The sequence below is a fragment of the Plutella xylostella genome, chromosome 3, assembly GCF_932276165.1.
Source record: "Plutella xylostella chromosome 3, ilPluXylo3.1, whole genome shotgun sequence".
Classification (NCBI taxonomy): Eukaryota; Metazoa; Arthropoda; class Insecta; order Lepidoptera; family Plutellidae; genus Plutella; species Plutella xylostella.
In genome coordinates this window covers 9,388,196-9,529,335 of record NC_063983.1, presented here as the reverse complement: position 1 = coordinate 9,529,335, position 141,140 = coordinate 9,388,196, and the positions used below count along the sequence as shown (strand labels likewise).

At 39.6% G+C, this 141,140-nt stretch overlaps 7 protein-coding genes and 1 non-coding gene across 18 annotated transcripts; 2 read left to right on the top strand and 6 right to left on the bottom strand.

Moving 5' to 3' along the window:
* Positions 1 to 13,593: 13,593 nt before the first annotated feature.
* LOC119693943 lies at positions 13,594 to 19,296 on the bottom strand. Its single transcript, XM_048625797.1, has 3 exons — positions 18,380 to 19,296; positions 17,101 to 17,803; positions 13,594 to 16,806 (listed from the first exon to the last, which is right to left on the bottom strand). The coding sequence occupies exons 1-3, from the start codon at positions 19,294 to 19,296 to the stop codon at positions 13,594 to 13,596; spliced, it is 4,833 nt and encodes a 1,610-aa protein (XP_048481754.1).
* Positions 19,297 to 36,168: 16,872 nt separating this feature from the next.
* On the bottom strand, positions 36,169 to 47,143 carry LOC105381135 (activating signal cointegrator 1 complex subunit 2). Its single transcript, XM_048623117.1, has 12 exons — positions 46,963 to 47,143; positions 46,808 to 46,885; positions 46,365 to 46,513; positions 45,718 to 45,898; positions 45,272 to 45,469; positions 41,963 to 42,213; positions 41,414 to 41,593; positions 40,873 to 41,013; positions 39,896 to 40,447; positions 39,256 to 39,400; positions 38,694 to 38,857; positions 36,169 to 37,465 (listed from the first exon to the last, which is right to left on the bottom strand). The coding sequence occupies exons 1-12, from the start codon at positions 46,987 to 46,989 to the stop codon at positions 37,309 to 37,311; spliced, it is 2,223 nt and encodes a 740-aa protein (XP_048479074.1). The 5' UTR covers positions 46,990 to 47,143; the 3' UTR covers positions 36,169 to 37,308.
* Positions 47,144 to 47,314: 171 nt separating this feature from the next.
* LOC119693442 lies at positions 47,315 to 48,248 on the bottom strand. The gene is made up of 2 exons (XM_038116885.2): positions 47,882 to 48,248; positions 47,315 to 47,656 (listed from the first exon to the last, which is right to left on the bottom strand). Exons 1-2 carry the CDS (start codon positions 48,167 to 48,169, stop codon positions 47,378 to 47,380), a joined length of 567 nt encoding a protein of 188 aa, XP_037972813.1. The 5' UTR covers positions 48,170 to 48,248; the 3' UTR covers positions 47,315 to 47,377.
* Positions 48,249 to 49,098: 850 nt separating this feature from the next.
* Positions 49,099 to 73,600, top strand: LOC105381136 (S-adenosylmethionine decarboxylase proenzyme). 5 transcript variants are annotated; one of them, XR_007266634.1, is made up of 12 exons: positions 49,099 to 49,341; positions 49,886 to 49,972; positions 67,398 to 67,581; positions 67,708 to 67,725; positions 69,161 to 69,257; positions 69,643 to 69,809; positions 70,138 to 70,230; positions 70,662 to 70,682; positions 70,998 to 71,838; positions 72,248 to 72,331; positions 72,734 to 72,812; positions 73,109 to 73,600. XR_007266634.1 is itself a non-coding variant. In XM_048623105.1 (10 exons), the coding sequence occupies exons 1-9, from the start codon at positions 49,220 to 49,222 to the stop codon at positions 72,782 to 72,784; spliced, it is 1,059 nt and encodes a 352-aa protein (XP_048479062.1). In that variant the 5' UTR covers positions 49,099 to 49,219; the 3' UTR covers positions 72,785 to 72,812; positions 73,109 to 73,600. The 5 variants fall into 5 exon arrangements, 1 of the variants encoding a protein (XP_048479062.1); XR_007266633.1 differs by having other exon boundaries at positions 67,398 to 67,584; positions 67,711 to 67,725; XR_007266632.1 differs by lacking the exon at positions 67,708 to 67,725 and having other exon boundaries at positions 67,398 to 67,599.
* Positions 73,601 to 74,520: 920 nt separating this feature from the next.
* Positions 74,521 to 86,635, bottom strand: LOC105381090 (fatty-acid amide hydrolase 2). 5 transcript variants are annotated; one of them, XM_048622616.1, is made up of 13 exons: positions 86,495 to 86,635; positions 85,517 to 85,777; positions 85,150 to 85,276; positions 83,689 to 83,860; positions 82,352 to 82,476; positions 80,699 to 80,788; positions 79,320 to 79,465; positions 78,168 to 78,250; positions 77,768 to 77,867; positions 77,282 to 77,356; positions 76,519 to 76,641; positions 75,728 to 75,865; positions 74,521 to 75,148 (listed from the first exon to the last, which is right to left on the bottom strand). In XM_048622616.1, exons 2-13 carry the CDS (start codon positions 85,742 to 85,744, stop codon positions 75,008 to 75,010), a joined length of 1,548 nt encoding a protein of 515 aa, XP_048478573.1. In that variant the 5' UTR covers positions 85,745 to 85,777; positions 86,495 to 86,635; the 3' UTR covers positions 74,521 to 75,007. The 5 variants fall into 5 exon arrangements, with proteins under 5 accessions (XP_048478573.1, XP_048478566.1, XP_048478575.1 ...); XM_048622609.1 differs by lacking the exon at positions 76,519 to 76,641 and adding an exon at positions 76,692 to 76,814 and having other exon boundaries at positions 86,411 to 86,614; XM_048622618.1 differs by having other exon boundaries at positions 86,482 to 86,614.
* Positions 80,824 to 80,894, bottom strand: Trnag-gcc. The gene has a single exon. It is a non-coding gene; the product is annotated as a tRNA-Gly (tRNA).
* A 286-nt stretch (positions 86,636 to 86,921) lies between the features above and the next one.
* Positions 86,922 to 112,476, top strand: LOC105381138 (phosphoglucomutase). 3 transcript variants are annotated; one of them, XM_048622606.1, is made up of 11 exons: positions 86,922 to 87,348; positions 87,905 to 87,986; positions 88,996 to 89,195; positions 89,634 to 89,787; positions 90,292 to 90,480; positions 91,250 to 91,450; positions 91,875 to 92,082; positions 93,190 to 93,229; positions 95,870 to 96,013; positions 97,806 to 97,885; positions 111,484 to 112,476. In XM_048622606.1, exons 1-11 carry the CDS (start codon positions 87,109 to 87,111, stop codon positions 111,620 to 111,622), a joined length of 1,677 nt encoding a protein of 558 aa, XP_048478563.1. In that variant the 5' UTR covers positions 86,922 to 87,108; the 3' UTR covers positions 111,623 to 112,476. The 3 variants fall into 3 exon arrangements, with proteins under 3 accessions (XP_048478563.1, XP_048478562.1, XP_048478559.1); XM_048622605.1 differs by having other exon boundaries at positions 93,190 to 93,267; positions 95,908 to 96,013; XM_048622602.1 differs by lacking the exon at positions 95,870 to 96,013 and having other exon boundaries at positions 86,923 to 87,348; positions 93,190 to 93,373.
* Positions 112,477 to 114,016: 1,540 nt separating this feature from the next.
* LOC105381082 (sodium-coupled neutral amino acid transporter 9 homolog) lies at positions 114,017 to 140,848 on the bottom strand. Its single transcript, XM_048625789.1, has 12 exons — positions 140,316 to 140,848; positions 132,406 to 132,480; positions 131,941 to 132,127; positions 129,920 to 130,029; positions 129,235 to 129,392; positions 123,421 to 123,582; positions 122,870 to 123,064; positions 122,321 to 122,517; positions 121,755 to 121,859; positions 121,437 to 121,505; positions 120,708 to 120,868; positions 114,017 to 114,253 (listed from the first exon to the last, which is right to left on the bottom strand). Exons 1-12 carry the CDS (start codon positions 140,399 to 140,401, stop codon positions 114,082 to 114,084), a joined length of 1,677 nt encoding a protein of 558 aa, XP_048481746.1. The 5' UTR covers positions 140,402 to 140,848; the 3' UTR covers positions 114,017 to 114,081.
* Positions 140,849 to 141,140: the final 292 nt, after the last annotated feature.

The following is a 141,140-nucleotide window of genomic DNA, read 5'->3' as shown; positions in this document are numbered from 1 at the left end:
GTAATAATTCAGTTCATAAAAAAATACAAGTGCCAAATAGCTTGAAGAATAAAATTAAAACTTATTTAATGTAGGCTACGCGTTGAACTCTTTTCTTCGCGAGTCGGCGCGGGCGGCCAACAAAAGACTTCAACGCGGGCGCGAACTTACAAATACAAAGTATCTGATTGAATAACGTAATATTTCTGTGTTAAATTAATGTACGGTATTTATAATTTTATTAATTTTCGTGTAATATTATAAATATTTTAAATATTATTTATATTTATAAATTTAATAATTACAGAGTATTGAATATTGTGTAATAATAAGTACCTATCAGGAAAAAATAATACCTACACGGCGTGCTAACCTATTTTATTTTTTAACAATGATTTACATCTTAGTATTATTATAATTTTTAGGTCATTGTAATTTTATTTTGGACATAGGCCCTTCCATATTATAATTATTGTCATATATTTCGTGTTTATCTTTTTCATGCGACATCTGGAGCTCTAGAGAAATTGAAAATATCTCTGTAATTCCTTCAAACTAGCAATTACTGTTTTGCCAAGTCAAAACTTTCTCATCAAAAATAGCACATCTTCGAATTAAAGTTGTCTTCTTCAGTTTTTGTTCAGTGAAATGCTGAGGCGGCAATTATGTAGGAGAGTGGAGAAGCGACGTTGTCCCCTTAATGGGTCTAATTGTGCGGCGGCTGGCTCCAGCAATCAACTGAATTCGCCACTCGGGAACAAAAACACAGATAAATAAGGGTGACCACAAATATCATGACTGGTTCAACTATGGGAGTCTATTGTTCCTGCAGGGTATGAAGATTTTTTTGGCGTCTTGATGTCCATTGAAAACGGAATTTCTTATAAAATAGCTACAAAATAGTTTTTAAAGCTATTAATTGCTTTTAATCCATATTCTAAAGACGGCATTACAATGCTCAGCCCACTCAAGTGACATCTTAACAAAATGAAACGGAGAAAAGATTACGTTCCCGCGAATAGCCCGAAGTCCGACAACAGGGCTCAGTGGGGTCACCCGAGCGCGGATAATTTGAGTGGAATGTCCGTCCGCGGCGACGCAAAGCGAACGCGCAAAAAATATCATGCGCACTGCGCACCGCCGGCCGCTGGCAGGAGCCGGCGACCGGGCGCTGTGCGCGCTGGGTTTGGACTTAGGGCTTGGACCTACGGAATAAGGAGGCCAGTTTTTATAGGATAAACTGGACTTTCAGTCTATGTTGCTTTACGTGTGCTAAAATTTCATAGATATATTCTATGAGATAGGTTTACTTCACCTGTATTTAAAAGTTTATTCATAAATAAATAAAAACTTGTTTAGATTCGCCATATTTAAGGTGCCGTCACAAAAAAAATGTTCTGTGTAATAGCACCGTATTACCTAATACAATTTCATAGCAGCATTTCAGGTATGACATAACTTAGGAAATACAAATAAAAACTGAAACAATTACCTATACAGCCTATACTTTATCTAATTTTTTTATTGTTAAGGTTCCGAAATCGTAGGTCGCAAGAGTCCCAACCCAAAGCTACAGTTCGTCAGATAATCTGTTCGAGAAGACGATCGTTTTTGTCCTGCTTTGTCATTTGATAACATTCGGCCGTTTTCGGACATCTTCGGCTTATCTCGTTGTTTTTTGATCCCACGCCCATTATATTTTTTTTTATTGAATTTTGCTTTTAATTCTCCGTTTACGTTAATTATACTGATAATTAGCTCATCCTAATTACTATTCAATGTTAAGTGGTTAAATATTATGTATCTTCCTTTATGTTTAATGTTTAAATCTTATGTTTCGTTCGTTGATTTTTGTATAAATAATTTATATTACTTAAGTACTTCTTATAATTATGCATTGCATCTAATCTAACACCTATGTAACATTCTCAGTTCATTGAAAAACTTCACACCACTCATGTATCGTTAAACCGCAACATGTGTGTTTCAAAAATAATATCGAAGCTACAAACGTAATCAAAAATATAACACTCATCAAAAAGTCATCAACTATCTTTTCAGTTGCATGATGACTACCCTATTCCTCAGATCAATGCATTCCACGGAACACCCAAACTCTATAGAGGATACGTCTATCTTGTCTACGGGCTAGTCTATGGTCGCGGCTATAATGGCGGCCGCAGGTAAAGACGCCCTAATGGATGAATTAAAGCCATACTATTAGTTAGTGTATAACAGATTTGGTCGACTGGTCATGATCGTTTTGATAGCCTTATTCATAAATATTTAATGTTAATTGGAACAAAAACTTACTACACACGTGAAGATTGAGAAATCGGTTTACACCTGAAAATATGGGGTTAAGTTTATGTTAGCTTAGCTTACGTATAGCTTAAGTATATGTATGTTTATGAATATAATAAGAAATAACCTTTGCTCTCTTACAAGCACAAATCATATATAGGTACTGTTTCATTGTAATTGGCCTCCTTATAACTTTACCTTTAATTCAATCATACAAGTATCAAGACTACACCTTCATCCAATAGACTATAATATATATATATTATAGCTACATCGCGGCGCGGGCTACAATTTTATCATTACCCACGACACCGCTCCGCTCCGCCCCGCTCCGCTCGCCCGCCGCTTCCACCGTAGCATATCGGGAACTTGGGAAGATTGCCTATCGACTTTTAATAATAGCACCGTATTATTATTAAAATGTTCGCTTGATTATTCACGCTAATTTCATCATGTTTGTCGGTGGTTAAAGCGGATTTTGGATTAATTTCCGGACATTTTGAAGTGTTTGTCTAATTTAGACCTATGGGAAAGGTTTCTTCCAAATTTTATGTTTATTAAAGAAATGTAAAAAGTTCCCAGAGGCCTTCGGGCGGCTTGAAAACATCTGACAGTCGGGTTGCCCACTTACCCGACAACTCTCTCAGCACAAGCTTGCTTGTGTTGGGGTCCACCAACCCGCACTTGGCCAGCGTGGTGGACTAGGCCTAAACCCTTCCTTCATTGGAAGGAGACCCGTGCCCCAGCAGTGGGGACGTAATGGGTCGTGATGATGTGATGATGAAGTAAAAAGTTTGACAAAATTATTTGCTTTAAATAACACCTTATTTTATATAAACTGTAGATAGATAGGTTTTTTCTCGTCATATTATCTTTTCAGGTAGGAGCCGAGTAATGACGCGGCAGAAACAGAAACCAGTAAGTAAGTACATGGTCATGAATAATGTAGCACATCCGACACATTGTCCGCTACTCAACACATTCCCAAAACGTATGACTTCTTGCCTTTCGGAGCTTGGAACAGGGAGTGAGTAGAGATGAGAAGATTTTGAATATGTCGTTGTATATTTGTACATAAAATTTATACGTACCTACAGTTAAGACCTGGGGGATATGCACAAATATTCCATTCAAGAGAGCCAGGTGCAGGTACTTAAACCCCCTACAGATAATAGTATAGGATAAAATAGAATGTACAGTACAGTATAGAAGAGTTGGCATATTTGACTTAAGTGTCAAAGGTAGGTGGTACTAGCTAAAGTCAATGGAAGCAACACGCTTCGCAAACGCAACATAATAATATGCCTTGGGAAAAACATCAACACATAATAGGCAAGTTTATATGACCTATATTCTAAGGCCCTATATCGCAATCGTAGCACTCATTCTAGGCGCTAATTTATCATGTTACTAGCTGTCCCCGCGCGCTTCGCTTCGCCTTAAAAAGTTTTCCCGTGGGAATTCCGGGATAAAAAGTAGCCTATGTTCTTTCCCAGGGTCTAGACCATATGTATACCAAATTTCATTCAAATCCGTTCAGTAGTTTTGGCGTGAAAGAGTAACAGACAGACAGACAGACAGACAGACAGACACAGTTACTTTCGCATTTATAATATTATAAGTTAGGAAGTTAGGATTTACACTCTACTCAACAGATTCCCCAGTCCCGCGGTAAGCCACGGCACAGCGGGCCGCAGCACCCCGCACAGTGGGCGCCGTGTTGACACCTCGGGCATACGCGGTAGAATTAACACACGGGGCCGAAATTAGACTAACAATATACGGGCAAGATGGTGCGTCACATATAAAAATAAAGATAAAACTGTTAGCATTTATTTTACTGTCCAACCGTTCTAAGTTCAAACTAATGACAATCATTGTATCAATGAACAAAGTCACAACACACCTTCTAACCAAACTAATTAAAAATGAGGCTACGTGGTTGTTGTATTTGTCGAGATGTTTTTTATAGCAACTTTATTTTTACACTGACTTTTAATCTTGTTCGTATATTCTTAATCTCAGGGGCACAATGAAAACACGGGGCAGGATTGTGGCGCCCCATTGTTAATAGACGCACCGTGCGTCGTTGAATAATTGTTGTGAGGCTGCTGCTATTTCATGTCTGTTACAATGTGTTGCTGATGTTTATGGAAAGGGGGTTATTTTATGGTCATAAAATAATGTTTGGTCATCTCAATAAAAGAAAAGTTTTTTTTCAGGAAGACAGGTTTTACACAAAAAGCTCCACTAGATACCAATGTATAACTTTTTTGTAATCCTATAAGTACACAAGGAAAAATTATCTGTTGAATATTAAGAAAATAAGTAAGTATATAAAAAACAAACAAAAAAACACACACTCACGCCTTGTACTAATGTACTCCCTTGCGGGGTAGGCGGAGGTGCATTGCTGCACCCACTTTTCGCCAGTGTTATGTTTAGTCCCAATGTAATAGGGGGCGAGCCTATTGCCATTTTACGGGCACATCCAAGACCCGAGAACAAATATCTGTGTTTAAACAAATATCTGCCCCAGCCGGGAATCGAACCCGGGACCTTCGGCTCAGTAGTCAGGGTCACTAACCACTACGCCATTCGGCCGTCCAAGTATATAATTATTTCATCAACCGTAATATTTACACTTGCACTTGAATTCTGTGAGACTTTATTTTATTTTATTTTATTTTATTTTATTTTAATTTATTGCATGGAAAACCAACAGCTTTATACTAATAACAAGTTAACCTTATTTAAACACTAGCTGTTCCCGCGCGCTTCGCTTCGCCTTAAAAAGTTTTCCCGCGGGAATTCCGGGATAAAAAGTAGCCTCTGTTCTTTCCCAGGGTCTATACCGTATGTATACCAAATTTCATTCTAATCCGTTCAGTAGTTTTGGCGTGAAAGAGTAACAGACAGACAGACACAGTTACTTTCGCATTTATAATATTAGTTAGGACTAGCTGTTCCCGCGCGCTTCGCTGCGCCTTAAAAAGTTTTTTCCGTGGGATTTCCGGGATAAAAAGTAGCCTATGTTCTTTCCCAGGGTCTAAACCGTATGTATACCAAATTTCATTCAAATCCGTTCATTAGTTTTGGCGTGAAAGAGTAACAGACAGACAGACAGACAGACAGACACAGTTACTTTCGCATTTATAATATTAGTTAGGATAAATAGACAAAAAGCTAATTATAGGTTTTCGCATGATATTTAATGATATTTTTATTTATGGTAAATCTTTAATAGTAAATCATTGAATATACTTAACTTATTTAAGTTTCTATTTTTAATTCAGTGACACCAACGAACCAAACGTTACAATGCTAAACATTCACGTTAATTATTAATATGTTAAAAACGTTAATATGTTAAAAAAACACCAGAATGCAAGACTTAATAACTCAGTGACATGGAAAACAATTTAGCATTCATGAGACATTAATAAATTGAATTTGCAGAGAAAAGCCGCAGGCGGTAGCCTAAGACTCCACAGTGGGCCAAAACCACACTCATTGCCAAGCAAACATCGACTTTATTATATTGAGACTAAGGTCGAGACTGGTTTTAACTCAAGGGACATATGGCAGTGGACACTGAATACCATAAATTACGTATTGACAATACACACCTTCTCTAATTGCTGTAACTTGAAAGACCTTTACAGTTTTTGCACAATATTCCCCGTGTCACGTGTCATTATTTATAGTTGAATTAATAGCAATTAAGCTTCCTTCTGTGGAGCGAGGAAAAAGTACGGGAATGTGTGGTTTTACTGCTAGTGGTGGTGGCTTTTGAGGCATACAGTTATATTACGAACATTTTTTACAACTTACCAGCAGACATCGTGTTTATTTGTAGAGGTTTGAGATTTGCATAGAATTAGTTCATTAATAATTTCAGTAAATATATGTTGAGTTAAAACAACTGAACATAAGTGCTTCACGGTACCTCTGCCTACCCTAGTGGTAGTGAATGCAGCTGTGAAAGTCTCTAATTCCCATGTCATCATCATCCCCCGGTTTACGATCTGACTATGGACGGTGACCGTTGATTGTCATGGTAAGTAGACAACAGTCCCGAGAAAAACCATAAAAGGCCCATTGTGTTGAATTTAACGGAAACCTCTCAAATATGACAGTGTGAAATTACTCAATATGTAGGTAAGGTAAATTTTTATATAGTTTTTTTTTGTTATACCTATATCTTTACAGTTATCGAAGTAGAAAACAAAATTCTCTACTTCGATGTTTACAATATTAGGTATATTAGGCTCGAATCTATAATAATACTTATTATGTACTTACTCGTAAATATTTTAATCATTTCCTTTTGCTTTAAGAAATGTGACGCTTCTACGTAGTTTTATTTTTTATCTTATAATTTAAGTAACCATTTTACCTTAACACCCAAATAATATATATTTTATGTATACTGTATGTATCATTGAAAGACCTATAATAAATCTCAAACAATAGAAGGGGTTTAAGCTAAGCCCTTTCAAAGCGATATTTTGTCTTCACTCCTCACACATGCTTCGGACATAAATTTCCGACGCTATAAACAACAATCAACACTTCCCATACAATTCCCATACAAGCTCCATACTCGCGTCATAAAAATACTTTATGAAAATATCAGTGTGAGAGACAATGGCGGGCGGCGCGCACAAAGCGGCGGCGCCTTTGATCCCGACCCTTTGTCGGTTATACGTTAATGTTACACCAGCCCCGGCCCACCGCCGGGATACCAGGAGATAGATACTCTATACTGACGAAAAACGAACCAACGAGAGCTTTCGTGCTTTCGGCTCGTTTAATACGCAACACTCTGAAACGTAATGTAGAGTGACCTCCCAGGGTTTGGACTGTTCCAGATAAACTTCAATGCAGGATCTCTTGATCAAACAGCATATTGACAACGAAGATTTAAATTGTTTTTTGGAATTAAGACCTAACTAATTGTAACTACATGATAGATTAAGAAATAAATTATGATAGAATAGAATACATGTTACTTTTTGAATTTACCTATAGTAATCCTAATCCTAACTATCCTAATCCTAATCCTAACTAATATTATAAATGCGAAAGTAACTGTGTCTGTCTGTCTGTCTGTTACTCTTTCACGCCAAAACTACTGATCGGATTTGAATGAAATTTGATATGTTATACATACGGTCTAGACCCTGGGAAAGAACATAGGGTACTTTTTATTCCGGAATTCCCACGGGAAAACTTTCTAAGGCGAAGCGAAGCGCGCGGAGACAGCTAGTAAAGTGACGAGTGCACAATTCTGCAAAAAAACATAAAGTTTTTCAATAATAATTATAGCTCACGTGACTGTGTTCATCGAATCCAGTGGTTTTTATTTTAGCAACTAACTGTCGCAGCATCCTTTCAGTTTTTTACGAAAAATTTGTCAGTTTAACTCATTTTAACACTAAATTAAAACATCTGGTCTAAAATCGGGAGCTTTAAACTAAACCAAAATCACATTGAAATAAAGCCGAAAATTCATTGCGTCTATAAAATAACGGATGCGGCCCACAGGCAGCGTTTACAGGTACTACCTGAAATAGTGTTAAAGTTTACAAAAAAGAAAAAGGCATTGTTTCTGTAGCAACAATGAAAAAGGGTAAGTAATATGGTGTGTAATATTAATGACGTTACAATACTTAGTTTTTGTGCTGAGCTAACTTGTTGAATAACACCATAAAAATGTTATGGAGGGTAAAATTTCCAGATTGTGCAACAAAGGGTTAACAGATTTTACAGTTTGCTTTCATAGGAACTTACTTTTTTCACAGAGGATAGTATAATTTGAAATCATAAAGCAAAGAATGAACTTTTTGAGCAATGAGGCTGTGAATAGTTACCCTAAACCAGGGTAGGTACGATGCTAGTCGTCACATTTAACAACAATATTTAGTAAAAAGCTCTCCTGAGTCGCTCTCTTTCGGCTTACTATTCCACTGTTGCAACATTCTGTATATTATATACTAAGTACATATGTATATATGACATTAAACCGCCGTGTAAAGCCGGCATAAAGAAGTTACAAAAAAGTGAAACCAGATTTCCAGCTGGCATCTATTCAATGTAACATTATTATTTATTATATTTTAAATTGAAAATAAACCTTACATAAACACATTTACAATACACAAAGCCTCCCTCCAGCTTTCGTGACAAATTGTGAAAAACTTCACTTAATGATCGCTTAATTGTACTTAATTGTAAACTCCTTACTAACTACCATTTTTACTAGACCCCCGTTGACGAGATATTCTCAATACATAAGAGGTCTTGTTACATGTTCTGTCTACGTAGGGGAATGCAGTTGTTACCGCTTTGGCTGTTCTTGTGGTGAACAAGTAAGTTTTTCTTTGAATTTTAATTTTGTTTAAAAGCAGTTTAATGAATGGTTTTCGTTTTTTCAGTGTGACGTGAGAAATTGCGGTTTGTAAGATGTTATTAGGTGGCTAAATGGTTTATTTTAAGTTTAGCTATAAAGAGAGCGATACGTTGTACATTTTGAATAAGGTATACTTAGGAATAGGATAGGAACCATTGATTTTTTTTACGAGTATCTAAATAGATTTACGAACAGACCAGCGTAACGCTGGATCTGGAACGAAAACTTCAACTTCTATACAAAAAGGAGACCGTTCCTTAAAAGAATACGTAAGTAATTCTGGACACGAAGGTAATCTGTGTCGGTATGATGGTCGTCTGGTAGCGCCTCGCGCCGCCCGACACGCGGTGTGGCATCAGCCGGGCGCCGCCGGCGGCTAGGGGCGTCCCACGCTACGGTACTGTCGGTAGTTTGTGTATTGAGGCACTGAGAATTTGACTTGAATTAAAATCTACCTTCTAGCATCTTCTAGCCAGTCCTAAACAAAGTTTCTCATAATGAATCTTAAATTTGAGGGTGACTCTTCTCGACTCTCCCTCTGATACGTATATGTAGTAAAATATAATATATCTATAAGTGGTGTGGTTAGGTTTAAGGTAATTAGGGTGCATAGAAGGAGCCAGCCCGAGTGACGTAGCGATGTTATTGACATACGTCGGGCTGACGTAGCAACTGTTATTGAAATACGTCCATCGCTCCCTGGGCAGTCCGCGACCGTCGCTATTCTGACGGGCTATAATACCTTCACCGCTGTGACATACCCTAGGTTTGACCGGCTCTAGCCTTTGTCAGCGAGTCATCGGCATCAGTCATCGACATGCTAAGTAGAAAATAAAACTTTGTAAACTTATAACATGCAAACTGATCGACCTTTACCCCATCCCTAACGCCTGCGCGGGCGCACCCAAAGCCTATCATTAGGGAACAATCGAGGCTTACATTAGCGCCTCGCCCCGCCCCCGCGGCGCCTGCAGTGCGCGAGCGAAGCCTCCACAAACACAGCAAAACCATCCTTACCTCTCTCACAATAAAAGCAACCTGTATTGTAGACTTCCTGCTGTAAACGTGCGTTCGAAAATGAAATCTAAAACGAAACAAAAGAAGTCTTATTTCAAAAGGTCTCTGGGAGCTTTCCGTGAAGGCAATTTTGATTTACAAATGCAAGTTATGGGAATGTAAGGTTTTTGTGAACACATTAAAGTTAGGATTAAAGGTGTCGGCGGAAATTGTGATGGAGGTCTTAATTTAATTTTCAGATGGCGCGTTTGATTTGTGGGAAGTGATCGATATTTTGAATCTTTTCAAACTTTTATTTAAATGTAAGTAGGTATTTAATTGAAAACTGAAAGTACCAAAACCAGAGAGAATTCTTGTTACTCAATCTTAAACTCTTCCATCTAACTACTACACTATATGTTAAGTGGATTAGGTGTTCTTTCAACGTATTGAACTAATCATTTCTTTAATAATTTAATTGATGTACAGTATATGGACCTATCGCTACTTCCTTAACTTTAATATTAAAGCAATCGAGAAACTTTCGAATAAACATGTTCACTTTGTAATAAAAATAAATTGATTCGCAAACTTATTTAATTTCATGACGCTTTCACTATTTTGTATGAATACTTGTTAGAAGCAAATTGTGATCCTATTGTAAATTTTAGAATAAATGCTATAATGTGTTAGTAGACTGACAATAACATACTACTCAATCAATACATTTAACGATACAAAAACATATGTTTACCTACTTACTGTGGAAATAACAATACTTATCGCTAAGAAATGTTTTGGAAATTTATATTAGGTAAATCTACGTAGGCCGGTATAATATGTTATACATATAACTCATAATCATAAAACTACCATCACCACTTCATCACAACTTATACAACTTTATTATGACCATTAGAGATCAAAACTTACATTACACGTTGATTTAAATACAGTAAAATGTTACGATTAAATCTACCCACCGGTCTAATTGTAATTGCATAAACAACATGTACAGTCAGCGAAAAAAATATGTAACCTCCCAACACGAGAAATATTTTATCAATAAAGCTTTGTTTGAGTTTCACGATATCGATAAAATATTCTTTGATGGAAAATGCGATCGTCTGTTTGTGGTAGGGGTGAATTTCCTTTTTTTTTGTCTGTACACACTACATAGGTACTTACATAGTATACATACCTCTATAACTTTCAAATATTTACGATTTTTTTTTAATTTCACGTGTACAAGTAAGTCATAATAAACGTTTGATAGATTTTTATGAATAGTAGCAAAACCTGAATAATTTAAATTACCTGAATTCTTAATGCAGCTAACTCTCAATAAACCAGTGCAATTTAGAATTAGTTACGTCTATACAACGGTAGGCACGCCAAGCTGTTGTAGCGAACAATAACTATAGTATCTACATACATATGTATACATGTAGGTACATTGTAAACCGCGGAGTAATAGCCGGGATTCGAACCGCCTCACCACGACGGCTAAGCAATCGATTCGCCACACCTCACCTCGGGCCGAAAGCAAATTACCTTCCGATTCGACGAACGAAAAAAAATAACGCCGACCGAAAATGAAGCAATACTTCGAATTTGTTTTTTGTTTGTAATAACTTTTTCGAAACACGTGGGCAGATTTATTGTTTGATAATAAATTCAAAAAGGCTTTCGTTTAATTATTTTATTGCGTTTCCCTCTGAATATTCATGCGCTGTTGATGCTAATAGCTTAATGTTTAGTCGTAAAATTAATTGAGTTCATGTTATTAAGCTATACACATGTTGTATGTATCTACCTAGGTATGTGGCCGTCGCTATAAAAATCTAATATTGAGCCATTTCCTATCATAATCATCACACAAATTAAGAAGAAGAAAATATTATTAAGAAGAGAGTTTGTGAGTGTGTGTGCAAAGTTATTTAGTCAACCCCCATTCGGTTAGTTTTGTATATACTGCTTTTGCACCATCTTATATATTAAGTGAAGTGTAGGTTATAAATTTAATGCTGCTTTAAAATAGCTACATACTCGTATAATGTAGAGGTACGTATTTTTTTCGAAAAAAAAACTTAGCCCATTACCCTCTCCAGTTTAATTACTACTATCGCGGGCACATTAAGAATATACTTAAATTCTTTCGATGCAAAAACGGGGAGGTCCGCATTCGCAACCCGCGGCTGTATAAATGCTATTTTATTATACAGCCTTCGATTACCACTCGATTAGATATGGACTGTCGAAGACACTTTCTCTCTGTCTCCGGCCTCGTTCGAATTTTAACCTTAAAATGGTAAGAAATAGGGTTGTTTAAGCACAAAGAGGTGTAAGTTTGTCGGACGGCCAGGATCGCAATTACTTTTTTTTGTGTTCCTATCAATGTGTGCACTGTAAGTTTCATTGGAGATGACTACTTGAAGCAATTTTTTATTTAATGCTGTTTTTCGTGAATTTTGTAGTTTGTGTTGATAGGTACTTGGGGACATGTCCCGATTAACTAATAATAAAATACTATTAAGTAACAGTACACGTCTTCATATTAACAAAGCAGTAATAAAAGTGATAGAAACCCACATTTCACAGAAAACCCACCGACCGTACTGTCCACTGCAGGACCTAGGCCTCCAAGACTCACAGGTTTTTTATGAGATTATTTGTCACTCCACCGATTTTTTGTCCGAGCCTTTTGACGAGTGTTAATATTATTGTAGGATATATTATGTTATATATTTTTTTCATCTTTTACATCCATTTATTATTGATCGAAGGGTTATTGCCTTAAATAACTTCCACGCGTGGCAGGCGAGTTCTCACAGGGCAGTGTTCAACTGCCCGCGTAGTACTGGGTTCGTGTCGGTACGTTCGATATCAAAGTTTTTAATGTCCTATCAAAAAGCACTCTGGGGTTAGCTTTAAAGTTAATTAAAGAAGGACTCGGAAATATTCACGATAAGGTGCCGTTTTTGGAATCTGACTTCGTTGTTGTTTGTTATAAATGCACTGAGATTTAATATTAAATTCAAGTGAATTAAAAGTGATGAAATGTGTCTGTATTATTTTTTAAAATTACACACTCATAAATAATTAATCGTACTCATACTCAGCCAACATTTTAATATTATTTTTATGCATAAGATTAAGATACCTAAGTAACTGAATCTATACATATTACAACATATTACACCTTAAAGTTATATACCCACACATAATAGTAGACAGATATAGCTTTAATTTGAAGTCATTACGCCAGGCTTTTAAGTTACAACAATTAAACTCGAGATTATAATCGATTAATCGTGAAAGCACCGACATCCGAGAGAATGGACCATAGACACGAATAATTAAGAGTTCTTTACAAACGGAGAATTAAATTGATCCCACAGGTCAATGGTAGGTTACATTGATTTTTATCTAAAGAAGGTAGGTACCAACATACCTAGTATATTTTTCTTTGTTGCTGGTTTATGTGTGCAAATTTTATCATTTACCATAATCAGAAATATATATTATATCATACCTGTAGGGGATGTACAAGAAAAACACTCGAATTTCGGTTATGCGACGGCGGTGCAAGCGTATGGTGATGCTGTTAGTTGCGGACTAAAAAAAAAGGGTAGTTATTTTATTAAAATCGCGGCGCGCTTCCACTACCGCCGCCTTTATTTGCGCACAAAAAATAATAGATGGCAGCACATGTAATGAATAGACACAATCAGGTGTTATACGTTTGTACACGTTCAGTGAGTATTTATAAAATTATTTAAATCGTAAATGCGTCGCCTACAATACCGCCCCCTAGTGCTGATTGACGAATACCAACAAATGAACTTATCTTACTTTAAGTTAAAAAAACAACTAAATACATATATGAGTCAACAGCACTACGAATCAATAGGTGAGAGCAGGGCGACGCGCGTGGCGGGGCGGCGCAGCACGCCGGCGCGCGTGCGCACGTCCACCACGCGCACGCGGCCGTCGGCGCCGGCGTGCGCCGCGCTCACTACTCCGTGGCGCCAACAACCACGGTCTACTTTAGTATCTACCAATACAACATAATCTCCAACTCGCAACGCTCTTTCGTCAGTTTGCCATTTTTGCCTAGGTAACAGAGTTGGAAGATATTCTTTGATCCACCTACTCCAAAACATATCAGCTAGACGCTGCGCTATACGCCACTGTTTCCTAAGACAGAGGTCGCCGTCATCGTATTTACCGAAAGCTGGGCCGTTAGAAGAAGTTCCGATTAAAAAATGATTCGGAGTTAGGGCTTCCGGGTAGTTGGGATCCGTGGATACGTGAGTGATCGGACGACTATTGACTAGCGCTTCCACTTCAACCAACAGGGTTGACAGTGTCTCTCGGTGTGGAGCGCGTTCCTTTAACGCAACTTTCAAGGCTGTTTTTACTGTTCGTATCATCCTCTCCCAGGCGCCGCCCATCTCAGGCGCACCTGGTGGAATGAACCTCCACTCTATGCCTCTGCTGAGGCCATCTTCGCGTAGCTTCTCGGTGTTCAGCTCCCGTATACTCTGGCGTAGTTCCGCATCACATCCTCGAAGGTTGGTCCCGTTATCGGACCAGATTACGCTCGGTGTGGACCTGCGGCCAATCATTCTTCGCAGGGCCATTATTGTGCTATCAGTTGTGAGGCTCTCAGCTAACTCAATATGAATAGCGCGGATGGTGAGGCATGTAAATAACACACCATAGACCTTCTGTCTCTTGCGGCCTACTGTTATCTCCATCGGACCAAAATAGTCGATCCCTGTGCAGCTGAAAGGTCGCCTGTGGTGCTGCAGGCGCGCTGCGGGCAGCGGCCCCATGCGCTGGGCGGCGGGCGCGGCGCGGCGGCGGCGGCAGAGCAGGCAGCGCGCGGCGGCGGCGCGCACGGCGCTGCGCAGCTTCACCACCCAGTAGCGCTGGCGCAGCTCGTTCACGACGTGCTCGTGGGCGCCGTGCAGCGCGCGCCGGTGCTCGTGCTCCACCAGCAGCTGCGCCACCCGGTGCTTGCCGTCGAGGATGGCGGGGCGCGTGGTCGAAGTACTCACACCTGTCACTTTGTCGATTCGACCTTCTACACGAAGTAACCCGTCGTCATCTAGATATGAAGTCAGTTTTATCAGCCGACTGTTAGATGGCAAAGGTTTATTGTTCCGAAGACATTCGATTTCTTGACCAAAGGCATCTTGTTGCGATTTGCGTAGGACTAAAGTCTCAGCTTTCCGCATTAAATCCACGTCTAAGCAATAATCACCCTTGGGTCTTCTAAATAACAATAGAATTCGTGCAGTACTTCGCAATAGAGTGGTCCACTTAGAAATATTATTTTCATTAGGTAGCCGTAACGCATCTGGGGCGACTGAAGTGTCACGTGATACGACTAGATTAATATTTCTCTCCTCGCAAGCGGCTTCGTCTACGATCTTGCATGTCTTGAGGTCCTTAGGCCATTCTTCTTCTGGACGTCGGAGGAAGGCGGGTCCCTGGAACCACGCGTCAGTGAGGGCGAGCGGCGGCGCGTCGGGGCGCGTGGCCACGTCGGCCGCGTTGAGCCGCGAGGGCACGTGGCGCCACTCGGCGGGCGCGGCCAGCTCGTCCAGCTCGCCCAGGCGGTGCGCCACGTACGGCTTGTAGCTGCGCGGGTCGCTGCGCAGCCACTGCAGCACGGTGCTCGAGTCTGTCCAAAAGAATCGCTGGTTTGGCTGAATGTCCTTGTGCTCAGTCTGTACAGTATGTGCGAGTCGCGCGGCCAGTAACGCTGCCTGCAATTCCAATCGTGGAATTGAAACAGGCCGAAGAGGGGTCACCCTACATTTACTGCCTACAAAACAAACCTTAACTCGACCATCAAACCGAGTAAAACGCCAAAATATGACCGTAGCATATGCCTTAATGGACGCGTCGCAAAAAATATGCATCTGAGTATTATTTACGATCTTCTTATCGCATAATTCGGGCTCCGTTACTGAATAACATTCAGTCCAGTTATCATCGCTTAAGTACCAACGCGGTATACGTATAGATTCTAACAACTTTAATTCATCGAGCCATTTACACCAACTACTAAACTCTTTAGCTTGGATGTGGCAGTTCCAATCTATACCGCTACGATGCACGTCCTGTAATATTACTTTACTTTTTATAATAAACGGCGATAAGAACCCGTGAATATCATAAATAGACATTATAAGTCCTAACATTTTAGCTTTAGTAGGCGGTGTAGTCCCGTCTAGAACTTCCTGAGAAACGCGAGAAAACGATACCTTAAAGGCGAAACAATCTTCTGCAGGATGCCATATCAATCCTAATGTGCGCTCACTCATGTTCGTAGCTCCGTCTTTCATTTGAATGGCAGTCTGTGCGAGCGCATCTGAAGGAATGTTATCTAAAACTTGTTTACAGTTGCTCGACCAACGTCTTATCTCGAAACCTCCGTATTTATGAATTGTTGTGATTTGATTTACTAAATTAATTGCAGTTTCCGCACTGTCACAAGAATACAAACAATCATCCATGTAATGATTTTTAATTATGGCTTGTACGGCTTCAGGATACAAATCTTCGTATTTTAATGCGTTTTTATTTTTAATATATTGAGCTATAAAAGGCGAACATGTAGCACCAAATATTAAACTTTGCATCGTACATATTTTTAGTGGAGATTGAGTAGGAGTAGTGGGAGCCCGGGGGCCCGGCGGCGCGGGTGGCGCTGGTGGCGGTGGCTCCTGCCATAAAAATCTCAAGACATTTTGATCCTCAGACCGAATATTTATCCTGAGGAACATATCCTTTATATCTCCGGTTATTACGATTTTATTCTCTCGAAATCTGTACATAATGCCGAGCAGTGAGTTGTACAAATCAGGTCCCGTGAGTAGGTAATCATTCAGGCACGTACCTTTGACTTTCCCGGCTGCGTCGAATACCAATCTGAGTTTTCCCGGTTTATTGGGGTTCTGGACGCCGAAATGTGGGAGATACCATACTTGGTCGGCGGCGAGCTCGTCCTCCGTGAGCTCGCGCGCGTAGCCGTCCTCGAACAACTTGTGCACCTCCTTCCGGTAGTGTTCGGCGTATCCGGTGTCCTTCTGAAACTTTTTATTTAACATTTGTAGCCGTGAATGAGCATAACCGTACGATTCAGGCATAATAAAGTTATCAGTTTTGAACGGTAAACCGACCTCCCATTGTTCTCCTATTTGTCGCGCAGTTTCATCTAAAATATGAAGTGCTCTGGAATGAGCCGTGTTGTCGCGACATAAGGTCGATATTCCGATGGAGTCTAATGAAAAATATTCTTTCATCAAGTTATTTAATTCATTAATTTGGCTGTTATCAAAGTTGTCGTTGCTATCAGAGTGAGCGAGATGGAAAATATGTTGACTTACGTGAGTATTGTAGTGAGAGCGACCACAGTAGCCGTGAATGGACCAACCTAAGCGGCAGCGAGTTGCATACGGCTCATCTTTGTTACCATGGATTACATCGAGAGGTGCTAAAAGAAAGTAATTATCTTCACCAATTAACAATCGTGGAACAACATTTTCATTACACACATCATTCTTTAAATGCAACAGATGCTCAGAAGTAATATTATTTACAACAGATAGGTTTTGCATAGGTAGGTTTAACTTAGACACTTTGCGCAACGTAATGTCATAGCTATTGTCATTATCTTGGCCGGATATCGAAGTACACACTTTGGGCGCGTCTGATTGATACACCTCTAGTCCGAATGCATCAATGAACTTAACGGCACTTGATTGCTGCCCCTCGAGTCCGAGCTGGTTAGCTAATTCGGAGTCTATGAGTGACACTGACGCGGCGTCATCTAATAACGCATAGGTACACACATCACCATTAGGACCGCACAATTTCACTTTAACCACTTTGAGCATGACGTCACCCGATGACGTCGCGGATACGTCACTGCTGGAGGCGACGTGGGCCACCGTATCTCTCGGCGGCGGCGGCGGCGGCGGTGACATTGAACTCGGGTCAATGTCATCAGCTGATCCGGGCTTCTTCCAGTGCAGCAGACGGTGGTGTGCGAGTCCGCAGTCATCGACGTCGCACACAGGCGCATCACAGCTGTTCTTATCATGGCGCGTGACTAAACAACAATAACATAGTCCGTGCATTTTTACGAATCTCCATCTATCTCTTCGCATTGTTCTTTTGAAGACACGACATTCTGGCAACAAATGGTTTGCTTTCTTGCAAAATTTACACAGACTCGCATTAACTTCAACACTTGTAGTGGCGAGAATAGGTCGATTATAAGGCTTATTGTCGTATGCACGCTTCTGTGGAATGTTATTTTGTTTATTATCCGGCGGCTGGCTTATCCCGACGAATGACAACATCTCGGCTTCGTGTTTCAGGAACTTAGCTAATACTTCTAGCTTAGACATGCTTTGTGACAAGTTACTGTAGGCATAATCAGTCCATTTACCTAGTAACGTGCTCGGTAACTTCGACATAACAGCTGTAGCAAGCTCTGGACTACGTAAATAATCATCTTGATTTAACGCTTTTATTGATGCAACGCAGTTATTAATTTTTACAGCAAAATTAAATATATTTTGTTGATAATAAGTCGGCATGCTAGGTAAATTCTTCAGTTGCGAAGTTATGCGTTGAATAATAATATCAGATCGGCCAAACCTCAACTGTAGCGACTCCATGACGACTCCCGGCGGTGTGTTGCCGATCAGCAGGTCGGTGACGGCTTCCAGAGCTTCACCACGAAGTGCTTTGCGCAATCTCCACAAGTTCTCGGAGTCACTGAACTGGCACACACGGGTAGACTCATCATACGCAGTCTTGAAGTGGAGCCACTCAATACAATCACCACCGAAGCTTGGTAGGTCACGGGGTGTTGATAAGCGACTGAGGAGGCGTTCATCTGGGGGCGCTGGTGATGATACCATCATATTCTTGAGTTCCAGCGCTAGTTGTCTGATGCTGGACAATGATTGATCCTGGTGCTGGACAGGTGCGTGGCGTGCAGCGGCGGGTACACCTGCAGCGGGCGCGGCCGGCGCGGGGGCCGGCGGAGCAGACGCGGGTGGCGGAGGCGGCGACGGCGGCCGGCTGGTGGCGCCGGCGGGGCCCGCCTGCTGGCTGTGGTTCAGCCACTCCTCCACTTGTGACCTTCGGTGATCATCAATAGTCGTCGTGCTCTTGTCTTCATCCGACTCTTCTTCTTCAGCTTCTATCTTGGCTAAATCGGCTTCCAAGCGTTTATCTATCAGCAGCAATTGAATTTTTGCCTTAGCTTCGGCAGCTTCTAGTTCCAATTGTTTGCGCTTGGCGGTTGATGACGCAGTTGACCTCTTTGACCTCGACGATGCTCTCGATCCTTCTATAACGGATTTGTAGGGTGTGGCATTCTTCTGGAGCTGGTCGTGAATGTTCTCCTCTTTGGTTCGTGACGTGGTGGGGACACAGGGTTCACGATCTAGAACTTCACACTTAGGTAACTCCATGGTGGCCACGTTACCGGGTTTGGTCTCGTCGTGTGCATCGACTTGCTCGCGCAACCTTCGGCGTAATCTCTTGTTCGGAGGTGTCACAAACATTGTGCTGGACACGATCCGTGCTCGAAGACCAGACTTTGTAGGGGATGTACAAGAAAAACACTCGAATTTCGGTTATGCGACGGCGGTGCAAGCGTATGGTGATGCTGTTAGTTGCGGACTAAAAAAAAAGGGTAGTTATTTTATTAAAATCGCGGCGCGCTTCCACTACCGCCGCCTTTATTTGCGCACAAAAAATAATAGATGGCAGCACATGTAATGAATAGACACAATCAGGTGTTATACGTTTGTACACGTTCAGTGAGTATTTATAAAATTATTTAAATCGTAAATGCGTCGCCTACAATACCCTTACCATAATTAGCGAAATTCATTCCATTATTAACAAGAATTAGCCAGTCTATCGTAACTTGAAAAGGTTCTTTTCATCCATCCATTCTACACTGAAAACTTAACGTCATCGTATTCGGATTTTCGAATTGTCACAGATATGAGTATTTTATTGTCTAAGTTTATTTTTTTTATGTAAAAGAAAAGTTTCGTAATTTTCTAACCTCGATTTCATAACGTACCAACAGAATGCATCGTGAATCGTGATGACGTCAGCGTTTTATTGCTTCCGAATTCAAAAATAAACGAGTTTTAATATCGATATGAGTTTAAAAAGAAGAATGCAGTGTAACCTTTTTGTGCGTCCATGGCCGTAGAAAGCTATTAATATTTCACTCGGATCGTGTCGGAAATCAATGTATTTATGGTCGTACTGTTTGGTGGTGCTTCAATATGTTTAAAGGCAGAAGCCTAATTTTACCGTATTGCGTATGACGTGCTCGTGCGTGAAAGCCAGATGTAGAGGTTTCTCACTTATCCAGGTCCCAGTTTTCATTGTACATAATATGAATAGATCCCCTAAGAACAAACAATAAAATAAATATATTATACTTATTATATTACCTAAGATCAATTCAAAATGAAAGTTCAGTGAGCGCGTTGATGTCTTTTGTATGGTAAATTTATTTTGCAGTTTGTCATCTTTCTTATAATACCTAACAAACTTTTTGTTGTAATGTAGAGCTGGTGGTAAGACATTAGGTTCCATTTTATTATTTTCTATATTACAAAACGTAAATCCCTTTGTACCAGTGAGCAGATTAAAAAGAACAGACAAAACAGAACACGCAAAAGCACACCCAATACGAATTTAATCCAATCAAATATGACGACGCCGGTCCGAGTGAACCGAAACGCATCCGCCACAGAATAAAATTTGAAAAAGGAATAAAAACAAAGATGGCGGCTTTGTGGAGCCGCGTCCATTACACTGCGCTCGTAATTACGCGTCATTAGGCCGCCTCGCGAGCGTGCGGCGCGGGCGCGCGCGGCCACGCACGCGCGGGACCAGCGGGCAGCGGGATCAAAGGCAAATGTTTTCATCGTATAAATATAAATTTTCTGATGAACGTTAATTTTTACAAACTACTCTCCGTTCGGATAATGGGCTCTTACCATGGCATGGCATACATATTGAAAATATTGTAAAAGTTGATTTTTGCAATTCGCCGTTTCTATAGTTATGATTTTGACACCTATGGAAAAATCAATGTAAAAATAAGACGATTTATCATCTGTATGTATTAGACTTGCCGATTACAGCGTAGGAAGAAATAAATATTATTAAATATTGATTGATGGGTGTTTGTTACTCTTTCACAGAGAAACGGTTTACCTAAACCAATGTTTATGAAATTTGGCATACAGTATGCTGAAACCCTGGATAACGAATTGTCTTTTTATCCCGGAACTTGCACAAATTACTAGCGGAAATGTTAATAGATATTACTATTCATTGTCCATTTGCCGTTCCGCTTGTCGCTTATGCAATCTCGCTATTACCTGGCATTCAAACAAATTAAAGCGTCTTACCAGAGATATAGCCTTTTAATATCTCCCGTCTGCGCTGGCATTCTGGTCAAATGCCTTCGCCCGAGTCGACGATTACACTCGATAATGCCGCGATGACAGCGCCCCCAATGAGGCGTTTGTTAAAAAAAAAAAAAAGTTCCTTTTTGGAGAAATAGATGGCGTTGTCTGGGGTTGTACCAACTTTCAAACCCTCAGAACACACTCAGATCACAATATGTTATTCTGTGAGGCTAACGAAATGTGAAAGTGACGTAGGTAGGTAGAATTGTAGTATTATTTTCTCTATGATGTCGATGTCACTGTTGCTTCAGCGTTCAGTGCGATTGTGCGTACAGCCGTTCTTTTCAAGTTTTCTCAGTTTCCTTGTGTTTCTCCTGTATTAATTGAGTTGTAGTTGAGCTATCTGCTCCTCCTCCCTTGATACTTAGCACTATCCCAAGCCACATGCAGTCTGAGCCTCGGAAGGATGGCTCGCGCTACCACCCGACATTTAATCACAACTAGTGAGTTCTTATTCTGAGTTTAGTACTCTTTGCTCTCTATGTAATTTTTGACAGTTGGTACACTGCGTTTTCACGCCATCTATCGGCTTACCCAAAAGCTCAACTGACAGCTGTCAAGGAAAACGGCTCATTGATGATTTGTGATGTGTAGCCGCAATCAAAGCGAGCTCATTGTGTTACTTTTTGATTTATTTTTATGACTAAATTTAAAGGCTTGATGAGCATAAAAGACTAATTTCCGAACTACTTTAGTATTGCAAATAAAAAGTATGTTTTTTGGTTTTTTGCTCTACATACTCGTATAGTAACTCTTAGCACCTAGGTACATCATCATCATCACGACCCATTACATCCCCACTGCTGGGGCACGGGTCTCCTTCCAGTGAAGGAAGGGTTTAGGCCTAGTCCACCACGCTGGCCAAGTGCGGGTTGGTGGACCCCAACACAAGCAAGCTTGTGCTGAGAGAGTTGTCGGGTAAGTGGGCAACCCGACTGTCAGATGTTTTCAAGCCGCCCGAAGGCCTCTGACTAGGCTTAACGACTGCTGCCGAAGCAGCAACCGGGACCCACGGCTTAACGTGCCATCCGAAGCATGGAAGCGTCCACAAAAGCACCACTTGAAATTGGTCACCCATCCAATGGCTGACCGTGTCAGTTGTTGCTTAACCTCAGCGATCAGTTACGATCACTGAGGCCCGCTCGACTACGGACGCTTCACCTAGGTACACGAAGTCAATAATACCTACTACTTAGTACTTATTTACCGAAAACCGATTGTGTGACATACCCAACCGACAACATTTAACTTTTCAGATCTATATGGGTTTTTCTACGGAATAAAACCAGAAGCTACAGGGTTTTAAAACCGCTAAGTACTAAGTACATACCTAGTACTCACATCAAAATCAAGGAAACCGTCAATGTCCTGAGAAAAATGTGTCATTAAACGGCAGTTTTATGTATGTATTGTATTATTCAATATTTTATAGAGGTACATCAAAATCACGGCGGCACAAAAAGTATTCAAGTAAAGGCAGTTGCAGAATCTCAGTAATGTTTCCCCAAAGTTATTATCTGTAAGTTGACAAAAACAAAATTGTCACTCAAGAATTCTAGCATCGACCTTTGTAAGGACCAAAAGGACCATCGACAAATTCTTGCGCGCCGCGACCCAGAAAGCCGTTGTTATAAGTTATGCGACAAAACTTCGGGACAAAAAGGAGGCCTTCGAAAAAGTGGTAAAACTCAACACTTATCTTGGTCATTAAAGTGTCATCAGAGTGGGTTTCGGCAGTCACCAGGCGGCGCCGGCGCGGGCGCGGGCGGCGGACTCTATAATAATAGGTTAAATTTTCTGTTGTGGTTGGCCCTTAAAGCTAAGGGATATTATAGTGAGGTCACTATGCTGATATACTTGAGAGCAATGAAAAAGTTCCACCTGCCATTCCTGTTCCATACCGCACTGGATTGTTTTAATTTCCTCTTTAAAGAGGAAAGGTTTGATTGTTTGTTTGTATTGAATATGAACCGAAACTACATGACTCATTTGAATGTTGAAAGTAGGCACTTAGGGCAATCCCGGAATTATTATGAAAAACTAAACAGAAAAATAATATTTAATGATTTTATAGCGATTCCAAGTAAAAAAATAATTCTCAAAAACTCTGATTTATACTAGTAAAGTGCTTATCTCATTAAACGTGTTACATATTAAATTTAATACTTACTTAACTACTTAGTGCGAAAGAAAATAGCTTTTATACATATTAGAGAAAAAAAACATGTAAATTGTTATTTTCAGAATGAAACCGTTGTTATACCTCTACGGTCTCCTAACATAGCTGATTAGTTTTTGTCACAGTGAATGTCATTCGTCAGACTTCCCCGAAGAAACTGTTTTTACATGCATATACCATACCTACTTTAATTGCTATTGCCTTAGAAGGCGAGATTTTTCCTGTTGACAGATTGTGTTTTTGTTATCAATTTAACTATTACAAATATTCAAGATGAAGACTTAGGAGATTATTTTTCAGTTAAAAGTTTTGTATAAATATCCAAACAAAAACAGTACCTATTAATGTTATTTTTTTTATTTACCTAATTAGAAAAGTACAGTTTTAATGTTATTCTCAGTACATGACGATCGCAAGTGGCACCTTATAAAAGAATACACGAAAGTGCTTCAGGAAGTCGCGTACATCCGGAACAGTTAAGTGTTCCGGTACCTATAAGTACTTATGATAATACAACCAAATACAAAAGGAACGACTAGACAGTTGATAACCCTACAGCTCCCGTGGTTGAGGTAAACCGTTCTTCAGCCATACAATGAAGCTTAATCTGCCGTGTCGGTGACAGCCCTAAAAAATATTGGAAGTGAATAAAGGAAAAGGGGTCCTTCATGTCCCATCTTTTATACTATTAGCGGTCTTTCATATCTCTGTGAATGGATATGGGCAGGACTAATGCTGCATGAAATTCGTATAAGTTACGGTGGAGTACGGAAATCCTACCCCGTTGCGTTTACTTCGAACCTAGATATGTATGAATGAATTGCAATTTGAGTATTAAAACTCTAAAATACTTATAATAATACTTGGTTATGATAGTACGTAGGTTAACAGAATCTGTAATTATCAGAATCTATAATCTGAAATTATTATTATTCTTTTTTTTATATTGTATTTAATCCTGAATGTATGTATTAATTTTATTTGTGATAAATTGTACTTATGTATGTTAATTCTTGTGCTCGTTGTTAATTGTATTGTTTTTTGTTTATTGAATTTTATGACATGTACTGAATATGGATCAAGTTATCTGAAATAAATGAATTTAATTTAATTTAATTTAATTTAAAAGTAATAATCTTTCATACGAGTAGAATGTTGAATTGAAAATTATTGAGTTAATCATTATATGATAGGTCCAGATTTTTTTCTTAACTTATTAAAATTTGCAATTTAAAATGCCAGCAGCTTTGAAGCACGTATAAAACAGAGGGCCAACTAAACATGGTCGCATTAACCAACTAATTTATTATCTAATTAGTGTCAACCCTGCGAGCTTATTGAATTCACGTTCCATCTCCATTAGATATCTTAATTACCCAATCGGCATCCAATCAAAGGAATCCAGCGACGTCTGTCGATTGAAGGGAAATGTACATAAATAAATATGCGAATATACCTACGCGAACATAATAAGTATGTTCAATTATATAGGATGTCATTAAAATAATGTTAGAAACCACACGCAACTGACGCAACTCATCATTTTGAAACACTCCTGTTTTGTTTACTTATTATAATTATGTATTAATTTTAGGATTGCGGAAAATTCATGTCTTTAGTTCAGGAACTTAAGTAAGTAATACTTACTTAACTACCTAACTTTTTTTAGGTAAGTAAGTACCTCTACGATATAATGCATACATTTTTCGCGGCTTTTTACTTGTTCTGAATAGTTTTGGAATTGGAATGGTGTAGGTACCTTTTCGCAACACCCTGTATATATGTTTAATCAGTAAAATTACCATACGAATGAGCGTGCATCGGCAGGTGGTCTGTGCAAATGTCAACCCTCCTTTTCTTGGCGCATCGGTTAATCTAATTATAAGTAAGTATGGCTTTTAACGTTTTATTTACATGTAAGTATAGTTTTTTGCGGTGGTTTGTCTATGATATTGATATTCCTTATTAAAGTAGTTATAGTCCTTGTGCTGGAATTTCCATAAAAGTGATAACGTGATAAAACTAGACATTTTATTTCACAAAGTTTGCTATGAAAGTAAATTATGAAATCAGTTGTAAATAAGTAAATATATCTCCAATTCAGCGTAGAATTATTATTAAACTATTAGGTATGTCGGTATACGTGTGCTGTAGCTACATACGTAGGAAGCTACGGAACACGTATTACGAAAATGAACACAATAAGAAAGCCTAGAAGATACTACTTATATGTACTTAATTTGAAGTCTATAGACCTTCGTCACCAGTATGTGTGTCCAGCATGCAGTAAATAGTATTCTGAATGAGTGGTTTGATGAAGGCGGCACTGCGCTTTGCTATACGATTGAAATGCGCTCCACAGACCAACCTGTGCTATGTGACTGTAGTCTGTGCGCGCCGACTCTTCATCTACACAGTGTATTCTCCAGAGAGTGTGACTTTATTAATGTATTAAGTGTTTTACTCAAGGACTTTGTATATATATACTAAGTCCTTGGGTTTACTTCACTTAGATAGAGCTGGATAGAGCATAATCAAAATACCTTATTTCATTAAGTATTGATGTAAGTAGGTACCATCAATTAACTTAAAACAAATCGCTTCTATACTTGCACATGTAGGATACGAGTATAACCAGGGGCGTATTTAAAGATTGCGCGCCCTGGGCTCCTGTACTTTTCCGCCCCGTCAAGGAATGAAAAAAAACAAAAAGAGCAGTCAGTACCTATCGACCTACATATGTATAAGAACATTGTGGTGATAGATTTGCATAGATATCTTCCGAACAAAAAAAAATATTTTTCTGGATAGACGAGTACATTTTAGAACGTTTAGAAATAAACTTTGGCGACTGAGTGAGGCATTTTTTTCTTTAGGTTTCCTTAAAAAATAAAGAGGCGGAAAACAAATAGACTATTCCACCAGTTCAAAAAAGAACAAAGGCCGGCTTTCATACTAAAAAAAACCAGCACTGCTCGTCACCAAAATACCTCCGAGTGACCCTCACGTACAAAACACCAAGAATAAAGTTAGCTCGCGAAACAAACTTCTGCGACGGCTTTCTTCTACCAGCTGGGGCGCCTCTCCGCAAGTTCTACGAACAAGTACTCTAAGGCACTCTGCCTCTCAGCCGAATTTGCCTGCCCCATATGGGCAAGATTCCCATTCCTCAGAGCCAGAAGACAAAAGTCTTCAACCAGTGCGTCCTACCGACGACGTGATGACGTATGGTGCAGAGACGTGGACACTGACGGTAGGACTGGTCCACCGATTTAAAGGCGCTCAGCGTGCTATGGAGAGAGCTATGCTTGGGGTTTCCCAAATGGATCGTCTGCGACGGCTTACGTCTACCAGCTGGGGCGCCTCTCCGCAAGTTCTACGAACAAGTAGCTTAGCACTCTGCTTCTCAGCTGCCGAATATGCCTGCCCCATATGGGCAAGGTCCGCGCATGCTAGAGAAGTAGATGTTGCTCTTAACGACACAGTTCGTATAGTTACGGGATGCCTCAAACCGACACCGCTCCACAAACTCTACTCTCTGGCTGGGATAGCACCCCCTAGCATACGGCGTAAAGTGGCATGTTCTGTTGAGAAAGCCAAACAAGAATGCGACTCCAGACATCCACTTTACTCACATACTGCCGCACCTTCCCGCCTTAAGAGCCGCAAAGCGTTTCTAAATAGTGAGGTGTCCTTAACGGATGAAAACCCACAAAACGCAAGGCTAAGGCTCTGGGAGGAAAAGCAGCCCCAGGATCCTTTCCTACCTGTTGAGGAAAAACTTGCTCCCGGTAACAGTCTTCCCTGGCACATCTGGAAGACTCTAAATCGGTTGCGGGCAGAGGTAGGCTGCTGCAAGGACAATCTCTGTAAGTGGGGCTATACCGTTGGTAACAACCTATGCGACTGTGGTACCGCCCCCCAGACTATGGAGCATTTACTCTCCTGTCCCCTGTGCCCTTCCACCTGCACACGGGACGACTTACTCCAGGCCAACCAGAATGCTATCATAGTTGCTTCTTTTTGGTCTGGACAAATATAAAAAATCGCATTTCACTGACACGAAAGAAGAAGAAGAAGAAATGGATCGTATCAGAAATGAGGTTATCTGTCAGAGTACTAAGGTTACCGATATAGCTGTCAAAATATGCAAGCTGAAGTGGTAGTGGGCTGGTCATATCTGCCGAAGTATCAATAACCGTTGGGGTAGACGAGTTCTCGAGTGGAGACCACGTGTTCGTTGCCTGTTGGCAAACGCAGCGTGGGACGCCCTCCTGTTCGCTGGACTGACGACCTTAGGCGGGTAGAGCCGGTAGTGGATGGATGAGGAAGGCCGAGGACCGAGTGTTGTGGCGCTCCTTGGGAGAGGCCTATGTCCAGCAGTGGATGATTATTGGCCGATGATGATATGGGAAAGGTCCGCGCATGCTAGAGAAGTAGATTTTGCTCTTAATGACACAGTTCGTATAGTAACGGGATGCCTCAAACGGATACCGCTCTACAAAGTCTACTCTCTGGCTGGGATAGCACCCCCTAGCATACGGCGAAAAATGGCATGTTCTGTTGAGAAAGCAAAACCAGAATGCGACTCCAGACATCCACTTTACTCACATACCGCCGCACCTTCCCGCCTTAAGAGCCGCAAAGCGTTTCTAAATAGTGACTTAACGGATGAAAACCCACAAAACACAAAAGCAGCCCCAGGATCCTTTCCTACCTCTTGAGGAAAAACTTGCTCCCGGTATCAGTCTCCCCTGGCACATTTGGAAGACTCTAAATCGGTTGCGAGCAGAGGTAGGCTGCTGCAGGGACAATCTTTGCAAGTGGGGCTATACCGTTGGTACCAACCTACCTATGCGACTGTGGTACCGCCCCCTGCTGACTATGGAGCATGTACTCTCCTGCCCCCTGTGCCTTCCACCTGCACTCGGGAAGACTTACTCCAGGCCAACCAGAATGCTATCAAAGTAGCTTCGTTTTGGTCTGGACAAATTTAAAAATTCGCATGTTCACTGACACGAAAGAAGAATTAAGAAGTCTAGAGTACCTACCGACCTACATATTTATAGGAACATCGTGGTGATAGATTTGCGTACATTATATAATGATATCTTCCGAAGAAAAAAAAAGATTTTTCTGGATAGACGAGTACATTTTAGAACGTTTAGAAATAAACTTGTGCAGGGCGGGCGACTGAGTTAGGCAAAAAAAAACTTTAGATTTCCTTCAAGAAAATACCTACCAAGGCGGAAAAAAAAATAGACTATTCCACCGGTTCAGAAAAGAACGAAGGCGGCTTTCATACTTTAAATCATATTTCTTAAGATATGAAATCAACATATTGAAAGATGGCGCAGGGCCGTTCTAGGCTTACGTCCTAAAATATTGTTCTGTACTTTTTTAATCATCCAACCTAAGGTCCAAGAGCGGCCTGCCGGCCGCCCCTGGGCCGCCCTTCGCCACCTGCCGCCCCGGGCTGTAGCCCTTTTAGCCCTAGGGTAAATACGCCCCTGAGTATAACACTCATTTTTATAGGAAGCAAGACAAACAATTTAATTATAACGAGCGATACTTTAACAAAGTTTTTATTAGCTAAACCTTTTCTAACTGTATAATCTTAAAGCTATATCCTATCTCCCACTACATTTGCAGTTAGTCTGTATGGCAAAGAACTGCGGCGCTCATAATTAAATTGCGATAAATGTCACAGAGATAAAGTCGAATTTATCGTAATGCGGAGCTTTCGGACGAGCGGCGAGCTTTGAGCGAGCTTCGAGCAGCGGACCGCTCGAGCGGCGCTGCCTGTGATTTATTTATAATAACACAACCACATAGGTATTATCTAGGTACTTCATGGAGTACTTATGTAAAATAATTATATGTAGTATTTTCATGACCTAGCTAAAAACCATTCAATCCCAATTTCTTAACTTATTCTTTTTAATACCGATCATTTGCTGGGCCGAGAGAGGCACGTACATAGTACATACGCGTACAGGAACTTGACAAACCCTCTTAGAGAATAATAAAATATCGTATTTGACTAATCAACAAGAATTGTGCGTCAGTTTATTAAAATCAATTCATTTTATTAAAGATAAAGACAAAATACTCTTTATTGCACACAAACAGAAACAGTGTTACAAACATGAAAAGAAAATAAATAGCACAATCGGCGGCCTTATTACTAAAAGTAATCTCTTCCAGACAACCAAATTGATAGGAAATAGAAAGAAAGAAAATGGGTATCGTGTGAAAACAAGAGATATTTATAAACTACAATAATATAAAGTATAAACGATATGTAAATACCTATTCAATTAAAATTTCCTATTCAATTTGTATTTTAATATTTTAACGTATTAATTTAGTTAATTGTGTTTTGAAAGTATATAATTTTACACAATAATAGAGTGGTTTTAGAACGACATTAACATTTGACCGCACGGTAGCTAAAACATGCCGAAGCAAAGAGAGATTAAACTAAAGATGGCTTCTAATAGGCACTTTAGATAATGGCTGGAGTAGAGCTTTTATTCTAGACATTTAGCAAATGACCTGTTTGAGCACTAATGGTGCATATCTATTAGTTACGATAAATTACTACATTTATAATGAATACATCTTTATTGGCATAATTATTATGTAGGCATCTAATGGATAGATAATTAATTTTGACCTCTCGATACCTATAGGTATTCTACTTTCGTTCCTATTTAAATTAACTAGGTTAGGTACATTTAGTTTCAGTAACTAATAGACATGTTATAAATTATTGTATGATTTGTAGGTAGGTATATCTTTAGGACTGATCATCGTGATCCATCTCTGCGGTTAGGTCATATCTTAGACAGAAAACTTCTTTTTTTTGTACTCATAATAGCAATCAAAGTTATACAACTAATAAATAAAAAATTTGAACGTTAATATCCATAAAAAAGCTCAATCTATTCAATCATCATCAAAGCTCACTTATTGCTTTTATGCGTGATAATTTATACGTGTTCTTGCTCAATTTACCACAGTGTCCATTCATTATAATGTAGTCTCCTCGTCTTATTGCTAATAATGCTAGACTGGGGCCATTAATTGATCTTAATGAATAGACCACTCGTATAAATAGTAGTCTGTCAGTTAGAAAAAATTTAGCCTTATACATAATTACTGTATGGGTATGGGTAGACCGGTAACAAAGTGTTGCATAAAATTAGATAATTATTAGTACATATTTACGTTTTATATAGTTAAGGTTGCCTCAATATTTTCAGTAAGAAATAAAAAGTGGGTTCAACTCAAACGTATAAAAATCGAATTGGATTAAAGTCAGTACAACAACAACAACAACAATAACAACAACAACAACAGCGTGACAATTTTTCTGTCCTACTAACAACCTAGATTAGCTCAAGTATTTGTCACCGACACGCGGAGAAGAAGAAAACCGTCGTCCGAGGGTACTCGCATGTGATAGCTAGTCAGCCTCTGGGGGGTCACTCTATATAAACGAAGTTTAGGAGAGCTGCTGCGCGAGCCACGACTCTATCGCGTTGTATTAAACATGCCGATTGCACGGCAGCTCCCGTTCGTTCGTTTTTCGTCAATACAGGGTGTTGCAAAAAGGGTGTCTAAGCCGAAAGGGGGTGACTCAGGGGGTCATCGAACCACTTACTAACTATAGAGAACGAATTAAGTATTTTTATTGCGAATTGACAAAACTCTTAAAACAAAAGTTGTTCACAATGACCCCTTGAGTCACCCCCTTTCGGCTTAGCATACCCTTTTTGCAACACCCTGTATAGAGTAACCCTCCTGACCACAGAAATGAAACATCGGCCGAGCTCTGAGCGTAATTTCCTAATTGTCTATAATTACAGCGGCTTCGTGTCTAAAGGCTGCCATTTAGCTTTTTATCTTTTATTTTCAAACTCTCAATTGCCGGGACATTTCTTAGCCTGCTGACTCAAAGCTACACAAAAGTACCTACGTATCTATAGCCTTTATTACAATGGGATAGATTCATGGTTTGCGTATTTTTTATTCGTAACTGTGAAAGTTTTCGCTGGGAGTGGGCGCGTCAATAAATATAAAATTAATTGACACAGTAATTGAGCCCGTGTGCTCAAAATTTCAATTAACTTTGTCTAGAAACGCGTGCAGATATTACCTATAATGTAATTTATTGGACCAGTTTTTATTGAACCTGTCTTTGCGTAGATACTTACTTTATGTATTCAGCCAATATATTTAGTTTGGAACTATAAGGTCGAACAGCCTAGAATCGGTTGAATGATGGTCTCTCTCAAATCTAACGTATCTACGTCAGTTCAGTACGTATATCTTTATGTGATATTTCGTGTCAAACACCATGCATGTATTTTATAATCACCTCAAGTCTTCCAATTTTCTATAGCTAACCAGAAATTTGTCTGCCAAGGATCAACATGACGTGACAGGACCTCATTAGAGCATTCTAATCCCACGATGACCAATCTAAATAATATGAGGATGGAGAGACATTTTCAAAATTACGTCATCCATTCTCGGAAATACTTCAATCATTCCCGTGCCGTAAAAACCCTAAGGCAGCGTTCCCACTACGCCGGACCGGCAGATCTGCCGAAAACCGGACACCGGACAGAGTGTTCACATTACATCGGATCCCGGAAGAAATTCAGACAGTCCTCAGTTGAATTTGGACGACGAAATTGTTGTGTTGTGGTGGTATCTTAATAGAAGGCAAAATAAAAGAAAACATTGGGTACACCCTATTTTACGGGAAAGATTTTCCATGCTTTTCATTTTACATCCAGGGGCGAGGGGAGCACGAGCGGGGCGAGCGGGGGACAGATACCGGCACAAACTCGTTCACATTACTCCGGGCCCGGTCGTTCTACCGGCAATTCGTAGTGACAAAACGTTCGGTAGAAATGCCGGGCTCGGCAAAAATGCCGGACCCGGGATAATGTGAATAGCTTCATATAAATTGTACAGCCACTAGCTCTTCCGGCAGATTTACCGGCGCGGCAGATCTGCCGGTCCGGCGTAGTGGGAACGCTGCCTTATTTGTGCCATCAAAAGGAACTTTGAAGAATTATTTCCTGTTAATTTAGTCCCTTTTTAGGGTTCCGTAGCCAAAATGGCAAAAACGGAACCCTTATAGTTTCGTCATGTCCGTCTGTCCGTCTGTCCGTCTGTCCGTCTGTCACAGCCGATTTACTCGGAAACTATAAGTACTACAGTGATGAAATTTGATGGGAATATGTGTTGTATGAACCGCTACAAAAATATGACACTAAATAGTAAAAAAAAGAATTGGGGGTGGGGCCCCCCATACATGTAACTGAGGGATGAAATTTTTTTTTTCGATGTACATACCCGTGTGGGGTATCAATGGAAAGGTCTTTTAAAATGATATAAAGTTTTCTAAAAAACATTTTTCTTAAAGTGAACGGTTTTTGAGATATCAGCTCTCAAAGTCGTAAAAAGTATGTCCCCCCCCCTCTATTTTTATAACTACGGGGTATAAAATTCTAAAAAAAATAGAGGTGATGCATGCTAATTAACTCTTTCAACGATTTTTGGTTTGATCAAAGTATCTCTTATAGTTTTTGAGATAGGTTGATTTAACTGTGCTACGGAACCCTTTGTGCGCGAGCCCGACTCGCACTTGGCCGGTTTTTTACGCACTAAAACAGCCATTTTGCGGTCTTCTCTAGTAGATGACAGAATGGGATGAGAGCACTCAGGCCACACATGGCTTAGAAAACCCTTTAATCTATCTTCGTCTTTTATCGCTACTTTAATTAAATGGTGCATGGAAATTTCAGTTTCATTGGTCTTTAATTAAGTCAGTTTACTTATAGAGAAAGGATAGGTAGGTAGGTCTATATTTATACATTTATACTTAGTTATTTATAAACATATTCTTATTAACCAGTGCTAAGTGCACATGTAAGTTTCCACTACATCATTGAAACTTCGAAGCAATTAAGTAGGTACTTACATGACTTTCATGTCAGACCTGTCTCATTAAGTCACGGTAAAAAGGCAAAAGTGCTTTTAAATTTCATGGATTTCACTCACAAAGCGATATAGGTCATTGCAGAATACAATATAATATAGGTTGCGTCGCCGAACAGGTCTTTCGGACCTGGAAAAAGCAGAACATATTTTATGCGCAGACGCAGGCCTTCGAGGAACAATAATAATCACCGGCGCAACTACACTCAATGGGAAATAAATTACGCCGCGCGATCTAGTGACGTGCCAGATTTTGTATGCTCTTGTCGATATTAAGTTAACTGACGTGACGGACTGATGACGCCATAAACCGAAAATGATGGTGTTCAGTATAACACCATCATCCACTTGGGTCACTTGTATAGGTACCTACAAAATACGCGTAGACTATAGGTATACTTATATTGTAGATGATAAGAAAAAAATTGAAAGTTTCCTCGACCCGATAGGTCTGTCAATTTTCAATATCACAGAACTATTTAATATATGCAATGGTTTAGATCTCTAGACACTATTTGGCCTTTTTAATTATTTACATACCTTACATTACAAAATGTAGGCACATAATGTAATGAAAGCTATAGATCGCATCAACGTCCAACGTCCTACGTACAGCAGTAGATTGCTATAGGCTGATAATGATGATGTCATAATTAATGTAACTTTATTTAAAGTTATTATTAACAAATTGCAGACATTTTTTAGTTTGAAATTTCATATAGGCAGAATGAAATTCACAATTATACCTCAAAATTTTCTTTCCCATATCGATACTTTCACATCCGTGTCCCATCCCTATCCGCCCGGAGCGCCGCGCGCGCAGCCCGCCACTTACACCGCGGCGCGCTTATTAAACCTCCGCCCCGCCCTAATGTCCTTCATTACAGACAATATAATAAAACCGATGCCAAGCTATTACCCACATGAATACGACCATCGACATGCTGCGAGGGTTATTGTTCTGAGCGTTGGTTTTTTGCTGTTAGCCCTCGGGCGGCCGGCAAGGCGTCCTGTGGTTAGTTTCTGAGGAATGGTTTTTGGTAGCATCTTCGTTATGGGGTAATTTTGGGGGTGCGAGTTGGCGTGTAGGCTAATTGGCTCTTTCAACTGCCACTGTGGTGTGGTGGTGGGAGCTCTGCCTCATCAGCATCACCCAGAAACCCATCCTGGTCAGAATCTGATATTTTATAAGTTTATATAATGATCCACGCATACGGCATTGCCCATGATCATCGATCATCTCTCTGCAGGTTGGGGCTCGCCTAATGGCTTGTGGCCCTAGGAGGACGGCGTTTTAGTCTATAGTTACAGATATTAGCTATTTATACAGTATGTTGCAAAAGTGGTAAACCAAGCTGAACCCTGTAGAAAAGATTTTACCTTAGATTAATATTCCTTATGATGTAGTGCATTTTGCATCTAAGATAAATAACTATCTTCATTTATATCTAGATCCGTAAGCTTTCATGTAGCCGTGTCCAAACATACACTTATTTACTACACGCAAGGACAATATTTGCTTATAATTTATACATATTATTACTTAGGTTTAGAGCTAGACTTAATACCTACCTACAAGACATACAGACCTAACGATGAGTTCCTAGCTCGCTATGACGTGGGCTGAGGAAATGATCGCTTTATAAAAGCGGCGTCCTTTGTGCTAAACCTGTGGCTTTGTTGGACTAACTTACATAATACAAACAGCTTTTTAAAATTGTTTATATAATCTTCTGTGTAACAGCTTCTAAGTGGGTAGTAGGTTAGGTACTTACTTATTCCCAATCTCCGCTGGGGAGCAAAGGGCCGAAGTGAAGCGCCGCCATTCTTTACGATCTTGGGCCAGCTCAGAGACATCCGCCCAAGACATCCCCGCCTGGCCCATTTCCTTTTTGACAGAGCGCTGCCATGTCTCTCGCGGTCTGCCGAGTCTTCGTTCGCCGAGGGCGGGTAGTAGGTAGGTACTTACTCCTAAATTTTCGTGTCTTGTTATGTGTACTAGGGTTTTTCACTGTGGTGAAAGTATTAGCCAGTCTGATTACCTAGTTATCATCTTAACATATAAGTAGACACTGACTGCCAATAAACCTTTACATACGTCCGAACAAAAGTTACAGTTGATACGTCAGTCAAGGAGTCTCCTTTCATACATCAGCAATACTAATCTACTGAAGTATTTTTAAGTTGAACCTATATCACTCGCTAACCGCTAGCCACAAAGCTACGGTCCTAAACAACCATGCACAGATGAGCTATACCTGTAGCCCATCACAGCTGCTATAGCTGCAGCTATAGCTATATCCTATAGCTCTTAGCTATTCCGCGCACGTCCCAACGATTCTCCGCGCGTTTAGTTCCATGCCGCACGCCTTTATTGAGCCCTAACAATAACTTATAAATACTGTTGTGTCAAGGATGGATGGGTCGGGCTGGATTGTGTAATGTCCTGTTTGCGAGCAAGCGATTCGCTTCGCAGCGTCTGCCATTGGGAAAAATTAGGTGTGTTTTATAGTTTACTAGCTGTTCGTTAAGCTTCGCCTTGTAAAGTATTCTCGTGGGAATTTCGGGATAAAAGTATGTAGTATGTGTGTTACTTGCAGGGTCCCGTACCGTCATGCTTACAAGATTTAATCTAAATTGGTTGAATACTTTTCCCATGAATGAGTATTATGTATACATGTATAAAAAACATCCTTACAAACTTTCGCGTGTTCTAAATAAGACAATTAGAATTTGTAATAAATAATGTATTTCAACTTACATCTGATAAAAACTAATTAAATAACAAGTGTATTGTATTATCGGCGGAAGTTATGAATCAGGCACATATCACAATATTACACAAAAATATTGTTTCTTAAATACAATAATATGATCGGCACACTATTTTTTATCATTATACAATACCCTGTATATAAATATTATTGCAGTTTAACAATGGTAACAGAAAAACACATAAATAAATTATATTATTTACTTACTACATATATGTATAACTACAATCATGCTTATATTGTAACTAGACTATATCGGTTAGTTGGGTGTGCATGTGAAATACATAAGTTTATTGTAAAAATATCAACTCTAATAATGCTATAATTCTAACCAGGCAATCTTATTTTACTACCAGTTTCTATATCTCTATCTATCCATAACTGGTAGTCACTTTCATACGATTTTGACATAATCAAAAGTAACAATCTGTCAAAATCGTATGAAAGTAACTACCAGTTATAAAAAGATAGAGTTATAGAAACTGGAAGTTAATAGTTTTATTCATTCAATTATATTATATCGTAAGCACGTGCTATGTATTTCAGTCTGGTGCATAGATATCAAATCCTTACTATACATAATTACGATGATGGGCTGTAAGCCTAGTACGGGTAATATTTATATTCCGTTTTTCGCATACAAAGTGGCGCCCCTAGCGGATTTTTTATAAAACTTTTAGCGGAAAATTTATGCAGAACCCATATAATATGTATAGTGCAGCTTCTATAGTTTACGTAAACAAAAGTTCACTTCGTAGGCCTACTGATGATAATGAATTAATGATGCTACTAATATGAATGATCCCAGTCTCTCTACAATTTCAAATGTATCGTTCAGTCCCTGGTCAAAAGCAACCTATTGTTATTGTCGCTACATTAATGTCGATGAACTTACGCTGAGATGCAGAAAGTAACATTAACCTAACATCGGCATTAAATCTATGTCTCTCGCTATCGGTATATTGTCAAAGCAAGGCAGTTTGAAGCGTAATGAGTTTCCTATGCAAATAAATTTCCTTAATGTTGGCATTAGCTTAAAGTCCCTTCCCTAAACTCAGCGTCAACACGCCACAGCATCCCCACCCTTATGGCCATACACTAGGAGGGCATCATCCCCTGGCTGCGCTTCCACTGCGCGCCGGAGCGGCGGTTGTGGTTGGCGCGGGCTGACTTGTGCTTCTCCTTCTTGTCTCGGTTGTGGAGGACGTCTTTCTCTTGACCTTGACCTTTGGGCTTGCCGATCACGTCTGTCGTTCTGTGGGGGAGATTTAGTTTGAGAATAGAGTCTTTGTAAAGGGTCAGTTAAGTTGTGGGCGTAGTCAAATGTGTGTGAAATGCGATAACAATAAAGTTGTATTTAATAATTACTAGATTATGGCTACATTGTGCATATTTACGAACATAATATTTTTGGTATATCAGGTTGTAAAATGGTACCTAAATACATGTTATACACTAAATGGTACTATTTTATTAATTCATCTTAAAGAATAAAACCACTAAAATGTAAGAAATAATTTAAGGTTAACACAAATTATATGTGACAGTACAAATATACCTAAGCAGGAACTGTTCTTTTTTGATGTTGGTGCGGTGACAAAGTAATCTGAAGAAATATGGCACCAACTTCAAAAAAGAACAGTTCCTGCTTAGGTATATTTGTACTGTCACATATAATTTGTGTAAACCTTAAATTATTTCTTACATTTTAGTGGTTTTTTAATTTTTTTAATTATTATTTTATTTTATAGTTTTTAGTTTATTTGCAATAATTTTTAATCAAAAGTAAGATGCAAATGATTCCAAAAAGTCCTACTAATCAATACGAATCATTCAAGCCTAAACACGAGGTAGTTGCTATATACCGTTGAGGAGTTCCCTTGACTGCCTTCCGTTTCCATCATCAGATCAGCTCAAGGTCACCATCATATTTTTTTGTTATAAGAACTATATTTACGTTCTTAATTTCATTAGAATCGCTTAATATGTGCCCAAAATGGAAATTCATACCCTGTTTTTACCCCTTTACCCACCCTTGGGGGTGAACTAAAATTCTGAAAAAAAAATGGGACCACCTGGGAGCTCAATGCAATACAACAAAAAAAGAATTTTCAAAATCGGTCCATAAACGGCGGAGTAATCGGTGAACATACATAAAAAAATATAAAAAAAAAAAGATCCCGACGAATTGAGAACCTCCTCCTTTTTTTGAAGTCGGTTAAAAAGACCATTCAGCTGAAGGATAGATAATGTTTTTACTTTATAATTAATTGTATTACCACCATAAAGAAACAATACACCACGTTTTTACAGTGTTTTATTTCTAGATGGTATGACCTCAAGGTAAATCTTTTAAAGCGTTTGAATTTTGACAGTTTAAGTTACAATAACTTGTTTATATAATTAAGCAGGTACTTACTAGCCGACTTAGAATGTATGGCTTATAAAATAAATGAGATTATTAAAAAAAAGTAGGTACTCACTTAGTCGGCGGCGGCCTATGTCCCTTCCCCTGGCGCAGTCTATACGCCGCCTCCCGCCTCGCGCGGATCTCCTCCGGGTTCGTGCAGAAGTCCAGCCGGTTCCTGTTGCTGCTGGGTTGAGGATCCTCGGGTCTCGACGGCTCTTCTTCTGATGATGACGATTCCTGGGGGAGGGAATGGAATATTGTTTAAAAGTTTAGGGAATGATTTTCTGTTGCTTTCCATGTTAGCTGGATTGATGACCCTGGTAGCCGGTAGTGCTTAAATAAGGATAACAAGGGTCAGTGATTTGGACGGCCTTGAGAAAAGTACACAAGCGGGATAGCCTGACAACGTCCGCCATTTTTTATATTCCGTTGGGCAATACGCCACAAGACAAGAGAGAGACTATATCTATCTATTTATCTAAACACCCAGCGGCTCCCTGCGATGGCGTCGCGGCGCTGTACCGCCATCTGTATGTGCTAACCTGAACTAACTTGTACCCTATTGGTCACAGCTATGTTATGCACTGCCATCTATCTTTCCTGACCTGAACTAAAATGTGACACGAAGTATTCACCTCAATTCTATTGGTCTGCGCGAGTGCCCTGGGCGTGACGAAGGGTCTTCTCTCGTCGTCGGCGGCGCGCGGGGGGGGCACGCCCTCCTCGTCATATGTGTCGTCGTACTCGTCCGAGTACATCGCTGATTCGTCGCACACCAGGCTGCGGGAGAGAGGGGGGGGAGATATTTATTTCCATAGATTATAATGTCCACCAATCCGCTCTGGGCCGCGTGGTGGACTAGGCCGAAACCCTCACTTCAATGGAAGGAGACCCGTGTCCCAGCAGTGGGGAGTGTGGGGACGTGATCTGTCGTGATGATGATGATACAAGGGAAGGTAAAGAGAGGACAGGAATGTGCTGGAAAGGCATGTGAAGGATAGAGGATTGGATGGGATGGAAAGAGGCGATGGGAGAGTAGGGCAAGAGTGCGGAAGATAGGGTAAGGGAGGGGTGATAGTAGAAGGGGAAAGCAATGGAGGGGATGAGAGAAGGGAATGGGACTGATTTTGTTATTATTTTGGTTTTTAATTATTTCTGGAAGACCGTGAATGGTTTGATCAGTAAATATGAAAAAAAAATAGGGGAAATCTTTTAAGGTGTAAAGCATAGCTTGCGGGGACAACAGCTAGATAGTAAATAATGTCTAATACTCACTTGTATTTACTATAGATATCTGTCATCTTCTTTATATCGCTCTTGTCATTTAGCATATCCTTCAAGTCCTTATACTTCTGTCTTTTCTTGCCATCGTGTATCTTACTCAAGTCTATGTCATCTCTCGTCATTATATCAAACTCATCCCCATCAAACACGTTCAACCTTTCTATACCAGTCTCCAAAAACTTCTTATCCAACACATCTTCTGGAATAATCGGCAGTGTTCTATCTAGATGCCTTAACGATTCAGCTAAATTATCTTCTAATATACAATTAATTACTCTTTCTGTGCTAAAGTTGTAATGCTCTAGGCATTTAAGGACAAAACCGTCTCCTAGGTCTGGAAATAGGTCTTTCACTTCTGTGATGAGGGATTCCTGTCTGATATTGTCCGGGATGATATTCTCTGTGTCTGTGGATGGTCCCGGGGTGTCATAGTCTATGGTCTCTGTGTGTCCGTTTGTGATGTGGTTGTTTGTTAGTTCAGGCACTGGGTCGTCGAGGTTAGAGTAGATTGCTTGTAGTATGTAGTCTGTTTTCACTGGGTCTCTGTATTATCTCGATTAAGGTATCCATATTCATGCAGTAGTTTGAACATAGAAAATATAGGATGGAAGTACGTAAGTATATTTTTATAAAGTGCTCAGTCTTAATTTCAGACTGGTGAAGTATAATGGACGGGTATTTTAGTATGTATAAATTTATTAGGGATCACACAACTCATCATTATAAATAACTTATTAATGAATAAGCCGTGAGCTTAGCATTAGGAATGGAGAAGGCTAAATTTTATTCTTCATTTGTCCTGAAATAAAATCTTATAAAACAGTTGTTCAGCGACTTACACACAACTCGACGTTATATTATACAACTCGCTTTTGGCTTACAATAGCTACACTTTTTGCACCACCGTGTAAGTGTAAACTTAGGCATAACGACACAACCTAACTCTCCAGTCCACAATAAAAGGATACATATTAGGGTAGGCCTGTCGCAGCATGTCCAGATCCTCGTTGACGGGGTAGCACGAGTGGTAGTCGTGGATGAGCAGCCGCTCCGAGAGACCGTCCATCATCACGGAGAGGTAGCGCTCCACTGCTGATGATATGTCGCCTCTGGATGGGGAAATTAAATATTGGTGATCGAGGACTAATAACAGAGAAAAGCATGACAGAATACGGTTGTGAAAAGATGATTTTTTAACACTCGTCGAAAGGTAATTTGTTGGCCTATCAACTGAATTTGCATGCGTTTTATTAGTTTTGAACGTTACTGACAGGGGAGGTGACCAAGATGTTTTTTTTTAAACCTGATTCGCCGACGGAAGAGATAGAAAAGCACTCTTATAGGTAGATAAAATGGTAAAGATAACTCTGAGCTGGACAATCTGGACATGGCTGTCCACAAGTGGAACCATTTTTAATTTTTAATGGTTTCACTTCTCTCTTCATGCACCACACCGAGTAAAGAAACCTAAAATTGAAAAGTTTATTCTAAAACCGGCAACATACTCACTCGCCACTGAAGATGCAGTTCTTCGGTATGGCCAGTATCTCTCGGAACACGTCTATGAGCTCGGCCCGCGCCGCGTCGATGTGTGCGTGTAGGTCAGTGAAGGATACGCTTGTCTCGTCGCCTAGCTCTTCTAGCTTCTCGTAGAGATGGGGGATGGCGAACTCGTATACTTGGACTATGCTGGAAAGGGGATTTGAGTATAACATGAGAGTTTGTTAATACATGACCTGAGTGCTATGGGGCAACCTCAGGCAATCAACAGGATTGGATCATTTGGATCAAACTATTGTATATTCATACTAGACGAGTGGTAACCAGACAAAAAGAAGGATGTCATCCCTTCTGCCTCCTGAACCGAAGACCTAAATAGGTGGGTGGTAGTGATTACATGAGGACATTGTTGTAGCGCCCCTCCTTTGGAAATTACGAATTATCTATTCCAGACAATGCAGTGTCTCTAACGGAAATTATCAAATATCTTAAATCAGGTTAGGACCAGTCATTAAAATAATACTGTTATGTGATTCTACAGATCCTAAGTACCCTTACCTTAAAACAAAGCCTCGCTGTTTCAATATATCAAAACACTCCGGGTACGCTTCAATGAATACCCTCAGGGTCAGCGTAGTGTCCAACAGATGTATAACCAAGTCTTTAAGTACATTGAATGTGAGTTTTTCCTCCTTAGCATTGTTGGTTGGTCTCCGGATCTCGCTGAATCCTTTGAAGGTCTCGGGGAGGTTTGGCGGGTCCGCGTTGTCATAGTCTTTGTTCACTTGCAGTATTATGTATTTGAAGGCCTGAAAAGAGGCCAATTTTTGATTCGGTGAGTTCAAAAAGTGTAAAATGAAAAAAATACATGTTTGGTATTTCCAGAGTTACTTAGCCAGGCCGCATACCAGGCATACATTTGTAACGCGATAATTGTGGCGCCATTGAATTTTACGTTGAGTTTATTGTAGATGTAGAAAAAAACCCTGTATTATACAATCACACGCTCAATGATTATAGTAACAGACGCATTACAGAAATACCCGTACAATGTGCAATCTTGATTAAACGGATGAACCCAATAAAGTCTTTATTTTCTCAATCGCCACATCAAGAAATCTTCGTCATCAGACGATGAAGTCGAAATTCTCAAAGCGGTGCCACGCTACAACTGTGCTTCTGATGTGTGTATATATGTCGCAGGCATTTTGTAAGATCTCGCCGTTTACATACGGCGTCGTCCATTTACAAACGCTCGCTGTTTTGTAATATATAGTGTCATTTTATAGTATGCCAGAACATTTCATTGACAATCCATACGCCGTTTACATAATGCCGCGGCAAATTGAAAAATTTAGTTCTGGTTCTTACCACGCGCGGCGCTGTTGATCACAACAACAAAGTAGTAGCAGGCCTGTGTCACTCCGCGCGTGGGCGGCGCTGGCGCCAGCCTGGCGCCTGCCGCTTCGAGTGGGCAAATCTAGTCGGCTGCCGCAAGCGGAAGACGATACACGCGCGCGCGAATTATGAATAGAAAAATGGACATAAAAAGAAAAAAAGCAGCAAAAAGATACTGTGCCGTATTTAATTGCTTAAATACGGATCGTGATCCAAATTTAAATTTTTTTACATTACCAAAAGATGCTGACAGGTAAAACTAATCTAAGTATTTTATTGATTTCTTCTACGTTCCTTATTTGAAATGAAATTAATCCGAACTACAAACCCTTTTTTTCTCCATGTTGAACAAAGTCTATTCCAATATTTTTTTCGTTAAATTATTAAATTTACAGACACAACTACCTCCAAAATGTATTAATGAATCGATTATAAAATGTGCGCTGAGTGGGATTAGTGCTTAACGAAACTAACACGTTCTGTATCATAATATAAATTATATCCATAATATAAATTATAACGAAAAAAAACATGTTTTCACAAAATTAAATGTTTTAGGTACTTAGATTCATACATATTTTATGTACTTCAAAATATCTTAACTATGAAATTGTCATTGTTTTTACTGGTTATTTCCAATAGAAAATAAGTTTGGAATAGCTTTGTATTCTAAATTCAAATTATTTTGTTTTAATATCTTATTATCTAGACATTCTTTTTACAAACTCAGTCCGTTGCTTAGTAAACGTTGTAGTCTGTGGTGCTGAGGCAACCCTAAGGTGGCTTCTTTTTCAATGCGTATAACCACGTATAACTTATTATGCACCGTAGTCCAGTGAAATAAGGCGCATATTCCCTCAAAAATAAATTGGTAGGTAAGTAAATAAAAACGTGTGCGGCTGGAGCGCGATCTAAATTAGATCTTATTGCTTATGGGATGGAGTCATATTTCTTTGATAGCCATTGCGAAGATGGACTTCTGTACCTGGTACTAGTTATTATTCTGTGGTAGTAGTAAGTAGTGGCGTCAAGTGATTATGATGCGGTCCGACCGATTTCGGTCACGGCGACCGCTTCGAGGATCAGACTCGTCGCTCGTGTGCTCGCATGTGGCTTGTGTAGCCTATCTTATTCCTGAAGATCCTCGCACATTGCGGGCATGTGAGCACACCATTCTCATAATTATATTGAGTTAGCGCAGGTGGTCGGGCTTTTATCTCATCGCGCTTCAAGTCGAGTTTAGCGCGCCGGTGGACTTCAAAATCACGGACTTTGGTTTTAACCAAAGCCCTCCACTCGGGTCTAAAGGCGGCATGCTTCTCCCACTGAGAAGGCTCTATGCCGCACCTCTTCTTGTGGCGCTTCAGCACATCTTTGTACCTGAGGAGTTGTCCACCATGCTTTCGCTTGCCCTCCTCAAGTTCTGAATAGAAGATGCGCTTTGCGACCCTCTGCTCTGACATCCTAGACACGTGTCCGCACCACCTAAGCTGTCGCCGCATGAGGTAAGCCTCAATGCCACCCACATTGGCTCGATACTCAAAACAGTGCAAATATTACGAGTGTAGAAGCATTTTCACTAAATAATTGTGACTTTAAAGTCATTTATTGCAGTGCAGGAGCAGTAAAAAGGCCGTAGACAAAGGACAAAATTTTTGAGATTATCCCGCACCTAAAAACTACTACATTATCCATAGATCCCGATCAACGGAGGACTCATGCAGGATATTAATTTAGAGCTTCATAAATTGTTTAGTAAACGGTTTAGCGTTTTCCTAAGTTTAGTGCATTCGGGCACCAGTGTTTGTTTTTATCTGGAAATGCCTAGTTTTATTGTTCTGTATAAATGACTACGATTTTTACTGAAATGTATCTTTTATTAAATATTTAAACTTATGTAGTACCTGCTTAGGAAACTTAAGAAAACAAAAGTAAAAAGTCTAACTTGAAATCCTGTAATAAAGTCAAATTTTTCCATTTGTTCAAAGTTCAAACTGTGTTTTATCATGGTCACCCTAAAACTGCAATTAACATTGAAATCAGAACGATTGAACGAGTTATCAATATGCCTTCGGCAAATTACAAAACAGCGAGCGTTAAACTGACGACGCCGTATGTAAACGGCGAGATCTTACAAATTGCCTGCGACATATACAATACATTTGTATGTGCATACAATTGTAGCGCAACGATTGTGGCGACGTAAATACCGTAAAACACAAATGTATGCCTGGTGTGCGGCCTGCCTTATTCTACAAATATTATGAAGGCGAAAGTTTGTGAGTATGTGTGTGTTTGTTACTTCTTCACGTCAAAACAGCTGAACCAATTTTAATGAAATTTGGTATGGAGTTAGCTGACACTCTGGATTAACACATATGCAGACTTTTTAAAGTGGAATTCCCACGGTTTTTTAAGGCAAAGCAATTCTCGCGGGAACATCTAGTAAAAACTAATACAAAAACTTACCTCTTTAACAAATGCAATAGCGGCATCCAAATCAGCCAAGTATTTTGGCTGTAGTGTGAACACACTCGTGAGCAGGCGAGCCACGTGCTGCGCGTTGTCCGAGCCATAGACCAGGCAGATGTCCCACAGAATAGGCACCGTGAAGATGAACTTGTCATAGATTAGCTCCTTCATGTACTCTTTGCTCAGGTACTCCGACTGGAAAATGAATGTAATGAATGAAGTTATTAATATAATCTTAGATAGAACAGAATTGAGTTGTGGTAGCATAACAGATAAGGTCTCTGCTCTCATTCATGAGGCCGTGAGTTAGAATCTGCTATGTACCAATGAATTCTTTAGAAATAAGGACTTATACGGCATACCGATACGGTGGATTGTGATGATATTAAAAAAATACAAAATAACAATTTAACAAGAGGTGGCCAGGAGCCAGTTATACTCACTTTACTTTCCTTATTAGTAACAAGTCTACTAAAAACTATTAGCACCATTTTCCTAATTTCTTCATAAAGCTTCTGTATACTCTTGTTCTCGTACGGAGGCATGTATGGCGGGTTTGCTTCTTGCAAAAATGACACTAGCATGTCCATGCTTTGGGAGTGATAGATTATTGTACTCCAAAATCTGTGAACAGAGGAAAGCAATATTCTTCAAATATACAAACATAATAATACAGAGTGTTGTGTAAGTGGTATACTAAGCCGAAAGGGGATGAGGGTGACTTGGGGGGTCAATCTAAACCACTAGTAAATATAACTGATGATAAGCTAAGACAGAAACCATGATTGTTTCACTACACATACATCTAATTTCTCTATTTAGTCAGCACCTCACCTTATATACCAGGAACTTTTATATAAATTCAAAACCACTTGTACCAATTTCATCAAGTTTCTTATTATAATTTTACATTTATCAGTGAGGGCTACTTTTAATCCCTCAATTCTCAGAAGAACCCTCAAAAGCTGCTACAAAGCTTGAGCCGAAAATATTGTTTTGAACTGAACAGATTAATTTGAAATGCCCATGGATAGATTTTTGCACTGACACTCCATCTAGTTGTATTAAAATAGCTCTGCCCATGGCTTACCTGTGATGTTCCAATGACAGTAGCCACTTGACATCTGTTAGGTATCCATCCATCTTGGTCCTCCACATGTCGTGGGCCCCAAGCACCGTGCTGGTGACCGGAGGCCGCTCATATACCATCAGCTGTCTCTTCTCCACCCAATAGGCATCCTGAAATTAAAGGAAAATAGTGGTTTATAGCACTGTTGTAACATTAAGATTATGGGGAACTTAGAGAGAGAAAGATTTCATGGTATTAAAGTACAAGACCAATTAAAAAAATCTTTCACCTTTATGCAAAGCTTAACAAACAGTCATTTTGAGTGCAACTATAGTACAAGTTTGATGACTAGTAAGATATTAAATTTAATAAGTTGGTATGACGGCGATATTTACATTTTAAACATTTGCAAAACATATTTTTTGGTTATAATTTAGGTAGCAATTTTATGCACTGAAACTTACCAAGGCCTTGACTTGTTGCACGACTCCTGCATTGGTCACCGGAATAGTAAGCTTCTCCGCAGGCAGGTTATCAGGATTCTACCAAAAGAAATAGGAAAAATTGTTGTACAAGTACGTGATAAAGTTAACAACTGTACAGAATGTGAAAATCTCACCTTAAACTCGAAGACTTGGACACTCATCTTATTCAATAACTTTAGATAAACCTGCTACAAAATTTTATAGAAAAATCCAGTGAAAACCTAAAATTTACAAATTAAAATCTTTAAATTTTCAGTTTTTCACCGATCTACAACCTACAACAAAGCAAACACAGACAGTGTAAGTAAAATTGTTTAAAATGTCAAACTTTGACATTTACTCTTAACTCATGTTATCTGTGTACTTTCTGTCCTCAGAATAATAATAACGTTTGTCATGTTTATTTTTCTATCTATGGGCATGGGTAGGCCAAGAAGGGTAGACTGTAGATCTATGGGTATGTAGGCCACAAAAAAAATGGGGAGGTACCTATTACATGTGCATGCTTTATTTTATTTAACTATATTTGATACAAAATATGATGTTTTGTCATAAATCTTCAAAAGAGGCTACTAATGCATGCAGTGAACCCTCTTCAACCTTCCGCAGAGGTTTGAACTTTGGTTTTATTAATATAACTTCAGGGGCAGAATCTTTTTCTATTTTATGTTCAAAAAAGTCTTCTATGTTTGGTTCAATGTCTCGCTTCACAGAAGTCCGGGAACTTCTTTTGTCCTTCTTTGTCCTTGATTCTTCTATGTTTGCATTTAGTTCAATGAGATTGTTGTAAATTCTGTCATTAAATTGGAAGTTAAGTTTTTTGGTCATCTGTAAGAAACACAAATTAAATTAGTAACAGGTTGTTAATTGGCTAGATATTTTGCATTATGTCGCTATACAGTACTGCATGTGGGTAGTTCACAAATCAACTCTTTTTTTATAACTGCATTTAGATGTAGAGTCATAGAATGTGACTGTAGGTGTGTGTTTCCGGTTTGCTTTAATTTAAAACATTAAAATAAGAAAACAAGTTTGTGAATGGTGAGTACTAACTTTAGCTGTGGCCTTAGCTTTATCTATGTAATGGTCTTCAGCAGAAAGTGGACGTGGCAGGGATCTTTTCACATCATTCAAGTAGTTCGCTAAAGCGACGCTCGAACACAATGTTGGCTCGCTTAATTCATTCTCTTTCTGTGCAACTGAAGATTTTATTGTCCCAGAACTATTTGGTTTTATTTCTAAATCTCGTACGACTCTGGGTTGCAGAGGCTCCCTGATTTTTTGTTCGCAATGCCTTACAAGAGTTTTTTTCACTTTAACATCAGTTGACGATTTTTTCATCGTTAAATATTGGATAAAAATGTAAAATTAAATCAAAACAATCAAACAAGAAAACTGTTGAAAACAATGTCAACAAATGTGACACTGACTGACACTTGTGACATTTGAGTTGACAGACAGTGGGTTTCGGCCATGTTTCGGCTGTTTAGTTTAATGTTGCCGCATTAAAAATAATAGAATCGATTATAATAATATCGATAAGTACAAGTAAGAGTGAACGATACGAGTGTAGGATAAATATAGTCGATGAAAATCGTGTCCACAACGCCATAGGGCGGAACGGAGGACCACCGACTTAATACTAGTATTTATTTGTACGTAATTCTCCGCCATAGAGTAAATAAAACTAGTGCGTGCCGCCACTCCACCCACTGGCGTTGCGGACGCAACTATAGTAACAAGTACAAGTTACAAACCAACTTACTGTAATATCTCTGAGTATTATACTTTTAATCCATCGTCAGGCGACATACGAATATGGCCACGGTGGGTAGTTGGGAAGGCCCCAAAGTAAAACTATGGCAGGTAGGCCCACTTATGAAGACTAGACTTATTATGTCAATCAATAAAAATCAATATATATAATGGTTGGGTTGATTGCTAGATAGTTCTAACTCATATTTTGAAAATATTTTTACTAACAGTTAATAATCGATTAAACGAAACATTACTAATTACTCGATTTAAACCTCTCTTCTTTTCTTTACGTCGCAAATAAAATGATCTTCCCTCTGTTCTTTTCATTACGTTATTACCTAATTTCGTCTCTGTCAGTCTTCAACTTCAAGTAGCCAGCAACCACGGTACCACCGGTCACCGGTACCACTGCACGGAAACGGACACACCGACACAGACACACAGAGTACCTACTTTCAGTCAATCAACTCAACTCAGTCAACCAGTCAGTTCATTGATCATTCAATTCATTCATTCATCAGTCAATTTCCGACACTTGGCCAGAGCGGTGGTACTATTTAGAAAATCCGGCAAACTTAAAAATTGTTTTAAAATCGTTTTAACTGAATTAATATAATCAAGAAATAAATCGCAATGGCTGAAAAAGAAATAATATCTAGTAGTGAAAACGGTGAGCAGTTTTTCGAGGGTGTCGAAAAGCTTATTGAAATATGGTTTACGCCGGCCAAAAATGCGGATCTAAGAAAAATAACTCGGTAAGTTTTTTAGCGTTAGATCACTAACATAATGTAATTTCAGATTGGTGTACTTCTTTCAAACTTGATTATATAATTTTAATTAAGTATATCGACCCGGCGTACGTATAACCTAAAACTTTATTTGAAAATAATCTTTCTCTTTAGTTTACGCCTAACAATGCTGACACCAATAAATTATGTAAGCTTCTAGAAGCAGTTGATCATAATTATGACATTATCACTAACGGCTAAATAGATGGTCGTGGAATATTATGCTATTCCTATAAGATTCCACCAACCAGCTGATTTCATGACAGGTGCAGTCATCTAATGTGATAAATGAGATTCTGACATAGGAGTAATTTTTTTTCGAACATTCAACTACCCTCCCTCTTGCAAATATTTGATACATTTTATTCATCACAGTAGTTTTTTTTTAACTAACTTTCTAACATATAAATAACTGTAGGTAAGAATTCCAATAAATTCTGTAAAACTTTTACAACAAATGAGATTTATAAAAATTTCCAGGTATTATAAATATAATATTTATTTTCAACAGCCAACAATGGGAGAATGTGCTGAAAATAGTCCGTTGCGAGATCATCTCCTTCACACAGAGCGAGCAGGTTGATGCCTATGTTCTAAGGTAAGACTAAGCACTTTCATCTTTAAACACTTTCTTATGCATTCATTGACTTAAACGAGAGCTAGTCTATGGTGTGCCAGTTGTGTGATGAGCCGGTCAGAAGCATCAGGAAATATAATAATAGCACTAATAAAATATAATTAATAATTATGTATAAACCATGTAACACACAATAAAATCTTAAAAGTATTCTAGACCATACGCAAATGGTCAATAGTCAGTATTTTTCCAAAACGAGTAGATGGTGCCAACTAATAGTGAAATTATTGTTAACTTTAACAAAAACTTAACAGTGATTGAAGCCTTCTTATGAAGAAATAAGTATTACAAGGATTATTACCTTATGCTTTAACCATTGATCTCTTTGGTGTAATTTTTTTATATTTATTAATTTATTTAAAACTTGTACTTTATAGTAAGTAACATTATGGCAAGTATAACAGACTTCAAATATGAATATTGATAAATAAGGAGGGCAATAGCATAAGAAATTAGGGTTAAAAGATTATGGTAATGTGGTATTAGTTTTTCGATAGGCTAGTAACAATAAAATTCTGGACAGAATGTTTTGAACAAATGCTTAGCAAATTATTTCTTTATCAGCATCAACTTTACATAAGTAGGTATTATACCACAATGACCAATTACCACAGAAATAAGAATACTTAACTTATTATACAGAATCAGAGACATTCACTCATCAGTTATCATTTAATCCTGTTGTACGTATGATGTAATATCGATAAAAGCATATTATACCTAACATTTTAAATTATTATCTTAACCGAGTATCTTTAAACTTTTTTCTTAGGAGTTCAAAATATACGAACATATTAAGTGAATAGGCAACCTTAGCATGGGTTGGTGAGTTGGTGGCATCAGGCCATGGATTATGGCTTCTCTTTGGCCTTCCTCATTCAAACACTATCAACTAATTGTCGTAACTTTGTCGGGCCAGTGAACTGGCGGGCGTTTCCTATTAGTGGTCTCCACTCGAGAACATGTCTATCCCAACTGTCGGCCCACTGCTACTTCAACTCTATCTACAGATAAGATTTTAAGTGCTGTAAGTCTCGTATTCTGACGAATTACCTGATTTCTGATGCGACCCTTCAGAGCATGCTGTACACAGGTCTTTCCATAGCACATTGAATCGAATAGATCAAATTAATAAATTTGACCATGAGCTCTCAAGTGTTATTTACAAACACGCTAAAAATACATTCTAATTTCAAAAGAGTGTTATTGTATTTTGATTGAATAATGGGATTTGGTGTGCAGCCACAGATTTATAATGATCTAGCAATTGATTCCTGACCTTTATCCTGAATGACAGGCCAGTGATGGCGACAGCGTGAACACTATACCTACTTACTCTCACGAGCAATGAAAAAGTTCCAGTGACAAATAGCACTTTATTACTCCTAAACGGAAAATACTAGTAACTTGTGATACTAGATATTTTAAAGCCACATCGGATCGGCAAAATCTGATGAACTATTGTTCTAGTCCATTCAATGTCCAGTGTTTACCTTACGTAATATCATTATAGTACGTCCTACGTCTGCCAGGCGCATGCCAGATTAAGCCAGGGTTATCTATCAACGACCCGGTTATCACTATTATAGTAAACTTTGTAGAAGTATGCCCAGTTGATAACCTGATAAACGCCTTCTGATAAGGCGCTATTGCTATGCGCTCGGTTCATTTTTTCTGCCATTTTCGTGACATTTCGCAAAGGTCACGGGTTCTGATACTGTGGTCCAGATAATGGTACATCCTGGTGATTAGGTAGATGTTTTAGATGGTACGTAAAGCTTTATTTTAGCTCTAAATTAACCTAAAATGGTGTTTGAAATAACTTGAAAATAATAGTAATTTGTTAAAAGAAAGGTTTGACTTTCTTTTCAGTTCAGTAGCAAGCAAGCGACAGTAGTCAAGTAATTTTAAGCGGCAAATAGAATGCTTCATTATAGGAGTCTACATCCACCGTTAGAAGAATTTAAAGAAAACATAATTAAATAAAAACAGTTAATACCTTCGCGAGAAAGTCATCAATATTGTATACAAACAAGTATTAAAACCGTCCCTCTTGCGTCAATGTTCTAGCAAATAATTTACATTTGACGAAAATAACCCCCTCCCAGAGAGATTTTGGCATGATTTACTCCGCTACACCTATTTAATTTATGAATCTTTGCCAATTTGCGGTTTCGTTATCCGGCCTGACAATCTGCAAATGATATTGATCAAAACAAAACATTCCATGAAACTTTATTATAATTACCTATATATTTATCAGAAATCTGTTTAAACCAGGTTACCTAACCTACGGTAGGTATTTAGCAGATGGATACGGTGTTGACGTTCAAATGATTATATGTGCCTAGTTTTACACTAAACTAAGTTTTTTCACAGGAGCGCCTGTAGAAAAGGCATTTATAAATCACACAGTTTTAATATACACGTATTTTTACCCCTCGCTTTTCACTATTTATAAATGTAAACATCCATTGACCCTATTAAAGACGTCGCATATTTATCTTTGCAATAAATTGTAGAACTTTTACACCTCTAAGCAGCATGATCAGCTAAAGATTGCATCCTTGCCACACGCTGAAAGTCTTCGGAAACATGTGTGTGCATGTGGAAAGATAATTCTGTAATTAACCCGTTTATTTCTGTATTAGATGTTATTGCTCTTTAAATATAAGGACGCGTGTTGTAGTTGCAATAACAATAGATATGGAATAACAAAATAAATTATTGGCTATGGAAGAACCGTCTATCTACATACACTAGGTTTCATGAAGGCAATAAGGATTATAAATATAACGATCGATTATGTAACTATGAAACAACATCAGTAATACTAACTTTATAAATTTCACATTGAAAATTTTAAGTTTAACCGTACGTTTTTGGTATCTGAAACGTACGGTGGCCTGCGCCTAAAAGTATACAGGCGGAGTTTTTAAAATAGCGATCCCTGATGATGGAGGGACCAGCTATATCTGTTATAAATCCGGGGACGTGTTGTGTGTTATGTGTGTAGCAGTGGTTTTTATGTGGATGTGCTTGAGCAGCATGTGAGCTTGGGATCGCTATTTTAAAAACTCCGCCTGTATACTTTTAGGCGTAGGCCACCGTACACAAACATTTGTTCGCTAACTGAAACTGCAGCCGCGACAAGGAAGAGTAGTTATAGTAAACTAAACTCTCACTATCGTCGGGACATTGGCGTCGTGCCGAGCGCGTCAGCCGCACGCACACGTAGCACCACCAGGGCTGGCCACATCCAGAATAATAGCCTCAAAAAATACAAATCTTTAGACCACTCCTTGTTGAACTAAATAGCATACAGCCACCTGGCCCTGTAGCACAGGGCGCATTAAAGACGTGACAAGAGTTCTCCGTCGCGCTCGCTCTTGAGGCTGCGCGATGTGAGTGAGTGCGATGCGAAACTCTTGTCACGTCTTAAATATGCCCCGTACTAGCCCTTCTGAAATCGCAAAACCAACTCGTTACCACTTAACATATTGCCCGGATTATGATAGCAAGATGAGAAAATCCTTGTGTTGTGACAACCCTAAGGCGGAGCGTTTCGGACGCCAAGTTACGTCACACAACAAACACACGTAACATGATGGGAGATGAGACAACAAACTCTTCAGCAGGCGAGAGAGATAGTAGCTGCTGCAAGCCAAACATTCTGCGTCAGAAGTCACGAATTGTATTTCAAAAGTCTTGGATCTAATTAAAAAAGTTAGTGAATTTAAGAGTCTTGATTATCTGATATGCCACTGTTTTACATTTCGTAAAGTAAATTTAATTGAAAACTGGTTGGTTCAGGCTTACAAGGCACCGACAAAAACTTGTCTTTGAACCTCATCCCGGTACGGACTGGGTCCCAAATTATAGCCCCTGGAAAGAAATACGTGAAATTTGTTCCCGCAAAAGTTGAAATTGCAATGCTTTGCTGTTTCTCGGAAATAAATTATCCTCTAGATGATTCCACCTCTCCAGCCAAGATTGCTTTCGCAATTCTCCAGCCGAGATTGTTTTGATTGTTATTTTGCGCTATCTCCTATTCATTTCGTTCTGCTGGACGTTTTATCATTCTATTTGGATACTATGATTGCGGTTTTCCATGAAGTTTGCCAAGACTTCAATCTGTATAATATGTGGCGAATATACACTCGTGAGAGTCGGGAAATGAACAGTTCCACCTGCCATTGCCGTTCCATATGTCACTGAAACTTTCTCATTGCTCGTGAGTGCACCTTCATCATCAATCATATTTTGTAAAGGAAGCCGATGGGAATGGTGTTATACGGACCCTTCGCAAGTGATATGCAATCACCATAATTTGCCGTAGCTTATTTTTTTTCTATTTAATCGCTATCTATGGTAACAAAAATAAGCGGTGAATATTGCATATTTCCAATGGTGTTTAATTGAGTTCTTTGGAAGGCGGTAGTGTGTTGCTAGTTCCTGGAAAGTTCCGTTCCATGGCATGTTGGACTCTTCGTATGATATGAATGTATGGTATCATTTCAAACGAACATCAAAAGATGTCCGATCTTCTTCTTTGAATTGCCAATCTGCGACTTGTTCAATCTTATTGTGTGTCGTGCATAGCATAGTCTTGTTTAATATTTGCGTGGAATTTGCTGCTCCGGGCTTGCTATAATTTCGTTGTTCAAATGATGACCTATTGCTTATAGATTTGTTGAATTATACACAAGTGAAAACAGAGTGTTGTTGCCACTTGAGGTTGTCTACAATCTCGGAAGGCAGATAGATTATTAACAACTTTGTTAAAAATGTATCAGACAGCATTTACGAGCCTTTCTTAAAATTTGGATGTTGCTCCATACCTTTGCTTTTATATGACTCACTTCACAGTAAAAACACCCGCCACGACGGTGCTTGCAGTAATTAATAATTACTATTATTGATTGAAGTCAGCCACCTAGTGTTTACATAGTGTAACGGCTTGCTTACTGTGCAGCTTATTGGAACAGCAGCTGTTCCTTTATTTATTTAATCATTTACCTGCGTTTTTTTATAGTTATACCAATATAATCACTTTAAGTTGACAAATTCCTCCAAGCTTGGAGGTTCGAATAATTTAAGATTTCCTTATGTTTCACTTTGTGTAAGAATGGATATTATTACTTTAAAGTATGTACCTACTTAGTATTATGTTCTTATGTAAGGCCAAGTAAATATATACATCCTGGTCGCTATTTTTCCACGTTTTCCATAATTTTTCCATGCCACTATCTGTTTTGCCTGAAAACTTCAGTGTTAGCAAAATTTTAAACTAGACTCCTTACGTAATACAAACCACGTGCCACCGGCTGTTTTGACAGAAAACTGCACAGTGTTTTCACAATTTTAAACTTTACCCCTTACATAATAGAAGCCACGTGGGGTAGAGCTGGGATTTGGGTCACGACGCAATTGAGAGACGAGAGGAACAATCGATACTTTATCGCATCTCGCTCCTTGTGGAAAGGCTTTTCACAAACAGTGCCCTCTCTCACTCTGATGTTCGGAGGCTGAAAGAGACAGACCTAGAAACGGATAGTTTATTGTCTGGTTTGGGATGTCGTGAGTCTTGATGTAATAAAATATGATCCCTCTGGGAGTTGACTGGTTGCGAAGCTAGAAACAGGAGAGCTTTGTAGTGGTTCGGGAATGGACGTACTGACAATACGAAGAATGTTCATTTTTGCCGCCGACCAAAATACGTTGAAAAATTGTTTTTTGTTCCATGCATTGTAAATTCTCGTTGGCTCTATTGTGGAAAGCCTTAACTTTAAGAAGAATGTGTAGCTGTGTTGTATTCTTAACAACAACTACATTATGTAATACGATTTGTCTCAGACTGACGATAAATCAAATCATCCTTAAAAAAACTCTATTATAGTTTGCGAACAACGAATCGCAAGCATTCTCCCTCCTTGTTGATAACCAGTTCTGAATAAGAACCAGTTTCTTCAGATTTTTTACTCAGTCGGCCAACAACAACCTACTATGGTGGTCATGATATTTCATACCATAACTCTGCCTCAAGAAATTCGTACCTATTTCGAGTTTTGGTTCTGGTTGGAGCATGTTTTATTTCCTGAGTCACTCTGTAGCCAGTTAAAACCGTTTCTAAAACCTAAACTGTATTCTTCTTCTTCTTGTCGTGTCGATGGCAACTGTCACACTTCCGCGGCCCAGTGGACTGTATTGAACATCCTATAATAGCGACAATAATAATTAAGGCCTCAACATCAAAAACTTCCTTCAGAATTTCCGAATAACCTTTCACCTGAAATAAGCATGAAACTTAACTTAGGCTCCCTATCGCTTACCTAACTATGTTTTGACAATGATATTCGCATTCAAATTGTGTTGAACTCGACACTAATTACTTCGTAAATAATTCGTTTCGACTTCGCGATACGTCCCCTAAACTGTGCATCAATGTTTACCAAACCGTCGTCATTAGCAGGGTTATTCTGGTGCGCCGAGTCCGCAGTGACTCGGGGGCGGGGGCGGTAAGGTCAAGGTTGCGGGGGGCGCATGCGCGTGCCGCCCCCATGCAACTGTTGAGTTCAACACCGTTGCAGTTATTCAACTCTTTATAAGGCATGGCGTTGATGAGTCAGCGGTTTTGATGGGGGATGGTGAAGATGCACAGCATCCGCTGATCTATTCAATCAATCTCGGTCTTACCACTTAAAACTAGTCACACGTTAAACGGATGTTTAGCGTTGTCAAATACCATATACATCTTTTGTGATATACGTCGGTAAACGCCCGAATCTTGGTTTTAAATTTTTCGTTTTGTTGTTGTTTTGCATTTCCATATGGTTTGTTTATGGCAGTGTTTTGTTTATGTCTAGAAAGTCCATTATTATGCATTGCATACTGCCCTATACTTTATCTTAATAAGTTGTTTACCTTAATTTTGGTTTCAGTGGAATAGAAAATCTCACACTAGTCTTATTGTTATACAAAGGGTTATTTCCTACATGTATTGTAACTGCTAAGCAAAAACTGAGTATGTGTTTTAAAATAAATCGATCCGATCCGCAAATAGATCGGTGATTTGCTGAATTACTAATGAATTTGCTTCTTTGAAGGTTATATTGTAGCACAGCACCTCTACCACGGCTACATTACATATAAAGGCTCTTCTATATACTATTAGCGGTTTGGAAAATTTTAACGAATCCCAGATGTACCTAAATCTGACACGGATTAGATCAAAATGTAGGCATTTATAACTTATGACCATAAATGCGATTCGCGAGTTTCGCTACCTTTAAACAAATAGTTTTATTTTTTAATATGATTTGCCAATTTTTTTACAATCATAGGTACCTACTTACTGAAAAATATTACGTTACATCACAATAATGTTACTCGCGTTACCCGTAGCATCCTATTATTTAGTGGAATACGAATCGCTAAGAGAGGGCCCCAGTAACAAAATGTTATACATTTTACGACCTCCAAATCGAGGCGTGACTGTAGTTGAATAGTTAGGATTAGGAGACCTTGCTCTCTCTTTAAATGGTATAAAAATACAGTTAGTACCTAGACCTAGACCCATATTTAAAATATAATAGTTAAGAAGAGATTTTTCAGTCACATGATTATAAATAGAAAGATAGTTAAATAATATATTTAACACGAGTAGTAATTAATAAACAACGATAAAATGCATTATACCAATCAGCCAATGAATGAAATTCTTAAAATAACAAACTTAATGCTTGAACCACCGTTCCTTACCAACACAGCAACAATACGTGTACCATTTTCATTCAATCTCACCACAGTCACTGATGTTATTATTTCATACACAAAATATAATTATGCAGTCAAGAACAATTGCATATTATGTCGTTACCAGTTAAGAACATCTTAAACATAACAATGATTCATAACAAATTATTCAAATGTTGTTGGTTGGGTCCGTGTTGTGACTGTGAGGGCGGCGGCGGCGGCGGTCGTTGGGCAGAATGTATGAGTAATCATCCCGAAGCTAAAAACAGCCTCACGTGCGCACTAGACGCAATCTAGACCGCTGCCAATTCCTCGCTAAAGCGTCCGTTTCAAACTTTGCCTCAAACCTAAACTAAAACATTGTAAATACAGACATTATACCAACAGTTCGATAACAGACGTTACGTCTGAAACCACCAATACCTAGGTCTATGCTATACATAGGTGGTATACCTAAGTGGTTGGGGCTCCATCGATTGCAGCCGGCATCAGTCCCAGGCATGGCAGCCGTCATGTATATCATCTCTCGTCACGCCAGTATCGATCGGCGAGCAAGCCTGCGCCCTGCCGGCTCGCCTCGACCGCCCCCCGCGGGGGCCCGGCGACGCACCGGCCGCGGGGGGCGGGGCGGACCCGCCACCACTTGCCACAAGTGCTCCGACAAATCTGTTCCCCCTAGGGTGGCGATTCAGGTGCTATAGAACCTTGTTTGTTGCGGTAACCGCGACTCTACGGCGTCGTGATAGGGGTATTACCGTGTGATTGGAACAAGGCTCAACAGGCGGTTTGACGCAGTAGTTACGTGCTACACACCACAGCCTGTGTTGCCAGGCACACTAGGCGTTGATGCACTGTGGATGTGTGCAGACAGCAGTGATGTGTGCAAGGTACGGGTTATCTCACGAACTGTATGAGATTACGCGCGCGCCTGATAATTTTAATTAGGTTGTCGTAACATTGCACACATCAGTATACATCATCGTCAGTATTCGTCATTTAGTACAGGCGGATACGTCAATGAGATGTCGGATGTTCGGTCTTACTTCAGTCTTTGTAATTAGGATTGATCCTTATGTTTGGTTTCTCAAGGTGTTTCTATGCAGTCTTGTAAAATCTTGCAACTTCTTGACTTGAAGTCTTGGATCTATTTTTTGTGATTTTCCATGTCCGATTAAATTGCCCAGGTTTCCCCCCGATATGTTATAAAACATTCCGCACTCTATCTAGAACGATATAAAAAAAGATTCGTTATTTATAGCGTTGTTATGTTGCAATGCACAAGGAATATTTTATCTGGACACAAATAGATCGGTTGCGACGACACTTGAAATCGTTCGATGTTAACGATCATTTAGCTAGAGATTCTGTTGTTTTATTTACACTCTATTGTTGCCATATTTGAAATACATTTGTTTGTGTATCTTTTTTTCGGAGCGGTGGTAGCTCAGTCGGGTAAGCGCCCGCTTCTCAATCAAGAGATGCGGGTTCGAATCCCGGCGCTGACATGTACCAATGAGTTCTTTTAACTTAAGTACAATGTATACCATCGCTCTTACGGTGAAGGAAAACATCGTGAGGAAACCTGCATATCTAGATTTAGCACATCTAGATATGTGAACCCACCAACCCGCAGTGGACCAGCGTGGTGGGAAATGGTCCAAGCTTAGGAAGGCAGTTTAGACCTTGGGGATATGCACAAAGGTTCCACTCGAGAGAGCCAGGTGCAGGAACTTACACCCCCACAGAGAATAGAATAGAATAGAATAGAATAGTGTATCTTTTTTGTTATACTTTAATCATTAACTAATATACCTTTAATTTGCACCACATGTATTTACACCCGTTTCTCTATGAACACTTTCTTTGGCATGTCTCTTTACATGCCTAGTAGGTATCTACCTTACGTACATTATGTGTTTAATTGAAGCGAAACATTTGGCAAATGTAGTCGAGCATATTCATAAATCATATAAATGACTTCCTATTGATTAAAAAAGCAATCTTAGTTTTTTAAATCAAGCTTGGTACCCTACACAACACATATCTTCATTTAAATAACTTATTCAGTAACAATGTAACTGGTATAAGTATTTATAAGTAACTGGTTTCTATATTTAATCTGCGAATCTGGTTTGAGGATGACAATGTAAGGCTTTACTAGTTACAGACAGAGTATTGCCAAATGTGGCCACGCGACGACCAAGGTCGTATGTGGCAGTATGCTACGATTCACGGCACTTGACTAAAACTGGCCACACGATATTATATTGAAAATAGCAAATCGACGGAAATAGTGAATGTTTCAGTGGCCAGCACGATGCATTTGTTTTTGTATATTTGCCGTTTGCTGAAAGAAACAAGCCGAATAGTAATGTACTTACATACAGTTCATGAGCACTTAGAATATGCTTCAGCTTATGTGCAATTTATACAAAAAAACGCATGAAATGTATTTACGGCCAAATAAATTCTAAATGTTCATGATCTGTAATACAATAGAAAAATTACACAAGAAATCATGGTCAAGATACGTGGATCGCACTTTACTACGTATTCTGTTTAGTGTAAGTCTAGTTCTCAATAACCTAACCTTGACTAAGTTAACAGTCTACCATACAAAAACGAATCTCGCCCGTAGCTCAAGTCCGTTCTGACGTTTATTGAAATAATCATATACAGCAGAAAATTATTAAGCTTATATGTATTGTATACCAACTAGTTTTAAGTCTTTTTTTGAAAAGATGGCTCAGGAGTTTCTTGCCTCCGTTCTTCTCCTTAGACAGAAAGAGCCCCCCCTTATCCGAACGGAGAGTAATTTGTAAAAATTGACGTTCATCAGAAAATTTTATATTTGTACGATGAATAAAAAAATTTGAGTTTGAGTTTGAGTTGAGAAAAAAAAATGCTTTACTGGCTATCTTATTGAATATAAACTATAAGCCATAGCAACAAATAAAATTATGATGTAAATGGGACATTACAACATATGACTCATCCACTCAAAGGAACTTTAACCCAATGTCGACCTTAAACGTATTGCTGCCTTGCTTTGACATAGGGATAGCAAGTGGCAGACATAAAATTAATGCCGATATTAGCTTTTTTAAAGTTCCTTTGTTCAATATTCAGCAATGGATAGATACAATGCTCCGATATAAAGTTATCCTCTGAGTTGTAGTTTTATAGTTAGTATACACATTCATGTATCCATGTAATACATGAATGTGTGTACTATCTAACTAACCCGTGGTGCAGTGTGTCCAATTAGTGAGTCCATCTCTGTAATCCTAGTTATTATGACAGTGTCCATATTGAAACGGTTGCTAGGCAACGCCTCCCACCCTAACACCCTCCCTCCTATAGCTTTATACGTGTAGGTCACAAAGGTCACCTATAGGCAAGTCTAGGCTACATCGTAGCGATATGAATCATATTTTTGTTGGTCTGTTTCTTACCTGAGAACGTCAACTTTAGTAGAACTGGATTATGATATTCAGCGCTGTGATAGGCTGAATTGTAGTTTGGACAGGTTTATTTATGTGAGAAACTGAGCCGGTATCTAAAAAGTGGCCACAAAGTCACGGATGCTTTTAATTAAAACATGGAGTTTGTACTCTCAGATTAAATAATATTTGTAATCAAATTACACGCAAATGAAGTAAACATGCATTTTCATTACGTCGACAACAGGGGGGTTACTAGAGAAACAAACGAACGAACGTACAAAAGTCATGCAATCGGTACGCTTAATACAACTAAATAGAGTTGTGTTTAGCGCAGCGCTCCGGAGCTTAGGAAAAACAAAACCACGACTATGCCACGACTATATCTCGTTGCAGTTACGTAAAATCGTAAACAGATGCATTCAGTAACTATCTATATGCACCAACAATAGTTATTTTAATACTAACTAGATGGAGAGTGTTCTATTTTTGTTTATTTACCAGTAAAAGGCCCTAATCTGGAAGAGAACTGTCTTCTGAAATACAGATTGATATCTAGTTCGGAAAACAGTGCTTAATATACTTTGTACCTATGTTTCTGGTGAAATAAATAAATCTTTAAATAGAGTCAGTGCAAGTCTCGACAATTAACACCGCACTTTAACCACTGAGGTCTTTTTTAAATTAGTTCGGTTGGAAGATTTGTGACTTTATTCATTGTTACAATGGTTGTCGTTAGGTTGAGCTTAAAACGGTTTGACAGTAAACAAAATGCGGATATTTTTTCTGGTATGTTTCTGTATGCGACCCACCATCTTGTTCGTATATTGTTAATCTAAGACATGCACAACTTGAGTACATAGTTGTGGTCCGAGCTGCGATGTTTACTCTTGTGAGTCACCGGCACGTGGAGCTCCACATGGAATGATGAGATGTGAGGACATCTGCGGGTCAGTCTAGGTTACGAGATACGAAGCTTGAAACCGCTGATGCGCTAACCAAGATTCTATATCTCGTTTGATAAGTTGATTGCTTGATAGATCTCCTTTTTTGTTGTTAAAGCTGGTGTAACCCCATTGCGCTTGCACATCATGTCGGTTAATTTGTTAATTGACATTTGTCTCAATTATGCAATATAAATTATGAATTTTGAATTGTGTAGTTTTTGTTTGCAAGAGTGTTCTTAAATCTTAAGTTTGTTTCAGTAAAATAAGCTGTCCATAAGTTATTTTATTACACTAACATGTTTTAAAATAACTACTTTCGCTTTAAATGATCTTGCAATTTAATCGGTTTATTTTGTGGAACTAGTTGATGTTAAATGTACGTTTTAATATAGATTTGATGGTTATGTATGATTGTTTTTAATTCATCATAATGATTATTATATACATCAATTATGTTGAGATGAATCTGAATAAGCTGTGCTTCTATGTCTGCTACCGGTTGAGACGTCCATTGTTAAATGCTACCGGGTATTGGCGATTTACAATTTAACCTTGCACGAAAATCTGTCTATAAATTTATTTTGAACGTATCCTGCTACCGTACCACTTCCGACAAATTACCAAGTAACAATCCATAAGCATCGTCGGATCGTCGCTCGCCTGTCAAACATCTGTCAGATCTATACAAGTTCCGTCGGAGTTGACAAGCGAGCGACACTGGTTATGGATTGTTTCCTCAATTCTTGTTTGGTGGTGGTAACCTCACCGTACATATTAGGAACTATAAATTTGCAAGCTTCAATCTGGTAATGTCAGGCCGCTTACATACGGTAAATCATAAGAATTATCCTATCTGTCACAGTAGCGTGGACAGGGTCTAAGGTCCCGAGATAAGCGGCTCAGTTATTTTAGTTACAGTTACATGATAAAGGGGAGCTATTATTATACCATTCAGTGAGCGCGTGCTATAGTACAGGGTACAGGCTATATAGGATATACTTTGATGTCCTGCGACAAAGCTTTTCCTTGTACAATGGCGCGCAGATGTAGGTATTTGGGTACGAGCTTGTGTGGTGTTTATCAATTGTTTGTTTTAAATGTCGTTCCTCAGCATGTTTTATTGTTGGAATGATTTTTATCCTACGAAAGCTATACGGAAACGGCTACGGTTGCTACTGCTAACCTTCTTATGTCACATTATTACGTAAGCATAATCAATCTAATCTGTTCTGTAAACTCAAAAGGCTTTGTAAAACAAAAGTATTAATAACATAGCCGTTTCGTAAGCGACAGTGAACAACCTATATGTAGACGTTATCAAAACATGGAATATTTCACACAGCACCTAGATGTGCAGACTATTGTGCTAATAATGAGTCATTGGCTAGTGAAACTTTCCTGTTGTGTCTGTGCGGACACGAACCCCGTACCTTGTCTCAACTTGAACTACTGAACCGCTACTGATAGTGGTGTGACGTCACACACTTATCTCCGCTTGTGTTAACTACGTTCGCTACCAACATAAGCATAGAGATTAGTGATGTAACGAATATTCGCATTCGCATTCGCATTCGCGAATATTCGCACATTTTTGGATATTCGCATTCGCATTCGCATTCGCAAAATTTTGTGCGAATGTTTTGCGAATATCAATACTTATTAGAAAAAAGTCATCATCATCACGACCCATTACGTCCCCACTGCTGGGGCACGGGTCTCCTTCCAATGAAGGAAGGGTTTAGGCCTAGTCCACCACGCTGGCCAAGTGCGGGTTGGTGGACCCCAACACAAGCAAGCTTGTGCTGAGAGAGTTGTTGGGTAAGTGGGCAACCCGACTGTCAGATGTTTTCAAGCCGCCCGAAGGCCTCTGACTAGGCTTAACGACTGCTGCCGAAGCAGCAACCGGGACCCACGGCTTAACGTGCCGTCCGAAGCACGGAAGCGTCCAGAAAAGCACCACTTGAAATTGGTCACCCACTGACACGGTCAGCCATTGGATGGGTGACCAATTTCAAGTAGAAAAAAGTATTTGAAGATAATGGTAGGTTAACAAAATCAAAATCCATTCGTCTATTACCTTTTATTACAAGTTACTCTCTTAATCTCATTACCTTTATCATTTGGTATTTATTTAATTATTTTTTTGGGCAATGAAACTTTAGAAATAGTTAATACAAGGTGGGCCAAAATTAATCACCCTATTGGAAGTTGCTCTCAGATGGACGTCAATTTCAAATTTGTTTTGATATTGGTGGACTAGACAAATACAGAATACAAATTCAGAGGCCGTGGAGTGATATACTACCCAAGATCGCGGAATAATTGTGTATACTTATTCAGTTTTCGGGACGCCTTTTTTTTCGTTTTATTTGCAGGGAAAAATGACAGTTTCCCTGCAAAATTGCCGGATTTCGCCGTTTGAGACGGTTTTGGGGGGATTTTTGAAGACCCGTGTTTATGTGAATAAGCCCGTGTCTCTAGAAGCCCTTAAGGCGAGTGCGAGAATCTCTCGGCCGAAGTTCTCGCTGGAGTGATGAGAAATGCCATAAAAGGAGCCTGTATGGCAATCTTGCGCCCATTTAGCCGATATGATCTTCTAGACTTTATCAATAAAATTATAAAGGTTCAAATAAACATAATCAAAAAACAGAATGCAAGTTTTTCATTTAAAAAAATGAGATCCAAACAACATCGGACGACTTCTATTGGTCCACCTTGTAGCTTCATAAGACCTAAACATACACTCACGTGCAAAGAAATTTTTTAAACATTTAATAGAAAATTTTAATAAAATATTGACGTTTTTAGTTGGTAATATTCTGATTCGTCGTTAAATTTTTAAATAAAAAATTGCAGAAGTCGTCATTAAGTTTTTTTTTGCGCTTAGGAGTAATGTGGTGTTTTTCTTAATGGATCATTTTCATTGCCCGTGAGTGTAAATAAACAAACAAAAAGCGTATTTGCATAGTACAGAGCAAGTTAGCCATACATTTAAATACGTTTAAATGTTTCGTGTAAAACGTCCTCAGAAACTGCACACAGTCGCAATGTGTCGTAAGTGTTACGGAGCTAAAAAAAGTTTTAAAAAAAATTGCGTCTAGTATTGTTTAGTCTGATTCGGAATGCGCCTAGACCGGAACGTACCTCGTTCAGTACGAGACTACCACCAAACCATACAAATAACGCCAAATTTGAACACAAACTGAATATTCGCATTCGCATTCGCATTCGCGAATGTCGATTTCAGATATTCGCATTCGCATTCGCATTCGCGAATGTCCAAAAACACACATTCGTTACATCACTAATAGAGATATAACTTGGTGAATGCTCGGTATCGAATTACGATTAAGAATTGTTTATTCAAATTCGGAATCTATTTGTTTTTCTATTACTTGATAATGCTGGCTTTAGAAATATACCTACGAGTGTCAACCGTTACATCATCTTAGCCGCCCGTGTAAAGTACAGAGGTTCAAATCAATCGGCGATTTTCCTATCAGTTCTCGTGCTCGTAACCCGGGGTTTTGTTATCTCGTCATTTCCTTATCAGTTAACCCCAGTTTATCCAGAGTTTCTTGACCGCCACGACATCGACACCTTACGCTTGCTGATATCAGTTTGATTAGGTGGATTTTTTATGTGGAAAGATCTGGAAACTGTCGTTGGAAGTCCAGGGTTGGTCAATGTCTATCTCTGTGGCAATGGCGTGATGAAATTAAAAATTGATTGGGTTATTTGATACGTATTCATTTACTGATAACTTAGAAATCACTACAAAGGTTTCCCTTTCGCTTAATGATATTTATCTGTATAGTAAGTAGTCGAGTGTAATGAATACATCGAACAGGTAACCGGAGTTTAGGTCATTTGGACTTGGTAGTAGTTGGAAAGTTTAGCGTTAGGCAGAAGACGACACAGTGTATGGGCTTTGTGGCGCTTTGGTCGAGGCCTATGTCTAGCCGTGGACGCTTGTTTGACTGATGGTGATGATGACGTAAAAGGAGATGCACCTGTCAAATGCTCACCTCACAGGAACTGTAGATACGACACGTTCAAATACACAATGACTACGATATAACTCGTATACTTACGCATATTTACTGAACCACATCCTTGAAACACTGACAATAATACGGTAAATAAAAGATAAACCTAAGTAAATACAGACTAGACGGACGCCTAGTTCCATGTTTGATGTCTATGTGCCAGGTGGTTATAATTTTAAGTAAATAATAAAATGTATGTTACCTACTGGCATTATACGTAAGTATACGTAGGTATAAGAATAAAAATATTTAAAGTTATAACTAGCAATGAGTAGCAGTATACTTGTGTAGCATAAAATTCAAAAGTAAATTAATTGGATCATAAAAGATTGTGCTGTGCGTGCCTGAAGGAAAGGTCACTTCAGAGTAGGAAAAATATAATTTATGATTCTTAACAAAACAAATAAGTAACTAAATAGGCATGGAGTTTTAGAATTTGTTGATTACTGGGTGGCTAGCTGAATGGCTGTGTATGCTGATGAAAAGCTCTAAGTATTATAACACGTGTGACACACAACAATAAGACGTGTGTCGTATTATAACTAATGTATACGCTTGTTACGAATTCAAATAGGTTACCTACCTTCTGAATCTACTTTTGGCTAGCATACTTTTGTTGGTTGAACTAATTATGTTACTAGTATTTATTATTTACTATGCTATTTAGATAAAGGACATTCAATTAGTAACGAGCTAGATAATGCGAGTTTATAACCTCATTATAGTAACTAATAATAGCTATCAATATTGGCCTAACATAAATAAAAACTAATTAATAATCAGTTTTGTCTAGTACCTAGGCACGTGACAAGGAACATATACTCTTGGTGTACTCCTTGGTTGAAATAAAATTTCATAATAAGTATAATTTCAACACTGTTAAACACTCCTAGGATTCTTTTAAGACTATTTTACATTTAGAGGGGGAGTTCTAAAAGTTGTAAAGTAAAAGTGGTTCTGAATGATCCCCTGAGTTTCCTTTCAGATTACTCTATACCATTTATACAACACCCTCTACCTATATTATATTGAGCTGTGGGGCTACCACCACCGAACTTTAGCAACTAAGCAACGTCGCTCGCTAATATAATCAGACGTAACTTGTATGCATCCGTCAAATGTTTGACAGGAAAGCGACAGATTGTACGGTAGCTGATCTCATAGACGCTGACCATTCCCCCTCTCCCCACAGTGAGTCAAGCATGTTCGTGTCCCGCCGCCGCTGGATCCTCAAGACGTGCGGCACCACGACCCCGCTCCGCTGCGTGCGCTGCGTGCTGTCTCTGGCGCGCGACGTGGCGGCGCACGCGCAGGTGCAGAACGTGTTCTACTCGCGCCGGGAGTTCGCGCGCCCGCGCAGCCAGCTCAAGCCGCACCACCACTTTGATGCTGAGGTGAGTGATGGAGGAAGCTCGATAGCAAACTAGCCGTAACTAAGATTATTATGCATAGTAAATAAACTTAAAGTAGCCGCCGCCGGGCGCGCCACTAATGGCATTGATCATCACTTTGATGCTGAGGTGAGTAGAGCAGAAAAGGTCTTCCTTCTTAGTCGTAGTTCCATAGGGCGTATACAAAGAAAAGGCTGGTTTCCAGCGCTGGTAGCTTCTTCTAGTTATGTGGACTATTTTCCCGCACTTATCAGCTCAGGTTTGTCAAATGAATGAAGGAAACAGACCGGCGCTGGTAACAAGCGTTGTTTCTGGATACGGCCATTATAGGAGAGTATCGCGCCAACTCAGGGTATAGTATAGTATATAGATAACAGGGTATTAACTAGTATAACTACACACATACATTTTTACATACATTACGTATGTGACTGACGTACTAACAGTTAAATATCAGTGTAAGTTCAACTGCTATCACTTGGAATTTGAACCATTGATTTCACAGAATATGAAAGACCGATAAACACTTCAATTCTGAGAAAATTTGTTAGTAAGTAATTAAAAAATATATTACTCACTTCAGCACGATAGCATATTTCACAATAATTTTCATAGCATTCCAATATATTTTTAATGCCGATATGCATTTCACATGGGCTATCGAATTTCCGTTTGAAACCTTAGCAAAATGTGACGTGCTTCACCTTGACCAATACAATTACATAATATACATATAACTATAACATGATACTGTTGCATAACTCTCATAACACCTCATTGTATTATGTGCCTACTTTACTTGCTAAGTGCATCCATGCACTTTGTGCTTAGTTGTACGTGTGCCTTTGTGCATTATTTCACAGATAATTGCTGCATTATTTGTGGATTATAGTTGATCTCTGCTACGTTGCTATGGATGCATTTGATATCTATCAATCATATTCATTGGTCCACATAGCATAGCACTGTTGAAAACGGATTTCATTCAAGAAAACACATCATAGCTATAAAAGCACATGGTAGAAAGGCACCCTAAGACCCGCAATAGGTTACTACTTATTGGTCGTGTACATAATTAATGCTACAGGATGGTATTCTCTAACGAGCCAGTTGTTTACTACCAGCTCCAATCCCACGGCTGCAAGAATCTCGCAATGGACAGAATGTTATCAATGAATGGGCCTCGCTACATAGTCTACATATCCAGTTACAGACCGGTAGCGGGAACACGGGGCCCGCTGTACGCAGAAGTCATTCGGATTTATTGTGTTTTGTTATTTGTTATGATCATGGTATGTTTTGTACTTTAGGATGTGGGATGTAATTCTACAGAATACTGAGTACATATTCTTAAGAGGCAATGAATTATCCACATTAAATTAGTGCCTACCTTACAATTTCTTCCCCGTAAAGTAACAGGCAAGCTTACTTTGACATTTAACTACCTACAAAATGCTACGTTTCGTCTGAAATAGACAGAATAATTCGAATGATCTCGCTCAGTATACTTAATACAGTTGTCTATGATCTCGTCCACTAACAATGCCGTTGTTTGTTGTTCCAGGTGGAGCTGCTGGACTCGTTCTTCGGCGACGGCTCGGCGTACATCCTGGGCCCCGACCAGGACTGCTGGTACCTCTACACACTGCTGCCGCTAGAAGGTTTGTAAATCACTGATACTTATTATAGAAGTAAACATTCGTAAAGTAGGTACTCTGAAAACTTCGTTATAATCCGGTAATACAAGGATATAAGTGTATGTGTTTTACAATACGAAAGGGCAATATGTCCAACAGTGGGTTTTGAGCTAATGATGGTTATAAAACCCTCTCACGCTCGGGCGATCAGTTGTATTTTACAACCCAATTTATATACATCATATTTTCATGCACACTCTTTTCCTTTTTCTCCATGTTCCTTCTGCAAGTTTACTGATACACAAACACAACGCTTTAGCATTCATTCTACATGTGAACATGATAACCTACCTTATTAATTTTTCCTCGTAATAATAATTATAATAACAAAAAATATACATCTTCGCAGGCACAGTAGGCGCGCTCGAGAAGGAAGAGCGCGAGACCCGCCTCTCGGTCTCTGGACAGACACAGGAGCCGGACCAGACCATCGAGATCCTCATGTCGGAGCTGGACCCTGAGGTCATGGACATCTTCACGCGCAAGCATAGTGCGCACGCGCAGCAGGCGACTAGGGTAGGTGGACTGTGAGGTTGGGTGTGAAATGTGTAGGAATGAAAGTGAATCGCCGAATTTGTTCCCGTGTAAAATATGTAAAACAGAATCGGCTAATGAATTTCGATTTTGTAAGCTGAAAGCTTTTTATAAATCGGTATACTGTACCAATTTAGAAAATTTATTTGCAAATAGATATATACGTTATTTATGAGTCTTGCAAGTTAGTAACTTAATAAATACTGAACTAAATGAAGTTTGTTAGATTAGAAACCTTTTAGTATCACTACACTAATATCGCTATCCTTATTAGGTTTCTAATAATAACCTATTTCCTATTATATTTCAGGAGTCGGGCATAGACCAGATAATCCCGGGCATGGTGATCGACGACTTCCTGTTCGACCCCTGCGGGTACTCCATGAACGGAGTCGCCAAGGATGTGAGTTGTTTACATGTTGCATAGACAGGGGGGGGTCACTCTCTACGACGAAAAACTAAGTTTCGGAGCGCTGCTGCGCGAATCACGACTCTGTCTCGTCGTATTAAACGTGCCTATTGCACGACAGCTGTCGTTCGTTCATTTTCTGTCAGTATGGAGTAACCATCCTGGTTTTCATAGCGTAGTGTGAATTGTGTAAGTTATTGAGCCAATCGGATTGTTGTAAATACCCAAAGCAACAAATTATGCCTGACTGCCTGTATTTCTATGCCGCAATGTTCGGCTAGATCACTGTTCAGTCATCTACTTAACTGGTTCTAGGACATCTACCGAACGATGGTTCTGGGATCGAATCCTGGCCGGAATCAAATATGACATTTGCTGATAGAATGTTCGCTCATTCCATTACTTTCTGTTCATGCTTCCTCCAGGGAGATAAGGATTTGCCATCTGTAAGTTTCATTTTGATAACTTCCGGAATCAGACACAGATTAAAAAAATAATGTTTAAAAAAAAAACCAATTCACCAATGCACTCGTCATTGGTTACTTTATCTTTACCCAGGTGCTGACATCTGGTGAGTTTAGTTAGTAAATAACATGAGTTATTTTCACTGTCCAATTTCATATTTTACCCCCCCGTTATATCTTATTCCATTCATATAAAAAGATTAGCTAAAAAAAGTAAGTATAGTTTAGTCAAACTGACCCTACTACCATTACTACACCTACCATTACCCCTAAAACTAACCCGTTCCCCTTCCCCAGGGTTGCTACATGACGATCCACATAACCCCGGAGCGCGAGTGCTCGTACGTGTCCTTCGAGAGCAACGTCCCGGCGCGCTGCTACCACGCCCTGGCGGCGCGCGTGCTGGCCACCTTCCGCCCCGGCCGCGCCCTCCTCACTGTGCTGGCCACGCCGGTGTGTACCTTGTGTCTAGTGCTGTAGGGTCTATAGTCGAGAGCAACGTCCCGGCGCGCTGCTACCACGCCCTGGCGGCGCGCGTGCTGGCCACCTTCCGCCCCGGCCGCGCCCTCCTCACTGTGCTGGCCACGCCGGTGTGTACCTTGTGTCTAGTGCTGTAGGGTCTATAGTCGAGAGCAACGTCCCGGCGCGCTGCTACCACGCCCTGGCGGCGCGCGTGCTGGCCACCTTCCGCCCCGGCCGCGCCCTCCTCACTGTGCTGGCCACGCCGGTGTGTACCTTGTGTCTAGTGCTGTAGGGTCTATAGTCGAGAGCAACGTCCCGGCGCGCTGCTACCACGCCCTGGCGGCGCGCGTGCTGGCCACCTTCCGCCCCGGCCGCGCCCTCCTCACTGTGCTGGCCACGCCGGTGTGTACCTTGTGTCTAGTGCTGTAGGGTCTATAGTCGAGAGCAACGTCCCGGCGCGCTGCTACCACGCCCTGGCGGCGCGCGTGCTGGCCACCTTCCGCCCCGGCCGCGCCCTCCTCACTGTGCTGGCCACGCCGGTGTGTACCTTGTGTCTAGTGCTGTAGGGTCTATAGTCGAGAGCAACGTCCCGGCGCGCTGCTACCACGCCCTGGCGGCGCGCGTGCTGGCCACCTTCCGCCCCGGCCGCGCCCTCCTCACTGTGCTGGCCACGCCGGTGTGTACCTTGTGTCTAGTGCTGTAGGGTCTATAGTCGAGAGCAACGTCCCGGCGCGCTGCTACCACGCCCTGGCGGCGCGCGTGCTGCCACGCCAGTATGTACCTTGTATCTAGTGCTGTAGGGTCTATAGTCGATTTCTACTATTACCGCCGTAGGTGGGCTATACTAACGGTATTGGCTACACCGGTGTGTACCTTGTGACTATTGATATCATCATCGTCAGCCAATAAGAGTCAATGCTGATCATACACCTCTCCCAAGAATCGCCACAACACTTTACCGGCTTTACATTTACTGGTCTATGCAACGGTTATATTGCCTCCTAGGCAGGTATGAACGCTCAAAACAAGACGTGACAGAAATATTTGTTCACTCAGTGTAATAACGTTTATGTATCTCACCCCAGGACTCGCCGGGGGCGGAGGCGCTCCGCTCGCTGCAGAAGCGCGGCTGCAGCGGCTACAGCCAGCTCGAGACCACGCTGTGTCAGGTACGACGACTGTTAATAACTATACTTTATAAAATTTAAGATCATTGTACCTATTACTGATACAGATGTAGTGATACAAGTGAGTACTAATGTACAGATCGAGTCACCTCTGACTACCCTTGGGCGATTACAGTCGTGAGCATATGTATGTATGTAAATGATAGAGGTGGAAATAGTATTTAACATTGGACACATTTAATTATGAAATGTCAAATAAAATGTATGGATTTGACAGCTGTCATAGGGGTTATGCTATAATAATAAAATGTATTTATTATTAGACCAGAAGTGCATAGTAGTTACTATGGACTTCTTACTTAGTACTCAAGTGATAGGTCGCGAGCTGTATCGCCTATATTGTCTACTAAGTTTAATATGTATAACCCGTGTTTGTCTCCACAGTTCTCCGGCTACGAGCTCCTGTACGCGCTGTACTCGCGCTTCCCCAGCTGAGGGGCCGCCCGCGCCGCGCCGCACTCACGTAAGTGTTATACACCTTATTGCGTAGAAAATAGAGTCTGTAGTAAATTGAACGCAGACATTTTTAAGGTCGTATACAGAAAGAAACCTGGAAACATAGAGAAAAAATAATAAACCTTTACCGCTTACTTTTCCAGCACTGAGAAGCGTGGGATAAAGTAAGCGCTTATAACTTTTTAACTTTCTTTCTGTATACGGCCTAAAGCAGTAGCTTCTGAAATATTGCTATGCTATGACGCCTTTTATTTCATAGGCATGTGCTAACTTTAACACTCACAGTTTTTTTCTTCATTACAGCCCGTATAAAACCCAGACATGAAGCATTTCCACACCGCTCGTTGGACGACATCCTGCAGTCCGCGAGAGACGCCAGCTGGACGCTGGAGCCCTACGCAGCGCGCCGCCGCCGGAAACTAGAGCCCAGCGCCGCAGAGCCCGGCGGAGAGCCCCAACATGCCGGGGCCGTAGAGACCAATCATACCGGCAATGAAAATTCTAAGCTTTTAGAGCCTAGCAATATAAAGATAGAGCCTGGTGGGGCTCTAGAGCCTAATCATGACAAGCTAGAGCCCAGTCGGGATCTAGAGCCCAGTAATGCCTCAAAGATAGAGCCACCAGCGCGGCTGGAGGCGTGCGCGGACTCTGCGGCGGCGCGCTTCGTGCGGCGCCTGTGTCGGCTCTGTGACGTCACGTGACGTCGTCACACATGGCTCTAACTCGCCCGCAGTAGCTAACGTAACAGTAGGTCTCTAAGAGCCTGTCCCTTAACCTTAGCCAATTAATGTTAAGAATAAAATGACATAGAAGTTAGATGATAGTGGAGGTTCGTGGGGGATCCTACTGTTATGTTGTTACTGAACTTTTGCCGGCATTTATAATCTAGGGCCGGTAAGCGGGCGGCATCGGCCACTGTGTCATAGTAGTTTCTGTATGTCAAACTCGGCACCCCTAGCTTCAGCACAAATCATTGTCTTACTCACATTCTGTAGCTCAAACATTATCTGTGAATAAATACAACTTAGTGTAAGGAAAAGCTTCATGTACAAAACAAAACGCTAACTATAAGAATTCTAGATTTTTAACTATTTTTCTCTTTACTAGTCTGTAGATTCGAGATGACTTACGCTTTCTAGAAGCTTCGTATCACCTTAGCCGCACTTATTCTAGCATTTAAAAGTATTAATTGCCTAAACTTGGGCTCTCTAGATTAAATTAGTCGAATATTTTTTGTATTGTCTAAAAGTTTGTCTCCAATCTACAGAATATGTCTGAACAATTAAAATATAGCAGGGTGCCGTATAATGTGATGTAACTTTCCATTCCATTAAAAGCGTGATCCTTAAGTGATATTATTTAGTGACCTTAGAGGTAAAATTAGTAAAACAAACATGTGTCCTTGTTGTTTCATAGTAGAAGGAAAGAGGCGAGTATACAAGAAATGGTTGTTTAATGACTATATTCCTTACATTGTACCATCTAGTCAGTTATTGGTGAGAGGCGCGGCGGTGAATCCAAATATTATCGTATTTAGACATTAAATATGAAATCAAATAAACGACTTTATTTCAATGATATCCGACTTTTACTTCGAATAAGCTTATCAGTAGTACGATAACTTCTTGATACTTAAAACATTTATAGCTATGGGTTCATTAGTTGAAATAATAGTAATACCGTGCTTCATAACATAATGAATATATTTTTTCCATGTTTCCAACACCTATTAAAAAATAGTAAAATTAAGTACATATTTACGACATATTATCATATTTATAAAATCTTTTAAATATAATACATTTATAATACAATTAATACACGCAACGATCACAGACTTCATCAATTTGTTGTTAATTTTTGCTTAAAAACATTAAGCTTAATACTAGTGTATAAATGCGAAGAAAATTTTGTATAAACACGTTTAACAAACATATGGTCGTGAAATACTATTTAGTTTATACCTATAGACATGAATACTATCTATGCAGTATAAGGTTCAACTGCTATTCAAAGTTACAGTGAATTGAATTTGGTACATTGCTTTTAGCAATAAAGCCACCTTTTTGAACTGTTTTCATCATTTTGTTTCGTGAAAATAAAGTCTAGTTTATTTTAAACGATTCAGCTTATCAAGCTATAAATCCCACATTGCTCGTGACATTTCTCAAAATATTCACCCAACACACATCATATACATAGTTAAACCTTACAAGGCGGCACGTAGCCCCCGAACAAGTCCTCGAGATGCTGGGCCACGGCTAAACACAGTGCGTCCTGGTGAGGCGCCGCCACCACCTGGATCCCTAGTGGGAGGCCCTGCGAGTTGAGACCTAGCGGCACCTGGGGGGGAGGTAGGTATATATGAATTACAAGTGGGAAATTAAATATGGTAAACGATATTGCTCTACGGTTGAGCACCCGAAAGATATTGATTGACACAACTCACTATCTAATAACGTCAACGTAAACGTCCTTCGGATGTGCACTTTCGGTGGGGCACAGTGTATGAATTACAACCGATAAATAAGGTTAAGGTCACATGTAGCTCTACAGTTGAGCGTCGATAACGAACCCGTATAGCAGCAATATCTCTGCAGCAGCTTTACTAGACGTACTGGGCTCATTGGTTGAGGTCTACATCCTGCAGTGGACGATTTTTATCTTATGACATGATTCCCAAATCTTACGGTTCGCCAGATCAAATATGACCAGCTAGCTATTACAGTAACCTTATCTAAAACGACAACTATTTCCGCTCCGTAGTTTCTAAATGATCTTCCATACATATTTAAAGTGTAATAATGTCCTCTGTGGCAAAAAACATATTTTCTTTCACAGAAACCCAATGAGCATACAATAGTTACCTGAGTAGCGGAAAACAAACGGTTTTTCAGACAAATATTCGAATGCAATAGTTACCTGAGTAGCCGGGAACCGCAGCACGTTGAACAGGCCCCAGTAGGCGAAGTTGAAGGGCCGCAGGAAGGCGGAGTAGTGGTAGGGCGCGGGGTGCGGGGCGGAGGGGAATAGAAGCACCCCGTCTGTGCCTAGCAGCTCCTGGGGGATACGGATTGGTGTGTTTATTAAAAGTTTTAAAATACAGGGGGTTGCAAAAGCGGTATAAAAAGCCGAAAGGATTTGACTCAGGGGGTCATCCTAAACAACTTTTATACGTCTTTTTTAATAAGATATTTTTTTGTTATTAATAATTTGTGACGGAGATTCGTGGTTCGTGGTGGCGTGTTACGGATTAGGTCTTGGGCAATTACCAATAAATTATCTGGAAATAAGGAATTTAAGCACAATTAATTATATGACGTAGTAGGTACTCTTGCGATTAAGGACAATGTCATGAGGAAACCTGCACATCTAGTTTCTTGAAGATGGTGTATACTGAGTGCATTATTAAAAAACTGCGATACGGCGAGTCAACTTAGACAACCCCTTCAGGAATTACAATCGTGAGCATTATGTTTTTATGTGTGTATATAAACAATACACATTATGTTATGTATAAATATACATTATGTTACTCACAGTGAGGTCTCGCCGCATGTCCCGGGTGAGGCTCTCGGCCCACTCGGCCGGCGGCTGCGGCAACACCTGCTCGTCGAGTAGCTTCAGCACCGCCGCCAGCGTGTACTGGCTGAGACCGAGGCACTAGGGACAGGAGAGAGGTGTCGACTCTTCCACCAGCCACATCTACTCACAGTGAGGTCTCGGCGCATGTCCCGGGTGAGGCTCTCGGCCCACTCGGCCGGCGGCTGCGGCAACACCTGCTCGTCGAGTAGCTTCAGCACCGCCGCCAGCGTGTACTGGCTGAGACCGAGGCACTAGGGACAGGAGAGAGGTGTCGACTCTTCCACCAGCCACATCTACTCACAGTGAGGTCTCGGCGCATGTCCCGGGTGAGGCTCTCGGCCCACTCGGCCGGCGGCTGCGGCAGCACCTGTTCGTCTAGTAGCTTGAGTACCGCCGCCAGCGTGTACTGGCTGAGACCGAGACACTGGGGACAATATACAGGATGTAGGTAAAGTTAGAAGGCGAAATGTATCCTCGGAATAATGAATAGTGATAACAATGAGGCCGAGACACTACGGACGGGAGAGTGGTTATTGTTGGTATTTGTGTGTAAAAATTACTTGTTTGAACGTCGCTACGCTATGCTTATTGTATAAGTAGCAATAGATCCTGACTGATTCGCAGTGTAACACCATTAAAAATAGCTGGCAGACGTACCTTCTAAAATAAAATAAAATTAAACGCTGACTAAACGAATATCTTTCTCTTTCTTTATTCAAGCTAATCCTCCTCCGGGGAGTCTCCGGCTAACGCCAGGCGCTTCCATACTTCTCAGTCGGTGGTCAGCAAGTTCAGCTCTAGCCACCACTTCCTTTTCTCTAGGGCCTTGCCCGAAAATATCATTCAAATATAAAAAAAATATTTAAAATTTAGTTAATAGGTACGGGTTACCTTCTTGACGAGCTCGGCGAGCCCCACGGCGTAGCCTCTGTTGTTGGTCAGCATGCGCGGGAAGCACTCCGACTCCTGACAACAAACATGGATTTACATTGGAGTTAATAATTCAAAGTACCCTCATTACCCATTTGTGAATTAGTGATGAGTAAGTAAGTATTCTCTGTAAATATTATGCAGATAATGATATTGTGTAATATATAAAATGTAATAAGAGCCAGCGCAGGGTACCATTACCTATCACCCAAAAAAAATCAAAACGAAAATCGATGCAGCCGTTTGGGACCTACACTACCACATACATATACACATTATCATAAATACACAGAAAAGTGGAACTTATAACACAGCTCTTATTCCGTCAGGGGTTAAAAATCAGCATTCTTTAGCAGTTCAGGGTGGCAAACCAAACAGATCTCTGAGTTGGCAGGCGTAACTTCTTAGTAATTGATAAAAAAATAGATTATTAAGTATTACGCATACCTTGCTCATGTGGTACTTCCACAGCGCGAACATGTGGCTGAAGCCGGGGTGCGTGTAGGGAGTGGGTTTCGATGAGTCCGTCGACAGGCGGGATACCACTCTGAGGAACAAGGAGCGAAGTAGTATTAGCATATGTGTTTACGTTGCTTGACTAACAAACGAAAACAAAAAATAAGTTATTTGCACACCATTTGTTTAGGAAGAGACAATTTTCATTCTTAGTTACAAATCTTTAAGATTTATTTGCAGAGCTAGAGGGATGTCGTCAAGCTAAAAGGTAGGTGGATGTTACGCTTATTGCACCGACATGGTTTCGCTACCGACCGCGACAGTGATGTCGCTCACAACTAAATAGCGCTATTTCAGCATTTCCAAATTGTCTGTAAAATGCAATACTAACTTGTTCATAGCTTTTCTCAGATCTCCGCAGATGGGACTGACCCGTAAGTCAGTGGCAGTTTCTGTGTAGTAAAACTTGATGTCCTGAAATAGTAAAGAAAACCAATTTAATTATAATTATTAATAAATAAAATTGAATTAGCCAGTCCATCAGTGAATTATTCCCAGAATAACTCAATAACTCACGCGGCGTGGCACAGGCACGTCGTTTGGTCGCCGCGTACCTACTTTTTGTATTACATACGTTTTGAAGCGGCAAGATGCCCGCGCCGCGCCTTCGCCTTAAGCTGCGTACAGACCGGCCCAACGAACGCCCAACGATGGTTATTTATCATACATAATACAGGGCAGATTGCAGCAACGAAGGTCAACGAAACCCATTCGTTGGCGTTCGTTTGGCCGGTCTGTACGCAGCTTTATGATTTTTCTGTGTAATTCGCGCCCTAGAGACATACATAGATAGGGGTGCAAGAATCCTACCTTGACATGCAGCTCCCTCCCCAGCACCAGCAGGGCCCCCTTCTCCGCGGCGAAAACGCGCGTGAGCGGCGCCAGGTCCGCGCAGCGCCGGCTCACGAAGCCGATGGAGGCCATCGTGTCGTCCTTGCCCGAGCGGAGAGAGCCTGTAGAGATACAGGGTGTTGCAAGGCTCTTACCTTGACGTTGACCTCTTTGTCCAGCGTTGAGCCTGTAGTGTAGAGAGATAGATAGCGAAGCCGATCGACGCTCAGTGACGTCATTACCGCACTACGGCATTACTAAGCTAGCTATTCCTGTTTAGGAGTAACTTAGCGCTATGTCACTGGAACATTCATTGCTCGCCAGTGTATTAAGTCAATAATCCTAACTTTGACATCGACCTCTCTGTCTAATTCAATTTAATTTGTAAGGTAGTAAGTATCTATCGATAGCTGACAGTTACTTTCATATGATTTTGACAGAATGCTACTTTTTATGTGTTAAAATCGCATGATTAGTACCTAACTGGCAGCTATCGATAGATAGAGTATTGAAACTGGCAGTAAGGCGGCTCCTAGACGATCAATTATATTGCGCAATATTGAAAACTGCGCAATATAATTAATCGTCAAGGTCTAGGGTTCGCCTAAGGCATTCGAAAAGTCTAAGTAAAGTAAGGGTGCAAGAATCCCACCTTGACATGCACCTCCCTCCCCAGCGCCAGCAGCGCCCCCTTCTCCGCGGCGACGACGCGCGTGAGCGGCGCCAGGTCCGCGCAGCGCCGGCTCACGAAGCCTATGGAGGCCATCGTGTCGTCCTTGCCCGAGCGGAGAGTCGAGCCTGTAGAGAGAGAGGGGTACAGTAAAACTATTAAGTTCTGAAGTGGAGCCTAACTAATCGTTAAAGTCCGTATTTAATCGATCTATTATATTTATTTACAGACAAATCCGTTAAAACCCAACAATCTGTATTTTATTTTTAAAATGTAAGTACACTCACTCACTGAAAAAGTTCCATTGAGAAAATCACCAAATTACTTTTAAACGGAAAAAACTAACTTCATTGACGCCTTCTTCAATATTTAACTACATTTTACGGCGGATCTGTGTCACCGTGGTGTGTAAGGTGCAGCCGCTGGAGGGTTTGCATTATTGATAATTAACGAAAAACGAGTTTTTTTAAAATCTTAAGACGTTATGTAACAAGTATTCTAATAACTAAAATAACAAATATTAAATAATGTCAATTTTATCAAGTAATTGCTATCAATCAACCTATTTAGAATGGTTCTACCTTTTTTGGCATAAGATTTATTTGCCTAATCTCGGATTGCATAGTAACGTTTGGTCAAAGTCTCGTTTCGCCGAAAATCGTATGGCATTAATTTCGTTTAGTAATAAGTTATTTTGCATAATATTGTTTAGCCTAATAATGGTATGGCCAAATCTTGATTAGTCTAATAATGCTGTGACATAGGTTACATAAAGTAATAATATTTGGGATTTAACTTAGATGACTGCTTCGGGCGTCTTAGCACAACTGGTGCCTTGTATTGTTTCCTTGTGTGTAGGAAACGCTCCGCTCCGCTTCGCTGCGCCCCGCTTTGCTTCTGACGAAAATGTGCACCTAACACGCTCCTCCTCGCTTTGCTCGTCGTCGCACCTATCTTTAGGTTTCGATCTCATGGGGTTTAATGGCGTTTTTTTAATAATTATAATGGTCATTAACTTTCGATATTTTGATAATACAATATCGTGATTTTCGGGATGTAGGAGAAAAATACCACAATTTGTACATTTACAACATGCTTAATATATTATTTATTATTTATTAGGAGAAACAAGATTACATCTTTACGAACAATTTGAGCAAACGAGACTTACGTGTTTCAAGATTGTGCCAAAAGAGTTTTAGACGAAACGAGTCTTATGCCACGTAAGACTTGGCAAAGTGACGATTCGACCAAAAAAGTTTAGACCTTACGAGTTATGCGAAACGAGATTTGGGCAATAAAGATTAGGCGAGATGAGGGGAACCCATTTAGAATCGATGCGACAATAATAAAACACATACCTTGCAAACTGGTGGTGCCCGCTGTAGGGTTATGTCCAAAAAGGCCACAGTAGAATGCTGGCATGCGGGTAGAACCCCCGATATCAGAACCTGCAAATATAAAAAGAAAAAAAATAAAAAAGAGTTGCATCGGCCGGGAATCGAACCCGGGCCGCCCGCGTGGCAGGCGAGCATTCTACCACTGAACCACCGATGCTGATGAAGTGACTTGTGAAATTAACAAATAAGACCTAAGAGCACGTTTTTAACTTGTTACGATATACGATACATTATAATTATACATAATACGATATATTACAACGTTGCCCGTAGCGGATCATGCATATTGCACATAGGCAGACAGTGATTATAATAAAGCATTGTTGCTACTAATTACGTAAGCTCTACATAATATCTATAAACATTTTACATGTACTTTTATTCAACTATAATAAATGTAATACCTGCAGTTGAATAGTCGTAAAGTAGTACTTGTATTGAACAAGACAATCACACAAAACTAAATATGTAATTGAAAATTTAAATATAATAATGATTAGGATGTATGTGATGTATTTATGTATTAATGCAAAATAGAGATATCAAATCGGTGGAATATTAATAAAAACAAATTTTAATTTTAGAAATGGAACGTAGTGTATTTTATCCTCAGTGGGGGAGACGGCGAGTACGCAGACTACGCAAACCCCACTATCAAAAATTGCAATATTTATAAGTAATATATTAATCAAATCTTATAAAAGTACAAAATGTTCCAAGCAAGTAGTCCTCTGTTCGGAAAAAATCTTAATACCGCGATGCAGAATGGAGCTCACTAGTGTCATCTACTAGCAAGTTTAGGTATTCACTGATGCGTTTGTGCTGCCCTCTAGCAACTCAACTAGAACTAATCCATCGGCTTTCCTCATAGTTTTTTTAAACGGTTTCCCCGGCTTAGTCAGTATTTATATTCTCTTTGATTAGCATGCATGAGTGTAATTAGATGCAGTGTAATTTTATAAATAGGTAAAACACCTTTGGTATTAATTACACAGTATAACACCGTTGACTATTTCACTCCCCTATTTGTATTGAGGCACATTATCTATGAACAGTTATTTCGTGGTTATGCTCAGATGTCGGACTTCCCCGGAAGGATCGCATCAGAAATGAAGTGTATTTCAAAAGTGGTACAGTAAGCCGAAAGAAGGTGACTCAGCTTGTCATTCTGAACTTTTGTCCTATGAGTTATGAAAATTTTCACAGGCTTATATAAAAATAGTGATGTTGTTACAGACACTAACTAAATCATCTGTCATAGACGCACAAGGCACATGCTGATGATGACGATGGCATGGTACATACACAGAGAGATGGGGCCGGCTGATCCGGGGTGCTGGAGGGTCACTCTGTATAACGAAAAAAACGAAGTTTTCACGACTCAATCTCGTCGTATTAAACGTGCCGATTGCACGACACGTTTGCACTCTCGTTTGTTCGTTTTACCCCAGTATACAGGGTGTTGCAAAAAGGGTACACCAACGTGAATTTTCAAAACTCGTAGAACAAAAGTTATTCAGGATGACCTCTGAATCACACCCTTTCGGCTTAGCATACCGTTTTTGCAACACCCTGTAGAGTAACCCTCACAGTCTGTAGCAGCAAGGTACATACACAGAGAGATGGGCGTGGCCAGCGCAGCCGCGAGCGCCGCCTCGCCGCCGGAGGAGCCGCCGGGCGTGCGCCCCAAGTGGTACGGGTTGCAGGTCTGCCCGAAGACGTGGTTTCGAGTTTCTTGCCTGGGGACGGGGGATTGGGAAATTATATTAAGAAAGAAAGAAAGAAAATTCGTTTAATTCAAACACAGACAGAAACAACACATTCATTTACAGGAAAAGGTTAAAAAATATTAGGTACAGACAATGGGTTCCGCTCATCTGGCATAATCTTTATTGACCAAAACTCATTTCGCATAACTCGTATGGTCTAAACTTTTTTGGCCGAACCATCACTTTGCCAAGACTTATGTGGCATAAGGCTCGTTACGTCTAAAACTCTTTAGGCACAATCTTTAAACACCTAAGTTTCGTTTGCTCAAATTTATGTTCGTCTATACCTATGTATAATCTTGTTTCTCCTAATGTTATCTTAATAAATAATATATTAAGTATGTAGTAAATGTACAAATTGTGGTATTTTTCTCCTACATCCCGAAAATCACGATATTGTATGATCAAAAAATCGAAAGTTAACGACCAATATAATTATTACAAACCCCATGAGATCGAAACCTAAAAATAGGTGCGACGACGAGCAAAGCGAGGAGGAGCGTGTTAGGTGCACATGTTCATCAAAACCAAAGCGGAGCGCAGCGAAGCGGAGCGGAGCGTTTTCCAAACAGCGGAAACAATACAAGGCACCAGTTTGCGCTATGTAGGGAAACGCTCCGTCAAAGTTAAAGCCAAACGAATATTATTACTTTGTATAAACCTATGCCATAGCATTATTAGGCTATTCAAGTTTTGGCCATACCATTGTTAGGCTAAACAATGTTATGCGAAATAACTTTTTGCTAAACGAGATTTATGCCATACGATTTTCGGCGTAACGAGACTTTGACCAAACGTTACTATGCAATACGAGATTAGGCAAAAAAATCTTATGCCAAAAAAGGTAGAACCACAGACAATACATAAGCTCACGACTGTAATCTTCTAAGGGGTAGTGAGAGGTGATTCGCCAGCCAGCCATCGGTTTTCGCTGTAAATTTGCGCTCACGTTGGTTGGGAGCTGTATCGCCGTTTCGGAATGAGTACAATTAGGGTAGAATGTAGATGTGTAGGTTGTCCATGATCTCCATCGTAAGCGTACGGGTAACGAGTTGTAATTAAAATAATGATTTATAAAGAACTCACGGTCTCACGAATGAGAGCCGATAACTTATCCGTTATGCCACCACGACTCTACCTATACATCAACTACAGTAAACTCTGTACACTCAGCAAACTAACCACTTATTAATCTCCGGCACATTAGTGACAGCCACAGGCACGGCCCCGGCGGCGCGCAGCTCGCTGACACAACGGGCGTCCCCCCCCGCGCGCGTCTCCCGCCGCGCCGTCAGCCCCAGCGTGTGGCGGAGACCCAACATGGCATGCGACTCCTTCGCCGTGAAGGGGACCCCTGGAAGAGATGGCATTGATGTGATGAAGCGGGGTAAACAAAAGACGATCAAATGTGTGTGATAAACAAAAGACGATCCAAAGAAATCTGAACAATGCGTGGGATAAACAAAAGACGATTCAAAGAAATCGGATCGCGCGTGGGATAAGCAAAAGATGATTCAAAGAATTTGGATCGCGCGCGGCATGGTTAAACCCTGATTACACATACTGAGAAGAGTGGCGAGAGAGTATCCTCGGTCAATTGCTAGCTGTTCATTGGTCTAGAATACAGTCTCGTCATTCTACTCGGTAGGTGTGATCAGGGTATAAGATGCAGTCGATATCTGCAGCCCTCGCGTGACTGATTGCAAAGTGCAAGCCAGCCTTAGGGCCTGTTTCAAAATATCTGTATAATGGCTAGATGTGCGATAAAAGACATGCTGTTACTGTCTAAAACATAATTAAGTACAGATAGTGACAGCATGTATTTTATCCAACAGGTATTTTATCTATTATCCAGACCAGAAATACGCTAAGGTAATATTCAAGTTTTAGACGTAGGTGCTCCAAGAGGGTAGACAATATTCATTATAAAATTTTATATTGTAAGTGAATTTCTAGCATACAATCTCACTCAGTACAATAAACTAATAAAAGGAATATAATTATGCTACAACAGCTAAATAAAATATGTAGATTGTAGGTACATGTAACATGTACACATACTATACTTAGTTACCATGTCATAATAATTAATTCTTGAATATTTTTAAAAGCTGAGTTAGCAGACCGGTGTTTACAAGCAGTCCAAATAATATCTAATTACCTAACTACCTGGTTTGATTATGTTAACATTAAATTAACACGTAATGACTTTGTACTTTCAAAATTTTAGGTGATGTAAAAAGTGCAAGAAAATGTATAAAATACAGAAAATGAAATGATAATAATTTTATTTTATTTTAATTTATTGCATGGAAAACGGACAGCTTTATACTAATAACAAGTTAACCTTATTTAAACATAAATAGACAAAAAGCTAATTATAGGTTTTCACATAATTATAATCATTAATCAACCCTGGGTTATGTAACTATTTCGTTTTAACATACTGTAATATCATTTTGAAAATTATCATCTCATCCCCACTGCTGGGGCATGGGTCTCCTTCCAATGAAGGAAGGGTTTTGGACCTAGACCTAGGTGGACTAACTTTGAAAACCATACTAAGATTTTAAGTTCTAAAATGTTTATTTGATATAGATGTGCTTACATGCATAAATAATTTAATGGAAGAGTGTCACTCACCTAGAAATGGTCTCTTATCAAAGTATTCATCGGGCAGGCCTTCCGCTATCTTCCTGTCAATCTCTTTAGCTTCCTTCAAGGCATCTTCAAACCTCTCATCAGTCACAGCATTTATTATAGAATTCACCTAAAAATAAAGATACCATTACTGAATAGTGAATATTATATTATTAACGAGGCATTAACTGTTAAGATAGACTTAAGACTGTTGCTGTAGAATATAATTATATCATTCATAAGGAAGACCTTTAGCGTGGTAGCAATATAATTATACCACATTATATGTACATGTGGGACTTAAATAAGTACCTCATACTCTCATAAAGTTCAAAGATCAAAACCTGATTTACATGCAAAACACACTCACAGCTTTAATTCTTTCAATGACGCATTTCATCAGCTCCTCTGCCTTTAGTTCTTTGTTTCTGATCTTCTTGGCGAGACTCGTGGCACTCTCAGCCAGGATCTTGTGCTTCGGTTCCAGATCCGGGATGGCTTTCCGCGTGTCCCAGATCCAGGAGAAGACAAAGTCTATCACCTTGTCCATGAACACTCGGAAGAGCAGATACATGTGTTTGAAGCAGTTGCTCGCCATTCCGTAAAATATTTTGTTTGTTTTGTTATTGATCTGGAAAAAGCAATATGGGTGAAGACACTTTACTTGGACATGAAATCTGCAAGGTGATAGGGATGGTCAGAGGTGTGTGTGAAATTAACACTAGAAAGTAAGCAAGCTGTAACTAACATTATGTGCAAATAAAAGCCTTTTCGCATTAATCAAAGTCAAAGGTGTACATTTTTTAAATGTATACATACAAAATGAAAATAAATATAATAGATCACATACAGTATATTTATACTGATAATTTAAGCAAACATCTTACTCTCGGTGATAATGAACCCAGTACAAGTTTATAACTTACATAGCACTTTCTAACTTGAATTTATACCAATGTATAGGAAGATCCACACACTACTGAATAATTACAGCAAGTTTGTACTGAGAAATGCTGCTTCCATCAACAACAACAAGTTTTACGCCTATTCATACCTACTTCAGCAATTTTATTAGACCTTTGTCCCGTGTTTGAGAGTTTGATGTACTTACACACATAGGTACTAGTAACCAAGAAAAATGTTAATAGAATTATTGTTAACTACGTAGGAGAGTATCGCTAACCAAACCTATTGCGGATTATTTATTTCTCATAATATTCTAATGCAAATCCAGTGTTATTGACCGACTGAATAAAACACTTACATCCTTTTTAATTTTGTTTGCCGTGCACATAACTGATATGCTTTAAATAGTAAATTAATAGAAATATATACCCAGATAACTCACTTTACGTGCAGAACTATATTTATTTAACTTTCTAATATAGTTTTGAGTGGTGGAAGAAAAGTAAAAGTAAAGTTTGTAATTTAGCGCACTCAGCAAGCAGCGAAAGTAAAAAAAACATTAAAAAGATCATCTAACTAATCTGTGGTGTAGGGCATGTCAGTGATGTCAGTTTATGTACAGACCAAATTAGGTATATGGTAGAGCTCAGAATAATAATTGCACTGTCAAAAGTTGCTCGAAATGCTCAGATTGCCCAGTTTGACTATGATTTGAGTTGATTGAGAAGAAATAATACGAGAGGAACTGTGATTTCATAAATTAGCGAAGATGTTCCTTGCACTCAACTCAACTCATCATTGTAATATTTTTTGTGAACGAACATTTATCTTGACCTTGAATGACATTGTTTTGACAGATGTCATACGTCAAACTGTTTTGTTCACTTTTTACCCGAAGTTTACACAAAGTTTTACAAGTTCACCGACTTCCCAACCCGCTTGACCCTTCGATCTTTTCCTTATCTTCAACAGTTAATATTAATACGGTCTTCTGAACTCATTTAGATAACTGCTGGACGTTGCTAGAAAACTCTTTTATTTAAGAAATACTCAAAAATGCCAGGAATCGTGACAGTGAACACAAGTCCTTACGAAGGTCAAAAGCCGGGTACGAGTGGTCTTCGCAAGAAAGTTAAAGTTTTTCTTCAGGAGAACTACACGGAAAACTTCGTGCAGAGCATTTTGGATGCGAACAAGGGTGCCGTGGCGGGGTCCACGCTGGTGGTCGGCGGAGACGGCAGATATCTCGTCAAGGAGGTTGTAGATAAAATCATCAAGATATGCGCCGGTAACGGAGTAAGTTTAGCACTATTAATAAAAGTAATTTATAATTTAACTATGACGTACCACTGGCCATTATTGGTCAAGGTTTAGCATGACAGTAAACAAATTTGGTATTTATTAAATTAACTAGTTGTGTATGTTATTCTAACAGCTAGCAAGAACCCTCAAGTTGCACAGTTTTTATGTACCTAGTTCACTGTTACTACAGTGATAAGTTGATAACATTTTTTAGCGAAATTTTCCATTTGCTAAATTTTATTGCATTTTTTCAGTCTCTGATAAGTAAATAGTTTAGCTGTTACTTTAGATAAACTCAAATCCAGAATTAGAAAGTTAGCCAGTATCTAGAAGAAGGCAACTTAAAAAGTGAGCACTCCCGCAATGTCCTATTTTTGTGTATGTATGTACCTACATTAATTCCTTTTTTTGATAATTAATTTATTGGACTGTAGCCAATTTTGTAATAGTTGTTATTGCTAAACTAACAATTTGACTTTGATATCAGCTATCCTCTTGAATAATCTTACTTTGAAATAAAATAATAAGCCATTTATTCCCCTAATTTCAGGTTTCTAGACTCCTGGTGGGACAAAATGGAATCCTGTCAACTCCAGCGGTCTCCTGCATCATCAGGAAATACAAGACCCTTGGTGAGTGAACTGTCCAATTATACATCTAGTACAGGTTTGATAGTTTATTAAAAACTATAAAATTTTACAAAGTTATGCCTCTAGTGGAAACTAGTTCTAAAGGCTCTGACAGTGTTTCTAGGATCTGGATGCATAACCATGAGCAAAATCAAGGCTTTCAGAAAGGGCTTGAATTCTGTATTATGTCTTAAATAACTTAGTTAGTTTTTAATGAGTAAGATAAGGACACCAAGTATACCTTAAAGGAAAAAAATGGTACGGTAAAGTAAATTAATGCCCACTTCGGGAACTATCGCAGGAATTACATACAATTACTTGTATGAGTTAAAAGACAATATTGAGAAGTGCTCTAGTGAGGGATTTCCAAAAATATGCTGGATGTTGCTGCCACATCTTATCTGGATACACCTTAACATTCTAAACAACCAGTCTGTAAAAAAAAGAACTACTGAAAAGGTGCAGTAATAATACAAATTTCTAGGAAAGACACCATGCATTATAACAGGTGCATAGGTACCTGTTATAATGTTAAAATAACAAGCCCTAATCTTATCTTAATCAAAGGGCAAACTCAAATTCGGCCCACTAATGCTTAGTAATCGATCTGTTTTGTTTCCGATAAAACTAGATAATTTTATGACTTGCATATTACTTCATAATAATAAATTTTCCTTACGTGTTTTTCTCCGTAATCAGAGATCATTAGATGAAAAATATGTTTTGTGTTATTCCATTTATCAAGTCATGATGATGCAAGTGGCACTGTATATTTAGATTTTTAATTATTACTATTCTTTTATGGAATTTGCCTGGTCATTGGCCTTCTACATAAAATTTTCTCATATATTTATATATTTTTATTAAAATACAATATAAGTATTGAAAAAAGACTCAACATTTTAAATTTAGCATAAGCACAATAAGCGGCCTTATCGCTAAAAGCGATCTCTTCCAGGCAACCTTTAATCATATAAATATACTTACCTACATTTCTAACTTCCATCCACAGGAGGCATAGTGCTAACAGCGTCACACAACCCGGGCGGCATAGACAACGATTTCGGCATCAAGTTCAACTGCGCCAATGGCGGCCCGGCGCCGGACGCGACCACCAATCAGATCCACGCGCTCACCACGCAGATATCGCAGTACAAGACTGTGCCGGATCTCGTGTGTCCTATTGACAAGTGCGGCGTGCAGAAGTTTGATGTTTGTAACATTTTTTTCTTATTCTTCTTATTAGGGCCAGTTTTTTGATCCATAGTTATTGTATCAAAAATGGCAACCATTAGTTAAAAACTATCAAAATTAGTATGCAGCTGTCATGCTTGACACATGACTTGAGTAATGGTTCCATGACCACGGATCTAAAAACCAGCCTTTAGCCTTCTATACCCTACCCCTACCTAAACTTGGAAGCCATGAAAACCATTGACCAAACTTTGAAAACACTCACCAAATTGTAGCACACACTACATGACGCTTATACAGATCTTATAGACAAACATAAGGTTACTGTAAATAATAGGTAACACCATTACCGACCTGAGGGCATATTTGTAACATACTAATTAGGGCACTAAACATCTTTCTATTCTATTCTTACTCCGAAACCACTGACCAAACCAAACTCCCTTTTACCCCCAGGTGGAAGGTCAGACCTTCACGGTGGAGGTCATTGACCCGGTGGACGACTACCTGGCGCTGATGCGGGAGATCTTCGACCTGCCCGCCATCGGGCGCCTGCTGCGGGGCGAGGGGGGGAGGAAGTTCAATGTACTCATTGATGGGATGAACGGAGGTAAGAGGGTGCTTTTGTTTATTATTGCTTTCTGTTCTAGTCGACGTAGTAGTTTGACGACCGAATGGTGTAGTAGTTAGTGGTCTGCTATGCCAAAGGCCCGGTTGCGATCCCCAGGCGGGGCAGATATTATTGACTCACATTGACATTTGATTTTGTACTCGGGTCTTGGGTATTCTATTCTTTTCTCTGTGGGGGTTCCTGCACCTGGTTCTCTCGAATGGAACCTTTGTGCATATCCCCAAGGTCTAAACAGCCTACCTAAGCTTGGACCATTTCTCACCACGCTAGTCCACTGCGGGTTGGTGGGTTCATACACATATATCTAGATGTCCTAAATCCTCCTCACGACTCTGACTACAATGAACAATGATTACGCTAGTATATGTCAATGACAATGAACTTAAATCCCAAAGAACTCATCAGCGCCGCGATTCGAAACTCAGAAGTGACCGACTGACCTACCGCCGCTTTTGGTTAATAACATCTGTCTATCCCTTCCAGTAACGGGCCCCTACATCCAGCGCATATTCGTGCAAGAACTAGGCGCACCCCCCACCAGCGTGCGTCGAGTCACCCCACTAGAGGACTTTGGGGGGGCGCACCCGGACCCCAACCTGACGTACGCGGCGGAGCTGGTGGAGGAAGTCAGGAGCGGGGACTATGATTTTGGAGCTGCTTTCGATGGCGATGGTGAGTGTCCGTAACCCGGCGGATTTGGTAATTCGGCGGATCCGGTAACCCGATAATTCACCGGATCCGGTAAAACCGTAATTACAGGATCCGGTAATCCGGTAAGTTTTTGGTGCCTACCGATGGATCCGGTAATCCGACGCCTTCGGTAATCCAACGGATGTGGTAATCAGGCGTATCCGAAAAGTGTTTGGTGCCTACCGGATCCGGTAACTGGACCCGGTTTTATTATATTTGTTTATTTTATTTGTTTATTTATTTATTATTCATTTATTTATCGCCGGATCCGGTAAATGGACCCGGTAATATCGCTGGATCCGGTAACCGGCTCCGGTGACACTACGGCGTCCGCCGAGTCACCCCCCTAGAGGACTTCGGGGGGGCGCACCCGGACCCCAATCCCCCCCAGTTGGGATTGTCCGGTCCGAAGGATCTAGTAATCCGGCGGATCCAGCAAGTTTTTGTTTATGTTTACTTAATAACATACATAGGTACATAGTTAGTTAGTTACATACATTTAAGCTCACGAAGCGACCCCCCTCCCCCGCTTGGAGCGGGCTTTGCTTGGACTTTACAGTCACAGGAAGAGATGTGGTGGGCCATCCTCCACCTAGTGCCTCTGCTCTGGATATGCTGTAACTATCATCTGTTAAGATGCTGTGGCCACTGATGATGATGTTAAGTCAAGGGTGTTGCCGTTTTTGAATGAGTACAACTCTAGAACCCTTAGTCTAAATCAGTAACCAAAAAAAGACCCTTACTCTTCCAGGTGACCGCAACATGATAATAGGCCGCAACGCCTTCTTCGTCACGCCCTCTGACTCTCTCGCCGTCTTAGCTGCGGGCGCGGCGGCGGTGCCCTACTTCCGGTCCAGAGGGGTGGCTGGACTGGCTCGAAGCATGCCTACTGCCGCCGCCGCCGACAGGGTGGCTAAGGAGCTGGGGTTGCCGGTGTTTGAGGTTCCTACTGGTAAGTTAAATCGGTAGAAAAAGGGCAATGGGACACAGATATAGCTAGCTACATTTAAGAAATTAGATTCTGTCAGTTTTTTTTAGTAAGTTCCTAGGTCTTGTGGGTAACATGGCGGACATCTGTTTTGTGCATTTATGAACTAATGATGGAGAAAGGATTCAGGGTGCTTCTTTGCCGCAGTAGACCAAAATAATGTTGAATAAATCAATAAGTTTTCAAATTAGCTACGTTTCATCGACATCACCTAAGCCGTCCCAAGTTATGTCATTGCATTCATTCATAATTGTTTTAGCAAGCGTTTAAATGTTGAAAAGATTTATTTCCCTTCGTTTTTATAGTATTCTATAATACTCTTAATTTTTACAACTTAAACGAATCCCTTCTAAACTTCACTTAAAAGACCTTAATTTCTATAACACAGGTTGGAAATACTTCGGCAACCTGATGGACGCGGGTCGCTTATCCATCTGCGGCGAAGAGAGCTTCGGCACCGGATCCGACCACGTGAGGGAGAAGGACGGCATATGGGCCGCACTCTTCTGGCTTCAAGTGCTGGCCGCTAGTGGGCTGAGTGTCGAGGATACGATGAAGGAACACTGGAGGAAGTTTGGCAGGAATTACTTTACTAGGTGAGTTAGAAATATGTATGTAGGTGAGTTGTGTTATGAGTTTAAAAAGTATCGCAGTAAACTACTTTTTGTGATATGATAATATGCCACAACTAGCCTAGACGTTGGTAGAATCCACTATGAATAAAACAGTTTGATCCGTAGAATCCCAACGAACGATAGATGATCTGAAATCGAGCTTATCTGAATGTGTAGATTAGATAATTATAGATCTTTCGATCTGTAATGGAATGAACAGGGGTAGGTTAGAATGGTTGGAAAGGGACGGAATGGTTGTAACAACGGTAGTATGAGAGAGCAGGACGGCATATGGGCCGCACTCTTCTGGCTGCAAGTGTTGGCCGCTAGTGGGCTGAGTGTGGAGGATACGCTGAAGGAACATTGGAGGAAGTTTGGCAGGAATTACTTCACTAGGTGAGTTGTATTGTGAGTTTAAAAAGCATCGAAATACTTAGGACTTTCCGTGATATGATAGTCTGCTACACTAGCCTAGACGCAGATAGAATCGACAATCAATAAAGATCCGAAGAATCACAACGAACGATACATGATCTGAAAGCGCGCTTATATGAATATGTAGATTAGATTTTATTCAGCGCAACCGCGTTCCTAATATAGCAATTATAGATCTTTTGATCTGTAATGGAATGAACAGGGGTAGGTTGGAAAGGGACGGAATGGTTGTTACAACGGTGCGGTAGTAAGAGAGAGCAGGACGGCATATGGGCCGCACTCTTCTGGCTCTAGGTGTTGGCCGCTGAGTGTCGAGGATACGCTGAAGGAGCATTGGAGGAAGTTTGAGAGAAATTACTTTACTAGGTGAGTTAGAACTTTAATCAGAAAATAGTCGTTAATTTTTGAAAGAAATAAATAAATAATTATCCACTTATCCAGCCCAAGAGTGGCATGATCAATTGTGGAAACCTCTGAGATATAGCCGATGGATAGATGTTTGTTAGGTGCTCTTTTATCTAGTAAGCTGACACACTAGATTAACAAATAGGCAAATTTTCAACGTCAATACCTTTCTAAGGCGAAATGAAGCTCGCGGGACAAGCAAACCATTAATTATTTACAAATATTTACGCCAATTTATTCCCTCCCCAGATACGACTACGAAGAGTGCGCAAGCGCGCCGTGCGCAGAAATGATGCTGTCTCTGGAGCGCACGATCACCGCGCCCGGGTTCGCGGGCTCCGTGCTGACCGGGCAGGGCAAGGCCTACACCGTGGCCGCCGCCGACGACTTCTCCTACATGGACCCTGTCGACCATAGTGTCGCTATGAAACAGGTCACTTATTTATTACTATAGTAAACTTAATTCGGCATCTAGAATAATGGTATCTATAGGGACCTGTTCGACAACAGCGTCGCTATGAAACAGGTAAACAAAGATAGAAATTAATAGAGATACGGATCCAAAATGGCGGTCGTTTTTGATTCGATCCTTCATCTTTATATACTTATAGTCTTAAGTCAAAGTCAAAGTCAAAGTCAAAGTCAAAATTTTTTATTCATCGTACAAATATAAAATTTTCTGATGAACGTCAATTTTTACAAATTACTCTCCGTTCGGATAAGGGGGGGCTCTTTCTGTCTAAGGAGAAGAACGGAGGCAAGAAACTCCTGAGCCATCTTTTCAAAAAAAGACTTAAAACTAGTTGGTATACAATACATATAAGCTTAATAATTATTATTATAATAATATGAGCAGAGCTAACTACTTATCACAGCCATGCATTAACGTCCTCTAAGTAATCATCAATTTTATAATAAGCTTTTTTACTGAGTTTCTCTTTAATGTAACACTTAAACTTATTCTCTGGCATTTGAGCAACTTCTGTTGGAAGCTTATTATAAAATCTAATACAGTACCCTAAAAACGATTTATTAACTTTCGCCAGACGCATCGCTGGAAAAGCCAGCTTATGCTTGTTCCTAGTATTAATGTCATGATTACTGCCAATTGTATCAAAAGTTGAAATATTCTTTCGTACATACATTAAATTGGAAAAAATGAACTGACATGGAACTGTAAGGATGTTAATTTCTTTAAATAGTTCTCTCAATGAATCCCTGGAACCAAGTTTGTATATAGAGCGGATGGCTCTTTTCTGTAATACAAATATAGTTTCAATATCGGCGGCTCTACCCCAAAGCAAAATGCCATACGACAATAAGCTGTGGAAATAACTAAAGTAAACTAATCTGGCGGTTTCAACGTCGGTCAGTTGTCTAATTTTCCGTACAGCAAAAGCTGCCGAGCTCAACCTTCCAGCCAATTTGGCAATGTGAGGTCCCCACTGTAACTTTGAATCTATAGTCATACCAAGAAAGACAGTATCATTAACTAGGTCCAATTTATTCCCATCTAGAATAATGTTAGTATCGCATTGTCTAACATTCGGCAGTGTAAATTTAATACATTTCGTTTTCTTAGAATTCAATAAAAGATTATTTACGGTAAACCAATCGTGTATGTCAGATAGAATAGAATTATTTCATAAAAATTATTTTCACTTCTTTTAACTTTAAAAAGCAAAGAAGTATCGTCAGCAAATAAAACTATATTAGTCAATTTTTCAACCATAAAAGGCAAGTCATTAATATAAATCAGGAATTAAAATGGTCCTAGAATAGATCCTTGAGGGACGCCTATCTTTACATGAGCCCCCTGTGATTTAGTATTGTTAATATCAACCCTTTGTTGCCTCTTGTCTAAATATGAAGCTATCAAATCTAAAGCCTTTCCTCCTATTCCATAGTATCTCAGTTTCGAAATTAAAGTCTGATGGTCTACACAATCAAACGCCTTCGACAGATCACAGAAGACTCCAATAGCATCGTGATGGTCTTCCCAGGCGTCAAATATGTGCTTAATTAACGCAGTACCGGCATCGGTTGTTGATTTTCCTTTTGTAAAACCATACTGCTGGCTATGAAACAATCGAGCTTCATTGAAATGCAAAAGCATCTGATTGAGTATGACCCTCTCAAATATTTTACTCAAAACTGGAAGAACCGAGACAGGCCTAAAATTTGCAGGGTCCTCCATATCCCCACTCTTGAACAGAGGTATAATTTTACTCAATTTCATAAGATCTGGGAACACACCTTCAGCGATACATTTATTAAAAATGTTAGCCAAAATTGGGGCGATTTTATTAATAATAGAAAGAACAAATTTAACTGACATTCCCCACAAGTCTTCAGTTTTCTTCATATTTAAGGACTTAAATGTTTTTATAATAGTTAATGTATTAATATATCTGAATTTAAATTCCTTATCGGTTGAAGGTGCGTTCTCCTTCATCAGGGTTTCAGCTAATGTAGCTGAAGAATCTAGGTTGCAAGTAGTCTCTAAAGGAATGTTCGTAAAAAACTCTTCAAAGACTCTCGCCACCTCGTCATTTGATGTTATTATGTCATTGCCTACCTTTAAAGATAAATTAGTCTCGCGTGTTCGTGTAAGTGCTGTCATCTATCTTGAGTCAGCATCTAAAACACATTATGATGCAGAGCTTCGCTATGAAACAGGTGACCATAGACTAGAAAATAGAGAAACGAATCCAAAATGACTGCCATTTTTATATAATGAATATATAATGAATAGCAACGCTATCGCTATGAAACAGGTAAAGAAAGATAGAAAGAAAAGAAAATTAATAGCGAAACGTATCAAAATCGCGGTCGTTTTTAACCGACTTCGAAAAAAGGAGGAGGTTCTCAATTCGTCTGTATGTATTTTTTTCTTGCCATCTACATTGAGTCGGCGTCTCGGGCACAAATGATGCTGTCTCTGGAGCGCACGATCACTGCGCCCGGGTTCGCGGGCTCCGTGCTGACCGGGCAGGGCAAGGCCTACACCGTGGCCGCCGCCGACGACTTCTCATACATGGACCCTGTCGACCATAGTGTCGCCATGAAACAGGTATTCTATTCTATTCTATTCTCTGTGGGGGAGTAAGTACCTGCACCTGGCTCTTTCGAGTGGAACCTTTGTGCACCTTATGAAACAGGTAAAGAAAGAAAGAAAATTAATAGAGAAACTGATGCAAAATCGCGCTCGTTTTTGATTCGATCCTTCATCTTTATTTGCGGCTGAGACAATTCTTTAGAGGGCTTGGACTTCCAAATAATGTGTGCAAAATTAATGGTGTATGTGCATTTGGCTTAAGTGCTGCCATCTATCTTGAGTCGCCATCTTGAACAGAGGTGACGCTGAGCGCCGCTACATATGAAACAGTTGACGGTGTATGGGCGGCTTAAGTTCAAGCATTCTCATTACTTTCAGTAGTCATAATCTGTAAATATTTGTAACGCCCGTAATGTTTTTGGAACTAAACAGATTTAAACCTGGCAATAAAAAAAAACTTGTGATTTGTGGTCTGTTTCTATGGTTTGAATGTCAAACTCGCCCTGTTCCTGTATAAACAAATCGAATTTTGCTTAATTTTGGAGTTTTGTGGATTGTTGAGTTTGTTCACGAAGTGAAAATGAATAAAACCATTCGCAGCGAAGCTAGACAGATGATTTACAGCGTTTACCTACGATGTTTGGCGGAGAATGAGGCTGGAGAAGTATTAGTCAATATATACGATGTTTATGAAAGAGCAGCGTTTTATACTGGTGAGTAGGTACTTAATTTCTAACCATTAACATACATTGCTTATATTTCTTGTAAAAAAGTACTATTTTGATGTAATAGAATGCCTTTCAATGTGTATTTGTTATTCTTATAGAGGTTAGAAAATACTAGTGTCAAACGTTACATGACATCAGGGTCTGGATGCTAATGTTGTCAAAACATCAGGTCTAGATACTTTTTTACTAACCCCCGACTCAAAAAGGGTATCGATAAGTTTTACAGCTGTAGGTGTCTATGTGTGTCGGTCTCTCCGTGTAGAGTACCTATTGCAAAAATATGTGTAAGAATATGTAATGCCGAGTTGCAGCAAGGGACTTTAAGCTAATGTGGACATTAAATCTATGTCTGTCTCTTTCTGTCCGTATACTGTCAAAGCAAGGCAACAATACATTTAATGCCGACATTAACTTAAAGATCCTTTCTGCAACTCAGTGTAAGAGTCGGTATAAATTCTCCAGACATAATAATTTGCAAGTCACTGCTTTTCTGACCAATTAAATAATTTGTTGCAGGAAAATCGGTAAACACAGTTTTAGAAGAATTGCCGGGGCACATTTGAACTTTTTCCTGAGCAAGAAAAAACTGTAATAAAATATCGATGTGTGATACTATCACTTTTCTCCTATAGTAATTACATAATGGGATAACCAACACATGTTTCAGTGCAAAAAAACATTATGAAATACACAATGAAATAAAAGTTACAGTTGATTTGATTTAATGAAATTCCTTCAAGACTGCCCCCCTCTCCCCTACTAATTTCTTCTCTTAACATAAACCTCCCCAAAAAGTCGCATTTTATAATTAGTAAATATTTGAAACATTTCTCGTTTTGATTTTTTCTGCTAAAGTATCGTGATACTTTTGTCCGTTTTCTATACTATAATAGTGTGGCCACTTTCTTAGATTGCCACGCCCTCAATGATTCTCTACTCTTTTATGTTCCATTGTACATTTAGAAACTTCATAGCAAAAGTACCTTCCGGCTAGTCTTGACTACGAGTGATGGAGCCTCAAACCAACTACTACTCGTATTGAACGTAACTTCCATTATAATGTTGTTATTTATCCGCAGGGTCTCCGCATAATCTTCACGGACGGGTCGCGCATCGTGATGCGGCTGAGTGGCACCGGCAGCTCCGGAGCCACCGTCAGGTACACACAATTATACATACTTAGTAAAATATAGCATGAGCCCTATGACAGCTGTCAAATTCATACATTATTACATAGGTACATAATTCATACATTAAACATTTTAATTTTTGTCTTTTGTTCGATTTCAAGGGGACACCAACTTTATTCATTAGAATCTGTCAATGAAACGTCATAGGACTCGATATATTTTAACAAAGTATAGTTTTTGTTCACCTGTGACCGAAAACATAAAGCCTCGTATTCACTAGGCGACAAATTGTCGCAGAACCTGTCTAGGCACATGTCGTCTACGTGTCGCCGCGACGTCGCGCTCTGTTCTGCGACGTCGCACGCGACTATACAGCGACATCTACGTGTCGCAGAACAGGTTCCGTGTTTTGGCTCGCGAGACAGAACTTCCTGCGACATCAGTCTAGCGACCGATGTTGCAGAGTGTGGATACTATCGCTTTTGGTCTACGAAACAGCTGCTTAGTTTTAAATATTTTTTATTGATTAAATACTAGTTAATTAGCTTAAAATTAGTGTAATTGTATAAATGTATTTAAAATAAATGTGTAACAAGTGAAGTTTGAGCCTCAAGACAAGTTTTTAACCAAATTGATGAGGTTGAAATTGGAACCACCTATAACCTGTCAAACTTCAAATTTCCAACGAATTATCAGGCGAGTATTGTGTAAAATTATCTAGTTTTCCCTCCCTTTAGCCTTTATACTTAGTTTAAATTAAGATATTTTAACTTTCTTTGCCGTTTTACTTTCCTTTTCTTTCTAATAAGTAGGTATTTAACTTAGTTTTTTAGTTATTTTTATTTCTCTTCTCAATCTCATCTTTACTATTTAAAACCTAGTAACTTAGTTTATCCTAAACTAAACTGTAGTCTCCCTGTCCCGTCTCATTGTTTAATTTCAAATTTTACCACAATACATAGGATCAAATTGTTCAAACAACATTTTATAAGTAAATTTTTTATTTAGGAATATTCCCTTCTAACATTACCTGCTCCCCATCCCTGTAGTCTAGTAGGTAGTCCTGGTTTAGGAGTTTAGGAATAGGGAATTAAATCCTTCTATGACTTGTGTGCTCGGTTCACTTGACTTATATGTGGAAGTGAATTTGAATGCCTGTACTTGTTACATAGATAACTAACAAAACATCCTTTTATTAGACTAGTCAACAAATAACTAAATTAGGTATTTTTAGCTTACTCAAAGTATTATATTATTATTTAGAAAATAATAACAATTCATTAGTGAAAATCAGTTACAATTTGAATTCTACTACTACCAAATTGCTTATAAATTATCAGTAACTTCATGAATAAACATTTGTTACTGTAACATTTGTTCTGTAACTAAAACCCTGAAAAATAAGCCCTATCTGGTGCTCTGACTATTCACCCCATATTCTATACCGATATACTACCGTAGCACCCCGTGTTTTTTCAGACAAAACCAAGATGATGTCCCGAAGCAAGGCACATACCCGTGACCTGGAACTCCGGCTGAGGACAGCCCTGGAGGACCTCAAAGCATCCCGTGAACTGACCGACCAACTCATGAAGGAACGGGATGAAAATGAAATGGAATTTGAGTGCATCTTAAAAAAGAACACAGTGCTAAAAAACCAATTAGTAGAACAGGATATCCAGTACCAAGATCTGCAAGGCAAGTGTGATGAGCTCAATGGTCTACTGAGGTCATACCAGCAGTGCCAGAACATCCATGAAGCTACTCTGTCGCAAATCCACAGCCTGGAACAACAGCTGGCTGAGGCCAACGGAGAGCTCCAAAGACGGAATGAAGAGCAAGAGCGGGATGAAAATGATAAAACCATAGCTTTGTATGAGGAACTGATCAACTCACAATGTAAAGCAGTACCTACCATAGACCTCACTACACCTTGCAAAGAACCCTGCGAACACAAAGTGACACCCAAGATTATCGGTGCGAATAAACGGAAAAAATACTTGTGGGACACAAAAATAAAAACTTGTAGATTTTATGTCAGAACTGTATTTTAGCATCAAGACAAGTACAATATTCTATAGATCAAGATTAAGTACAATATTCAGAGCGACCTTACTTGTCAAGCGTCGGAACCGAACTGACGCTCACAGCTTCTACGCCCAGTATTTATACTAAACGGCCGTACTGCGGCCGGGTGCGAGTTATTATAGAAGCTGTGTGCGTTTGTCCGGTTCTAGCTTGTTTAATGATTACATTTGAATTATTATAACAGTATTAATTACTAATAAGTGGCACTATGTCCACGTGTTACACATATGATAAAATTATACTAATAATAAGTGAAACAAGGTAATTATGATTACAAAATATGATCAATGGAATAGAAAGTCTAACAACTCGGCCATCCAACCTTATTACACGTCCTCGTGTATTGATAATACAATTCTTTAATAATCAATAAACTTTCTTATATTATAACCTAATTATTAAATCTATACCTGTGTTATTTAAATATAATTTGCTATATCTATAATTTATAAATCATTGATCTTATTGCAAATTTCATAAGTAAACATGACATTATTATTTTCTTGATTATGTACATAAAGGCCCAAAAATTATTATATTGATCTAAGCTTAAAACTACACATAGAATTGCTGAAACGTTTGAGTAGATTAGTAATTATTAAATTTTAATTAATGTAGACAGGAATCAAGTCATCTGATAAGAGGGCCTCTGTAAGACAGCTCTCATCGACTTTTCTTGCAAATGAATGCCAATAAGTGTTTTAGGGATCTAGTCACCTGACAAGAGGATCTCTGTGAGATAACTCTTGCTGACTTTTTCCCCGTCAATTTGTCAATCTGTGTTCAGGGTTCAAGTCACCTGACAAGGGGATCTCTGTGAGACAGCCCTTATCGACTATCACCCATAACACTCTAAGTTTATTATTAATTATAAAGGTTTAGTTACTGTACCAATTTATCTGTTTTGTTTTTCATTTATATGTATCTATAAATTTGTACTTATTCAACATCGGATGAATGGTCTGGAGATAGATGGGGTCTCCGGAAATTCAACCAAGGTTTCATTTTATCTATGGCAATTACTGCATTATAGGATCTGTTATTTTTTCGAGTTATAGGAGTATCTTCTACAACGTATCTGTCGTTTCCAAGAATTTTTGTAATGCGATACGGACCCTGAAACCTAGGAATTAATTTTTTGCTTTGTCCTGTGCAAGGGACGTCTCGCTCAATTGTTACCAATTGGCCAACGGCAAAGTGTTTTGGGGGTTTAGTTTTCTTGTCATAGTTATTTTTTTGTTTTTCCTGGTATTTGTTTATATATGTGTCTATTTCTGTACGTATATCCTGTAATGGTATTGGATTATTCATTCCGGGGGTGTCGAGGTAAGATTTTATTATGTTGTCGTTGCGGTTGTTAAGATTTAGACCAAACAGAGCCTCGGATGGTGTACGACCTATGCCTTTATTATGTGTATTATTTAGGGCCCATTGAACGTCGGGCACAAAAGTATCCCATTTATTTTCATCAGCACCAATGCATTTGGCAGTGAGCGAGTCCAAGAGTGTTCGGTTGTACCGCTCTACCTGTCCGTTAGCTCTTGGAGTCGCTACTGCATTCAGAATATGTTTAATTCCGGAATCAGTCATGAACTTTTTAAATGCTGCACTTGTGAAGCAGCTTCCGCGGTCTGATATCAGCCTTTTGGGCACCCCGAATATACTAAAATATTCCTTTAATTTGTTAATGACTATAGCGGCATTGGTGCTCGAAACTGGCTTTAGTACGATAAATTTAGTATAAGCTTCTATTATCACCAAAATATGGGTGTTACCTTTAGTACTTTTGACAAAAGGCCCGACATGATCGATGTGTAAAGTTTCAAACGGGTTATTATTTTTTTCAATCGTATGTAGTGGGGGTTTAAGATTGGAACCCGATTTAGCGTAAGAGCATTCCAAACACGATTCAACGTATTTTTTAACAAACGGTCTCATTTTAGGGAACCAGTAAGAGTCTTGTATCCGTTTTAACGTCTTTTCGAACGCAAAATGTCCTAAATCATCATGATTCTGTTTTAATATTTGCCATCTCACCCCTTTAGGTACTACCCATCTATTCCCTTGGTCAGTAATTCTGTATAGTTTACTATCATTTATTGTGAAATTTGATTTAATATCCGTTACATCTTTAGGGTCGGGGCCTTGCAAAATTGATATAATTTTTTGTATTTCCGAGTCATTTTCCTGGACCGTCGTTATCCAATCAGCTTCTGTCACTTCCATCACCAAAGCTAGTCTATCTTTCTCAGTATAACCGGAAGGGTCTGGGTTTCTACTTAAAGCATCCACATGAGCCATGGTCGTACCAGGTTTATATTTAACTGTGAAGTTAAACTCCTGCAACTCAATCCACCACCGAGCCACACGTGGTATCAGGTCCTTTTTTAAGAAAGTAGCTCTTAAGGAGTTACAGTCAGTAAATATAGTGAACTGTATGCCAATTAAATACACTCTGAACCGTTGGACTGATACGACCACGGCTAATGTTTCTAGCTCATAAGCCGTCATGTGCTGTTCGTGTGTTGTTGTCTGTCGACTGAAATAAGCAATTGGACGGAGATTTCCCTGTTTGTCACGTTGCATAAGGATGCCAGCTATACCTAATTTGCTGGCGTCGGTATGTAACTCTGTGTCTAGAGAGGGGTCATATAGAGCAAGGGTTGGTTTATTGGTGAGTATTTCCTTTAGTTTTTGGAAGGATTGTTCTTGTTGTTCTCCCCATACCCAATCAGAGTCCTTTTTTAATAACCCAGTAAGGGGTCTAGCAATAAGGGCAAAATTTTGCACAAATCGTCTAAAAAAACTACATAATCCTATAAACTGCCTAACCGTGTGTTGGTCCTTTGGTGTTGGAAAACTAGTCACTGCTTGGATCTTACTATCTCCCGGTCTTATACCATCCTTGCTTAGCTCGAAACCTAAGTAATTTATTTTTTTGTAAAAGAAACAACATTTTTCTAGATTTAATGTTAGCCCCGCATCCTGTAACAACTCTAAAACTGATTCAAGCCTACTCATGCCTTCGTCTAATGTTTTTGATGGTATAATTATATCATCCATGTAAGCCGATGCAACGTTATGCCCTAAGACTTGATTTATAAGTCGCATGAAAACTGCTGGCGCATTAACTAACCCGAATGGCATTCGAGTAAACTCAAAATGTCCGTCAGGCGTCACGAAAGCTGTTTTGTGGCGATCTTCTTCACGAATAGGGATCTGATAATAGCCTGACGCTAGATCAAGTGTTGTGTAGTATTCGTTACCGGCTAGCTCATCTATTTTATCGTCTATCCGGGGCAAAGGATAGTTTTCTTTTACCGTCTTTTGATTTAATGCCCTGTAATCCACGCAAAGACGAGTTTTACCATTCTTTTTTTTTAACTAGAACGATGGGACTTGAGTAATTCGAGTTTGATGGTCTTATTATAGAGCTATCTTCAAGTTCTTGAATCATGTCACGTACTTTTGATCGTTCATGGATAGATAATCTGTATGGTCTATAAACTACTGGGGTGTCATCTTTTAATTTTATACACATCTCTGTCTTGTTAGTCACGCCTAGTTCTTGCAAGTTGAGGGCAAAGCATTTTCGATTAGCGTTTAGAAGTTCTAAAAGTTTTAATACATCATGTTCGTCTAATGACTCTTCTGTATTTACGTCCTTACGGTCAATAGGTTTTAAATCATCAACTGTTGAGAGTGACCGGATGTTAACTGTTGTCAAATCATTAATTGGTTCTTGGACAGCAGGAGTGCATTGCGCAATGATCTGGTCTTTTTCCACCGGAAATGGTTTAGCCGTAAGACCTTTTAAAAGTATAAAACCATGGCCATTTTCCAAAGAAAACAATCCCTGAACCAAATAATGATCTCCGCCTATTTTGTACCTTGTTGTACCGTCTATATACACATCGCCAGTAAAACTCGGGGATGACTTTACTTCAACTATTGTTAATCCATCTATATTTATTTGTTTGCTACTCGTAAGATTAATTTTAAGGGTTTTAGAACCCTTTTTCATGATTTTTAGATTGTTTGAATCTTTTTGGAAAATTATGTGTGGTTGTTCAGTAAATGACTGTCCTATTAATAAGGGGGTGTCCATCACGGTGTCGGGTACAATAAATACTTCAACCATGGCGTTTATTCCATCAATCTCTATGTCCAGAATACTTTTACCTACAGCTTTTATAAGACTTTGCCCAAACCCCTTTAAGACCGGTAAATAACAATTTCTGTCCCAATTTGTGTCGATATTATTAATCTCAGATTCTTTTATCATGGTTGCATTACTACCAAAATCTATGAAGCATGGTTTAGTAATTCCATTTATTTTTGCATTTTTGAAGTATTTTTTGTCGCCAGAATTATCAGCCGTAATATTGAGGACAGATTTAGGTTTAGGGGTACGACATTTATCGGCCGTATGACCAGTTTTCGAACAATTATTACATATCATGGGGTTTTTAGGACAATTGGATTTAAAGTGACCTATCTCTTTGCAACCGTGACATCTTGGTGGATCTTTTGCACCAGTTGACTCTATTTTAGTGCTAAACGTTTTGTTTTTCTGTGTATTACTGGAAAAATTTGGCCTAAGGGATTTTGTATTTCTTAGATAGCATAAAAGTTTATCTTGTGATTCGAACTGTGCCGCTTCAGCACCTAATCTAATGTTACGATCATCGATACCAAAAACAATACATTCTATTGCATTTTTACCCGATATTCCGCAACGATTAAGTAATGCGATCTTCTCATAGAAATAGTCCTCTAAGGAGTCGCCAAATTTTGCCCGTTTGGCAAGCATTGTCGTTAATTTTTGTCCGTAGTTTTCGTTACTTGGAAAGGCAGTTTTTAGTTTAGTTTGCCATTCTGGCCATGTAAACAGCAAGGAATCTAAACCCTCATACCATTTTTTTTGCAACCCCCTTTAATTTTGGTAACGCGAAATATGTGGTTTCCTTCTGAGTCCAGTTAAAGATTATTGCACATTCGTTTACTTTATGAAGCCACGTTTCAATTGTTTGTTCAGGACGTGAAGGATCGAAATCAGGTATTGAGTTTTGCGCGGAGGGGGTTTGAATTCTGTCTGTAGTGTTGGTGTTTTTAAGTACTTGTAATGCCTCTACTAGCTTATTAATATCCATGTTACTGTTATTAGTTAAAACATTGTCTATGTTACCCGGTTGATGCGAGCTGGTGCGCTGCTGCCTGAAGCTGGAGCTCCGCTGCTTGGAGCGAGAGCGCCGCTGCCTGGAGCGAGAGCGCCGCTGCTTGGAGCGAGAGCGCCGCTGCTTGGAGCGAGAGCGCCGCTGCTTGGAGCGAGAGCGCCGCTGCTTGGAGCGGGAGCGCCTCAGGCTGGAGCTCCGCTGCCTGGAGCTGGAGCTCCGTTGCCTGGAGCTGGAGCGCCTTCGGCTGGAGCCGGAGTGCTGCTGTCTGGAGCGACCCTCTCTGGACCGGGGGCGTCGCCGCCTGGAGCCGGAGCGCCGCTGCCTGGAGCGGGAGCGTCGTGGCCCGGAGTCAATGCGCTGCTGCATGGACCCAGTGTGCCGCTGCCTGGAGTGTGGGCTGCGACTTCGACCCTGCAGCCGCGATGGAGTACACAATTTGCGTTCCATAGTGCGGCTCAAAACAAAAAAAAACAAATGTTAATTATCTTACATAATAATAAATAAAATGACAGTTGTGATGAAGTATTTAATAAATCAGTAAACTTTTTTGACTTTTATTGAAGGAATCAAACCCCGTAATTTTATGATAATTGCAAAATGAGATAAAATGTTAAGCCAGTAATAGAGAAAAATAAAGCAACCACCTGGTCTACATGGCGTTATGCAGGCATAATAGGCACGGTAACAGATTTATAGCAATGATTAGCAACAACAAGCACTTAGCAACATGTTAATGGTTCGGACAGGAATTGAACCCGATATCTCTGAGTGAAACAAGAAGTTCCCACTAGAATACTTATTTTATCACACAATAAAAGAAGAAAAATAAAAAACAAACTTCAATACACTCACCTGGGTTTCAACAAAAGAAATAATTGAGCGTCTTACTCTTTTTTTTTCCTTATGTTGTGCTGGGTAGCCACTGACAACACCTCCTGGAAAATCAGTGTTATCTCCACTTCTGATTTGTGGGACACAAAAATAAAAACTTGTAGATTTTATGTCAGAACTGTATTTTAGCATCAAGACAAGTACAATATTCTATAGATCAAGATTAAGTACAATATTCAGAGCGACCTTACTTGTCAAGCGTCGGAACCGAACTGACGCTCACAGCTTCTACGCCCAGTATTTATACTAAACGGCCGTACTGCGGCCGGGTGCGAGTTATTATAGAAGCTGTGTGCGTTTGTCCGGTTCTAGCTTGTTTAATGATTACATTTGAATTATTATAACAGTATTAATTACTAATAAGTGGCACTATGTCCACGTGTTACACATATGATAAAATTATACTAATAATAAGTGAAACAAGGTAATTATGATTACAAAATATGATCAATGGAATAGAAAGTCTAACATACTGTAAAATCAACAGATCTATAAAGAGATGTCAACATACTTTGAGAAAGTTCCAAAAACCAATGAAATCTATAAAAGAAGAAAATGTTAGACTTGGACTACTGGTCCATAAGTATGAGAAGGATATTTTAGTCCATAGGCAGGACCTTTCGGAATGCAACAGCTACTACGAGATGAACATGGCAATGTTGCAGCGCAGACTGGTCAACTTAGAGTCTGCCCTAAATAGTACCCGTACGCCATACTCTGGGGATAAAACCACCAGTCCCCAGATGTCGGCACCTCTTTCGGGGTTCAACCAGAGTGCTTCACCTGAACAGCACCAGCAGCCAGCAGACAGTGTCCTACCAACTGACACTCAGCTACATCAGCTGCCATCTGCCTGCCCCCCTGATGAGATTCAGCCACCTACTACAACCTGCAACAACGAGCCCGCCGTCGCGACGAGTAGTGTCCTACTAACTGACACTCAGCTGCCACCAGCCTGCACTCTTCATGTGAACGAGCCAGCTAGTACAGCCTGCACTCTTCATGTGAACGAGCCAGCTAGTACAGCCTGCAACGACGAGCCAGCTACTACAGTCTGCAACGACGAGCCAGCCGTCCCGACGAGCAGCCCGTCACCGTGCGACCGGTCCGAGATTGCCCTGTCTTCAACACCGAGTACCTGCCTGCTTCGAGAAGCTCCTTATGAGACAATTGTCTTCTCAGATAAGCTAGGTAGTAAAATGGGTCACATGTTAAATGACTATCTTAAACAAAAAGTCATTAATATATGTATGCCAGGGGCTTCTTATAACCAAATTGTAGATAGAATTTTGTCAGGACAATACAGTGCAAACACTACATTAGTATTGTTAATTGGAAACAGCTTAGATGTGACAGAAAATGACTTAATAAGATGCTATGACGCCCTTTCTACCATGGAAATCAAGAAAACGATAATCTGTGCTTTTCCCTATTCCGCTTCACGGTCTCATAAGCAGAACACTCAGATACATGAGTTAAATATGTTGATATTTAACATGACATTTGGTCATAGGGAACAGATGATGTATTTCGATACAAATAAATTTATTCACAATTTTATTTTGACCAAGAGTACATTATTTGTACCTAAGTTTTATAAGCGACAGATAGCTAAATTGTTAGCTTACAATATTTATGACCCTGTTATAAGTAGTATAACAGAAGTAGGACCAACCGATACGATAGTTAGTAGTAATACTAATGTAAATTTAAACTGCCATGCACGACAAGAGATGAGCAACTGAGAGTTGCACACCAGAACATTCAGGGGCTTTCTCGCAAACTTCTAATGCTAGAGTTATTTTTAGAACAATACGACATAGACATAATTTGTATTACTGAGCATCACCTTAAAAATGATGACATGAATTTTAATGTAAAAAATTACAATGTTATTAGCTCATTTAATAGGAAATCGTTAGACAAAGGAGGATCATTAATATTTGTAAGGAAAAATTTAAAATGTAAGGATAGGAAAGATATTGTAAAATTATCGGTCGAAAGAATAGCTGAACTAGCTTGTGTTGAGATGGACAAGTATATAATTTTAAGCGTGTACAGGCCCCCCTCTTCTGACTATAAAGTATTTGAGAAAGTGATGGAGGATAGTCTTACCATCTTATCTAAGAGCTCAAAACAAGTGGTCGTGGTGGGAGATTTTAATATTGATTTATTAGTTGAGACTTCTATGAAATGTTGTATAATTAATTTGTTCAAGTCATATAATTTAAGTAATGTCTTCCTGGAACCTACCAGAATTACTCCCACCTCAGCCACTTGTATTGACAATATTTACTGTAATTGTGATTTTACTAATCATTCTGTAATCAATTGTTTACCATCCGACCACAGTGGGCAAATTATTACGTTTCCTTGTACTTTTGAACGTAAGTCAGCCACTTTCAAGTTCAGACCAGTAACATCATACAGAATTGATAAGTTTAAATCTCGATTGAACAGTAAACTTGGCTACTGTAGAAGCTCTGAAAGAAATCCCAATGATGCCTTTAAGGAAATATTTCAAGGTTTGTCTCAAGAATTTGAAAACGTGTTCACTAAGAAAGAAGTAGATGTTAATTGTAAACTAAGTCTTAATGACTGGGCAACATCGGGAATTTATAAGAGCAGACGTAAATTATATGATCTCTATGAACAGCGTACATTTACTCATGACGATAACTTTAGAGATTATGTAAAGAAATATACAAAGATATTCAAAGCCGTTTGCCACCAAGCTAAATCAGATTATATAAATAGAAAGATTAAAAACTCTAATAACAAGATTAAAACCGTATGGAATATCATTAATACTGAAACCGGGAAGAATAAACCACGTGATTTAAATTTTGAACTTAAAATTAATGATAAAATTGTTTCATCTAGTGAAGAAGTGGCTTCCGTCTTTGAAGATTTTTTCCGTAGTATACCGATAGCTACAACTGAGAACCTTGATTCATCTTGCGCTGAAGCTGAACGTTTGCTAAGAGGGAATGCACCGCCTTGCGATCTCGACTTTCAATTTCATGGTATAAATACACAGACCATAATTACCACTTATAAAGAATTAAATTTAAAAATGACAGAAGATTTATGGGGCATGTCCGTTAAAGTTATTAGTCATGTTATTGATATCCTAGCACCCCACTTGGCTAATCTTTTTAACAGATGCATTGAGGTCGGTGTATTCCCCGATTTGATGAAACTTAGTAAACTAATACCGCTTTTTAAATCTGGTGAGAAAAATGATCCCAATAATTTTAGGCCTGTATCAGTTTTGCCAGTACTGAGTAAAATATTTGAAAAAATTATGCTGCATCAAATGCTTTCGCACTTTAGTATTCACGGCCTTCTCCATAACCAACAGTTCGGTTTCACCAAAGGTCGATCTACAACTGACGCTGGTGTCGCGTTGGTCAAACACATATTTAGTGCTTGGGAGGAACGTCTTGATGCTGTGGGTGTATTTTGCGATCTATCGAAAGCATTTGATTGTGTGGATCATGCCACTCTACTAATGAAACTTAAATATTATGGGCTAACTGGCAAAGCTCTTACATTATTGGAATCATACTTGAGCAACAGAACTCAACTAGTAGACATAAATGGAGTGCGTTCGGCTGGCTGTCCTGTCAGTATGGGTGTTCCCCAAGGCTCGATTTTAGGACCATTCTTGTTTCTTGTATATGTTAACGATTTACCGTTTTTGGTAGATAAATTATGTGAGATAGTACTGTTTGCTGATGATACTTCACTTATATTTAAGTTGAAGCGACAAGAAGTCAATTTTGACAATGCAAACAGTACTCTTTCCATAGTTGCTAATTGGTTCACTGTAAATAATTTAGCTCTTAACTCCAAGAAAACAAAATGTATTAAATTCACTTTGCCTAATGTAAGACAAGTAGAGACATATTTGACATTGAATAACGATAAGCTAGAGTTAGTAAATGAAACGGTATTCCTGGGTATTACAATTGACTCAAAGTTGCAATGGGGACCCCATATTGAGAGGATAGCCGGTAGATTGAGTTCTGCAGCTTATGCGGTTAGAACCATTAGACAGTTAACAGATGTAGATACAGCCAGGCTTGTGTATTTTAGTTATTTAAAGAAAGAAAGAAAGAAATCTTTGTTCTGCAAAAACGAGCAATTCGAGCCATATATGTATTAGGGTCTAGAATTTCATTAAGAGATACGTTTAAGGAAATAGGTATACTAACTGTTCCATGCCAATATATCTATGAAAATATTATGTATGTTCGTAAAAACTTAAATTCATTTAGTAAAGTAGGAGCCACTCACGGTATTGAGACCAGAAACAAAAATAAGTTGCTTTTCCCCACACTCAGACTTTCGAAAACAAACACATCATTCATGGGGAACTGTATACGTTTTTATAATAAATTATCAAATGAAGCAATAAACCTTACTGAGCAAAAATTTAAGAATTATGTTAAAGCTACATTATGTAGTAAAGCTTACTATAGTATAAATGATTATTTAAACGACAAAAACGCGTGGTCTTGTCCACCTCAGCTAAGGCTATTGAAAAAATGAAATGGATATAGGTACTTAAGTAAAATTGTAGGTACTAGATATAAGTAAAAATTGTAATAGATTATAAGGAAAAAGTTGAAAAGATGCTCGAGGAGTTTCTTTCGCCATTTCTTTCCTTCTCAATGACGGGGCCTTTGTGAAATGGTGGTAGATGACTATCGACAAATAATTGTAAAATTTTACGTCGATTAAACCATTTGAATTTGAATTTGAATTTGAAATTTGTGGACGCGTGCGCGACTTCTAGCATCAACATGCCCGTAGAAAAAACTTAAGCCTCGAATTCACTAGGGCACAAGTTCTGAGACTGTTACAGAACATCTACGGTGCGTGTTCTCAGAACATTTTGGTAACATGTCGTGATACATGTTGCTTGTCCACACCAGCAGTCTCCGCCGACATGTCGCCCGAGGAAGTCGTGGCAGTTAGTGCTGCGTGCTAGAAGTCGCGCACGCGTCCACACTCTGCAACAGCGGTCGCTAGACAGATGTCGCAGGAAGTTCTGTCTCGCGAGCCAAAACACGGAACCTGTTCTGCGACACGTAGATGTCGCTGTATAGTCGCGTGCGACGTCGCAGAACAGAGCGCGACGTCGCGGCGACACGTAGACGACATGTGCCTAGACAGGTTCTGCGACAATTTGTCGCCTAGTGAATACGAAGCTTTATTGACTTCCTCGGGCGACATCTCGGCGGAGACTGCTGGTGTGGACAAGCAACATGTATCACGACATGTTACCAAAATGTTCTGAGAACACGCACCGTAGATGTTCTGTAACAGTCTCAGAACTTGTGCCCTAGTGAATTCGAGGCTTAAGTGTCATGGGTTCACTAAAACTACTAGCAACTGACTTTTTCATCGGTCCTTCGAGCCGGATAAAACCTAATCTTAATTTATAATCCTCTTCATTCCAGACTCTACATAGACTCCTACGAGCTGACCGACGTGTTGGGCGACGCGCAGGACATGCTACGCCCTCTAGTGGACATAGCCTTGCAGTTATCAGACCTGCCGCGCTACACCGGCCGTGCCGCGCCCACCGTCATCACGTAGTCGCCGCTTGACTGCTGTGGCAACCCTAGCCTTGCTTCGTAGGGTTGCCACTAGGGCGGGGCCTTCACCGGTATAGGAGTTTTAACATCAAGGTTTTGGTAATAGGTGTAAAGCGCGCAGATAAAGAAACAATAAATTGGTGACAATATTACAAATAAAAGTGCAAAGGGTGGACTTAGTGCTGAAAGCATTTTCTGCCAGTCAACCTGCAGATCGTTGTCGTTGTCCGAGATCGCCCGCTTATCGATATTTTACATTTATTACATTACATTTTTGCTAAATACAATAGGGTAGCAGATATTTGATCCATGCATAGGTACTCATCATATGCAGTTTTAGTGTGATTAGGAAGGACCATTTATTGACTTACGTTACTAATATTGCGAAGTAACATGAGTCCGTCCGCCATTTTGATATTGTTTCTTTATTTGCGTGACTTGCATGTTATTTTATACATTTGAATCAGTCAGTACCGGTGAAGGTGATGTTAAGACAGTAGATTAGAAACATTAATTTTACAAAAACTCAGCTATGTTCAGACCATGTGTGAGTCTTGCCTTTCTGAAAAGAATGTTATTAATTTTATGGCGATTTATACTGCCTATCTTCGTTTTCTACTGTTTTTCTGCAGTATACTTATATTTTTATAATTATCAATTTTAGAAGCTGCCATAGTAGCAAAGTAAGCGAAAGTATATGTATATTTAATCACAATAATTATCTAAGATGATGTCTAAAGTTAACCAAAGAAAGTTACAAAACTAGCAATAAGAAAACGAGATTCATTCGGTTTGTTATGAATATTTTATTTTATGTAATGTTATTTACAAATCAATAAATTTTATTACGTTGTACTTTGGTATGTTTTTCTTAAACTAAAATCTAGGACTAGAACGAAATATTCGTAGAAAAAAGTATATGTACAAATTATTTGAGTATTTGTAAACCCTATGATAGTACTAACAATAACCTTAACTAATTAGTACATTTTATTTTATTTCTACTATATAAGTAGGTACTCGTAAATCCAGTTTCTAAACCACAACAATAACAACAATACAAAATCTAACTATCTAAACATTGAGTAACACCAGAGTCCGCGATAGCGTCATTATATGCATCCCAATAAAGTCACACGCCTATCCTTACAAGATATGATGATGTATGTGTCGCAGGCATCTGGTTTAATCTCCTGTTTGATTGAACCGCTAGCCCGTTCATTGGATGACGCTGCTTAGTTGTATGACTAGGCCGAACGTTGATTGTACAAGCGTCACAAAACGTCCAACTAGTTAGCTGACTTAAAATCAGTCAGATGGTGAACAAAACAAATATGGCGTCTAACAGCTAACAGCTGACACAAAAAGCACCTATATATTGTTAGTTTTTTGCAAATAAATTAGCTTTAAAGTGCGTTATTTGTGTTAAAATAGTGTAACAACATGGATTATTATTACGCCGCGGGCGGATAGTTTCAAAGAAAAAATTGTGGCGAAACTGGATCATTATGAACAACAATATGAAGGTACGTTTATTATTATTGTTTAGTTAATTTGTGAGATAAGAGCATAGTCTTTTTGTTGACTCTTGTCTGGTCATGTTCACCCTAACCAGACATTACAAAGTTTCTATACTATATCCCATTCAACGACTTCGCTGAATGACGTTCAGTCAAGACGTCGAACGACACATTCAACGACTTGACGAGTTGTCCTTTAGTCATACAACTGAATAGCGCCATCCAATGAACGGGCTAGTGGTTCAATCAAACAGAAGATTAAACCAGATGCCTGCGACATATGTATGTACATACACTCTATACTGTAATAAGTGTATTGTCCTTATTTTATAATATTCGACCACATATCACCAGAGGGCAATATTTACAGCGCCTAATCTTATATTAGCTATTCCCGCGAGCTTCGCTTCGCTTTATAAAAATCCCGTGTGAATTCCGGGATAAAACTTACTTATGTTCTTTTTCAGGGTCGAGACCATAATATATGTATACCAAATTTCATTAAAATCCGTTCAGTAGTTTTGGCGTGACAGAGTAACAGACAGACTCAGTTACAGGATTAGGATTAGTTAGGATATACAACCGCTACCACACTCATACACCCACTACTCGTCAATAAAGAAATGCATAGCGAAGTTAGCCACGCCCAGCAGCAGCACAAACACGTGTGGAGCGGCGCGCGCCGCCGTGAGCCGCCCGCGCACGTGCACCGAATATATTACATCCTACTTCATATTATATACCTATGCGAAAGTTTGTGAGTGTGTATGTTTGTTACTTCTTCACGTCTAAACTACTGAACGGATTTGAATGAAATTCGGTATGGAGTTAGCTGACACCCTGGATTAACACATAGGCTACTTTTTATCGCGGAATTCCCACGGGAAAACTTTTTAAGGCGAAGCAAAGCTCGGAACATCTAGTATATTATATATACACACTATTCGTCAATAAAGAACTGCATAGCGAAGTTAGCCACGCCCAGCAGCAGCACAAACACGTGAGGAGCAGCGCGCGCCGCCGTGAGCCGCCCGCGCACGTGCAGCGAGCGCGCCTGCAGCAGCGCGGGCAGTGCGAACACGTGCACTAGCCCGGAGAGGGCGCCCGTATATCTGGGGGGGAAGATGTTGGTGTTAGAAAAGTGGGGTATCTGTGGGAAATAGACTTTGTTGTCAGCTTAATGGGGCTATACCTTCATACATAATTTTCCTGTACCTTCTGTGGGTTGACTGGTATAAAATGCTTTTAGCATCAGGTCCACTACAGTACACTTATTTGTAATATTTGTGCAATAAAGAATTAAATAAGGGCAAAAGAATAGCGAAGCGAGGCACTACGTTTTGCAGGTTTACAATAGTTAATCCATTTGAAGTGGCAATAGCCTTTGTTATCCCCTTAGGCCGCGTCCACTACGCACTAGTATTATAGCGCGATTTACATACAAATCTCCGCAATAGAGTAAATAATACTGTGCGTGTACCCCGCCTGCTGGCGTCGTGGACGCGGCCTAAAGCCAAGCTTACTCGAAATTCAATTTTTTATTTAAGTATTTATTTATTAGAAAATGGTACACCAACAATAAATTTACAATATCATTATAAAATTATTAATTAAATATACTAATTGTTCTGTGTAAATTTATCAATTACAGGCACACACAACATTCATAATTTTAAATCAGTTTCCTTAATAATATACCTACATTCCAAGATTAAATTATCCAAGTTAAATTACAGAAATTAAATTAGAGAAATAGATTATAGAAATAAATTACAGAATTAAATTACAATATAATTATCAATTAATATAATTATCTAATAATATAATTATCAATTAATAATATTCATGCAGCATGCATTATAAAAATAAAAAATATATTATAATTTATTTACAAATTGCAGAAATATCCTATAATTTGAGTTTTTAAAAATGTCAATGCTTGGGTTGGAAGAATAAATTTGATTATAGTTGTTCATAATACGTGTAAGTGGTGAGTTGCGACCGAGATTTGTTTTATTTGGTGGAGGGTTAAATATTTTTCTATTACCAAGTCTAAAACCGCTTCGTGGGATTGTGAAGTTGACTAATGCTAGTAGGTCTGGAGATGAAATCTTGTCGTGGATAATTTTATGGAGAGTTGCAAGGTCCATATTATTCCTACGATCTGTTAGTGACTGGACCTTAAAGTGCCTCAATCTTTCACTATAATGGCTTCTATAAGGGCATTCTCTATCTTTGTAAGCCAGGTATTTTGTGAATTTCCGTTGGATTCGTTCAATTCTGTCACTGTGCACTTGGTAATTAGGATTCCATATAGGGGACGCATATTCAAGTTTTCTGCGTACAAGAGCATTATAGACTATTAATAGTGTCTTTGCTTTATTGAATTCACAGCATGATCTTTTCAGGAATCCCAACATTTTAGATGCTTTATTTACAATATTATCTATGTGTTGGCTAAATGTTAACTTAGTGTCAAAAGTCACACCCAAATCTCGAATTGTTGATACTGAAGAAAGTGGTATATTGTCTATTTTATATTCAAACTTGACTGTATGTTTTCGTTTTGTGAATTTAATATGGTAGCATTTGCTGCTATTTAAAATCATTTTGATATCATTGCACCATTTACTTACTAACTTCACCTAATCATCCACTGTTTTTATCAAGTCTGTAACGTAGGAGAGAAGGTTGCTTACTGTTGATCTATTCTTAACAAACCCATGTTGTTGAGGTGTGATCAAGGCTTTAGAATGGTTCACCAAGATAGGACAGACTACCGATTCCAGAAGCTTGGAGAAAATCGACAAAATTGATATTGGGCGATATTTTTTAATGTCTGATTCATTGCCACCTTTATGTATTGGTATTACATTTGCTAGCTTCCAAGTAGATGGAAAAGTCGAGCTAGAGAGAGACTTGTTAAATATAAGTTTTAAGGGCTGTGTTAAATACTTAGCACATCTTTTTATAAATATTGGCGGGATACCATCTGGGCCAGCTCCTTTACAGGGATCAATTTTTTTAATTATTTTTAGAATGGTTAATTCATTTACCGTAACACTGTGCAAACCGAGTGAAGCGAGGCAAAGCGTCTGGCGAAGATGGAGTATACGTGGAGATGCTTCAAGCAGGTGGTCCACCCGTTCTTAGTGCAGTTACAAAGCTTTTTAACACAGTACTTAATAAAGGTATTACTCCTAAAGCCTGGAATAATGCTGTGGTAACGATCCTCCACAAAAAAAGCGATAAAACTAAATTGCCAAATTATCGCCCAATAAGCCTCCTCTCTCAGGTCTACAAGCTGTTCGCAAAGGTTCTGTGCAACAGACTTTCTCGTTTGCTAGATGAATACCAACCTGTCGAACAAGCTGGCTTCCGGAGTGGATACTCAACATTGGACCACATACACACAGTCAAGCAACTGATGGAGAAGTGCAACGAGTACAACCGACCCTTATGCTTTGCGTTTGTCGATTACGAAAAGGCTTTCGACAGCGTAGAACACTGGGCCGTGTTCCACTCTCTCCATCGGTGCGACATCGACATGAGATATGTGGATATCCTTCGGGAGCTGTACAGGGCTGCCACAATGCAAGTGCGCATGCATAGTCTGACCAACCCCATTCCCATCAAACGGGGTGTGCGCCAAGGAGACACTCTGTCACCCAAGCTCTTCACTAACGTCTTGGAGGACATCATGAAGACCATAGACTGGAGTGACAGAGGTCTCAATATAAACGGTGCTCGCATGTCACACCTGCGTTTTGCTGATGATCTGATCATCCTAGCTGAGAACGTCACAGATCTCCAATGCATGCTCGTAGAACTGCACGAAGCATCCCTGAAGGTTGGACTAAGGATGAACATGTCCAAGACTAAGATCATGACCAATCTTCCTGCAAACGTGCAGCCTAACATAATTGTAGGTAACTGCCACATCGAGGCAGTGGATGAGTACGTCTATCTTGGACATAGTTTATCCTTTGGACAAAGTTCTCAGGTAAAGGAGATCGCTAGACGAATTCAGCTGGGATGGGCTGCCTTCAGTAAACTTGAAGACGTCCTTAAGTCCCAAATCCCTCAATGCCTGAAGACTAAGGTGTTCAATCAGTGTGTTCTGCCTATCCTCACTTACGGAGCCGAAACATGGACGCTCACTAAAGCCAACATGCACAAAATAAAAGTCGCACAAAGGGCTATGGAGCGCGCCATGCTCGGCATCTCTCTTGTGGATCGTGTGCCCAATGTCGAAATTCGACGTAAAACTCGTGTGGATGACGTGGGTAGCCGAATCACAAGATTAAAGTGGAGATGGGCAGGACACTTGGTTAGGAGGGACGACGGCAGGTGGACTGGGGCAGTCACAGAGTGGTGGCCAAGAACTGGCAAACGAGGAATAGGCAGACCGCCGGCCCGATGGTCTGATGAAATTGTTAAGGTGGCCGGTAGACACTGGACTAGACTCGCACAGGACCGGAAGAGGTGGCGTGATAGGGAAGAGGCTTATACCCAGCAGTGGGCAGATACGGGCTGATAATGATGATGATGATGAACACTGTGCAAGCAGTTCTGAGGGAACATATCAATCGAATTTGTATATGGAGTATTAGACGATGGCATGGTGTCTGAACTATAAACAGAAGAAAATTGTCTGACAAAGAGGTTACAAATATTTGTGTTGGTATCAGCCGATATATCATCAAGATACATAACATTAGGCATAGCTCTATGGCATTCTCTTTTTTCTTTCAGAAAGGACCAGAATTTCTTTGGGTTTGAAGCAATTGATGACTCTATTGAATTCACGTATTTCCTATAGGAATAACGTATAGCTGAATCTAAGCGTTTATTCATTAGCTGAAGTTCAAGTTTATCGCGGGGATTTTTATGATGCTTAAATCTTAAGCGTATTTTCTCTTTTTCTTTAATTAACTTAATAATATTCACTGTAAACCAAGCAGGGTATTTTCGAGAACGATATTTACACTTGGGAATAGTCTTATCTATGATAGTCCAAATAATTTTATAGAACAAATCAACCATTGCATTAACATTCTTACAGCCTTCTAATTGATTACACCAGTCAACCTCCTGTAGTGCTTGATTAACAGTTGTATAGTCAGCCTTTTTAAAGTTATGTGTTGCGAATTGTTTGCTTTTCGGTATGGCGGAACTATGAGTTGTTATATCAATTTCTATGGGAGGGTGGTGTTTATCAATTTTTACTAGGAAATCAGTACTTGCACGGACAATTGGACCTTGGAAGTTACATAGCACAAGATCTAATGTTCTAAGATTATGGTTTTTAACAGGATTGAATTAATACAAGTTATTTTGAGACATGAAGTCGGTAAGAGAGTAACCCATATTGCACTGGTAATTCGAAGGAGACAAGTACGTAACGGAAGTATCGTCTTCGTTGTTCAGAGACCAGTTAATGAAACTTAGATTAAAATCACCACATATAATGAATTTATGTTCGCTGAGAGTCATTACTTTATTTGCGTTATCGAGAAATAAGTCCAAGTAGTTTTGTTTCACTGGCGATTGGATGTATACACCACATACAGTAATGGTATCCTTATTGTTCGAGGTTCCACTAAAATTCACTGTTACCCATACATCCTCGCATTCACTTTCCCACTGAGGTTTTCTGCACGAATTTAATGTTTTTTTCACTGCGATTATTACACCACCAGAATCCATACCACCCAGTGCGGTAGACGCACGATCTCTACGGTATATGTTATATCTCGGGTCAAAGACCTGCGCATCCGTAATACTGTCATTCAACCAAGATTCAGTAGCCACTATGACTTCGTAATCATTTCTTAGGCTCGCTAGATAAATATCATTTAGTTTCGTCCGCATACCTCGGAAATTTTGGTAGTAGATTTTGAATTTTTAAATAATAATAATATGGTCCTATTTAATATCGCTTCATAATTGTGTGTATTACAAATGCTTTAGCGATTCGTAACATTTAATTTGTTTTGCGGGTGCGGTGTCATCCTTCCTCGTTAGTATCCGACCATTCCGAATCCAAACATATTTGATGCCAATATCACGTGCTACTTTCCTTGTTTCAGCATGTAGGGCTTTATAAAAAGGGGGTAAATGCTCTGATACAAAAACTGCATTCTTTTTACCTCCATAGCCTAGTAGCTCAGAATTTAGTTTTTCTGAGTTTTGCTTCCCCTTGTTATATTTTGTTACGGCAGCCAACAATTCATCTCTAGTCTTTGAGCTAGGTAATTTGACGATTATAGCCCGAGGTCGGTCGCTTTTATCATCGAGTTTTCTTACTCTAGAACAGGAAAGAATATCACTGTCTGAGATTGGGCATGACACAACTTCACCTAACTGTTTGATCATTATATTTATGTTTTCTGATTTGTTTTCAGGTACACCATTTACTTCAACATTGGTTTCCCTTGAATGAAGCTCTATCATGTTTAGCCTTGTAGAGATATCGTTGACAGTATTAAGTAGCGCTAAGTTTTCATTCTTCAGTTTTTTTACATGCTCTTCAGTAGCTTTTAGTTGCGTCCCCATTCGGTCATATTCACTGCTGAAAAACTCAACTGATTCTTTTAGTTCCTTAATCATTGCGAGATCCTTCTTAATCCTTTCAAACTCCGTCGTTATACAATTTTTTATACTCTGTGATACTGACTCTTGGACAGCCGATTGAATTTCTGTTTTTATCATTTCTGATAGTATTAGACGTAGACTATCTTCTGTTACAAATGCGGCGTTTTTTGACGAATCTGATTTTTGTTTGGTCCTCTGTGTCACATTGGACCCCCCCGATTCAGTAAATGGGGCAGGAGCGGCGCGAGCACTCAAGCCTTCAGCACGTGCCGGTGTATTGGTATTATCACTTTTAGGCTGTTTACATCGACACTCATCGCATTTCCACCCTAATTTGTGGGTCGGGGTCATGAGTTGAAAACGTTTAATGGACACATTACCACAATCAAGGTCATAAGTGTTCGTACATTCAGAACAATTCAGACACTCCTTGTTCCTTATTGGCGCGCGACAACCAGAGCAGTATTTATTGGTTAGCGGCAACATCGTAAAATCAAAATTAGGAAAAATATTCTTCGTATATAATTTTATTGAAAATGCACAGCAATAAAGGCCCCGATACAAAAACCAGTTGGCCGGGCCAGCAAGTGACGCGTGAGTTTACTATGAAGCGGCGCGGCGGCGCAACACTAATAAAGGCCCTCAGAGCCGGTAAGCGTAGATGACTCACCCCGTCTTAGCCGTTAAATGTGCAGATTTACTTTAGGTTTTTGCTTGTAACTTCGCACTCCGTTGATAGATTTACAATCTGTTTTCTTTCCCTTGAACTTGAAACTCTTCTTTATGTTTCTTTTGAAAATAAACACTAAGTAACGAGTTTAAACCACTATTAATGAATAAAATTGATGAGTGAAACTGATATACGTATTCGATGACGAGCGTCCGAGCGTAAGTTTTTTGTAATAAACAGGTTTACAACATTTCTTATTATGGTATGATATTTTATGTGATATAATAATACGTATTTACCTGATAATAGTGCTAATATTCGGACAGAAGCACGCGAACAGCACACACACAGTAACAATGCCCACGTTGACCAGCAGCGCCCCCCCCGCCCCCCGCAGCGGGAGCAGCAGCAGGGCCTCGCTGCGCAGCATGTAGGCCACTAGTGGGTATACTGTTATCACCTGGAAAATGATAGAGAAATGTAATAAATATCATATTATATTGGCAGCTGATAAAAAAACTGCGTTTTAGGTGGCGCTATTAAAATACTTTTTTTTAAAACGGTTATCTAACTAAAATAGGTTCGATTTATTTGGGCCTGCGCCTTTATCGATACTTTGTTTATTACTGGGATCGTTTGTTACATAAACCCCATTAAATGTTCCTCCTACACAAAGTGAGCCTAGGGAGACCCTACTTAATCCTAACTAATATTATAAAAGCGAAAGTAACTGTGTCTGTCTGTCTGTCTGTTACTCTTTCACGCCAAAACTACTGAACGGATTTGAATGAAATTTGGTATACATACGGTCTAGACCTTGGGAAAGAACATAGGCTACTTTTTATCCCGGAATTCGCACGGGAAAACTTTTTAAGGCGAAGCGAAGCGCGCGGGAACAGCTAGTTGTTCATAATTCAGATTTGGTAGGGTATGAAAACAGCAGCGTTTTTGGTAGAGTAGGGTAAGAACAAATAACACCCTGCACTGAAAACTTTAAAAGGAAAGAACATAAATGTAAAAAAACTTACTTGGAATAGCAAAAGTACTCTTGCCACGGCAGTCATCACATCGTGCATTTCAAAATTGTTCAGTAGATTCTGAAGACAGGAAACATAAAATTTATTATAAAAAAATATTTATTTTAGGTAATACTTAACGGTAATCACCGTTGGACTAATGTTGACTGGTGATTTAAGCAAATCTTAATCATCCACTGCTGGTCATCAAAAAGGCCGAGGACAGAGTGTTGTTGCGCTCCTTGAGGCCTATGTCCAGCAGTGGACCATGTCAAGCTGATGATGATGATGAACGGCCCTGTGCCATTAATATTGTCATAGTCCACTTACGTCTTCAATGCAAGTCTTGACCAGCGGGAAGCAGATGTAGAATATAGTTCCCACCAATGTGTACGTTATTGTGACTAGAACAAACGCTATCGTCAGGTCTCGCCCCTGAAACAAGCATTATGGATCTTTTAGTATATGACGCTGATGAGGAGTAATTATACCTAATTACATTTTCTTAATTTAATCAGAATCTTCGAAACGAAGTATGTATGTACATAATAAGATTTGTTTTTCTTTATCGTATAGACATAAGCATGTCTATCCCAATATTTTCACCAGTAAGGCCAGATTATTTCGCATTATCAGTCAGAAATCTTATTACCCTTATCAAGATCTAACAACCCTCTTATTATTAAAAACTATTAACAGCGCCATCTACCGAAACCTTACATAACCAAAAACATAAAAACTCACGTTTTTCTCCTGCCGATCGTTGTTGTTCATTATCGTGATGATGATATTGTATAATGTAAAACGAGAACCTACCCCTCTTATTAATTAAAACTATTAACAGCGCCATCTATCGCAAACTTATAAAACCAAAAACATAAAAATTCAAAACTCACGTTTTTCTCCTGCCGGTCATTATTATTCATAATTGTAATGATAATATTATGAATATAGAACGACAGGGCCAACATTCCACTCAGAGCCGCGGCGTCTTTGCCCGCGTGCGTCACTACTAGGGTACTGTTGAAGTTGATGCCCCAGACCGAGCCCTTGAAGATCACGAAGATTAGTAGGTAGAGGACTGAGAGTGTGCCTGGGGAGGAAAAGTAAGAGAAATAAGCGAAAGTTGAGCTTTTGGTCAATGTTATTTAACAATAAATAGGCTATTATAAAATGTCCTCCTTCATTTTCCTAGCTTTTGCCTTATTTAAGGTCAGCCTTGAGCGTCTTAGTTATATCCTCATTCACTCCACACTCCCTTTTTTCTTTCGTCCAATCTAGTCACGGATTTCTTGGCCTTCATCCTTACGTCTTACATCAGGTCTCATTTCCAACATTTTCTGTTCATCTTCTGTTCTCATGATATGTCCAAACCAAAATTTCTTGGCTAGGCATTAATAGGATATAGAAAATAATCCCATTAATATCATTAAATTTTAACTCACCCAAAGAGTTGAAGTTAGTAAAAAACGACGCGTTATTGCTAATCAGCAGCGGGAACACCAGACACGCGACGTAGACCGGTACAGTCGAGTGCAGGTCCCAGTACGGCGAGCCGGCCGTGTCCGCGACTGTACCGTTCAAGTCGGTGCGGCAAGTTAGCGTTGTGTTGTATATTGTGCCGTAGGTTGTCGGCAAATCTGGGAAGGTAAAAGAGGAGGTAAATGGAATGGAAGGAATTTAGATATCGTATGGTTTTTTACAGATACGCAATATTTTTTTATTTATTAGGTATTAGGGTGGATTCGACCAAACATCACGTTATGCCAGGGTAACTATACCGGAATAAAATTAATTAACACGAGAGTAAATCTGGGGTAAGTACATTTGCATTTTACCATGTTATAGAATGAACGAGGAACGAAACTGTAATGCAACTAAAACAAAAATAGCTGCGTTTTCAAAGCATGCAATAGAAATGACATGGTTATAACATTAGTTACTCAGCAATTTCAAAATACCACCCAACCCCAAAAAACACTCCCAAACTACTCACCCATCAAATAATTGACCGTAAAGTACAGAAAGTTAGTAATCAGTATCCAGTACACGATGTTGGCTCCCAGCAGCACTAGCAGGCTGAACCCGTGGGCGATGGTCTCTGCTGTGCGGCCGAGTAGGGTGCGACATAGCGCTGGTACTTCGCATGTGGCGCCGCCTGGTGGGGGATAGAGGAACTAAAATTAATCTTAGAAAAAAAAGGACAACCTGCACCTATTTTTTGTATCGTAAAGCAATTATTTTTTTGCATTTTTTTTAATACCATAGAACCTTTGAGCCACCCTTTTTACGTTGCTCTTCTATTTATATGACATCCTAATCGGTTCATAAACGGCGGAGTAATCGGTGAACATACATAAAAAATACTTTAAAAAAATAAAAATATCCCGACGAATTGAGAACCTCCTTCTTTTTTTGAAGTCGGTTAAAAAAGTTTTAAGTAGTATCATCAGCCCTTAATCGTTCACTGCTGAAAATATAGTTAGGTCTCTCCCAGCAGCACTAGCAGACTGAACCCGTGCGCCACCGTCTCCGCCGTGCGGCCGAGTAGCGTGGGACATAGTGCCGGCACCTCGCATGTGGCGCCGCCTGGTGGGGGGTTGGGAAACTAAAATTAATTTTGGAATAAAGAAAAATCAGGGTGTCTCGTAAATAGTGGAAAGAGGGTCGCGATCGTAAACCAATTTTTTTTGCGATTATTTTAATGTCATTGACCAAGTGTTGTTCAGATTGACCCCTTGAGCCACTCCGTAGGTCTATTATTTACGTGACATCCAGTAAAGATCGGCAAAAAAGTTCTAAATAGCATCATCAAATCATCAGCCCTTAATCATTCACTGCTGAACATAACACAGTTAGGCCTCTCCCAACAGCACTAGCAGACTGAACCCGTGCGCCGCCGTCTCAGCTGTGCGACCGAGTAGGGTGCGGCATAGTGCTGGTACTTCGCATGTGGCGCCGCCTGGTGGTAATAAAGAAAAATATACAGGGTGTAAAGGGTGTCCCGTAATTAGTCGACTAACAGAAAGAGGGTGTGTCAAGGGATCTGAACAACCAAATAAAATTTTGTGCCTTCAGGATTGATTTCAATATGTCATCTCTCTATGTATGTAATGTAATCATATCAGCTGTCCGATACCCACATTACCTACAGGCTCTGTCTAGTTTGGGGTTCGGTGGCGATGTGTGTGTGCTCAAGGACTTTGTATATGTGCTATCCTCAATATATATATTATCATTATAACATGGCAGCCATCATCAGTATACCGTGGTGCTTATTAACCCTGGCAGCGTGTGCTTGTGACTCGGCAGGCGGCGCCCATGCCGGCCAGCCCCCCCCCCCCCCGCGCGCTCCACGCCCCACGCCATCGTCAGGAGGGGGGAACCCATCGTTGTGTAACTTATATTAGTTGGTGGTAGACATGAAGGAAATGTTTGCTTCTAGTATTTAGTCTTCTCCATCTAAGTATGATGAACGTTTCATATTTTACTCGGAAGTTTCATATTTTAGTCGGAATTTTCATATTTTTCGTCGGAAATTTGACCAAAACATGATAAAGCGCCTGTCGGTAACTATTATTTATGCTAAAAACAAGGAGACTAGTGTCACTACGTACCATGGTGCTTATTAACCCGCAGCAACGTATGCGCGGTGAAGAGGCAGGCGGCGCCCATGCCGGCCAGCAGCGCCCCCCCCCCCCGCGCGCTCCACGCCCCACGCCATGGTGAGTAGTGAGGAACCCATTGTTGTGTAACTTATACATTAGTTGGTGGTAGACATGAAGGAAACGTTTGCTTCTAGTATTTAGTCTTCTATCCTTGTTAATATTTTTTTTTTCGGAATTTTTGTAATTTTTTTCGTAATTTTAGTCGAACGCCTAGTGTTTTAGTCCGACGCCTAGTATTTTATTCAGATGCCTAGTATTTTAGTAGGATGCCTAGTATTTTAGTCGGACGCGTAGTATTTTAGTCGGATGCCTAGTATTTTAGTCGGACGTGTAGTATTTTAGTCGGACGCCTAGTATTTTAGCGGACGCGTAGTATTTTAGTCGGACGCGTAGTATTTTAGTCGGATTTTTACTATTTCAGCCCGAAATTTTGTATTTTTTCTGAATTTTCGTATTCTAGTTGTAAATTTTGTATTTAAGTTACTTATAAGGTGAGTATGTCAGTAAGTACCGTGGTGCTTATTAACCCGCAGCAGCGTGTGTGCGGTGAAGAGGCAGGCGGCGCCCATGCCGGCCAGCAGCGCCCCCCCCCCGCGCGCTCCACGCCCCACGCCCCACGCCATCGTGAGTAGTGAGGAACCCATCGTTGTGTAAGTTATATTAGTTGGTGGTAGATATGAAGTAGGGGGGGCTTGTCGCTCACGTCCGTAGGTACAAACCCTAGTTACCCTACACGTGTCCCCTGGGTGGTGCTAACGAGTGACAACGCCGAATGTCGGGCGGCGGTAAATCGACCCGACCTCCTCTCCTAGCAGAGGCGGCGATCTCCCGCCGTAAAAAAGGAGAATCACCAACACGCCTGCCAAGCGCGGTGATTATGGCAAATACACCTCCTGATGGAAAAAACAAAGCCCCGGCCCCCAGTCCCCGGCAGCCCCGCTATCCCGGACTCCGGTAGCGGTCACGGTAACGGCGGGGCAGGGGGTGCGAAGAATCTCCGGCAGAGAGTCGGCTACCAGCCCAACCGACCCTTGCACCTGGCAACATATAACGCACGGACACTGAGGGAAGACGTGAAGATAGAGGAGCTGGAAGAGGAAATCAGCAAGCTAAAATGGGACATTATAGGGTTATCCGAAGTCCGACGAGAGGGAGAGGATACGGAAATTCTCCAGTCCGGAAACTTGCTGTACCACCGGGAGGGCGACCAACTGTCCCAAGGGGGTGTCGGGTTCATCGTCAACAAGTCCCTCGTCAACAACATCGTTGAAATCGGAAGTGTGTCGGCACGGGTTGCGTACCTCATCCTGAGAATATCTAAACGATACTCAATGAAGGTCATACAGGTTTACGCACCCACATCTAAGCACACCGATGATGAGGTCGAACTTGCGTATGAAGACGTATCGTCTGCCCTGCGTAAGCTCACTACTCATTTCACAGTGGTGATGGGAGACTTTAACGCGAAACTCGGAAAACAAGAAGGCGGCGAGACGAAAGTGGGGTCACATGGATTTGGAGTCCGGAACCATCGTGGGCAAATGCTGGCTGACTTCTTGGAGAAGGAGGGCCTCTATATGATGAACTCCTTCTACAAGAAGAAGCCACAAAGGAAGTGGACGTGGATTAGCCCCGATGGGAAGACTAAAAACGAGATCGACTTCATATTGACGGATAAGAAGCACATATTCAATTATGTCTCAGTGATCAGTAGGGTTAAGACCGGCAGCGATCACCGACTCGTAAGAGGCACTTTGAATATAAACTGCAAAATAGAACGCTCCCGTCTAATGAAGTCCACGCTCCGTCCTACTCCTGCTCAAATCCAGGATCCCGAAAGCTTTCAGTCTGAGCTTTGCGACCGCCTGATATGTTTAGAGAATTGCGTTACAGTTGACGATTTAAATAATAGGTTTGTGGAAACTGTCCGAGAGGTAGGATCGAAATATTTTTCGTCCCGAACCAACCGAGGACCTCAAAAACTCTCAGATGGGACTCTGAGTCTCATAAGAGAACGGAGAGAAATGAGGTTGCAGTCTTCAGTTGATATGGTCGAATACAGACGTCTAAACAGACAGATCGCCAAAGCAAGACGTTGCGATATGAGACGCTACAATTGCAAGCGCATTCAAGACGCAATAGAGCAAAACAAGGGCTCCAAAGTCTTTGCTAGAGATCGACCTGTTCGGCAGACTCTGTTGACCCAACTGAAGACCGACACTGGCAACACCGTTTCATCAGTGCCCGAAATTCTGGGAGAAATTGAGAGATTCTACGGACAGTTATACACCACAACACAAAACCCTATTACCAGCGGTGCTCACGACAGCCGAGCGCCACTCACCCGACACTATACCGAAGATATTCCGGACGTCAGTCTAGACGAGATTAGTATAGCTCTCAAACAGCTAAAAAACAACAAAGCTCCGGGAGATGATGGAATAACGACAGAACTTCTGAAAGCCGGCGGTAGACCGATTTTAATAGCACTTCGGAGGCTGTTTAATTCCGTCATACTCGAAGGCACAAGCCCGGAGGCATGGAGCAGAAGTGTAGTGACTTTGTTCTTCAAGAAAGGCAACAAAGCCCTATTGAAGAATTATAGACCCATTGCACTTCTGAGCCATGTGTACAAGCTGTTTTCGAGAGTTATTACGAATCGTCTCGAGCAAAGACTCGACGACTTCCAGCCACCCGAACAAGCCGGGTTCCGAAAAGGCTATAGTACCATAGATCATATACACACGCTTCGGCAGGTTATACAGAAGACCGAGGAGTATAATCTACCTTTATGTCTAGCGTTTGTGGACTATGAGAAAGCCTTTGATTCTATTGAGCTCTGGGCGATGCTTCAATCCCTTCAGCGGTGCCATATAGACTATCGCTATATCGAGGTGTTGAGATGTATGTACAATGCTGCCACAATGTCAGTTCGATTACACGAACATAGCACAAAACCGATCCAGTTGCAAAGGGGCGTGAGACAGGGAGATGTTATTTCTCCGAAACTGTTCACCTGTGCACTGGAAGATGTTTTTAAGCTTGTAGAGTGGAAAAGACTGGGCATTAACGTCAATGGCGAATATATCTCTCATCTACGATTTGCTGATGACATAGTTATTATGGCGGAAACGCTGGAGGAGTTAGGCGAAATGCTCACAGACCTCAATGATGCCTCTAAACAAGTTGGGCTGAAAATGAACATGGACAAGACAAAGGTCATGTCGAACGAACATGTTTCATCATCGCCCGTAACTGTAGGAGGTGTCACCATCGAAGTTGTCGATCAGTATCCCTACCTAGGACAAGTGATCCGATTAGGTAAATCCAACTTCGATAAAGAGGTAGCTCGTAGAATCCAACTCGGATGGGCAGCGTTCGGGAAATTACGACACATCTTCACTGAAAACATACCTCAGTGTCTGAAAACAAACGTTTTCAATCAGTGCGTGTTGCCAGTGATGACTTACGGAGCCGAGACGTGGTGCTTCACCAAAGGGCTTATCCACAAGCTCAGAGTTGCTCAGCGTGCTATGGAAAGGGCTATGTTAGGCGTGTCCCTGCGAGATAGGATTCGTAATGAAGAAATCCGCAGGAGAACTAAAGTTACCGACATAGCCAAAAGGATTAGCACGCTGAAGTGGCAATGGGCTGGCCACGTAGCCCGCAGAGCCGACGACCGCTGGAGTAGAAAGGTTCTGGAGTGGAGACCCCGTGTCGGCAAACGGCGTGTCGGTCGCCCCCCAACCCGTTGGTCTGATGATCTGCGGAAGGTAGCGGGAAGCCGCTGGATGCAGATGGCGGGTGACCGTTTGGGGTGGCGATCGTTAGGAGAGGCCTATGTCCAACGGTGGACTACAGAAGGCTGAGAGAGAGAGATATGAAGTAGGCGTTTGCTTCTAGTATTTAGTCTACTCCTTCTTAGTTAGTGTCAATATTTTTTCCAGAAATTTGGTATTTTAATCGCAATATTAGTATTTTTGTTTAGTTTAGTAAGTGTGTTAGTCGAACGTTTAATAATTTAGTTGGAATTTTCATATTTTAGTCGGAAGTTTCATACTTTAGTCGGAAGTTTCATATTTTAGTCGCAAGTTTTGTATTTTTGCTACGTATAAGACGAGTATAAGGCTGTGACTAAGTACCGTGGTGCTTATTAACCCTCAGCAGCGTATGTGCGGTGAAGAGGCAGGCGGCGCCCATGCCGGCCAGCAGCGCCAGCGCCGCCGCCAGCCCCGCGCGCTCCACGCCCCACGCCATGGTGAGTAGTGAGGAACCCATTGTGGTGTTCCATAGGGAGAAGCTGGAATGAAAGATTTAGGGTGACTTCGTAATTTGGTCGGTTAATGTACTGATTTGATTTGTGCGAATGATTAATAATTAACTCTGTCTGCTGTCACTTGCTTGACGGCAATAGATTTAGGGCCTGTTTTACAATGTCTGGTGAATGCCTACCCGTGGGATAAAAGAAATGCTGTCACTGTCTAAAAATATTGCTTTAATTTTGGAGCAAGGGCCGTATAATCCGATAATATTACATCCGAACGGAGAGTCGTTTGTAAAAATTGACGTTCATAAGAAAATTTTATATTTTTACGATGAACAAAATTATATGACTTTGACATCTAAGCATTTGTAGATGGCGCCAGGGGCAAATAGCATTTCTTTAACCTCATAATCATCATCATCATCAGCCCTTTATCGCTCACTGTGGGGTAGTAGGTACTTGTTAGAAAATATTGGGAAATTGCTTTGGGAATAAGCCTGTCTGTAGTACCAATAGTAGTGTTTCATAGATTTAAATATACTTAGTTGAAGTAGGTAACTTACATAGTGACTAAAGAGCTCTGTTTTTTCTTTCTTTCGGGGATCTTTTCTTTATCTCTTTCCAATTTGTCCATTGTGGTTAATACAGCTTTTGAAGATAAGTCGGCCGGTCCCTGTAAAGTAATATAAAGTAGGAAACAGTTTAGAATAATAAAAAAGAAGTTGTACCTATTTAATTCTGTCAAATAATAATTTACTAAGTACTTAGGTAACACATAAAGTTCAACGCAGATACGGACTTATCGATATTGTCCTCCAAGTCGTGACGTCACGATAGTCACAATAATTTATAGGGAGGCGTCAGTGCGTATCAGATATCTATTTATAGCGCAACTTAGAGATACCTAGTTGGACTGATTTAAGAGGAAAACACGCAGAATTATAAATAGAACCTACATAATTGCCTTGAATTTAGGTTAAGTGTTCGGAGTTAAGTTAGGGTATCATGCACCAACCGTTGCCGTCAAATCGAGATTACCTAAATGCTGTAACTTTTTAACCGACTTCGGAAGAGGAAGGTTCTTAATTGACGACTGAATGGCGTAGTGGTTAGTGACCCCCACTACTGAGCCGAAGGTCCCGGGTTCGATTCCCGGCTGGGGCAGATATTTGTTTAAAGACAGATATTTGTACTCGGGTCTTGGTTGATATTTGTATTTAGTATCTATCTATGTATTTGTGTAGATATATCAGCTGTCCGACACCCATAACATAGGTTCTGCCGAGCTTGGGGTCGGATGGCCGTGTGTGAGATGTCCCCACATATTTATTTATTTAATTTGCCTGCATGTATGTTTTTATACAAAGGAAGGACCATGGCAGTAATCCAAATTTACACTCTAAACCGTATAACTTTAGGTTTTTTTTTTCATTTATTGGGCAGAACACCCATGTTCAACGTGCAATGGTTAGATCATGTTCTTGATCTTGCCTACGAATATATCCAAAATACTCGTATGACAAAATAAGCAACAAAATTCAGCATTTTTATAATTTTTTACGCGATAACCGAATTGAGTTAACCTAATTAATGACGCACTTTGCATTTATTATCTCTCGTTTACCCTAAATGTTAACCATTTCTAGGTACTTTGGTAAGTACCTACTCGCTTTCTACCAGGCACGTGCCAAAGTTCTTGTATAAAGTGAGCTTTAATCTATTACTATTTATTTATGAGTAAATTATACAAATGAGTAATGTTTTGCTATTAATGACATGCTCCTTCGAATCTGTTTTGATCAGTGTGTTATCGCTAAATAACACATCGACTCGTGATCTTGCTCCCATTTCTAACTCAGGGAGAAATACTCATAGCTAATTACTAGCTTATTTAGATAGTTTTACTGCTTAGGTACAACTTTGTTGAGTTCTAATTAACTGGCAGTTCAAACGCTTTAGACCATAAAGACTTTCTTAAGGAACGTCACAAGTACCTATAGTGCCACAAACTTATCTGTTCCGGTGAGAGCTCACGTAAATGTCTAATATTTCTTGATTCTATAATATTTTAAGTTACCCTGTAGTGGTAATTCACCCTTGCGGTTTTAATAAACCCACCTAATCTATATGAATGTATAATTCATAGGTAAGTTATGAGATATGGATCAATTTAGTTCGCTCTCACCGGAACAGATAAGTTTGTCGCACTATACCTATTTATTTATTTCAGAAACAGGTGAACAAAAAGTTCCCTCAGCCTCACACAACTTTCCTCAGCCAGAGATAATACGCCTCTGCTATGAAGTTCTGGCTCCGCATATAACTAACAAAGATTGTCTCTTCATCAGCCTGGAAGACGTCCCACACCAGATTGCGCTTCCAACAGCTACCAAGGATATGTCAGTCCGTCAGGCTTTCCTAACTATATAAATTGTCTTGTCACCAGGATATTCGATCGGAACCTTTGTACACTGGCCTGCCCCATGTCAGTAGCATTCTCTATATAAAGGGGTCAGGGTTCAACATGCCACTGTTCCTATGCCCTTAAGGCCTAAACAACTTAGGAAATCTTAAGAAGACTTACCAAAGAGTCGCTATCCCTGACCACAGTGTAAGCGGGCGGGGCCGGGGGTGCAGCGAGCAGCGGCGTGTTCTCATGCGCGGGCGAGTGTGTGCGGTCCCTCGCATCGCGCTCGGCTCGGTCTGTGCGGTCCATGGCGCTGGGGGAACTACTAGGGGCTGTGTTGCTGTAGGACGCTGGTGTAGGGGCGCTGGAAGTTGATGTGAGAACATTGATAGATACTTTTATCAAAATTTAAACTTAATTTTAACATAGTCTTCGTATACTGGTTAACAGGGACACGATTCGCGCTCACTCCACAGCATCCCAATACACTGATAGCGAATGTCGACAAAGCAAAAATCAGAGGCCTGCAGAAGTGGGCGGGATACTCGGCTGTACCTACAGATGTAAAGATGGCTGTGGGGCTGAATTATGAAATTAATTATGTATTAGGTATCTGATAATAATAAACAAAGATCTACTAACCTGTGCCTGGTGCGGCGGCGGCGCTCGTCGCACAGCTCGCAGTCCGAGTAGTCGGAGCCCGCGCTGCCGAACAGTCTGAGGAAGTATACAACACATTACCACCACCAGCTAAGTTCATAAGTTTGATGGTAAATAGCTATATTTATTAAGGTAAGCGTCCCCCTTTCGGCATCGTAAGCATCGCATTCAGTATTCTTTGTATACAGGGTGTTGCAAAGTGGGTAAGTAGGTAGGTATAATAAGCCGAAACCTACGTGTGCGGCATGTTATATCTAAGCCCGGAAATGAAACCAGAATTACAAAATTCGCGAAAAAAAAACATTCTCCACGTTCAAAAGCCAAGTGACCAAAAAAGTTTCTATGGAAAATGTTTTTATTTTTCCATATTTTACCAAATTTTGACATTCTGATTTCATTCTCCATATTTTTATGAAAATTAGTTTATTCCCATACCTACGTAGGTACGATACGGATAGGTGGACGCTTCTCACTAACTTGCCTGAGTCTCTTGTTCTTGATACTCAAGTAGATCATAACGGAATCGGAGATGGGCACGCTGGAATAACTTGTTCTTTAGATATTGAACATATCGAATCAAAAAAGGAAGAACAGGGTTCCGCTCATCTGGCATAATCTTTATTGACCAAAACTCATTTCGCATAACTCGTATGGTCTAAACTTTTTTGGCCGAACCATCACTTTGCCAAGACTTATGTGGCATAAGGCTCGTTTCGTCTAAAACTCTTTAGGCACAATCTTTAAACACCTAAGTTTCGTTTGCTCAAATTTATGTTCGTCTATACCTATGTATAATCTTGTTTCTCCTAATGTTATCTTAATAAATAATATATTAAGTATGTAGTAAATGTACAAATTGTGGTATTTTTCTCCTACATCCCGAAAATCACGATATTGTATGATCAAAAAATCGAAAGTTAACGACCAATATAATTATTACAAACCCCATGAGATCGAAACCTAAAAATAGGTGCGACGACGAGCAAAGCGAGGAGGAGCGTGTTAGGTGCACATGTTCATCAAAACCAAAGCGGAGCGCAGCGAAGCGGAGCGGAGCGTTTTCCAAACAGCGGAAACAATACAAGGCACCAGTTTGCGCTATGTAGGGAGACGCTCCGTCAAAGTTAAATCCAAACGAATATTATTACTTTGTATAAACCTATGCCATAGCATTATTAGGCTATTCAAGATTTGGCCATACCATTATTAGGCTAAACAATGTTATGCGAAATAACTTTTTACTAAACGAGATTTATGCCATACGATTTTCGGCGTAACGAGACTTTGACCAAACGTTACTATGCAATACGAGATTAGGCAAAAAAAACTTATGCCAAAAAAGGTAGAACCGGAAGAACAGTATGTTTATGTAGAACGGAGAATATTTAACGATAAATCAAATATGATGTTTAGAAGTAAAATACTTCAGCAAGATTGGAATGCCATGGGTATAAACACTTTTGTCCAAAAAATTGTAGGAGTTTTTAAGGAAAGTTTCAAGAAATCAAAAAAAAGATTAAGAAAAAAAACTATTCAATCATTAAAATGGATTACGAAGGGTATCAGAGTGTCAAGCAAGATGAAGCGAATTTTAAACGCAGCAAAATGGAAAAATAATTGCGAATATCGGAAAGCATACATAAAATTGTACAACAGGGTAGTACGACATGCCAAAAGAAATGCTGTGAAGAAGGAAATTGAAAAAGCCAAAAACTCTACAAAACAAATCTGGAAAGTAGTAAATAGGCATAGAAATAAACAAAGTTATAATAATAATATAAATAATATGATTTTAAAAATCGATAATAAAGCTGTAGATAATCCTATTGATATTGCAAATATTTTTTCTGGACAATTTGATCAGGCTAATGTGGAGTCACACGGTGATGTAGATGCTGCATTAGGAATTCTCGAAAATTATACAAACAGGATTAATGATGATATAAATCTGAGACTCACGACCCCGGAAGACATAGCTAAAATTGTTAAATGTATGGAAACAAAAACATCATCTGGCTTTGATGAAATCCCAATCTGCGTATTAAAAAATAACATAGACATTTTAGCAGAACCTCTCAGTACATTTTTTAATAACTGTCTGAAGAACGAAATTTTTCCAGAGCAGCTAAAAATTGCTAGGATACTACCTGTTCACAAAAAAGGATCTCGCACTGATCCTAAAAAGTATAGACCCATATCACTTTTACCAACTCTATCAAAAATCTTTGAAAAAATTATTAAAAATCAATTGACACTCCATTTAAACTTTAATAACGTAATTAATAATAGACAATTTGGCTATCAAAAATCAATTGGCACAATAGATGCAGTAGATTTATTAGTAAATGATGTAACGATGATGCTTGACCAAAAAATGAAAGTAGCATGCTTATTCCTGGATCTAAGTGCTGCCTTTGATTTGGTGGATCATGAAATTTTACTTTATAAATTAAAACACTACGGAGTCAGAGGTAAATTTTATAACCTACTACAGTCATATCTTAGTAATAGGAAACAATTTGTAGAACTGCTTACCATAGAGGACGACCATGAAACTGTACATAGATCAAACTTAGTTAAAATTGCTAGAGGTGTGCCTCAAGGATCTATCTTGGCCCGATACTATTTATTATATTTATTAATGATTTAATTAATTACGTCACTAGATCTGTAGGTACCCGATACTCAATTAGTTGTATTCGCGGACGATACTAACGCAATATTCAATGCTACAGACATAGACTCGCTTAACGAGAAGGTTCACATGGCCATAAGTGCTTTCTGCAAATGGTTTAGTATCAATAATTTAAAACTAAATGCAAGCAAAACAAATGCAATGCTTTTCAAATCTACATGTAGGAGCAATGACGAGATTAATGTTTATATTGATGGTAAAAAAGTGGAATGTGTAGAATCTGCAAAATTTCTAGGCATACAGATAGATTGCCACCTGAACTGGAAAGAGGAACTCAAGTCAATTGAAAGTGCTCTGAGCTCGGCTTGTTTTGCCCTCCGTAGTCTAAGAGATGAACTAAAACTAAAAAATCTCATGCAAGTCTACTATGCATTAGTCGAATCTAAATTGCGCTATAGCATACAGTTTTGGGGTAACAGTTACCACTATAATATGAAAAAAGCATTTGTAATGCAAAAAAGGGCTGTGAGAACAATGATGTTGATTCTGAAGGCAGAAATTCTAATTTTAACGCTGTCAAACTAAAAAAATTGTCAGCATAAAATGACATTTACGGAAACAATCATAGAGTCGAATTTTAAACAAAGAAATTAAGGTTTTGACATCGCTAAATTTAAAATGTCCGCCTTCAGAATCGATATCAATGTTACGAATTCCACAGCAACAATCCTGTCGGGAACTATTTGTTCAACTTGGCATACTTACCGCGCCATGCCTCTATATCCTGATGTGCACATCTAATCTCATCAAACACTTAAATAAATTCGAGTCTGCTGCAGAAAGGACAGAAAGATTAAAGACTAGGCGAAAAAACCTAAAAACTGAAATGTGTCCACGGCTTAACATTAAACACACACCGAGATATCAGGCCCTGCTTCTGTTTAATAAACTACCAAGCGATCTAAAACAGATTGTCTCCCATACTAAATTCAAAAACAATCTAAAAGCGTATTTGTTAAAGAAGGGTTACTATAGTGTGGAAGAATATTTAAGTGATACTGATAAGTCTGACATCTTTTTATAATTAATAAGTAATTTAAATTTTAACTTAATTCTAATTGTTGATAATATTTTAAATTTAACATAACCTATCCACATGAGATTTTTAATGATTATTATATTTTGTAAATTGAATATAGATAATAATTTATTGTTTGACTTGTATAACACATCATATTAATTAATTATATTATGTTACGTGGTGGTGGTGTAGACATTAAGATTTTCAAATACAATTGTTAATATTGTTATATGAAATAAAATACAATACAATACAATACAATACCTTTAACCGCCGATTTAACAGAGAAGTGTTTTTGGCAGTTTATTGCTAATAAGAGACGTCACATCAATTTCAGAATATAAAAAGCCACAAGAAATTCGATTTTAATTAATTACAAATTAATTAGGTAAGTAAATACCTACCTGCAGTTGCAACTTTTAACTTCGATTCGATGATATCTTAGATTTTTGTGTTGTCTCCTAAATATTGTTTATCTAATATTGACTCGCTTTGAATACGTCAACTGCAGAAGTGAGTCTGATTATGATTAAAGCAACATTGAAAACTTTATCTACCAACTGGAGGCCACTAAATATTGCAATAAGAATAAGTACATATATAAACATAAGTAGCTAAGTTTACTTAGTATGATTAAATTACTACGCAGATATTTAACTGCCTGTAAGTACCTAAGTATATTTGTATCTAAGTTGTTCAAAATCAGAAGATGTTTTACAATGATTCTCATGTGTGTTTTATCGAAGCGATGACAATAAGTTCATCACAAAGTTTATCACTAAAGCTCAGATTAGGTAAGAGTTACTTGTAAAGTCACATGTTCAGCCATGCTGAAATTTAGAGCGAAAAGAGAGAGAAAGATAGACGACCGAATGGCGTAGTGGTTAGTGACCTGACTACTGAGCCGATGGTCCCGGGTTTGATTCCCGGCTGGGGCAGATATTTTTTTAAACACAGATATTTGTTCTCGGGTCTTGGATGTGCCCGTAAAATGGCAATAGGCCCGCCCCCTATTACATTGGGACTAACATAACACTCTGGCGAAAAGTGGGTGCAGCAATGCACCTCTGCCTACCCCGCAAGGGAGTACATTAGTACAAGGCGTGAGTGCGTGTGTGTGTGCGTGTGTGTGTTTACCTAAATCCCCTCTTGATTGCCTCCTCACACGTACTAATTTTTCCTTAATAAGTTTGAACCATTTTCCACGCACCTGGTCCACTGCGGGTTGGTGTGTTCCCACATCTAGATGTGCTAAATCCCGGTGTGTGTGTGTGATGTTTTCGTCAGGATTTAGAGTGAAAGCATGTGTCGTAACTCGTAACTATTTTAGATAAGTAATTCATAATAATATAACTATGTTTTATGCTATTTTCTTTTTTCTTCATCATCATCATCAGCCAACAAACATGCACTCTTGGATCTCTCGATTGGTTTACTCATACAAATTTTCAACGTTAAATAATAAGGTACCCCAGCTATCCTACTCAGTATCGACATTAAGATTGGGAAATTTTAATTAAGTATACCTACTTACCTAGGTATTTACTTATCAAATTGGTAATTACTATTGAACTTCGTAGTATACAATGAAAAAAGATAATGGCGATATCGTTCATTGAACCCTAACGAGAGATCAGGGGCAGCTCTGAGAACAAAATTTGTGATGAAAAATGATTTACAGGAAAAACTAAAAAAACAATTAGGTACGGTAGCTATATATCACCTGTGCTATGAGAATTTTTTCTTTAACTAGTAAGATGTACCAAAGACCTAAAGAGGGTGACCCAGGGGGCCTTCTGAACAACGTTCGTTCTACGACTTCTCACAAAAAAACATAAGCTCTCCATATTAAAAAAGTCAAGTGTATAACTGTACATACAAGTTTCTATGGAGACGCAGTTTTTGCAACATCCTCTATATTAGCTTATCACTGGGTGGATCTATATGTCATGTCGGTACATCGAGTGACACATTCAAGGCGCGACATCTGACGCGGTCTGCCTTGATCCCTTGTCCTCAGATATTGCGGTTCACAACAGTTTATTAACTTTTAGATCGGTACTCCTGTGCACATTGCCTCAAGTAGGTACCTATCACTTGCGAAACCGTCTTAGTACCTAAATGATTTACTTCGTTCATTTAAAATCGTAGGAGTAAGTAGCAGTACAGCAGTAGCATGAGTCGAGTTAAACCAAAAATATTGATTTTGAGGAATTGTATGTTTTGTGCCACCGAACCCTGCAATAATCTTCCAGGTACTTACTTCCTATATTTTTATTTTCACAATGGTATATCTATGGTAGACAGGTACCAAACGAATGAGCCAGAGGCAGGAACTATCATTCCCATAACTTAATATAATAGTTGACCTATCCTATAGAAATAGAATAGACGACAAAATATTTACTTACTAAATGTAGGTACCTAGGTCATTATTAGTGCACAATATCTATTATTTGCTAACAAATCAGCTGACGAAACTTCCGTAGGTGTTTCATCAGGCAGTTAAACATAGCCTGTGAATCTAGCTTATCTTTATGTAAGTACTAAGTTAGTTATTTATCAGTCCAGAGACCAACCCCCAAGATTGATTGCAACTTTGTTAAATATTTGCTTCCGATACATAAGTTGATATAAGTACAAATACTAGGCGCCATGTCCATTTATCTAAGTACCTACTGATAAACGGACTTATATGAATTAAAAAAAGTTTCTATGTGTACCTACGTAATAGGGGAGACCGGGGACAAAAGTAACAGCGGGTCGAAAGTAACAAAGCCTCTGTAGACTTCCCCAATAGCCGAAATGTCGCCCGCGACCGCTGGTTGTCAGCTTGCACTGCCCCCCGCGCATGCTATCATTTTCCGCGCCCGAGCCGCGGTGCAAGTTTGTGTTAGTGAGCATTTCGTGATTTTACACACCGAAAGTAACTTTTTTGGTGTTTATTCATTTAGTGTTTACGTAGAATTAAGATGCCAATAACCATATGACTATTTGCTCATTGATTCATTATAAGATTGTCTGTAGCATGTTATAAATTGTTTTCTAATAACACGTGCTGTTTTAAAGTTATGTTGCCTGATATTTCAAAAATGGGGATGGGTACAAAAGTAACAGCTCGCGGCAGGACAAAAGTAACGTGTTACCTTAGTAACTTTCCCATGTCACATTGTAAATTTTATTTTTTGTTGTTTTGATTTGATATTTGTGCCATAATATTGTACATTATAGCACAAATAAAACAACTTCTTATCAATTAGTCAGTTTAAATGATGGATCTCATTTACAGTTTATCTTAAGAAGTTTTTTTTAGTTTTGTCAATAAGTAATAAGTTTTTTTTAGTTTTGATAGTTTTTTAAGAAGTTTTCTTAACTAAATAATTTGATTGTTTTTCTTGTTCTTTATTTTGAATGGTATTTATAACATTGGGCAGAATTTATGGGTTGTTACTTTCGACCCATGCCTTGTTACTTTCGCCCTGACCATGGGGTCGAAAGTAACGATTTCCCTTTTTTTTTTGAGGCCATAAAATTGCTAAAATTCGGCATGCCTTAAGTAAAGTAATAAAGGATATTTGTAGACTATAGACGAAAGTTTTATGTGACTATATTTATTTTATCGTAAATGTAATTAATAACGAGAAATCAGACAGAAACTACAAACTGTTACTTTTGTCCCCGGTCTCCCCTACCTATCTAATAGTATTACTATAACATTAACTAAATTTTGAATCACTTAATTGATTTTGATTAATTGTATTGATTACCTACCTAGAAGTTCAAGTTAGCTTGCAATTTTGCATTTGAATAATATTGATGATGTGAGCGCGAAGATTCCTCAGGCAGACATGGCTAACATCATCATCAACCAATAATCAACCACTGCTGGACATAGGCTTCTCCCAAGGAGCGCCACAACACTCGGTCCTCGGCCTTCCTCATCCAGCCACTACCGGCTACCCGCCTAAGGTCGTCGGTCTAGCGGGCAGGAGGGCGTCCCACGCTGCGTTTGCCACTCTCTCCACTCGAGAACTCCTCTACACAAACGGTTATCGGTTCTTCAGCAGATGACATGGCTAACGTATTACACCTCTATTATTGATCGGTGGTAAATAAGAATTCCTTTTTGTTACTTAAGTAAAGCTACAAGAAAATATGTAAGGTTTTCTGACTTACTCGTAACTATCGACGGACTGCACGGAGCTGGGGGAGGAGAGGTCTTCGTAGCTCCGCTTCGGCGTATTCCGGTACACAAACCTCATTGTTCTTTAAAAAATAATAATTGTTCATTGGAAAACACCCCAAATTTAACACTTTTAGTTAAATCGAACTTTTACAATGCACTCAAGAACGCTAAAAAGGGAAAAGAAGTGTATAGCTGCACAATTTTTGGTTAAAGGTTTAACTCATATTTTTTAAAGTAAGTTTAGATATAATATTCGAAAATATTGCGGTCATTGTCGACACTGTAAAGAGCTGTGGCTGTGGCGACAGACCATCCACGTTTGATAGATAATGCCGGATTCCGTTGTTGTTGTTAATTATTATTAAGAAAAGTTAAAAACTTATCGAGCATGATAACAAATGTACTGCGAAATGCGGCGGCGCTTAACACCTCAGATAAGTGTAAGTAGCTGATGTATAAGATGAAGTTTTGCAGTAGTTATTCTTTTTTAAACTTACAAGATTTGGGTCTACTGGTTTTGGTTGTTCTCAGAAATATTTAATAATAAAATTGGACCATGCATTAGGCGTGAAAACGGAAGGTAAACAAATAGTTGCAGTTAGATATTACAGATAGAATTTACAATATTTGTTACAACTATATTGTACTATAAATAAATGCATTTTTTTCCTTGTCTTTTAAATGATTCATAAATTAAATATTAATTGTACCTAATATAAAATATTGAATAGGTATGATAAATAAATGACTTAAATTTATATCACATATTTATTTACATTATATAACAAATAAGTACTTATATTAATGACTAATTT

Bases quoted from the DNA above. Each gene is read 5' to 3' on its own strand.
- LOC105381136 (XM_048623105.1), top strand. From the start codon at position 49,220: ATGGCTGAAAAAGAAATAATATCTAGTAGTGAAAACGGTGAGCAGTTT. The intron at 49,973-67,397 runs GTAAGACTAAGC...CTCTCCCCACAG, and splicing joins GTTGATGCCTATGTTCTAAG to TGAGTCAAGCATGTTCGTGT. The intron at 69,258-69,642 runs GTTTGTAAATCA...ACATCTTCGCAG, and splicing joins CACACTGCTGCCGCTAGAAG to GCACAGTAGGCGCGCTCGAG.
- LOC105381138 (XM_048622606.1), top strand. From the start codon at position 87,109: ATGCCAGGAATCGTGACAGTGAACACAAGTCCTTACGAAGGTCAAAAG. The intron at 90,481-91,249 runs GTGAGTGTCCGT...TTACTCTTCCAG, and splicing joins AGCTGCTTTCGATGGCGATG to GTGACCGCAACATGATAATA. The intron at 92,083-93,189 runs GTGAGTTAGAAA...TTCCCTCCCCAG, and splicing joins GGCAGGAATTACTTTACTAG to ATACGACTACGAAGAGTGCG.
- LOC105381082 (XM_048625789.1), bottom strand. From the start codon at position 140,401: ATGAGGTTTGTGTACCGGAATACGCCGAAGCGGAGCTACGAAGACCTC. The intron at 122,518-122,869 runs GTGAGTTAAAAT...TTTCCTCCCCAG, and splicing joins TACTAACTTCAACTCTTTGG to GCACACTCTCAGTCCTCTAC. The intron at 120,869-121,436 runs GTAAGTTTTTTT...ATCATTTTCCAG, and splicing joins GAGTACTTTTGCTATTCCAA to GTGATAACAGTATACCCACT.
- LOC105381135 (XM_048623117.1), bottom strand. From the start codon at position 46,989: ATGAGTGTCCAAGTCTTCGAGTTTAAG. The intron at 38,858-39,255 runs GTGAATACTTCG...TCCCTCCCCCAG, and splicing joins CGCAGACCAATAGAATTGAG to GAATCGTCATCATCAGAAGA. The intron at 37,466-38,693 runs GTGAGTACCTAC...TCTCCCCCACAG, and splicing joins CATAGGCCGCCGCCGACTAA to AACGACAGACGTGATCGGCA.
- LOC119693442 (XM_038116885.2), bottom strand. From the start codon at position 48,169: ATGAAAAAATCGTCAACTGATGTTAAAGTGAAAAAAACTCTTGTAAGG. The intron at 47,657-47,881 runs GTTAGTACTCAC...TGTTTCTTACAG, and splicing joins AAGCTAAGGCCACAGCTAAA to ATGACCAAAAAACTTAACTT.
- LOC119693943 (XM_048625797.1), bottom strand. From the start codon at position 19,296: ATGTTTGTGACACCTCCGAACAAGAGATTACGCCGAAGGTTGCGCGAG. The intron at 17,804-18,379 runs GTTTGGCCGATC...TGATAAGAACAG, and splicing joins ATGGAGTCGCTACAGTTGAG to CTGTGATGCGCCTGTGTGCG. The intron at 16,807-17,100 runs GTAAGTCAACAT...TTAAATAAAAAG, and splicing joins GCTCTCACTACAATACTCAC to TTTCAGAAGGACACCGGATA.
- LOC105381090 (XM_048622609.1), bottom strand. From the start codon at position 86,440: ATGTGCACGGCAAACAAAATTAAAAAGGAT. The intron at 85,778-86,410 runs GTAAGTGTTTTA...TGCTTTTTCCAG, and splicing joins CAAACAAAATTAAAAAGGAT to ATCAATAACAAAACAAACAA. The intron at 79,466-80,698 runs GTATGTGTTTTA...CTCTCTCTACAG, and splicing joins GGGCACCACCAGTTTGCAAG to GCTCGACTCTCCGCTCGGGC.